Below are 133,818 nucleotides of genomic sequence, written 5' to 3'. Positions count from 1 at the left end.
GGACTGAAGCTTACGATCCAAATCAGCTGTTCCCTCTTCCATAGTAATGAATTTCTCCTTAACATCAGCCTGTACCTCTTCAAAATTTTTTCAGTTTGTCGAGTTGTGTTAAACAAAGATCTGTTCTCTGCCTGGAGAACTTCAAACTGATTTTTGAGAAGATTGTTGTCATTCTCAATTGTTTTTAAGCGTTCAACCTCGTCTCGTAAAGACTTTATCATATTTCTATTATCAAACCATACAGTACCAAGGAAAACTACGAATCCCAGAAAGATCCATATCTGTGGGCTGACAGACACTTCTTGTAAAATCTCCCACATGGTACAACTGAAAAGGCTGTTAAAGTCTTGAATGGTAATGTTTTCAGACATTTTTCTTATTTATAAAAGAAAATTATGTACCTGTAATGAAGTTTTCCTGCCAGTGGTGGCTAAAGAAATGCACCTGAGTCCACGTGGTCTAAGCCAGAGCCGGTCTGAAACAATTAACTCAAAACAAAAATTATTGTACTGCCTGTTAAGGGAAGGGGTTGGTGGCTTTTACTTCAAAACCGCAGGTGCTTCCCTTAAATCAGGCAGTGAGGGTTTGGAAGAAGCAGGGAGCTATTAACTACTCTGTGGGGGGGTCGCTGCTCTGTGACTGTAGTGGCCTGGAGTGGGGGAAGGGAAAGCGAGCAGGGAGCGCGCTGTAAATCGCCTTCCTGAGCTCAGGCAACTAGCCGGGAAAGGTGGAGCTTGCGCCCCCCCCTGTGCCGGGTCGGGGGCAAAATAGCCCGATGTTGGGATGCCAAATGTGGCGGCGCAAATGAATACAGACAGATTATATAGATATATACAGCTTTAATAAGGAAATAAACTTACAGGACCACAGGTTCCCGCGGAGCACTGGAAAAGCGGAGCAAAAGAAAAGGGCTGCTGGGCTCACGCCCGGCAGGCAGATTTATCCGTAAACATTAGCCCGAGGCGAACACGCCCCCAATGGGTGGGGCTATGTCCCTACATAAAACAAACAACAGGAAGCCACATAGTGCAGTGGTTGGGTATTTAAGACCTTTTCTAACATTTAAAACAAGTTTTTATATATTCAAGGAAGGATTTGATTCATTCCCATAACTGCAAGTCCAGAGAAATGAATTTCAGGCATCACTGGATCTAGGCAGTCAAAACTGTTCATTATGCATTGAGCTTTAGGTCTACCTGGCAATCTCTTAGCTGCCAAACAAACACCTAGGCATGGTCCACATGCTCACCATGAGACTAGTCACAGAAGCCAAAGAGAATTGCTTATTAATTGAGGGAACATCTGTAAATATTCTCCCATAAGAATTGAGAACAGAGTTGGGCAGTGGTGGTATATGCCTTTAATCCCCACACTTGGGAGGCAGAGGCAGGTGGATCTCTGAGTTTGAGGCCAGACTGATCAACAGAGTGAGTTTTATAAAAACCAGGACTACATAGAGAAACCTTGTCTCAAAAACCAACAACAAAAGAATTAAGACTAGAGAGGGGTTACCCTCAGGAGCTTTGTAGCTTGTCATTTCCAGTGAGACACATACGTTCTTGGCAGCACCATTCTACTTGAAAAGTGTCAAAGAACTTCTTTGTGGAGTTTGCTTTTGTTGTGACAAAGTTAGCCACTGGGCAAGAATCTGCCCTTGCCTCAACTGCTGACTGTATGCTGTCCAAACTGGATAAGCAGGACACAAAACAAGGTGACTGCCAAACTTTTCTGAGACAAGGTAGGTAAGTCCTTCAAAATTCTTGCTTCACAGAAAAGTCTATCAGATATTCTAGGCCTGCAGGCCAAAGATAGATGCCCTAATGCTGCTCTGCACTTCCCATTTACTCAGGTAATGTTTTATCCTCAGGTCTCTGATGGGGTTGAAGACTAGATAGCTATAGTTTTACTGTTTTGTTACCAAATTAAAAAAAAAATCACAAAGGAGATGTAAAGTTTATAAATAATGAGACACATAAATGCTTAAGTTGTTTGACAAAAAAGTGCTTTAAGGTCTAAAAGGATATTTTTAGGTTGATAATATAAGTTATGATAGAAAATGGTTTAGGTAGAAAACTGTGGACTCATCAAGATGGAATAAATAATAGAGCACTTTCTCCAAATTTACCAAATACAAATGGACTGGACATGGTGAATGTAATTCTCACCTGATAAGTGTTATTATATATAGTTTACTGTGCTAGAGGTAAAACCTTCACTTTTTGTTTAGGCAAAAAGGGGGAAAGTTGTGGAATAAACTTTTTGTACATTGTGAAGCTGTGTCTGCCTAAGGTAACTTCTGGCTGCTTTAATAAAGAGCCGAATGGCTGCTGGGTGATGGAGGCACACGTCTTTAATCCTCTGCCCCCCAAGTGCTGGAATTAGAGGCGTGTGTATCACCATGCCTTCAGTCACCACAAACAGACTGCCTAATGTGATGCCTGCCTGCTGTTAGAGCACTGAAGAGATGTGCTGCCCAGGCCCTGGACGGTACCTGAAGTCTGTGCTGTGTGAGCAGGCCTGATTCTGTTGTTCTGAAGCTTGAGGCTGAAAGATCTTGTAGGGGTGGGGGATGGGAATGGGGGCGGGGGATTTATACTAGGAGGCTCCACCGAAAATACTAACCCGACATCTGGGTCTGCATGCACCTGTCCGTCACTGTGTTTAGCAGGGACAGACCCAGGCTTGGAGTCTGAGGCAAAGCACTGTGGTCAATTCTCTGTGGTGTCCGAGAAGGGATTGAACAACACATAGGTAAAATTGTCTCCCTGCCCACTTCAAGGCATCGCTCCATATTTCCTAGCTACACCTAAGTTCTGTAGCCTCTCACCTGGTTTCCTGAGCTCTTAAGAAAACACTTTAAGATGTGGGTGGTTGTTTAAATGGATGTTGCCAAGGAAGACTGGAAAGGGCCCTGGAAAGCCCTGCTGTGCAGCTCTGAAGATCTTGTATTCCATTCTTCTTCGTGGGGAGGATATTGAGCCCTGGGGGAACAGATGTGCGGGGTGCTGTCCAAAGCCGGTGTGGACTTCCTCTAGGTTCCTTGGATTAACACATAGGACATAATGAATCAGCAACCACACTCATTTCACTTTGATGAGCTTCTAGTTCTCTCCTTAGGTCTTTACTGTTATTTGGTTGTTTTTTTTTTTTTTTTAACCTTCAGTAACACAAGAGTACAAAAGGGGAGACAGAACATTTCTTAGTAAATTAAAAAAAAAAATCTAAAATCTATCACACATGGTGGTGTGTGACAAGACTCTTCCTGGGGAGACACAATAACACACATATCTTCTGACCCCAGATAAGAAGCCCACAATAGACCAAGGAACAGATATCACCAAAGTCCAACTTAATAAGCCAGTCGGTTTTGCTGGGGTTGCTTACAGAAACCTAGGTTACCGACAGCAGCAGACTCAAGGACATCTGTACACCAAAGCACAACGCGAGTGGCAGCTCACAAAATCTGGGACCGTGGAGCGCACTGCACTGCTTGTAGGCACTTCAACAGGCTGGAGAGTCTCTCCCAGTGACTCGGCTGGTCTAAACTCTTTCAGGAAGCGTGACTGGTTCCTGCTTCTTCCAGGGAGCTACTGTGCACTCAGAGTCTTCTCTGCACTTGACTCCTCCGAGATTCTTCTTTACAGCTTAGCATGGCCGAGAATGATGTTCAACACTCTTTATTGCTCAGTCTTGGGAGCAAGGGACCTGGTGTGTCTGGTCAGTTTCATGGACTTTCTGAGGCTCTTTTGAGTTGTTTACCTTCTGTCTTAAAGAGTGTGCCTGAAGGATGGATGTTTAAATGGTAAGAAGCTGCTATACAGCACATAGTGGCACACACCTACCTCTGGGATACGCAAGTGACTGCAAATTGCAAGTGACTGCAAATGCAAGACCAGCCCAGGCTACACAGTGAGTTCCAAGCCAGCCAGAGCTACATAAGAAGACTCATCTTATGTCAGGCAGTGGAGGCCAGCCTGGTCTACAAGAGTTAGTTCCAGGACAGCTAGGACTGTTGCACAGAGAAACCCTGTCTTGAAAAACAAAAACAGAAGCCTGGGCATGTTGGCTGGTGACTACAGTTCTAGTACTTGGGAGGTGAAGGTAGGTGGATCATGAGTTCAAAGCCATCCTTGTCTACATAGCAAGTTTGGGGGCATCCTGGGCTAACGGTGAACTTGTCTCAGAAAACAAAACAACTCTAGCACTTGGGTAGTAGATAGAGGCGGGAGGAACAGAAGTCCAAGAGCATCTTTGTTTACACAGAGAGTTTTGAGGACAGCCTTAGTTACAAGAGAGTTTGGCTCAAAAAAATAAAAAAGTAAAAAACAAAACAGTCCCGCAAAGTCTACTTATTCTTACTCTCCTGAAAGCAAGAATTCTAGATACAAAGTCACCCAGACTGTATTGAAGTACTCTTTTATTTCAAGTCATAGGGATGGTGACATAGAGATGACCCACTGGTACAATGTGGGGTGAAAGAGAGGGCTTTGGGCCTGAGCAACATAAAGGATGGAGTTCCAGATAGCTGGCGTAAACACTTCTCCGGGAGGAACAGTGTCAGGGTGTGAGGTGTGTCGGGAATATGTAGTAATTAGGAGGACAAGATGGCTGTCTCAATCATAACTCCACTCTGTTGCTTAACTTGGACGTCTCTCCATCTCCCTGCTCAGGCCTGCTCCAAGGCAGAGAAGCTGTCAAGCAACGTGAGGGTGGGGTCAGCTCTCTGGTCCCTTTGCCTGCTGTGATTCTCTTCCTGCTCCTCACCCCATACAGGCTTCTTTTCTAGGAGATGGGAAAGCCTCAAAACTGGCACCTGTGCAGGTGCCTCTCTGGGAAAGAGCCCCCTGGGGCTGGCCTGTGTAGTCTCAGACATTCCCATATGAGGCTTCCTGGAGACAGGTCCGCAGACTGTGGAGCTGTCCCTCCTCGGACTGTCATTTCTGTCCTTGTCATTTGTTCAAGCCACTATAGAGTCCAAGGCTTCTTTAGGGATGCTTTGGAATCCCTGGAGCTAGCTTTATAGGCAGTTGTGACCTGCTCAGTATGGATGCTGAGAACCAGACTCAGGTCCTCTGCAAGGATTTATTTATTAAAAAATTAACTGAGGCTGAACATGGTGGCACAAACCTTTAATCCCAGCACTTGGGAGACAGAGGCAGGCAGATCTCTATGAGTTCAAGGCCAGCCTGGTCTACAGGGAGAGACTGTACAGAGAAACTCTGTCTCAAAAACCAAACAAACAAAAAAGGAACTAACTGCTGGGCTGGGGAGGTGACTCAGAGGCTGAGAGAGTTTTGCTCTTGTAGAGGAACTGAGTTTGATTCTGAACACTTGTGTTAGGGCCACCTACAATGGCCTGTAATTCCAGCTACAGGAATCTATGTTCTCTGGCTTCCAAGGGCACCTACTCATACATATGCGTGCACATACACGCACACCCACCCACGCAAATAAATCTTTAAGCATTTTTAAAGATCTTAAAAGGAAATTGCTGCAATATACAGTCTGGGAAATCTCACAGGTATGTGTTAATGTTAAACCAAAGAAGCACAATACAAGACTGCATACTGTTGATTTTGTTTATATGATCATCAAGAACAGGGTGAGTTAATCTCTACTGTTTGAACTTGTGGTGCTATGCACCTGTAATCCCAATACTTGTGATGTTGAGTCAGAGAATTACAGTTTAAGGTCAGCCTGGGCTGGTTAGGGAGTACCAGCACAGCCCAGGGATGTATATCAAGAATTTGTCTCAAACAAATACAAACAGAAATCAGAATGGGTGGGTATTAGATGGGTAAGAGAGAGGTTTCAAGGCTACTGGAACATTCTCTATGTTACTCTGGGTGATTTTGTTTGTAATTTTTATTTAGATGTCTAGTTTAAGGGTTTGCATTATTATATAATTACATAATTATTATCAGTATTTTACTAAGAAAGTGAAAACACAATTTATACAGCAGTCCGTGTTCTTTGACACACGTTGCATTTTCATTCTGTGATAACATGAGATGGGCATTGTTTACAAAGCATGCTTTAGTTGTGAGGACATTATTCTGAGCCCAAATCTGCCGAGGACATTTCCAAAACAGAAGCATTATGTTGTGATGGTTTGGATGAGAACAGCCCATATTTGAATACCCAGTCCCCAGTTGGTGAAACTGTTTGAGAAGGATTAGGAGGTGTGTCACTGGGGCTTTGAGGTCTCAAAAGCCTCCTGTCATTCCTGGTGGGCTCTCTGCCTCTTGTGGTTCAGGATGTGAGCTCTCAGCTGTTCCTGTGCCATGTGCTTGCATCATGGACTCTAACCCTCTGAAGCCGTAAGCCCAATTAAGCACTCTTCTATATATTCTGTCTTGGTCGTCGTGTTTTGTCACCGTAATAGAAAAGTAGCTAAGACACGCGGCTAAGTGATGCAGCTCAGCAGCTTAGTTTCTCGGGAACCTACCAGGATGTACCAGCAGGTGGCAGTGCTGTCCAGCACCTGAAAGCAGAGCTTCAGGGGACTCCAGACTTCTCCAGTGCAAGGGGCACCGGAACCTCCTGTGTGGAGTGACAGGAGTCAAAGGGCAAATGCTTCTACCGCTGTGTAGGGACTCAGCCATGTCATTGTTGCCCCCACGTAAGAACCTTTGCCCGGTCGTCACCGGTCATCCCGATGGTCACGACATGAGACGGAATCTTCTCCACTGTTTTCCTCCTTCTGTGACCCAGCAAGCCCGCAGCCACAGTGCTTTCACCTTCCCAGTCCCCTACTGCCCTCTCTCCGTCCTGCAGGTGTTCTTCACCACCATCTCCTTAAGCAGCCCAGAAACGTGTCCTCCATGGAAGTACTTTGGCCAGTGCCTTCAACTCTTCCGTACCAGGTCTCACTTGTTAATGATTTCCAATGTTTTGGGAAGAAGTTCAGCGCCCACTGCAGAGCCCCTAAGGCAATGCATAATCTAGCGTTGAGCTGGACTACCACCTGCCTCCATTCTACACACAGCCTCCCCCCCCCCCCCCCCCCCCCCGCTTTTGTTTTTGTTGAGGCTAGGTCTCAAGTGGTGCTGTGTAGTCAAGAATGACCTCGACCTCCTATTCCTCCGGCCTTTATCTCCCAAATGCTGAAATTACAGGCAAGTGCACACTTAGCCACTTCATTCTTTAAATTCTTCCCCCTCCAGTACATCACTTCCTCTAGTCAGTGCTTCTCAACCTTCCGAATGCTGTGACCCTTTAACACAGTCCCTCACGTTGTGCTGACCCCAACCATAAAAGTCTTTTCGTTGCTGCTTCATAACTGTCGTTTTGCTTCTGTTCTAAATCCCAATGGCAAGAATAAGATCAGTACCACAATTTGAGCCAAAATTGAAGCAAGTTTGATTTTTTTAAAATCAGGGTGCACTAAAGAACTGGCCAGCAACTACCTCCTAAGTCCTGTTAAAGAGAAGAGTCCTAAATCCATCTCTTGGGTCCCTTTTAAGTAATAAGATCACAAGTAGTTTTATAGAAGGAAGACAAGAGGCCTGGAGAGATGACTCACAACCAAAAGTATGAGAGTTTGGTTCCCAGCACCCACGGCAGTTTCTCCAGACACCAAAAACAGAAAAAAAGAAGAAAAAGAAAAAGAAGGGGCAATAAGGAAATACAAAAAAATCTTTTGTCCCTGTGTAATGAAGGAAGGGTCTGGGTGAGGTGGTGGGGTGGGGTGGGGAGGGGTGTCCTTCTTTATGATTTACCTGAGCATAGGTCAGGCAGTGTCTGAAATGCTCTGAAGTCTTTCTCAGTGTCCAGGTAGCCAGACATGAGGAGAGACGAGTTCTGGGATCTTCCTAGGTGACAAGTGCGTGGCCTGAGGCAATGATGCCATGGAATCAAGCAGGTTTGGCCCAGTGCCTTTGGCGTGCAGATTCTTCCATCGGGCAAGATCCGCCATCTGTTGTGGCTCTCCTGGACCCCAAGTCAGAACATGACTTCATCTCTTCTGGATCGTACTCAGGAACATCCTCATCGAGGCAGAGAAGAGACAGCAGATAGTTCCAGAACCGTCTAAGGCTTGAGTTCTCCAAGAGCAGCCTCTTCAGCAGCTTGATCTGCACAGTTGTTACCTTGAGTTTAGGACGTCCTGGCCAGTGAATAGTTTGGTTTTTTGAGACAGGATTTCTCTGTAACTTTGGAGCCTGTCCTGAAACTAGCTCTTGTAGACCAGGCTGGCCTCGAACTCACAGAGATCCACCTGCCTCTGCCTCCCAAGTGCTGGGATTAAAGGTGTGTGCCACCATCGCCCAACTTTATATTTATTTTTAATAGTCTTTCCCTCTGAGATGAGTAAGGCCCTGGGTTTATTTATTTGTCCATGAACAGGAGCAGTGGTAAAAGCGAGGATGATGACCCTGAGGAGCCCATCCATAACTGTCTGAGGATACTGGATGCCATCAGAGGTATGCATCCTGACCTGACAGACATTCATTCACTACCAGAGATGCAGATCTCTATTTGGATGGCAGCAGCTTCATTCAAGAGGGAACCAGATATGTGGGGAGGTCGGGGTTACAGGCCAGAAGGAGGTCATTTGGGCACAAACCTTGTCCAGGGGCACATCTGCCCAGAGAACAGAAATAATAGCTCTGACACAGGCTCTTAAGATGGAGTAAAGGCAAGAAAAGTCAGGCGGTGGTGGCCTGGCACACACCTTTAATCCCAGCACTTGGGAGGCAGAGGCAGGTGGATCTCTGTGAGTTCGAGGCCAGACTGGGACAGCCTGGTCTACAGAATGAGTTCCAGGTCAGTTAAGGCTACACAGAGAGCTGAGCGGTGGTGGCACTGATCTCCAAAATATACAAGGCTACACAGAGAAACCCTACCTCAAACAAACAAGCAAATGGCGGGAGAGTTTTTGAACTCTTGCAGTCTGGTCCAGGTTAGTTGTCCTGATATCCTCAGTTCAGAGTCTCCCCATTCAAATGAGAAGATGGGCCGACTGAATTTTGACAGAGGGTTGGACCTCTAAGTCCAATACAGCGTAAACTTCATGCTCTGGTCCTAATGAACCGAGCAAAGTATAGGGATTTGGAACAGTTGGGAAAATGGATTCTACTCTCTTGTTCACTTCCCTAGAGTCTGGTACTGGTCTGTAGTCTTTTGAGTTCCAGGCAGCAAGGCGGTATTCCAGCTTGACTGGCAAGGAGTAAGTATGCCTGCTTCAAGGAGATGCCTGATGTGAATCATAGTCCTGTCCCTGGCTTCTGAACTGATGGGGTACTGCTTGACTCTAGTGGGCATTGCCCCGGATGTTAGTTGCACTGTGATTGGTGGCACGTGTTTGCCAAGCCAGGAGGATTGTCCTCTGCCCAAAATGTGGGACTTTTCTGGATCAGCAACTTTTTCCATTCTTCTTCCAGGGAATGAGTGGATTTTGGAGGAGTAGGCATTTCTCACTTATAGGGCAGGTTAAACTTCAAGCCTTAGCAGGGCCTCCCAATTGCAACCTGGGAGTCTCCTGAGAATGATATTATTGCCTGGAACTTGTTCAAGAAGTCCTGCCTGAACCGGGTGGTGGTGGCGAATGTCTTTAATCCCAGTACTCAGGAGGCAGAGGTAGGTGGATCTCTGTGAGTTCAAGGCCAGCCTGGTCTATGAGAGATAATTCCAGGATTGGATCCAAAGCAACACAGAGAAATCCTGTCTCAAAAAACCAAATACTGTGGGAGGCAGAGGCAGGCGGATCTCTGTGAGTTTGAGACCAGCCTGGTCTACAAGAGCTAGTTCCAGGACAGGCTCCAAAGCCACAGAGAAACCCTGTCTCGAAAAGCAAAACAAAACAAAAACAAAAACAAACAAACAAACAAAAAAATCAAAACCAAATACTAGCCAGGCGGTGGTGGTGCAAGCCTTTAATCCCAGCACTCGGGAGGCAGAGGCAGGCGCAGATCTCTGGGAGTTCGAGGCCAACCTGGTCTACAAGAGCTAGTTCCGGGACGGGCACCAAAGCTACAGAGAAACCCTGTCTCAAAAACCAAAAAAAAAAAAAAAAAAAACAAAAAAAAAAAAAAAAAACTACTACTACTACTAAGAAGAAGAAGAAGACCTGCCTGTTATGGTAAAACGTGGGCAGTGGGTCCCGAGACCACAGCAGGCCACTAAGGCAGCTGGTCCCAGGCAGGGAGATGCGCAGGAAGGTGAGAGACCTCCTCAGTAGCCAGTCCCATGAGGAGCCGCAGCTGTGGCAGGTGGGAGACAGAGACTTATTAGGTAGCCATGCAGAGAAAGTGGGTATTTATTTAGTGGGTTACGGAGGGGAAATGGAAAGGCGGAAGGGGAGAAGGGAGAAGAGCAGAGAGAGAAAGAGAGAGGAGGAAGGGGAGAAGTGGGGAGAAGGGAGCCAGGCAAAAGCTGCCTCTTGGGAGAGAGTTGGAAAGGAAGGAACTCAGGCAGGGGAGGGGAGGGCTTGTCTCTTAAAGGGACAGAACAGACCGTTATACTGCCCTAGTATAGGATAGGGATATTCAGGAATAACAGTAAAAGAATGAGTCACAGTTTCTTGTTCTAGGTTAACAGTCCAGTCAGTCGTCCATGTGTATTCTTTGGCATCCCCAGCTGCACCCTATACTTCCATCGTTTTGTTGTTAAGGGGTCCCAGGAACTCCTGTAATACCAGATGAAGCCCCTGTGTCCACCAGAAATTTTACAAGTTGGCTCCCTATGGTGAAGGTTACCATAGGATCCTGGGGATCCTCAGTCTCTCTAATCCTCCATAGCTAGGATTGGGTTGGCTTTGGGGGAGATTACCTGTTCAGCATGAACATTAATTTTTCCAGTGACTCATTTCTTTCTTCTTTCTTTTTTTTCTTTTTGTTCTTTCAAGACAGGGTTTCTTTCTTTCTTTTTTTTTTTTTTTTGGTTTTTCGAGACAGGGTTTCTCTGTAGCTTTGGAGCCTGACCTGGAACTTGCTTTGTAGACCAGGCTGGCCTTGAACTCACAAATATCCACCTGCCTCTGCCTTCCGGGTGCTGGGATTAAAGGCGTGCCACCACCACCCAGCCAATGACCTATTTCTTTGCAGTCCTTTTGTAAAGGGCTCTGCTTTTTATCAAGGTGTACACAGGTAGAGTTGAGAATAGCCGGGGCCTATAGTGCAACCCCAGCAGCGTGTCCCATCTGCTTTATCAGATCTTGCTGTCTCTGCCGTGAAACACCTTCTGAGCTGTCTCTGGGCTATCTCTGCATTCATCTTTTCTTTTGTATCTTTCTACACACGTCAGGGGCCAACTGAATAACAAAGGCCAGGTTGACTGCCTTGCAATTTTCCAGGTCCTCTGGGTCAGTAGGAGTTTATAACTGATGGGTGTCCAGAAGTCATTCCAGGAAAGGAGAAGGTGATTTCATCTGTGCCCTGTGTCACATCTGTCTCCTTAGATTCATCCCATCCAGCAGAACCTGCTGGTGTGCACTGGGTGACCTCCAACCTCTCTCTGTGTTGTAGTCCCATGGGGGAAGTCTCCTTCTTGGCAGAGTACAGTCAATTGCGTCTGCCCTCTGGTCACCGGCCATAAAGCTCTTCCAGGGAGAGCTTCAGTTGCTTTCAAGAGGATCTGTCTCCTTTGTTCGGGAGTGGAGAGGGTAGAGCTTCTGCTCACAGTCGTCCTATGTGGGGAGATGATTGAAAAAGAGTCAATTAGAGGAATTCAGGACTCAGGACAAGTGCTTAAAACGGGGTTCTCTTCTTCCAGCTGTAGAGACCTGTGGTGGAGAAAGGGACACACGATTGTCAGGAAATGACCGTACAGGAGTGAGGACTGGAGGGGTTGCCACCCCAGAACTAGAACTGGAGGGGAAGTCAGGAGGGCCACCCCTGGAGGGTGTGGGGAGTGGAGGAGATAGGAGGGGGTAGGGAAGAGCTGGGGGGATCAGAAGATAGGTGGAGATAGGGAAGACTAGATGGTGGGGTAGGGGTAGGTGCAGACGGGGGGTGGGTGGCGGAGTGAGGTCTTGGTGAGGATTGTGGTGGTAAAGGTAGAGGTTGTGGTAAGGAGGGGAAGAGAGGGTAAAGATGGCTGTGTGGAGGGAGGAGGGGTTCTTCTTCCTGTGAGGCCTGCAGAACGGTCTTCAGAGGGGGCTCGCCGGTCTCTGCTACAGGCCCTGGAAAGGTCTATCTGCTGACAAACAGGGCTTGGCCACCTTTCCCATTGTGGGCCATACAGTCCTTCATCCAGGGGGCGGGTGGACGTTGCTTCAGCCTAAGGCAATGTGTATCCAATCTGATCTGAGTGGCCAAGCTTACAGAGGGTGATATTAACCACTGCCCAGGCTATCTGAGAATCAAAAGGACCCTGGGAAGGCCAGTCAACCCTGGCTATTGGCCATTTAGAGTCACAGAATGTTCGGAGGCAACTCTCAGTGATTGGATATCCTAATCCTCCTTAACTATGGGCAGGGGGTAAAGTTTATCAGAATCCTCTGGAACACAGGTTAGAGAGCTGTTAGCTTGCTAGTCTTATTACCCATACTGTCTGTTAGTTGTTACCCCTAGTCCAAAATAAGCCAATGAACACAGAAAGTACAAGACAGAAAGAGGTCAGTAAAAATGAAACCACACATCAGATAAGACACACAAAGAAAAGACAAACAGGACATAAAAACAGTCCAAGAACCTCAGGAGAGGAGTGTGACTTTTTGTTTTTGTTTTGCCCCTGACAGGAGAATATTGAGATTATGTTGAACCCCCTCCACGTCCCATATAGGGATCCCACAAAATAGAACCAGACTGTAACTCACCAGAAGGCCTCTATAGATTCTTACTGTTTTTCTTTCTTTTTTTTTTTAATCAAATGATCAAATTTTTTTAAAAATATTTATTTATTATGTATACAATATTCTGTCTGCGTGTATGCCTGCAGGCCAGAAGAGGGCACCAGACCCCATTACAGATGGTTGTGAGCCACCATGTGGTTGCTGGGAATCGAACTCAGAACCTTTGGAAGAGCAGGCAATGCTCTTAACCTCTGAGCCATCTCTCCAGCCCCTGTTTTTCTTTAATATAATATTTATTTACTTATTATGTATATAGTATTTGACCTGCATGTATGATCCATCTTTCATCTCTCCCTTCTGTCCTCTCTCTCTCTCTCTCTCTCTCTCTCTCTCTCTCTCTCTCTCTCTCTCCTCTCTCTCTCTTCTCTCTCTCTCCCTCTCTCTCCTCCTCTTCTCCCTTCCCTCTTCATAACCCACTGAATAAATATCCAATCTCTTCATGGCTTCAAATTTGGCCTATCCATGTCTATGTTGCCTGCTGCCGTGCGTGTCTCCCTGCCAGGGACCAGCCATAGCTTGGGGACCTGCAGCTGTTCCTGCCTGGGACTGGCTGCTCTCGGAACTCCCTGCCCACTGCCTGCCGCCTCATGGCCCGCTGTCTGCTGCCACCAGGGATCCTACAGCATATTTTTATTAATCCATTTCATGGGTGCAGTGACAATCATTACACACATGCTTTGAGAGGTTCCAAGGCTCCAGGGATGCTTTCAGTTCACAGACTATCAGGGTGAACTTTCGTGTTTAGAAAAACAGTAAGAGGGGCTGGAGAGATGGCTCAGTGGTTAAGGTCACTGGCTGCTTTTCCAGAGTTCAATTCCCAGCAACCACATGGTGGCTCACAACCATCTGTAATGAGGTCTGGTGCCCTCTTCTGACCTGCAGACATACGCACAGACAGAATATTGTATACATAATAAATAAATAAATGAATAAATAAATAAATATTAAAAAAAAAAGAACAAGACCACTACCACAATTTAAGCCAAATTTGAAGCAAGCTTGATTTTTTTATTGGGGTACACCCCAAGAGCTGGCCAGCGACTGTCTTTTTGTTTTGTTTTGTTTTTAAGACAGGGTTTCTCTGTAGCTTGAAGCCCGTGAGTTCGAGACCAGCCTGGTCTACAAGAGCTAGTTCAGGACAGGCACCAAAGCTACAGAGAAATCTTATCTCAAAAAAAAATAATAATAAATGCATAAAATAAAATATTACCCATCTCTGCCTACTTGCTTATTTAATATGTGTCTTTTACTTGGGACTGTGCATTTAATTAACACAAGCTAAGACTGTATCTTACTATTTATTCTTATTTTATGCAAGTAGTACCAAGCAGTTGCTAGGTTTGTGGCAGCCGTTCAGGTTTGAATTAAATACAGACCTTGATCTCATCAGGACAAGAGATAAACATGGTCTTTCTTTTGATTTAGTTAAAAAAAAAAAAAGCAAATGAGGCCGGGCGGTGGTGGCGCACGCCTTTAATCCCAGCACTTGGGAGGCAGAGGCAGGCGGATCTCTGTGAGTTCGAAGCCAGCCTGGTCTACAAGAGCTAGTTCCAGGACAGGCTCCAAAACCACAGAGAAACCTTGTCTCGAAAAACCAAAAAAAAAAAAAAAAAAAAATCAAATGAGTTAAGGGCTGATGCCTAAATCTCTACCCTTCCGTTGCCACTCACTAGAGATGTCTGCATTCTGTGTCTTCTCAGACCTGCAGTGGAGAGAACTGGTACCACTCGTTCTGAACCAAGAGGCCAGAGCTCCAGTTCCTAAACCAACTTGGATAACTGGCTCAGTGTGTAACCCTTTTCAAGACCGTGTTTCTCTGTGTAGCCCTGGCTGTCCTGGAACTCACTCTGTGGACCAGGCTGGCTTTGAACTCACAAAGACCTGCCTGTCTCTGCCTCCCAAGATCTGGGGTTAAAGGCATGAGCCACCGCCTTGGGGCTGGCACTTTGTTTTTCAGCTTCAGCATTTCTGTCTTCAAATGTGAGATAGAATAATATGTATCTGAGGATGTTGTACAAAGATAAGTGCAGGCACATTTATATACACTTGGTTTCTTTCTTTTTTTTGTTTTCTTTTCTTTTGAGACAGGGTTTCTCAGTGTAGCCCTGACTGTTCTGGAACTCTGTAGACTAGGCTGGCCTTGAAATCAGAGACCCCTGCCTCTGTCTCCCAAGCGATGGAATTAAAGGTGTGTGCCACCACTGCCTAGCTCACTTGGTTTCTTTAAAGGCTTAAAAAATATCCTCAAGCCGGGTGGTGGTGGCGCACGCCTTTAATCCCAGCACTCGGGAGGCAGATCTCTGTGAGTTCGAGACCAGCCTGGTCTACAAGAGCTAGTTCCAGGACAGGTTCCAAAACCACAGAGAAACCCTGTCTCGGAAAAAAAAATCCTCAAAACTTCACCACTATATATAACTACATGATTGCATTATAACTATGTTTTTAGCATTGCTTTCTCTGTTTGAAGCACACTGCATGATCATAAAGTTGGAAGCATCCAATGAAAGCAAATTTTTCTTTGTGGGATGATGGAGTAAGGTCATTGGCTAATAAAGAAACTGCCTTGGCCCATTTGATTGGCCAGCCTTTAGGTGGGTGGAGTAAACAGAATAGAATGCTGGGAGGAAGAGGAAGTGAGCTCAGATGCAGGGCAGCTCCTCTCAGAGCCAGAAGCGATGAAGCAAGCCTCCAGGTCAGACATGCTGAATCTTTCCTGGTAAGACTAATGCTACACAGATTATTAGAGATGGGTTGATCGGGATATGAGAATTAGCCAGTAAGGGCTAATGGGCCAAGCAGTGTTTAAAAGAATACAGTTTGTGGCCGGGTGTGGTGGCGCACACCTTTAATCCCAGCACTCGGGAGGCAGAGGCAGGCGGATCTCTGTGAGTTCGAGACCAGCCTGGTCTACAGAGCTAGTTCCAGGACAGGCTCCAAAGCCACAGAGAAACCCTGTCTCGGAAAAACAAAAAAAAACAAAAAAAACAAACAAACAAACAAAAAGAATACAGTTTGTGTGTCATTATTTTGGGGCATAAGCTAGCCAGGCAGCCATGAGCCGGGCTGTGGGAAGAGGCCCACAGCTCCCCACTACAGTGGGACTCTTGAGATTGTTTTGCACACTTCTGTAACTCTAGTAATTTGCACAATACCTTCTGGCAACAATGAACTTGTTATTTTCTTGAATTTATCCCTCATCATGGGTACTGTTTCTGAAATCAGCAGGCGTGAGTGAGAAGGAAGCACAAAACACACAACAAACCCACTTAGGAGTTTATTAGAGGAGACGTGTACAGGCCTGGGGAAGTCAGTGTGCAGAGAAGAGAGGGCTGAAAATGGCGCGTCCATGTGCACAGGGGGATGACGTGGTATGTCATACACAGATGATGGAGTTCACACGTAGGCTTACACAACTACGTCATAAGTAGGTGATGCAACCGTGCCGCACACGGGTCATGTAGGGACTTTTAAGGTCCCCAGGGCAGCTAGGTATTTTTGCCTGAGAGCTTGTCCACACATGTGTGGCCCTGGAACCCGGAAGTGCCAACCATGCAAGTTGGCTAAAATCATTACATTCTATCCTTTTGTTTATAATAAAAATTTAGGGAGTTTGGGGTCTTTAATGGGTAGGAATGGGGCCTCGTCAGGTCTCTCGTGACTGCTTTTTTGCTGATTTTGTGGGCATTGGAGAGTTGAGATGCTTGACCATGTCCTAAGGTGGCTGATTACTTTCGTGGGTTTTTTTGTTTTTTTGGGTGGGGGCTCTGTGGAACTGGCTGGCCGGCAGCTTGGACCTCGCAAAATGCTGGAAAGGCAGAAAATTATGTCTGCAAAAATTTTAGATCCTGGTGATTGAGGAGGAGAGTCCCAAAATGGAAGATGGAGAAGGTATTTTTAGGGTGGAGGAGGGAATTTCTCAGGGGTTCCCAAAACCAAGAATGAAAAGGGAAGAATTAAATGATACTTATTCTGGGCAAGTCTGATCCATTTAAATAAGTCCAATTGGCTCCCTGGAGTTTATGAAAAGAAATAAATTTTAGACATATTAAAAGATTATTATTGTTATGGCTGGGTGGTGGTGGCACACGCCTTTAATCCCAGCACTCAGAAAGCAGAGGCAGGCAGATATCTGTGAGTTCGAGACCAGCCTGGTCTACAAGACCTATTTCCAGGACAGGCTCCAAAGCTACAGAGAAACCCTGTCTCATAAAACCAAAAAAAAAAAAAAATTATGATTATGATAGTATAGTGTTGGAATAGAAGATGGTGGGGGGAAAGATAAAAAGAAGGGGGAATTATTAGACCCCTCAAAGTTTTACCTGAAGCAAATCTTAAGGCACTTGTTCTCTTTAGCATCATGGTATTACCTTAACATCTAGGAGACCCTGCTGCAGTCAGTGATAAACCTGTTATGTTAAAGTCTGGTTTGTGATTTTTTGGAGTCTGGAGTTGTGAATGTTCCCAAACTCATTATTGTTTCTTACCACCTGGGCTTTTGTCAATTATTATTCTTTTATTTTTTTAAATTCATTTTTTATTGATATTTATTGAGCTCTACATTTTTCTCTGCTCCCTTTCCTGCTTCTACCCTCCCCCCTTCAGCCCTCCCCCAAGGTCCTCATGCTCCCAATTTATTCAGGAGATCTTGTCTTTTTTATACTTTCTACTTTCCGTGTAGATTAGATCTATGTAAGTCTCTCTTAGTGTCTGCATTATTATCTAAGTTCTCTGGGATTGTGGCTTGTAGGCTGGATTTCTTTGTTTTGTGTTTAAAAACTACCTATGAGTGAGTACATGTGATAATTGTCTTTTTGTGTCTGGGTTACCTCACTCAAAATAATGTTTTCTAGCTCCATCATTTTCCTACAAAATTCAAGATGGCGTTGTTTTTTTCTGTTGTGTAGTACTCCATTGTGCAAATGTACCACATTTTCCTTATCCATTCTTTGGTTGAGAGGCATTTAGGTTGTTTTCAGGTTTTGGCTATGATAAACAAAGCTGTTATGAACATAGTTGAGCACATATCCTTGTGGCACGATTGAGCATCCTTTGGATATATACCCAAAAGTGGTATTACTGGGTCTTGAGGAAGGTTGTTTCCTAATTTTCTGAGAAATCGCCACACTGACATCCAAAGGGGCTGTACCATCTTTCATTCCCACCAGCAATGCAGAAATGTTCCCTTTTCCCCACAACCTCTCCAGCATAAGTTGTCATCAGTGTTTTTGATTTTGGCCATTCTTACTGGTGGAAGATGAAATCTCAGAGTTGTTTTGATTTGCATTTCTCTGATGACTAAGGGTGTTGAACATTTCCTTAAATGTCTTTCAGCCATTTTAGATTCCTCTGTTGAGAGTTCTCTGTTTAGGTCTGTATTCAATTTTTTATTGGATTATTTGTTCTTTTGATGACCAATTTCTTGAGTTCTTTTGGAGATCAGACCTCTGATGTGAGGTTAGTGAAGATCTTTTCCCATTTGATATGGGATGGTCTTCTGTTTTGTGTTGATTTCATTGGTTAATAAAGAAACTGCCTTGGCCATTTCATAGGTGGGTGGAGTAGACAGAACAGAATGCTTGGAGGAAGAAGGAAGTGAGGCAATCGCCATGCCTCTCCTCTCTGGGCCAAATGCCATGGAGCCAGTCGCCACATCAGATATGCTGAATCTTTCCTGGTAAGCCACCACCTCGTAGTGTTACACACATTAATAGAAATGGGTTAATCAAGATATGGGAGTTAGCCAAGAAGAGGCTAGATATAATGGGGCAGGCAGTGTTTAAAAGAATACAGTTTGTGTGTTGTTATTTCGGGGCATAAGCTAGCCAGGTGGCCGGGAGCTGGGTGGCAGGAATGCAGCCTGCAGCTCATCACTACACCCATTCTATGGGCTGTCATTTTGTTTTGTGTACTTTGCTTTACAGAGGCTTTTCAGTTTCAGGAGGTCCCATTTATTAATTGTTTCTCTCAGTGTCTGTGCTGTTGGGGTTCTATTTAGGAAGTGGTTCCCTGTGCCAATGTGTTCAAGTGTACTTCCCACTTTCTCTTCCATGAGGTTCAGTGTGGCTGGCTTTATGTTGAGGTCTTTGATCCATTTGGACTTGAGTTTTGTGCATGGTGATAGATATGGGTCTATTTTTATTCTTCTACATGTTAATATCCAGTTATGCCAGCACCACTTGTTAAATATGTTTTCTTTTTTCCATTTGATATTTTTTGCTTCTTTATCAAAGATCAGGTGTTCAAAGATGTGTGGATTGATATCCGGGTCTTCTATTCGGTGCCAGCTTATGTCAGTTCTTTTATCTCCAGCTCTGTGTTTAATGATGGTCCAGTAATAACAGCTGAGTGGTTAACTGGAAATTTAAGTATGACATTGGAGATATAGAGAATTTGATAAAGCAAATAGGAGAAAGAGGAAGAGAGAGAGAGTATATGAAATTTTGGGGAGAGGAGAGTTGAGTACAGCAATGAGATCTTATTCTTCTGGAACTAGAGAAAAAGCAGTTGATCTTGGTGTCCTCTGGAACTTAAGGGAGCTGGGCCCTATTTGAGTTACCATATACAAGGGGGTATCTTGAGCCAGAAGAGTAAAAGGTTTGAGATGAAACAAGTGGATCCAATGAGGAAGTCCCTCGAGCTTGGCAGCTGTGGGAGTTACAGGAATTACTTTAAAGGGGCCCTGCCATTTAGGGGAAAGGGATAAGGGGTGTTGGTCTCGGGGAGAGAATAGTAACTGATCTCCTATTTTACTCAGCGATGGGCATGAATTAGCACATGGTTGAGATAATGAGTGGTCGGTAAAATCCTATAATAGGGTGAGAAGATGGGATAGCAGCAGAGTAAGCAGTGGTCAGGAAGGGGAGAAGTTTTAGGTGAGAGGCCGGAGGTTAAAACCGGCAGCCCATACATGAGTTCAAAGGGCAAGAAGGGGGCTTTTGGGGAGAGCCCTAATCCTAAGAAGGGCCAGAGGCAAAAGTTTTACCCAGTCGAGGTGAAGCTCTTGTGACATCTTAACAAGAACATTTTTTAAGGAATGGTTAGTTTGTTCTACCTTCACTGAAGACTGAGGACGGTATGGAATATGAAAATGCCAGAGATCCCAGCACTCGGGAGGCAGAGGCAGGCGGATCTCTGTGAGTTCGAGACCAGCCTGGTCTACAAGAGCTAGTTCCAGGACAGGCTCCAAAACCACAGAAAAACCCTGTCTCAAAAAAAAAAAAAAAAAAAAAAGATGTGACCTGCCCTGCTGAAAAAGGTACTGAGCCACATGGCTAACATAGATCAGAATAATGGGTTAATATAAATTACAAGAGCTAATAAGAAGCCTGAGCTAATGGGCCAATCAGTTTTATAACTTACGGAGACCTCTGTGTGATTTTCTTTAGGGGTTTGCTGGCTGTGAGGTACCTGGCGGGACAGAAACCCCAACGAGCAGGCCCTCATGTTACAGAATGGCACCCATGTGGATAACTGCATCCATAAAAAGCCTTAAAAGCTTGGAAAAGAATAAAGTAAAACATGGCTTCTTGGTAGCAGCAATTTCTTGGGTCTGCTCTGCTTGCTAGAGGCAAGCAAGCACTCTCATTTAAGAGAGGCTTCCTCACTCAGCTTTAGCTGTAAAGCCTTGCAGGTCTTTTAAGAGGTCCTGCCAAAAAACACTTAAATAGTGTTGATAAAAAGCTGACTGCATGCTTTTCAGTTTTCACCCATAACAGGAAAAAGCTACACCATTTTAAAATGCCAGCTTTCTGGGCCATCCTGCCAGGGCAAACTCTGACTCTTTCAGTCAGGCAGTCTGACTACGGAGCATTTGAATGTGGTCTGTGAGCAGAATGCTGCAGCTTGCTTGCTGGCAGAGAGATTTGAGATATTAAGGGGTGGGCAGGATTGAAAAGTGAGTGTGGCATCTTCTACTAATGCCACCTGGAGGGAAAGAACTCGGGAAAGGGGTAAGGTTTGTAAGCCTTTGTAAGTTAAGAAATGGGACAGATTGTGGTGGGAGAAATCAGGGATGGGTGAACCAATCCTGACTCATGAATAAGAAGCTCAGCGGCCGCTGAAGCTCACATATACAGGGTGCCCGGCCCTGAGTGGTGAGGTCCAGCTTCTTTGAGAAGTGCACTATAGGTACAAAGGAAGGTCCCAGCTGATATCCGAGGGTCCCAAGGGCCTATCCCGCCTCCTCTGTTACATAGAGGGAGAAAGGATGAGTTAAATCTGGGAGATGAAGAGCTGGAGCCTGGATAAGGGCTTGCTGGAGTCTCTGGAAGGGTTTAGTAATGGGATAGAGAAGGGGCTCATGTAGAGAGCCGAGGGCTGCTTCATATAAGGGGCAGGCAAGGAGAGAAAAAGAGGGGATCCAGAATCGCAAGAAGCCAGCTATTCCTAGGTACGATAAAAACCTCTTCTTTTGTAGAAGGAACTACAAGTGACTAAATTAGCTTTTTTTCTGTCTAGGATAATAGCTTTTTGCATTAGGGTAATAGTTAATCCCAAGTAAATGACCTGAGAGGTAGATAGTTGGACCTTAGAACGTGAGACTCTATAGCCTTTTTGGACAGGAAATTTAAAAGAGAGGAGGTATCAGTTTTGCTAATCTCCAAGGATGGACAGCAAAGTAAAATATCATCTACATACTGTATGAGTTTAGACTTAGGGAGAGACAGTAAGAGTAGATCAGAAGCTAAAGCCTGACCAAATGGGTGTGGGCTGTCCTGGAGTCCCTGGGGAAGGACAGTCCAGGTGAGCTGTGTGGAGAGGTGAGTGTCAGGATCAGTCCAGGTGAAGGAAAAGCTATTTGGAGATTGAGAACTGAGAGGAATAGAGAGAAAAGCATCCTGGAGATCTAGAACTTAGAGTGGGAGGTTCCTAGAGTGATAGTGGAAAGAAGTGTGTAAGGGTTAGGGACTACAGAATGAAGAGGGAACACTATGGAGTTAATGAGCCAGAGGTCTTGAACCAGGTGATAGGTTCCATTAGGTTTTTTTTTTTTTTTTTTTTTGTTTTTCGAGACAGGGTTTCTCTGTGGTTTTTTTTTTTTTTTTTTTTTTTTTTTGGTTTTTCGAGACAGGGTTTCTCTGTGGTTTTGGAGCCTGTCCTGGAACTAGCTCTTGTAGACCAGGCTGGTCTCGAACTCACAGAGATCCGCCTGCCTCTGCCTCCCGAGTGCTGGGATTAAAGGCGTGCGCCACCACCGCCCGGCTTCTCTGTGGTTTTGGAGCCTGTCCTGGAACTAGCTCTGTAGACCAGGCTGGTCTCGAACTCACAGAGATCCACCTGCCTCTGCCTCCCAAGTGCTGGGTCCATTAGGTTTTTTAAAGGCAAGTATAGGAGTGTTAAAGGGAGAAGAGGTGGGGCAAAGTAGCTTTATTTTTTAGAAGGTCAGAGATAACAGGATTAAGTACCCAAGGCTCTGGAGAGAGAGGGGGGTCCTGAGCCTGAGTAATGTACTTAGTAGGATCTTGTAATTGGACATCAGTGGGGGAATGGTGTTTAGCAACAGAGGGGTTTTGGGTGTTCCAGACTTGGGGGATCCACCTGAGAGATTGGTAAAGCAAAAGACAGATTGGAGCTGGGATGTTGGGAGGCTAGGAGGAGGAGGAGGAGGGGAGCTGTTGGCGAGTCTGAGTAAGGTGAATAGAAGGAGCAAACAAAATGGAGGCTCTTACTTTTGCTAAAAACAATCTTTTCCCATAAGAGGTACTGGGCAGGCCGGGCGGTGGTGGCGCACGCCTTTAATCCCAGCACTTGGGAGGCAGAGGCAGGAGGATCTCTGTGAGTTCGAGACCAGCCTGGTCTACAGAGCTAGTTCCAGGACAGGCTCCAAAACCACAGAGAAACCCTGTCTTGAAAAACCAAAAAAAAAAAAAAAAAAAAAAAAAAAAAAAAAAAAAAAAAAAAAAAAAAGAGGTACTGGGCAGGTCGGCATAACTAAAAAATGAATGAGTGAGATAAATACCCCTAAAAACAGTTAAGTGGTGGGGTCTGCTGAGGTAGATAAGACTGTCCCCTTACCCCAGCAATAGGGAAACTAGAAGGAGAGGTAGCCCCCAGATTTCCCTCAGTACCAAGTATGTGGCTCCGGTGTCCAAGAGAAAGGAGATGGGCCATCCTGATGCCGTGATGTTTACCTGTGGCTCCCTGTTACAGATGATGGTTGTGGTTGGGTCAAAGGAGCCCAGGCAGCCTCACTCATCCATGGCCAGACCTAGAAGGTCAACTTGGGAATTTTCTGGGTTTGGTGTTTCCATACCATGATGTGCATGAGGACAATCGGCTGCCCAATGTCCTTCCCTATGGCATCTTGGACAAGCTCTTGTGGGACCAAGATGAAGATTAGGGCATGCTCGGACCCAGTGATCAGTTTTACCACATTTGAAACACGAGCCTGATGGTTCTCGAGCCCCAGGGGGCAAGGAAGCAGCAGCACAGATTGCAGATGGGGCTGTCTGCCACTTTGGCCGGTCGGGGGTGGGACATGCCAAACACGTGACAGTAATGATTGCGGGCTTTGTCATTCCTTGCGTGGTACACCTTAAAAGCCAACTCTAAGACTGTTTGGTCGAGTGGCCCTTCTCCAAATGTCTAAGTTTAGCCTTAATGTTGGGGTAGCACTGAGAAAAAAAAAAATGAGTCATGAGTAACTGTCTGCCTTCCATGGTTTCTGGATCTAAATTAGTATACTGTAACAGAGCTTTCGTGAGGCATTCCAAAAATGCAGGAGTTTCTTTTGTATCTTGAATGACCTCTGAGAGCTTATTATAATTTACTGCCTTGAGGGCAGCCTTATGGAGATCTGCCAGAAGGCAAGTCAAAATCCGGTCCCTAGTTAAAATTCCACCTGGGGTGTTATAACCCCACTGTGGTTCCTGCTTGGGGATCACCTCTGCCCCTGGGTGGTGTGTTGTATGAGTTTGGTGAACCTCGTCTGCATGTAGTGTGGCCTGCTCCCAAACTCACCTGCACTCTTCAGGAAGTAGTTATTAGATAAGATCATATAGATATCATGAAAGGTGAGATTATAAGGCTGGGTAATATATTGGAGTTGCTTTATGAAAGAAGTAGAATTAGATGTATAGGACCCTAGTTTCTGTTCTATATGGGAGAGTTCTGAGAGGGAGAAGAGGATGTGTACCTTAACCAATCCATCTACGCCGGCCACCTCTTGCAATGGGAGAACTGCAGCCAGCTTGGCTTGGTCACGGTTGGGTTCCTTAGCAGCACATGAGCATGTGAGAGGAGGGGTAAAGGTGGGCACTAGAGCTGGGCGGCTGCTGCGGCCTGGTACTGGAGAGGAGGAATGATCAAGCGGGGCTGATGGAGTAGTTAGTGGGGGGGGGAGAGAGCTGAAGAGGGCAGTGGAGCCTACGTGGTGCAGGTGCGAGTGGAGGGAGGTGGTGAGGCAGGTGGCAAGCCAGCAGGAGGTGAAGGAGTGGAAGTATCGGTCTGCTGAGGTCAGAATGGTGTGGATTCTTTAGTGGGGTTTGGAGTGGGAGCTGAAGAAGCGGAAGTAGCTGCCCACTGAGGTCAGAAAGATAGGGGTTTATTAAAAGCTGGGTCCAGAGCAGAAGTGGAGGGTTCTTCCGGCTCAGATGGCACAGCCAGGAACACGTGAGCAGGTGAACAACTTGCAAGGACAGAGGGCTTAGGTTAGAGCTTAGATAGTAAGAGGATTGGATATAAGGAAGCTCCTTCCATTTGCCTCTTCTCTGACAGTAGTTAGAAAACTCCCTTAGAATATGGGGATCAGGCCGGGCGGTGGTGGCGCACGCCTTTAATCCCAGCACTTGGGAGGCAGAGGCAGGCGGATCTCTGTGAGTTCGAGACCAGCCTGGTCTACAAGAGCTAGTTCCAGGACAGGCTCCAAAACCACAGAGAAACCCTGTCTCGAAAAACCAAAAAAAAAAAAAAAAAAAAAAAAAAAAGGATATGGGGATCAAAGGTGCCATTAAGTGGCCATTTTAAGTTGTTATGTAAATGGCATCGAGGCCATTTTTCAAACAAAGATGGACAAGTGTGGGAATCTGTAAGTAGGGCATTAAGGCCTGGGGTTTTAGGGCCTCTAAAAGGCATCCTAGGGGAAAATTGGATTGGCGGTCTTCGATTGCTGTGTCCTGCAGAATGTCTTGCAGACTCTTTCATGAGTCAGGAACCCCGAAAGACCATCTCACCTTTAGGCAAGTTCAGCAGTCCTCTCTCTGCGGGTTCTTTGTGTCCAGTTTATGCAACAGTCCAGGCAAGAGCAGTTTCTTGCCCAAATGGCTAACCAACTCCATAAGGAGCCTCTTCGATGCCCATCTTCTTCTTGAAGTAGATTGGTTCTGGCAGGAGCAGACGTGTCTCATTGTCATGAAAAACCCTAAGTTATTAAAATATTTTAAATGCCATATTCTCCAGTCTTTGAAAGATATGAAGGATGCCTATCTAAAATATATGTATATACATCTAGAAAATCTAAATAACATGATTACAAGCTTGACTATTATTGATGATTATCCATTAACATCCTATATATGTTACATTTTTAAATGAACTACACAATCACAATACCTTAATTAATATCAGAAATACATATACATATAACAAAATTGACCTTATAATCCATACCAATGCAAATTATTCATATCTATATCATTCGATGGCTTGTTTCCCATAGCTGAAACTGTGAAAACCTGTAAGAACGGCAACACCACAAAGCTTAAAGAAGGACGACGTTTCCTCTCTACAGGTGGGGTGTGAAACGGCGGCAACACTGCAAAGCCTATAGGAGGACGTGTCTTCTCTACAGGCGAGGTGTTGAAGCCTGACTGGCTCCGGTCGCTAGAGGGCGCTCCGAGTGGTCTCTCACCGTGGGACAACTTACAAGTGCTCCAAAAGAAAAGAAAAAGAAAAAGGGAAATCTGAGGAACCCTAGGCCCCAAGGTGAATGCACTGCTCAGTGTGTGTAGTGCTCCCGCAGGTGGACTGCCCTGGGTCGTTCGATCATGTTTTTAGTTATGGGAAGCAACCAGAAATGAATGTCAGCGAAGGGTTCAACTGTAGCCGTGAAGATCATGGTTGGAGCCCCCCCATTTCTAGGGACATCAGAAGATTTCAGGGAGCTCAATGGTCAATTCCTCGGATTCGGAGAAACGGTTAAGCTGACCAGAATGGGGAAACTCACCAATTGAAGCCAGTGGTGTGCATAGAGGTCACACTTAGGCAGATGGAACATGTGGTGGTTGTGGAAAAAATACCCAGTTCTGGATCCTGACCCCAGGAAAGGGGCGGGAAAGCCTAGAGTCTCAGGCACCAATGAAATTACCTGGCGCAAGTGAGAAGGAAGCACAAAACACACAACAGACCCGCTTGGGAGTTTATTAGAGGAGATGTGTACAGGCCTGGTGAAGTCAATGTGAAGAGAGGGCTGAAGATGGCACATCTAACTATTAAAGGTTGCCTAGCGCATGCGCACAGGGGAAGACATGGCTATGTCATACACAGATGACAGCGCTCACACATGCGTGCAAGGACAGGCGTAGTTGCGTCATACATAGGTGATGCAACCATGCCGCACATGGGTCATGCAGGGCCTTTGAAGGTCCCTGGGACGACTAGGTATTTTTGTCTTGTCCGCATGTGCATGGTCCTGGAACCCAGAAGTGCCAGCCATGCCGGTTGGCTAAACTCATAACAATTTCCCCCTTTAGGAATGAAGAAGAAAAGTCCTGAAACATGTGCTCTGGATGTAATATCCTTCCAGACATGATCATTAGAAGCAGACTTCTAAGCCAGGCACGGTGGCACACACCTTCAATCCTAGTAGTTGGGAGACAGAGGCAGATGGATCTCTGTGAGCTTGAAGCCAGCTTGTTCTACACAGCAAGTTCTAGGCCGGTGAGGGATACATAGAAAGATCCTGTCTCAAAACAAACAAAACAACAACAAAACCAAAAACTAATTTCCAAATTGATAAAACTTTTGTATTTAAATTCCCTCTGTTTTGGTATGAGTTGCATCTGCGTGCTAACCTCCACCCCCACAGCGTAGCACAGAGAGTGGGTAGCTCAAGTCTCTTTATGATGGTGCTTATTGAAATAAAAAAATGTCATTTGAGCTGGGTGGTGGTGACGCACACCTTTAATCCCAGCACTTGGGAGGAAGAGGCAGGCGGATCTCTGTGAGTTCAAGGCCAGCCTGGTCTACAGAGGGAGTTCCAGGACAGCTAGGTCTGTTACACAGAAAATTCTGTCTTGGAAAAAAAATGTTATTTGAAAATCTCTATGACAGGATAAAGTGATAACTCAAATTCTCAAGAAAGAAGTAAAGCCCATACTGTTTGGTTGGAAGCATCACCTCAGCTCCCTGGCACCCCCTTTATCCAAGGAGTCTGGACTGTTTGGTTGGAAATGTCACCTCAGCCCCCTGGCATCCATATATACAAGGAGTCTGGAATGTTTGGTGTAAAGTTCTAAGCTCCCCTCCCCTGGGAGTTGCCACAGTCCAGACTCCACCTCCATGAAAGCCCACCAAACAGTGACCCTTCCCCAGGGAGGGTCAAGATCACTCCCATAGGCTTTTAAACTGCCCCCCCCCCCCGAATAAACACATGGTCTTCCCGGTTTTCCTTCTCCTTCTCTGTGCTTTCCTGGAGGGCCACCCAGGAACTCTGGCTTCCATTAAACATGGGCTTCTTCTAATTTGGTTTGATTTGGTCTGATTTGGATTATTGCATCGGTGGAGAGGTTTGTCAGGCCCAAAAAAAAAAAAAAAAAAAAGAACCTAATACGTACTATTTTATTTAATTTACTTAATCCTTTAAAATAATCTTAGGTTGTAACATTTTCCTTTCCCGTTGCTAATCACATCAATACACAGAAGTGAAACTTGTTAAAAACTGGGGTGCAGATGTGAATAGTTTCCCTGGAAAACTGATGCAGATGATCAACGGGTTGCAGCTCTTAGAACAGTCTGGAATCTTTGGTTTCAGTCTGCGTGTTGAGGTTTATCGTCTGCGTTTGTTGTCTTTTTGGTTTATTTGTTTGACTCTGCTTCCTGAGTTCTGGGATTAAAGATGTGTGGCACCACTGAGCTGTTGCCATATCTTAATATTCATTAATGAATGGCTGAGGTTATGAATCTGTAGGATTATATTATTTTATTATACATATTGAACCTGTAGGATTATGTTATTATATATATATTGAATCTGCCGGAATATGTTATTATTTTAGGTATATTGACTCTGTTGAATTGTTATTAATTATACATATTGAGTCCATTGGATTATGTTAGTATTTTGCTATATATATATTGACTGTTGGATTATGTTATTATTTTATTATATATTGACTTTTGGATTATGTTACTTTATCATATATAATAACTGCTGGGTTACATTATTTTATTATCCATATTGAATCTGTTAGATTGTGAATCTACAGAAAACTGTTAAAAATATAGAACTCTCCTTTATTCCACTTTTTATTTTATATGTATGGTTAGTTTTCCTGAATGTATGTCTGTCACCACGGGCATGTAGTACCCAAGGGGGCTAGAAGAGGATGATGGTTCCTGGAACTGGAATTATGAATAACTGGGAAGTCCTCTAGGAGAACAGCCAGTGCTCTTAACACTGAGCCATCTCTCCTCCTCTTCTACCTATTTGACAGAATTCAGTGAACTAGTGTCTTCAGAGAACAGAATGGTTTCTGCTCTAATGCCTAAGGATCCACAGCAATGAGGTCTGGCCTTCCTTCTCATACCAGAAACAGCCAAGTTACTAGTTTCAAGTAGATGACTGACTTTGGAGAGAGAGTCTTAAGAAATAAGAATTGCCAGATGTGTGGCAAACCCATGCCCATAATCTCAGCACTTTGGAGGTGGACACAGGAGAATACGAAGTTCAAGCTCATCCTGGGCTATTTGCCACATTCCAGGCCAGCCCAGAATGTAGGAGACTTTGTTTTTTATACGTTTGTTGTTGTTGTTTAATTAGATTTATATACTGATATTTTATTTGTGTTTTAACAAATAAAGCTTGCCTGAAGACCAGAAAGAAAGAAAGAAAGAAAGAAAGAAAGAAAGAAAGAAAGAAAGAAAAAGAAAGAAGAGTTGCTGGCCTGTGGCAGCACACACCTTTAATCCCAGCACTCGGGCGGCAGAAGCAGGCGAATCTCTGTGAGTTTGAGGCCAGCCTGGTCTACAGCGTGAGTTCCAGAACTGGCTCCATAGCTACTGAGAAACCCTCTCTTTAAAAACCAATAGATACCTAGAGATAGATAGATAAATAAGAGTCAGTGAGATGGATCAGCCAGCAAGGGTGCTGGCTAGCAAGCCTGATGACCTGGGCTCCATCACTAGAACCTTTATGGTCACAGGAGCAATTCCTACAGCGATCCTCTGACCTCTGCACACATATGAACACACTAAATAAATAAAAAATGCAATAACATTTTAAAAGAAAAACAAAAGCTACTGTGCTTATGTTCTTTGAAACGCTTTTATATTCTGTAATTGTTGACTATGAATTTGACAGGATCTGGAATCACCCAGGAAACAAGCATGGGCATGTCAGTGATGTTTTGATTGGGTTGAGGTGGGAAGACCTAGTATGAACATGGGTGGCACTGTTCAGTGAGCTGGAATCCAGGACTGAAGAGAGAGAGAAAGAGAAGGTGAGGCTTGGAAGTCAAGCCCCAGAAGTCGTGCCCCTCTGCTTCCTGGCTGTGGATGTGGTGTGACCAGCTGCCTCGGTCCCTGCCATCATGCCTTCCCCAGCACGATGGAGAGGAAATGAACTCTTCTTTTCTTACATTCCTCTTGTTGGGAGAGATCCTGGGACAGACCTGGCTAGGATGGTGAGGAATGAAGAAAAGAGACACAGGAATACACAGACAGAAAGGGTGAGGTCGGGGTGACTGGACTCTCTGATAGAGAAGCTGCAGGACCCTGGAAGCTCAAGGTGTTTATTGTATAGAGTTGAACAAGGTGGTGGAGTTATTGCATAGAGATACACAAGGGGGCAGGGTTACTGCACACAGCTGCATGAAGGAGGCAGATGTAGCTAACCTGAGCAGGCACAGTCTCTAGAGGAGCAGCTGTCTTCAGGCTGGAAATATTAGGGGAAAGGAAGCTATGTGTACACTTTCTGCACACACTATCAACATTTGCACATGGATCAGAGGAAGACTTTGCTGTCCCTGAGCCTCACCCACCCCAGTTGGGCTTACCGTTTTCTCTGGGTCATGGGCATGTCAACAGTATACTTTTACTCAGGCCTTCGCTCCTCTCCACTTCATGCATTTTGTCAGTGATGAGAGAAGTAACCAATACACAGGAAAATAGATAGACCACAGTCGAGGATTTAAAACCAGATGGGTGGCTGGGCGGTGGTGGCACACGCCTTTAATCCCAGCACTTGGGAGGCAGAGGCAGGCGGATCTCTGTGAGTTCGAGGCCAGCCTGGTCTACAAGAGCTAGTTCCAGGACAGGCTCCAAAACCACAGAGAAACCCTGTCTTGAAAAACCATAAATCAATCAATCAATCAATCAATCAATCAAACCAGACGGGTGAATATGGCCCATTGCATTGTTTCCACAACTTGTGAGTCTATGACTATTTTCACAAATAGTATTGTTCATTTCACAAATAAATCATATAAAACTTGGGGAGAACATTGTAAAGCCAAAGAGCTGTTAAGAGCTGTGGGGTGGATTTAAGATGGTAGGAGATGCCAGGTGGTGGTGGCGCATGCCTTTAATCCCAGCACTCGGGAGGCAGAGGCAGGCGGATCTTTGTGAGTTTGACCAGCCTAGTCTACAAGAGCTAGTTCCAGGACAGGTTCCAAAGCTACAGAGTAAACCCTGTCTCAGAAAAAAAGGAGATGGCTGTGTACGTATTGTTTTAGCACTTTGTTGTCAGGGGGGCTATTGTCTTATACTTCTGCTTCTTGATTTTAAGCCCACATGGGCTATTCAGAAGGTGGGGCACAGAGTGTACTCTTCAGGTTTCTTAGACTGACAAAAAGGTTAAGTGAATAAAGAAGTTTGCCGTTACCAGGCACTCTGGACAGAGTATTAAAATAAGGGTCAGTGAGATGGTTCAGTCAACAAGCCCGAAGGCCTGAGTTCCATCACTAGGACTTCTATGTTTAAAGGAAGTAATCCCAGCACTCAGGAGGCAGAAGCAGGCAGAGCTCTGTGAATTCAAGGCCAGTTGGTCTGTATAGTGAATTCCTGGATAGCAGGACCACACTGTGAGAACCTGTCTCAAGGATAAGGAGGTTCTGCCAAGACTAACTATCTGAGTTTGATCCCTGAGACCCAAGGGTGGAAAGAGAAGAACGACTCTTAAAAGTTGTCCTCCATCCTCTGACATCTGTACATGGGCTGGGGTATGTAAGCACACACACACATATACACACATGTATATGCACACACACATAAGTATAATAAAATATTTTTTAAAAAGAACTGTACTTTTTGTTTGTTTTTGGAGACAAGGTTTCTCTGTAGCTTTGAAGCCTGTCCTGGAACTCGCTTAGTAGACCAGGCTGTCCTGAAACTCACAGAGATTCGCCTGTCTCTACCTACCAGATGCTGGGATTAAAGGTGTGCACCACAAACACCTGGCAAGAATTGTACTTTTGGGAATGTTTTTTGGTACTCCCTAGGGATGAGGGACCTGAGGAAGAGAGGGAGAGTACAAGGGAGGGGTGCTGGAGTGGGAGGGATACAACCAAATTCACCACCACTGTGACTGAAGGAGACATCCTGGTGTTAACCTCTGGTTTCCACACTTGTATGCAAAAATATGCACACGCGCGCGCACACACACACACACACACACACATGCTCCCACTCAGAGCTGAATAGTGCTGCTCTTTGATCATAACAGCTATCATCTTCATCAAAGCAGCTGTGACTACTTGCAAGAAACCCTTGAATTTGGGCATGTTGACCATTGCCAGTCGGAGGGTCATGGAGAAAGTAATGAGACCCTCATCTGATCTCAATCACCCAGTCCTGAACCTCCAAGTCATCTATATGTAACTCTAATTGCATGTGAACTCATCATCTTGGGAGGTACCAGAGAATGGAAACCACGGAAGGTGCTATGGTACAGTAATCATCAATAACAGGGTAAAATTGTCACTAGTGCTCCTACGAGTGACCCCCAACCCATGATCTGTAAGTTCCCCAAATTGGACTTTAGTGGAATTCTACTTTTGTTCATCCCTGGTATACTATGAGGGATAGATGTTTATGTCTCAATGGAGAAAGTTCTTATAATATGCTTCCCATACACAAACCAAAAAACTATGATATCAGTAAGTTCTAGCCAGCTTAAACATAAAAATATTATTTTATTTTATTACATTTGTGGTGCTGGATACCAAACTCAGGCACCAAGAATGCTATGCAAGTACTCTACCACTGTACTATGCCACTCATCCCTCAGAATAGAGGAATTATTATTTTAAACAGAGTTTCTGCTTCATCTTCTGGACTGTTCTCTGAGCCTTCTGAGAATGGATACAGATATCCCATTTAGGGCTGTGGTGTTGGAGGTCCTCCTGTTTATGTGTTGCTTTCACTGGTCAATGAATAAAGAAACTGCCTTGGCCTTTTGATAGGGCAGAACTTAGGTAGGTGGGGAAAACAGAACTGAATCCTGGGAGGAAGAAAGCAGAGTCAAAGAGAAGCCATGGATCCTCAGCCTGAGACAGACACTGGTTAGAATCTTTCCCGGCAAGTCACTGCCATGTGGCGATATGCAGATTAATAGAAATGAGTTAAATCAAGATGTGAGAGTTAGCCAATAAGAGGCTAGAGCAAATGGGCCAAGCAGGGCAACCACGGTGCTTACACAGAGGAAACCCTGTCTCGGGAAACTAAGGGAAAAAAAAAACTTTTATGGCTTGCCATTTAATTTCTATTGCTGTGAAGAGACACCATGACCACAGCAACTCTAATAAAGGAAAACATTTAATTAGGATGTCCTACAGTTCATTTTAGTCCATTATTATATCATGGCTGGGCCTGGCAGTGTGCAGGCAGACATGGAGCTGGAAAAAGACCTCAGAGTTCTATATCTTGACCCATAGACATCAGGAAGTGGTCTGAAACACTGGGAACGGATAGAGCATATGAGACCTCAAAGCCCACCTCCCTAGTGATACACTTCTTCCAACAAGGCCACGCCCACTCCAACAAAGCCACACCTCTTCATAGCGCCATTCCTCATAAGCATATGGGAGCCAATTACATTTGAACTACCACAGAGCTAGAGACAGGGCTCAGAAGGTCAGAATGTATACTGCTCTTGCAGAGGATCCAAGTTCAGTTCCCAGCACCCACACTGGGCAGCTTATAACTGCCAGAAACTCAAGCTTCAGGGGATGTGACCCCTCTTCTGACCTCCAAGAACAGTACACAAACCCACACATACACACAGACTTAAAAAAATTGCTGCTCTGTGGTGGCACACACTTTTAATCTCAGCACTCAGGAGGCAGAGGTAGGTGGAGTTCCCAGTTCCAGGCCAGCCTGGTCTCAGAGCAAGTTCTAAGACAGCCAGTGCTATACAGAGAAACTTTGTCTTAAAAAAAACCAATAAATAAATAAAACCAAATATTTTTTAAAGTAAGTTTTTTTTTTTTTTTTTTTTTGGGAAATAACCTGTGTTTTTGTTTAGGACACCAAAACAGCTCCCAAATCAGGACACAGAGACTTATTATTAGTTATGAATGCTCAGCCATAGTTTCTGCTTGTCCCACTAGCTCTTGTAATTTAATTGAATCTGTCTCTCTTCATCTACGTTTTTGTCTTGGGGCTTTTTGCCTTTCTTTCATTCTGTATGTCCTACTTTCCTGCTTCTGTGTGTCTGCCTGGTCCTGGGCATCTCCCTCTCTTTCTCTCTTATTCTCTTCTCTCAGTCTCTTGAGCCTAGATTCCTCCTCCTGCTTAATCTCTCTGCCTGACAGTCCCGCCTATCCCTCTCTAGAGTGCCCATGGTTCTACCCATGCTCCCGGGGTTAATTTTGAGGACAATTTCCGGCCAGCCAGAGTTTCCTGTTTGTTCCTGTTCTCCCTCTGCCCTGCCTGGTGATTAGCTATAGGGCATTGTTGACTCCACCTTGGGCGTGGTAATTTCCCACCTGCCTGGGGGGGGTATTCCATTGTGCAGCAGCTAGGTATTTAAGGTTTTTCCTAAGTTTGAATAAACGGCATTCGGTTGATCTCCTTTAGAATGACCCAGGTCTCTTGTGTGTTCTTTCAATCTCCAGGCCCTTGCCCAGCTCGCATATGGTACAGTGGTGCGTGAACTGTACCGAGAGAGTAACACCACCTCTCCTGCCAGTTATTGACCTGTTCAGCTTTTTATTAGACCAACCAGACGCTTTAGGCAGGCAAGGTAAAACAGCAATACATCTTTACATAATTAAAGTAATAGTCCACAACATAAACAAATGTAACATATCTTTACATAGTTAAAGTATGTATTCTACAACAAACCATGGCTGGAGAATTGGCTCAACTTATTGGATTAACTAAGAGCACCCATTCCTGTAGAGGACCCAGGTTCAATTCCTAGAACCCACATGGCAGCTCACAACCAATGAACTCTAGTTTTTTTTTTTTTTAAGATTTATTTATTTTGTTTACAGTGTTCTGTCTGCATGTGTGCCTGCAGGCCAGAAGAGGGCACCAGATTTCATTATAGGTGGTTATGAGCCACCATGTGGTTGCTGGGAATTGAACTCAGGACCTCTGGAAGAACAATCAGTGCTCTTAACCTCTGAGCCATTTCTCCAGCTCCCTCCAGCTCCTTTTCTAATCTCTCTGGGCAGGCATGTAGTGCACACACTTATATGCAGGCAAAACATTCACACACATAAAGTATGCAAGGTATGGTGGCACACGTCTTTCATTCCGGCATTTAGGAGGCAGAGGCAGGCAGACGTCTGTGAGTTGAAGGCTAGCCTGTCTATCTATATAGTGAGTTCCTGGACAGCAAGGCTATGTAGAGAGACCTTAACACCACACACAACACTCACACACACACACACACAAATAATAAATAAATCTTAAAAACTTAAAAATAAGTAAATAACATTACATACAATGCTGACCTGGAGCTGCAGCTCAGAGACAGAGTCCTTCCCTAGCATATATTGAGGAAGAAAGGGAGGAGCGGGAAGAAACGGGTGGGGGTGTGTGATGGGGATGTGTCTGGAGACCAGCCAGGCAGTGATGACATTCGGTTTCACAGCCTCTGAACATTATCAACTGTGTACCTTTTAGAAACTCATCAAAGCCCAACACTAATTAACTTGTGTGTTTGTTGAGGACATAGTCTTGTTCTGTAGCCCTGGCTGGCTGACTGCCTTAGAAATCACTTTGTTTTGTTTTGTTTTGTTTTTTTGTTTTTCGAGACAGGGTTTCTCTGTGGTTTTGGAGCCTGTCCTGGAACTAGCTCTGTAGACCAGGCTGGTCTCGAACTCACAGAGATCCGCCTGCCTCTGCCTCCTGAGTGCTGGGATTAAAGGCGTGCGCTACCACCGCCCGGCTAGAAATCACTTTGTTTCTGAATTTTTATTTTTGTTTTTGTATTTTGAGACAGAGTCTCACTGTGTATCTCTCTGGCTTACATTCATTATGTAAACTAGACTGCCCTCGAACTCATTGAGATCTACCTGCCTCTGCTTCCCAAGTGCTGGGATGAATGCCCAACCTATACTGTGTTCTTCTGAGTATCTACATACTTTCATAAAAATTCACTTTAAAACACAACCCCAGCCCGGCGGCAGTGGCGCACGCCTTTAATGCACTCGGGAGGCAGAGGCAGGCGGATCTCTGTGAGTTCGAGGACAGCCTGGTCTAAAAGAGCTAGTTCCAGGACAGGAACCAAAAGCCACGAAGAAACCCCGTCTCGAAAAATCCAAAAAAAAAAAAAAAAAAAAAAAAAACCCACAACCCCAGTGCTTGCCTAGCATTCTTGAGGGCCTGCGTTCAATCACCAGTCATGGGGAGGGGAATGCCAACAAGAAAAGTCTCAGTTTTGAGATACATATAGTCAACTTAAAAACTACCTAGATGTGGGCTGGGCGGTGGTGGCGCACGCCTTTAATCCCAGCACTCGGGAGGCAGAGGCAGGCGGATCTCTGTGAGTTCGAGACCAGCCTGGTCTACAAGAGCTAGTTCCAGGACAGGCTCCAAAACCACAGAGAAACCCTGTCTCGAAAAAAAAAAAAAAAACAAAAAACTAAAAACTACCTAGATGTGATCTTGTCTCTTTGGGTCCCTTTCTTTTTTCCAGTCAGGTCTATCAGAAAGATTATGGTGCTAACACCACAGAGGAGGTTATCTGCCGCTGCCTAGGGCACTGTGAATGATGTGCTATGTTCTAGAATGCTCCGGTGACATCACACTGAGCTATATTATCAGTTTGCAATAATTAAGCCCTTGGCAAAAATAAAATCTGATGCATCGTGGCAAAGGAACATGGATTTTTACCCCTGTTAGATCAATTATTAACCTAGGGACTTGTTGTACAAAGTATTTCACTAATCTTGTTAGTGAAGCCACAAAGCAGAGGTTGTGGCTGCTATTGTTCCTGGAGGAGACAAGGAGAGAAATTATTTGGTGGCGAATTCCAACCGTCCTGTATTGCTAGTCCAGATTTTGGTTCTAGTTATTAAAAATCTATACAAGACTTTAATCCCAGCACTTGGGAGGCAGAGGCAGGCGGATCTCTGTGAGTTCGAGATCTACAAGAGTTAGTTCCAGGACAGGCTCCAAAACCACAGAGAAACCCTGTCTCGAAGGAAAAAAAAAATCTATACAAGAAGCCGGGCAGTGGCGCATGCCTTTAATCCCAGCACTTGGGAGGCAGAGGCATGTGGATCTCTGTGAGTTCAAGGCCAACCTAGTCTACCAAGTGAGTTCCAGGACAGCCAGGGCCCTTATACAGAGAAACCCTGTCTTAAAAAACAAAACAAAACCCAAAAAGAAAGAAAGAAAAGGAAGAAATGAAGGAAGGACAGATGGACTTTAAGGGCTGGAGGGATGGATGGCTCAGGAGTTAAGAGCACTTGATGCTCTTCTGAAGGACCTGGGTTCAATTCCTAGCACCCACATCAGGCAAGTCATCACCATCTCTGACTCCAATCCTCTTCTGGTTTCTGCCCGCACTCAAACACATGTACACAAACCCACACACAGACACAGGAGCTAGTTCCAGGACAGGCTTCAAAGTTACAGAGAAAACCTGTCTTGAAAAACCAAAAATTATGTTTAGGGTCTGTGAGATGAATTCAGTGGGTCCATGTGTTTGCTGCCAAGTCTGAGTGCCCAATCGCAGGAACCAACATGACAGAAAACACTTGCAGGTTGTCCCCTGACTTCCACAGTGCCACAACGTGCGCAACACTCACAACAAAATTAATAAATTAAATTATTTCTTTTTAGTTTTTTGAGACAGGGTTTTCTCTCTCTCTCTCTCTCTCTCTCTCTCTCTCTCTGTCTGTCTGTCTGTGTGTGTGTGTAGCCTTGACTGTCCTGGAACTCGCTCTATAGACCAGCTGTCCTCCAACTCAGAGATCTGCCTGCCTCTGCCTTCTAGTGCTGGAATCAAAGGTGTGCGCAACTACTCCCCGATTTAAGGCTTTTTCTTAATGTAACAAAAAGATATTCAAGCTTTGCTAGAGCGTACTTTCAGCTCAAGGGTAATGATGATGTTAGTCCTGACTGGGAAATTTGGAAATCAGGCACTGCATGCTGAAGGAGTGGGACATAAGGAGCAGTGATGATGTTTGTCCTCTTGTTCTCCAAATCCTGGCTGGGAGGGTTGGAGAGTCATCAGTGTGGGTGAGGGTGTCCTCAAAAACAAATAAAGGTTATAGGCTGGGAACGATTCCAGGAAACAGAACAATTCAACTCACAGAGTAAATAGAAACTTATTTTTTAAAATACAGCATAATGGCTTCTACCTTCAAAATGGAGTCAAGCAGGTTCCTCACTGTTATGAGTCGTAATATAAATAATTTTGGAGATGGAGGTGTGTTAAAAGGGTCGCAACCCACAGGCTGAGAACCACTGCTCTAAGTCCGCCATCTGATCATCTTCCCCAAAAGGACACTGACATTACCTGGTGCGAGAGAGAAGGAAGCATGAAACATGCAACAAACATGCTTAGGAGTTTATTAGAGGAGACATGTACAGGCCTGATGAAGTCGGTGTGCAGAAAGAGAGGGATGAAGGTGGTCCATCCAGCTTTTAAAGGCTACCTAGCACATGCGCACAGGGTGATGACGTAGCTACAAGTCGTACGCCTGCATACAATGGCACATGTAGCTGCGTCATACATAGGTGATGTAACCATGCAGCTTGTGGGTCATGCAGGGCCTTTTAAGATCCACCAGGTGGCAAGGTATTTTTGCCTGAGGGCTTGTCCGCACTTGTGTGGCCCTGGAACCCGGAAGTGCCAGCCATGCTGGTTGGCTAAAATCATAGCTGACACCTCTTTCAGTGTTTAAAATATTACCCATCTCTGCCTACTTGCTTATTTAATGTATCTTTTACTTGGTGCTGTATTTAGTTAACAGAAGTGGAGACAGTATCTGATTATTCTTTCTTCTTTTATGCAAGTAGTGCCAAGCAGTTGCTAGGTGTGTGGCAGACGCTCATGGCTGAATTAGCCTCTTTTGTTTTTTTCTGTTTTTTGAGACAGGGATTCTCTGTAGCTTTGGTGCCTGTCCTGGAACTCATACTGTAGACCAGGCTGACCTGGAACTCAGAGAGACCCACTTTCCTCTGCCTCCTGAGTGCTGGGATTAAGGGCGTGCACCACCACCGCCAGGTTGGAATTAGCCTTTTAAATACAGACCTTGAAACCTTCAAGACAATCAAATGATCTATATATGTTTTTCTTTGGGTTCACCTTGTTATTTGGCTTCTCTAGGCTTAATGTCCTTTGTTTATGGATAGAGTCCACAAATGAATGAGTACATACCATATTCATCTTTTTGGGTCTGGATTATCTCACTCAGGATAGTGTTTTCTATTTCTATCCATTTGCATGCAAAATTCAAAATGTCATTTTTTTTTTTTTTTTGGTTTTTCGAGACAGGGTTTCTCTGTGGTTTTGGAGCCTGTCCTGGAACTAGCTCTGTAGACCAGGCTGGTCTCGAACTCACAGAGATCCACCTGCCTCTGCCTCCCAAGTGCTGGGATTAAAGGCGTGCGCCACCACCGCCCGGCAATGTCATTGTTTTTTACCGCTGAGTAATACTCTAATGTGTATATATTCCACACTTTCTTTATCCATTCTTCCATTGAGGGGCATTTAGGTTGTTTCCAGGATCTGGCAATTACAAATAATGCTGCTATGGACATAGTTGAACAAATGCTTTTGTAGTATGATTGGGCATCTCTTGGGTATATTCCCAAGAGTGGTATTGCTGGATCCTTAGGTAGATTGATTCCCAATTTCGTGGGAAACTGCCACACTGATTTCCAAAGTGGTTGCACAAGTTTGCATTCCCATTAGCAAGGGATGAGTGTTCCCGTTACTCCACATCCTCTCCAGCATAGGCTATCATTGATGTTTTTGATTTTGGCCATCCTGACAGGTATAAGAAGGTATCTCAAAGTTGTTTTGATTTGCATTTCCCTGATCGCTAAGGAGGTTGAACATGTGTCTTTTGGCCATTTAAACTCCGTCTGCTGAGAATTCTCTTTTCAACTCAGTACCCCATTTTTTAATTGGGTTATTTAGAATTTTCATGTCCAGTTTCTTGAGTTCTTTATATATTTTGGAGATCAGACCTTTGTCTGATGCGGGGTTGGTGAAGATCTTCTCCCATTCAGTAGGATGCCTTTTTGTCTTAATGACAGTGTCCTTTGCTTTACAGAAGCTTCTCAGTTTCAGGAGGTCCTATTTATTCACTGTTGTTCTTGTTGTCTGTGCTACTGGGGTTGGGAACTTGGGGGTGGGAGGAGGGGGTGGGGTTGGGGGAAGGATGGGGGGGAGGGGAGAGAGAAAGGAGAAAGGAAAGACTGGAGAGAGTTTGGGGGAGTGGGAGGGTGGAGATGGAGGAAGGGCAGATATAGGAGCAGGGAAGAAGACATCTACATTAAGGGAGCCATTTAGGGTTGGCAAGAGACTTGGCTCTAGTGGGGATCCCAGGTGTTCATGGGATCCCAGGTGTTTATGGGATCCCAGCTAGGTCCTTGGGCAGCAGAGTAGAGGGTACCTGAACTGTCCTTGCCCCACCATCACACTGATGATTAGCTCGAATATCACCATAGAATCTTCGTCAGGCGATGGATGGAAATAGAGACAAAGTCCCTCATCAGAGCAATGGACTGAGCCCCCAAAGTCCAATTGAAGAGCAGAAGGAGGGAGAAGAGGAGCAAGGAAGTCTGGACCATGAGGGGTTGGTCCACCCACTGAGACAGTGTGTCTGTTCTAATGGAAGCTCACCAAATCCAGCTGGACCGGGACTGAATGAGCATGCAATCAAACTGGACTCTCTGAATGTGGCTGAAAATGGGGGTTGACTGAAAAGCCATTGATAAAGGCACTGGGACTTGTTTCTACTGCATGTACTGGCTTTTTGTGACCCTAGTCTATTTGGATGCAAAGCTTCCTAGGCCTGGATGTGTGTGTGTGTGGGGGGGGGGGCTTGTACTTCCCACAGGGCAGGGTTCCCTGCCCTCTCTTAAGGAGGGAGGGGGAGGTAGGAGGGTGAGTGGGGGAGCTGGAGGGGAATGGGAGGAGGGGAGGAAGTGTAAATTTTTGAATGGAAAAATAAAAAGAGAGAGAGAGAGAGAGAGAGAGAGAGAGAGAGAGAGAGAGAGAGAGAGAGAAAGACAATCAAATGAGTCCTAAATCTCTACCCTCCCCATTGCTACTCACTAGAGATGTCTGCTTCTGGACCAAGAAGCCAGGGCTCCAGTTCCTAAACCAACTTGGATAACTGTCTCAGTGTAAGACACTGTGCAAGGCACTTCGATTTTACTTTTTTTCCAAGACAGGGATTCTCTGTGTAGTCCTGACTATCCTGAAACTCGCTCTGTTGACCAGGCTGGTCTTGAACTCACGAAGATCCGCCTGTCTCTTGCCTCCCAAGTGCTGGGATTAAAGACATGTGCCACCACTGCCTGGCTAAAATAACTTAATTTTGCAATCATTGTGAGCTAGAAGAGGAAGGGCTTGTCTCTCCCCAAACGACATTTTTTTGGACACATTTTTAAAAATTAAATTTATGTATTTAATTTTTTCCCATAGTTCCAGAGTTTATTGTCTTAAATAATATATATTTAATTTTATGTGAGGTTTTGTCTATATGTATGTATATGTAACATGTATGTGCCTGATGCCCACGGAGGTCAGAAGAAGGTATCAGATGCCCAGGAATTGGAGTTATGAATGGTTGTGAACTACCTTATGGGTGCTGAGAATCAAATCAAGTCCTCTGTACAGGCAACATGTGCTCTTAACCAGCGAGCCATCTCTCCAGCCCACGGTCACACAGTTTTTAATGGTGGCAGAAATAACTTAGCTGGTGGGAATGGGTACTGTGGTATGCATTTACATATGTATATATAAATATATGTAGAACTAATAATAGCATTGTGTTCTGAATTAACATCAGCAACAGTTTTTTCAAGGTTTGCAGTTATCCGAGCAAAACTGTACAGACAAAAATAAATGGAAGACGTCACAGATTTGCATGCCATCCTTGTGCAATGACCTTGCTAATCTCTGTAATTTTAATTTGTGTGCTGCCACAACAAGCCCGTGACGTTGAGCCTGATCCTCCTGAATCACCTCTCAGGTTGGGAGATTTACAGGCTTATGAGCTATCAACCCTTGGCACTGAGCTATGGATCCTACCATATGGAGGACTGAATTCAAAGGCCTCTCACAAGCTAGGCAAGCACTCCGCTGCTGAGCTACATCCTCAGCCTGAGCTGTCTCTGAAACACAACTAGATATTCAGGAGATAAACTCTTGCTCTCTCTCACTCCTAGCCCAGTGAGTGCCTTGCTCTAACTTCTGTGACTGGCTTCAGTTGTGGAAATTCAATTTGTTTTGGGGGTAGAGAGGTGACTCAGCAGTCAAGAGCACTTGCTGCTCTTCCAGAGGACTCAAGTTTGGTTTCTAACACTCCTGAGCTGCCACTGACAACTGCCTGTAACTCCAGCTCCAGGGGATCCATCGCCCCCTTCTGGCCGCTGTAGCACCTACACACCTGAATTGTATACTCACAAACACATACAGAACATTAAAAAGAAAATTATTAATAATAAAAATTCTTTATGTATATATAAATAAATAAATAATTTCAAAAAAAATAATAAAAATGTTTGCTTCTTCTCCAAATAAATCCAGATGAACAAACTCAGCTGGCCTCATTAAATGAGCCAAAGTCTTCCCCAAGACCATAAGTTAGCTTTAAAGCACTTCCTGTCTCATGCTTCCCGGCAGGTGAGTTCAACGCCCAAGTATAGCCTTGTTTGCTTTTGACAGACTTCTATTTTGTCAGGCTTTTATTTTGGGGTGAGGGAGTGCAGGGTGGGGTCGGGCTTGAGCAGAACCTTGCTCGTACTAGTGAGAGTCTTCTTTTCCATCGAATCACATCTCTAGCACCTAGGCTTTTTGTTGGTTCGTTTGGTTTTGAGTCGAATTACGTTGATAGTTTCTAGTAGTCCCGGTGTTCTGCAGCTGCCGGCCCTAGGTCTGACCTCAGAGCACAGCATAGCCTTCCTTCTCTGCTCCATTTCTCTCTGCTCTGGAACTTTCCTGGGGGCTTGCTTCCCTGTGGGCAGGTATGCTATTTCTGTTATCTTTAGCTCCTCCCTTCCCTCCAAACTTGCCGAGTCTGTCTTAGGAATCTCTCCTCCTTTCTATTCCTGGTAGACTGCCCTTTGACTGGATGCACAGGCTCTTACCTTAAGGAGTCTAATTTTTAACAGTTAAAATGATCTTCCTACTGCGGGCTCCACGCAGCTAAGTGCTGAGCTCATCAACCCACATTCCCCCATTTGGCATTGTTGCTGCCTACTGACTAGTCTAAACATTTTAGTAGGCACCTAGGGGCACCCCATGATCTCACTTAAGCCCAGATGTCTCCTACTTTGGCTCCCAAAGAACCCATGGCCAGTAATCCTCAAATCGGTGTGCACATTCCAAGTTTAGGGGCTTCTCTCTGATTTCTGTCCATGTTCAAAATTTCAGTCTTTCATTCTCCCGACCTCGTTCATGACAGTGACCTAGCTGGACCTGTGGAAGCTGTTTCCTTCAGTCCCATCACTCACCATTTTCTAAATGCCTGATTTATAACTGGAATTTTCCCCTGTGGGGAAACTCGGCAATGCCCACCCCTGCCCTATGACATACAGAAGTTCCATTCTATTTCCTGACTTACTGAGCATGGGTAAGCAGTTCCTGACGGGAGAGTAGATGCAAAGCCTCACTGGGAAGCCTTTACCTAGCCACACGGATGGAGCCTGCTACCCTAGTCTTCCCCAGTTTATACGCCTTAGCCCCTCCCCGAGATCACCCAGGCCACGTGCAATCGCATGCAAGTAGCTGGAAAGTGGACACTTAGGCTAGAGTCCCAGGACCCTTTCCATCCTCCTATGAAGGAGTGTCAAACAGTCAACGAGTCCAGCTGTGATAACCTTTTGCAAACCGGCGCAGCTATTTGGAGATGGCTGCTATTTGGCTTTGAGGTCAATGCTATACAAAGTGTGTAATTCATATATAAATAAACTATGATTTTAATTTAGTTAAATCTTGTTTTGTTGTTGGGGTGGTTGTGTGTGTACGAGCATGTGTGTGTGTGTGTGTGTGTGTATGAGTACATGTCACAACACACCTATGGCAGTCAGAGAATAACTCTGAGAAGTCAGATATTTCTTTGCACTTTTAGATGGTTTGGGGGAACAAACTCAGGTTGTCAGGCTTTCCAGGCAAGTGCCTTTACCCATGAGCCATCTTGCTGGTCTTGATTTACATCTTTTGGATGTAGAGAACTTGTGAGTCTTTTGGTGCTGCTGGAACTCAAACCCAAGAGACTTGGGTTTTGTTTTGTTTTTTCGAGACAGGGTTTCTCTGTAGTTTTGGAGTCTGTCTTGGAACTAGCTCTTGTAGCTCAGGCTGGCCTCGAACTCACAGAGATCCGCCTGCCTCTGCCTCCGAGTGCTGGGATTAAAGGTGTCCGCCCGGCGAGACCAGGGTTTTGACAAGCATGTATGGTCATGTAACCAGCCATCATCACAATGAAGATTCAGGATAGTTCCATCAAACCAAAGAGACACATTCTTTAGATTTCCTCTTTTCAGACGATCCCTTCCTCCCACCCCCAGTTCCTGACAATCAGAGGACAGGTCACACCCTTTAAATGCATTTTTGCCCTTTCCCCTGTGGGCCTTCTCTACATTTGCAGATCTTCCCAACTGAATGATAATCTCCTTAAAGGTAAAGAATTGTTTTTCATTCACTTTTGTATTGCTTAAACTTAAGTTCCAAGTGCAGCTGGGCATGGCAGGGTATGCTAGAATAGACACAGGGAGGCTGAGGCAGGAGGATCAGAAGAGTTCAAAGCCATACTCAAGTACATAGAGAATTTGAGGCCAGCCTGGGCTACATGAAAATCTATCTTAAAACAGCAAACATACCCATCCAAACCCAGAACAAGTTCCACATACATTTATTAAGTTCCAGGTCATATATATCTGAAAAAGAGAATGGGAAGGAGGGGAGTAAAAAAGGAAAATGAAAAAAGGGAAATAACAAAAGAAGGGAGGGGGACTTAGTGGGTAAAGGTGAAATAACCAAGTCCTGAAACTTGTTCTCTGCCCTCTTGTGAGCCCTGACATGTACCCCATACACCCACACGTCTCTGCCCTCACGTGTCCTGACATGTACCCTATGCACCCACACGTCTCTGCCCTCACGTGCCCTGACATGTACCCCATACACCCACACGTCTCTGCCCTCACGTGTCCTGACATGTACCCCATACACCCACACATCTCTGCCCTCACGTGTGCCCTGACATGTACCCCATACACCCACACATCTCTGCCCTCATGTGTGTGTCCTGACATATACCCCATACACCCACACGTCTCTGCCCTCACGTGTCCTGACATGTACCCCATGCACCTACACATCTCTGCCCTCACGTGTATCCTGACATGTACCCCATGCACCCACATGTCTCTGCCCTCACGTGTCCTGACATGTACCCCATACACCCACACATCTCTGCCCTCACGTGTCCTGACATGTACCCCATACACCCACACGTCTCTGCCCTCATGTGTGTGTCCTGACATGTACCCCATACACCCACACGTCTCTGCCCTCACGTGTCCTGACATGTACCCCATACACCCACACATCTCTGCCCTCACGTGTCCTGACATGTACCCCATACACCCACACATCTCTGCCCTCACGTGTCCTGACATGTACCCCATACACCCACACATCTCTGCCCTCACGTGTGCCCTGACATGTACCCCATACACCCACACATCTCTGCCCTCATGTGTGTGTCCTGACATGTACCCCATACACCCACACATCTCTGCTCTCATGTGTGTGTCCTGACATGTACCCCATACACCCACACATCTCTGCCCTCACGTGTGCCCTGACATGTACCCCATGCACCCACACATCTCTGCCCTCACGTGTCCTGACATGTACCCCATACACCCACACATCTCTGCCCTCATGTGTGTGTCCTGACATGTACCCCATACACCCACACATCTCTGCCCTCACGTGTGCCCTGACATGTACCCCATGCACCCACACATCTCTGCCCTCACGTGTCCTGACATGTACCCCATACACCCACACATCTCTGCCCTCACGTGTGCCCTGACATGTACCCCATACACCCACACATCTCTGCTTTCACATGTATGTCCTGACATGTACCCCATACACCCACACATCTCTGCCCTCACGTGTGCCCTGACATGTACCCCATACACCCACACATCTCTGCCCTCATGTGTGTGTCCTGACATGTACCCCATACACCCACACATCTCTGCCCTCATGTGTGTGCCCTGACATGTACCCCATACACCCACACATCTCTGCCCTCATGTGTGTATCCTGACATGTACCCCATACACCCACACATCTCTGCCCTCACGTGTGCCCTGACATGTACCCCATACACCCACACATCTCTGCCCTCATGTGTGTGTCCTGACATGTACCCCATACACCCACACATCTCTGCTCTCATGTGTGTGTCCTGACATGTACCCCATACACCCACACATCTCTGCCCTCACGTGTGCCCTGACATGTACCCCATGCACCCACACATCTCTGCCCTCACGTGTCCTGACATGTACCCCATACACCCACACATCTCTGCCCTCATGTGTGTGTCCTGACATGTACCCCATACACCCACACATCTCTGCCCTCACGTGTGCCCTGACATGTACCCCATGCACCCACACATCTCTGCCCTCACGTGTCCTGACATGTACCCCATACACCCACACATCTCTGCCCTCACGTGTGCCCTGACATGTACCCCATACACCCACACATCTCTGCTTTCACATGTATGTCCTGACATGTACCCCATACACCCACACATCTCTGCCCTCACGTGTGCCCTGACATGTACCCCATACACCCACACATCTCTGCCCTCATGTGTGTGTCCTGACATGTACCCCATACACCCACACATCTCTGCCCTCATGTGTGTGCCCTGACATGTACCCCATACACCCACACATCTCTGCCCTCATGTGTGTATCCTGACATGTACCCCATACACCCACACATCTCTGCCCTCACGTGTGCCCTGACATGTACCCCATACACCCACACATCTCTGCCCTCACGTGTGCCCTGACATGTACCCCATGCACCCACACGTCTCTGCCCTCACGTGTCCTGACATGTACCCCATACACCCACACATCTCTGCCCTCATGTGTGTATCCTGACATGTACCCCATACACCCACACATCTCTGCCCTCATGTGTGTGTCCTGACATGTACTCCATACACGCACACATCTCTGCCCTCACGTGTCCTGACATGTACCCCATGCACCCACACATCTCTGCCCTCACATGCATGTCCCCTGACATGTTCCCACCCCAATTCACCCCCACACAAAATAAACACGTGAAGAAGGGGGGGGGAGCTAGAGAGACCGATCAGTGGCTGCCCTTGCAGAGGACCTTTGCACATTCCTCGCATCCCTGTCAGGCAGCTTACAACCCCCTGTAACTCCAGGATACTCAATACCTTCCTCTGGTCTCCTCCAGGTACCCGAACACACCTACAAATACCCACGCACAGACATAGACACATATACATACATATGTAAAAATACGTCTTTTGTCTTTTCTTTTTAGAGAAAAGGCTAACGGCCCTAGAAGAGGCATTGTCTTGTCTCTAGCACTGAGACTCAAACCCAGGCCTCCCTCATGATGTCAGTGGTCTGCTAACGGTCATACCTCCACCCCTAGAAACGCTCTGATCCAACAGTAGGGCAACTAGTGCAGTGTATGGCGTTTTATTTATTTATTTATTTATTTATTTATTTATTTATTTATTTTTTTGGTTTTTCGAGACAGGGTTTCTCTGTGGTTTTGGAGTCTGTCCTGGAACTAGCTCTTGTAGACCAGGCTGGTCTCGAACTCACAGAGATCCGCCTGTCTCTGCCTCCCGAGTGCTGGGATTAAAGGCGTGTGCCACCATCGCCCGGCTTATTTTTTATTTTATTTTATTTTTTGGCTTTTCAAGACAGGGTTTCTCTGTAGCTTTGGAGCCTGTCCTGGAACTAGTTCTTGTAGACCAGGCTGGCCTCGAACTGACAAAGATCCTCCTGCCTCTGCTTCCGGAGTGCTGGGATTAAAGGCGTGCACCACCACTGCCCGGCTTGTGTATGACATTTTAATGAATGATTCTGCTTTTAAAGAAATTCTGTTTTTTTTTTTTTTTTTTTTTTTTTTTTTTTTTTTTTTTTTTTTTTTTTTTTGGTTTTTCGAGACAGGGTTTCTCTGTGGTTTTGGAGCCTGTCCTGGAACTAGCTCTTGTAGACCAGGCTGGCCTCGAACTCACAGAGATCCGCCTGCCTCTGCCTCCCGAGTGCTGGGATTAAATGTTTTTTTTTTTGAGTCAGTGTCATATGTAGCTTGGCTTAGAACTCACCACATAGCCCAGGCTAGTCTCAAATTTCCATCAATCTGCCTGTCTGCCTTGCCAGTGCCAGGGTTCCAAGACTGAGCCACTGGCGCTTGGTTTATTTTGAGTTATTAATCTGAACCATTGGTAAAAACTTAAACATGAAATATAATAAAGTTGAGCCAGTAAACCTTATTAAAGGTACAGTTTCAGGGCTGAGGGACGGAGTGGATGGCTCAGTGGGCAAAGTGCTGCAGAGGCATGAGGACCCGAGGTTTCTTAGTCCCCATGTAAAAGCAGGCAATGCACATCCATAGAGCTCATGCTGCAAGTACAGACTGACAGATCCAGACTCACTGGCCAGCCAGGCTTTGAGCGAGCTCCAGGTTCAGCGAGACCTTGTCTCAAAAGGTACAGTAGAAGGCCAGGCCGTGGTGGTGCACACCTTTAATCCCAGCACTCAGGAGGCAGAGGCAGGTGTGAATTAAAGACCAGCGTGGTCTAAAAGAGCTAGTTGCAGGACAGGCTCCAAAGCTACAGAGAAACCCTGTCTCGAAAAACCAAAGACAAAAAGTATGGTGGAGAGTGACAGAGGAAGACAAGGGAGGTTGACCTCTAGCCTTTTTATATGGAGATACGTGGTCAAGTACAATCCCCTCTATGCACGTAAACACACACAACGGGGGTGGGGGTGGGGTGTGTGGGGGGGTGAGGTTCTTTACAGTCACCTAAGAGCTGGTAGTTCTCAGTGAGTTCAAGGTCAGCCTGGTCTATCTGGTGAGATCCAGGACAGCCAGAGTTATGAAGTGAGACCCTGTCTGGAGGTATAGTGGGAAGAGAAAAACATACTTCTACGTTAGGAAAGGAAGTATTTAATTATTATTTTATTTTTTTTCCAGACAGGTTTCTCTGTGTTGTCCTGGCTGTCCTGGAACTCACTTTGTAGTCCATGCTGGTCTCAAACTCACAGAGATCTTCCTGCCTCTGCCTCCCATGTGCTGGGATTAAAGGGGTGTGCTAGCAGCAATCAGTTATTTTCTTTTTATATGTCAGTGTTTTGATTGCATGTATGCATGCATGCATGCATGTATTATGTATGTATGCATGCATGTATGTACATCACCTGCATGCAGTCCCTGAAGAGGCCAGAAGAAGGCATTGGGTTGTGCGGAACTACTTATAGACAGTGTGAGCTACTATGTGTGTTCTGGAAACTGAACCTGAGTCTTCTACAAGGGCAGTAATTGTTCATAACCTCTGAGCCATCTCTTTAATTCCATGGGGAGGACTCTTAATATAAATAACACCTGTGTTGCAGTAGGACATCGGAAGCTGGCACTCGCCAGTCCACAGCCATGACTGTTTCTTATCCACGTGCATGCTATAACACAGTAACTAGGAAATGAAGTTTTCTGTCCTCTGCATACAACAGACAGTAAAGCTTTGGGGGTGTCAAGGAAGAACTGTGCTATATACTCCACACTGTTTTGTTTGTCACCCAGGTTATAAGTTACAAGATAATCTGTTGGGAAATGGAATAGTTAATGAATAAAGTTGAGGAAATTTACCTCCAGGAAGACAGAAAGGTAGTAGTGCCTCTTAGAGAAACCAACATCTGTGCTCTGGAGAGGGTTTTTCTTTCTCAGAGTCTGTTTCTCCCTTAACATTTCTGCTTGAGTTTATATTAAAATTTCATCAATAATCCCCCAGCTTGGGCTGGAGAGATAGCTCATCCACTAAAGGCACTCTTAGTTCTTGTTTGGGTGACAGATTTTTTTTTTTTTGGCAGGGGGAGGGGACGTAGACCAGGTTGGCTTCAAACTCATCTGTCTCTGCCTCCCAAGTGGTGGGATTAAAGACATGCTCTGTTACACTGGGTTACACGGCAACTCCTAACAAACAAGCTTTGCTTGAAAAATTGAGTTTGAGGACACTTCTGAGTTTTTCTTCTGTAAAATGACAATGAGCAGGAAGTACTGTAGGCTTCAGGGTTCAGGACAATACACACATGTGGTGCTTCATTTATTTGTCTAGGGTCGTTTTCGGGTGGTGACCACTTTCATTTCAGAAGCTAACATGTAAAAGAACCCTAATGGGAGGGGGGTAATGGCACACACCTTTCATCCTATCACTCAGGAGGCAGAGGAGGGAGGGTCACTGAGTTCGAGGCCAGCCTGATCTGTTATGTCCAGATCACAGAGCTCCCCCAAAACCAACTAGGAGACCGAGTTCTGTTTGTAAAAGCTAAGAGCCTTTATTCTTATATGAGTTCAAACTCGGGCTCTCTGTGTGTCCAATGTATAGGAGTGATTGGAGAGCCCTGAGCTCAGTTGGGTTGGGAATTTTATAATAACAGAAGTTGGGGTAAGGGACTTCTGAGGTTCAGGACCCCTGATTGGCTGACATTTGTGTAGGACTGGCCTGGTGAAAAGTGATGGGTGTGTGCTGGCAGGTGATCCTTGTAATTCCAGTCTCTGGCCTCCATCTTTGGAGATCCCTCCTCTTTGACCCTCGAACCTTGACCCCTCCCCAGGAAAGGTCAAGACCACTCCCACAGGCTATTTAAACTGCTTCCCCAGAAAATAAACACGTGGTTTTCCCTCTTCCTCTGGGCTGGGCGGTTCCCATTTCCCTTCGGGGCCTCCAGGGAGCAGGTGTCTAATTAAACCTGGACCTGGATATCTTTTAATTTGATCTGATTTGGTTTGATTGGGATTATTTTGCGTTGGAGGAGTGGCTCGGTTAGGAAATATTCCTAACAATCCTATCTACAATGGTTGGAAGTTAGGAATTTCCTTTGAATGGTCTGTTTCTGGGTCGTGCCTGGGTGGACTGTGGTCTTTCTTGGAATTAGGTTTATCTTAGGGTAAACTACTGAGACTCAGGCCTCTATTGAGTTTGTCATGGCTGGGTTCTATAGTCTACAGACAGAGTTCCAGGACAGCCGGGACTACATAAAGAAGCCCTGACTCAAAAAGCCAAAACCCAACAACAATAAAAACAAAATCCTCAAAACCTATGCATAGTCTGATGAGGTTGTTAATCAAGGCATATGAAAGAATTCCAAGGGGTGGGGGAGGGGGAATGTAAAGATGTACATTTCGAATTAGAAATGAGAGCAGGCTCTTTGGCATATTTTGCTGTCACGGAAGTTCAAAGAAAGTCAGCCTCGGGAGATAATATTCTTGCTTAGAAAAAGTTGGAAGATAAACTTTGGACAGTGTATTATACTATGACCTTTGTAATAAATAACCCAAGATAATGAGTTAACGTTTAGTCGAGATTTAAATTCCTGAGCTGATTAAAGGTCTAAAAATGTATTAATATTAGTTCTGGAGTCCGTAGTGAAGAATTGCGTGGCTTAAAAAAAATCACTTATTACTGCCCAAATTTGCAGACCGATACAGAATTAAGTACGAACTAATAAAACATGCAAGCAAACAAACAACAGCAAGACAAAATCTCCAATAATTCAACTTTAAGTCCAGGCCTCAAGTAGGCAGACTGGTTTAGGCTGACTTTAGTCTGTGTCTCAACCACACAATGAGGAGCCTTTGAAGGTTGGGAGGTCACGATGGAGGTGCAGTTTCAGAAAGATAAATCTGGCTGTGTGTGCAAGTGGACGGGGGGAGGAGGGGTAAAAGGAGATTGAAGTAGGGTTCATTAGCAGCTACCGCAACGTCAAGTTGTTGGAGGAACATGGTTAAAAAAAAAAAAAATCAGAAAAGAACAGGAGGGGTCGGGTGATTGAGAAAGGGCAAGGTCTGTAGAGGCGGCTTGACTTTTCCGTCCTTAGAGCTGTCCGGAGGATCGGATGCTGATAGCCCCCTGGGGCGTGCCAGAGCAGGGTCCGCCAGGTTGTCCTCAGTCCCAATTGCCCCTCCTCATTCCGTGCTGGCGTCCCCAGGAGCCCCCACCCCCTCGGCTACGGCACCGCCCTCCTCCGGGTTCCTTCCCCTCCCCTTCCCGTGGGGCGCCGACTCGCCCAGCTGCCACGTCTCACTGATGACATCAACACAGTCCGCTCGGCCTTAGCCAATCCGCTAGGGGGAGTCCGAGCGAAGTCCTAGCCAGCAAGCCAGCGGGGAGGGGAGCAGGAAGGGCGGGGTGTGGGGTGAGGGAATGGGGACGGGGCGGGCGACAAGCTCGCGAGTGCGCATGCGTACCGTTTGCGGGGCCTAGTGGGAAACTGAGTACAAGCTGTCCTCTGCTCCGTCAGGTTGCCTGGGCGTGCGGTGAGCTCACGACTCAGTTTCCCGGCGTGCCGCGCGACGCGGCCGCCCTCTGGGCCGCGACAGACCCCTTGGCCTAGGCTTCCCTAGTTCCTGGTTCGCCGGCGGCCATTTTGGGTGGAAGCGATCACTGAGTGGCGGCGGCTGCTGATTGTGTTCCAAGGGTCGGAGCGGGGTCGACGTTTGTTCTACCGGAACAGCTTAGCTCACTCCTTCCCTTCCATAACCCGTGGCGCGGAGAGTCGGGGCGGCGGCTGCGTCAGCAAGGGCGGTGGCGGCGGCGGCAGCTGCAGTGACATGTCCAGCATGAATCCCGAATAGTGAGTGCAGCCGAGCCGGGGCTGGCCGGGGGTGAGGTCGTCCGGCCGCGGAGTGAAGGCCGCCGGGAGGCTCGCTACGCGGCCGTGGGAAGGTCGGCCGGGCGGGCGAGCGAGGCGGAGCAGCCCGAGGGCCCCATTGTCTGCCGGCCCAGGGCCGCGGCGGGGAGGGGTCGGGGCTCCGGGCCAGGGGCCGGGGCGCCGCCGGCAGGGAGCTGCTGGGTGTCGCGGCCGGGCTTTGGGGAGTCGGCCTCTGACGGCGGCCAGGAGGGGCGCGTCTCGGGGAGGCAGTGACGGCTGGAGGAGGACTTGTTTTTAAGGGAGGTTGGTGGGAGAGCTCTGCTAGAGGGCACTGTCAGACCCTGCGCCGGCTCTGCGGAGCTGTCAGCCCTGGCAGGGAGGAAACCAGCTTTAGGTGTAAATCCTGAGCTTGTTAGAGCTCTCTCCGCGGCAGGTGTCAGGCAGTACGGATGCTCCTCGGGACTGCGTGGGCTGGGGGGAATGAGGAGATGGCGAGAAGCTGTTTCAATGTTCAGCTTCCTTTTGGGCTCGTCTCCTGGAAGAGTTCTTGAAGAACTGTGAGCCGTGGCCCTTCCAAAATCCTGAGCATTTGTGAAATGTTTTAGAGGACACTTAAGTCTCCCAGTCACCTTTTGTCTGCAGTACGTCAACAACAATAACAAAAAACTAAAATAAAAAATGTCTTTCCGGTACCACCGAATTTAAAGTGTGTGTTCATTGACAAATTGGAAAAGAAACGAGTGGTACCTTTGATAGAGCTGTAGGTTTTAGATTACCTGGGTGAAAGCCTGCAGGTAGGGAATGAGGTTCCATGACGTGTCATGAAAAGTTAATGCATTCCTTTTTCTTGCTTACTCAAGAAGTCACAATAGCAGAAGTGACACACCTGGCACCTTTCATGGGAGCGGGTGATCGCTTTTTCTTGGGTAGATTTTGTTGGGCTTTCCTGAACGGCACCTCAAGTCCTCCCATGGTTTCCATATATGAAAGTCAATAGCTTGAAGAAATGTCTTTTTTCTCCTTAGTGTAAGAAATCTTTAAGGGAGTGGATTCTCTTTCTTTGATAAGAGAAATCAGTTTTGCCCTAAAAGCTGAATTTCTTTGTTGCTTTGGTCAGTTCCCGCTGTTTCCCCATGAAAGGTCCATCCATCAGTTTAGCTGACTTGTCGTCATGTGGGTGTCACATGGCTCTTGCAAAATGCATTCTGAGTTCAGGTTTTGTAAGACTGTGGTTTAATGCTGAAATGTTCTTTTTCATTTGTGCTAAGCAGAAGTCTTGGTCTCTCGGTAGGATTTTACACTTTAATGTAATTTTATTGTGTGTGTGGTGCACGTGATTGCAGGTGCACAGGTGGGTGCCACAGCACTGTGTGAAGGGTCAGGGGACAGCTTTTGGGAGTTGGGTCTTCTTTCCTTTGCGACTCCTGGGGACTGCACTCAGACAAGCACTCTAGCTGTAGAGCCGTCTCCCCAGCCCAGACTTTTGTGCTTCTTGAAGTTTGGAACAGTTCGTATACTGACATACTTGCAGTGTTGGCAGCCCCTCCCCCCAGTCATGGACTCTGCAGAACAAAATTTGTTTAGTTGAGTAGAGTTTAATTTGGGTTCCTAGTTAATTTTCCTGGCATCAGTAAAGAGCATGGATTTGCTAGCTTAGGGAGGTTTGTAAACCTGTGCTATTTGAGGAGTTTCCTGTATTTGTTCCACATATATTTAGATAAAGTGCATGCGTGTGCTTGAGGTTAGAGAGTGGTTCTCAAGTCTCCTAAACGACCCTTTAATTCAATTGTTATGGTGACCCCAACCATAAAATGAGTTTGGTTGCTACTTCATGCACCACTGTTAGGAATGGTAGGGTCACGACCCACAGATCGAGAACCCCTGGTGTAGCGGCATCCCCTGGAGCTGGAGTTACAAGCAGTCGTGAGCCCCTGATATAGGTACTGGGAATGGAACTTGAGTTTTCTGTAAGAACAGTACATGTTCTTAACCACTGAACAATCTCTCTAGTCTGTGTTACTTATATTTTTAATACTTAAGATGAACTCGATGATAAAAGTTGATGTTAGTCAGACTTTTAATTTGTTTCTCCTTTTGTAAAGCAGTATAAAAAAGTCATTTTTACTACCTATTAAGGTAGTAGTGTGGCTCACGAGTATGTAAAAAACTTGGACAGCTATTCAGAGCACATTGTAGGTGGTGTAAATCATTTTTAAGTAAGCATTTTAGTTGTGCTGGGACTTAGGAGTGTAAGCCTTAACCTCAAGAAGCCTGTAACATAATATACAAACTAGATTTTATACACGTTAAATCTGGTAGAGACAGCTGCATGAATCAGAGCAGTGTGATTTCAGGGTCGAGTCACTTGTTGTGGTTGGCTGTTTTGGTGAGTTCCATCCCTGGGACCTACAAGGTGGAAGGAGAGAACTGACTCCTGCAGATTGTCCTCTGCTCTCCACATATGTGCCATCCCCACCCCAAGAATCTAAATTAACAGTGTGAGAAGAGAGACCAAGAGAGCTATTAGGACAGAAGTGAGCCAGGGAAGACTTTTCAAGAGGAAGAGGGGAAGAGGAATGGCTAGTAAATAAATGGCAAGGAATTTTTTTCACCCCTTTTCTGAGTTTTGAGACAAGATTTCATTGTGTTGTAGTCCTGGCTATCTTAAAACATGCTGTGTGGATGAAACTGGCCTTGTATTTGTCCCAGTCTTCCTGTTTCTGCCTCCCAAGTGCTGACGTTACAGATTAGTGTCACCATGGCCTGGATGAACAATCATTTAGTCATTCTTTCTATCTGGCCTTTATTTACATCTTAGACTGTATAATAAAATAGTCCAGGAGTTTGGGGAAAGGATTTATGGAACTTGCATAAGATGAGAGACAGTGATAGATATTTTGTTGGTGGATATCACAGGTGCAACCAATATACCCATAATGATTAAGTTATTATCTGTGTATGTGTGTTTATGAAATGAATAAAAATCGATTTTTACAGCACTCAGGAAGCAGAGACAGGCAGATCTGTGAATTCGAGGCGAGCCTGGTCTACCAGAGCTAGTTCCAGGACAGCCAAGACTTTTACACAGAGAAACCATGTGTCGAACCCCCCTCCCCCCATTCAGTTTTTAGGCTGACTTGGGAGAAAGACAGGAATCAAGGGTAATGATTGAGTCAATTGGATTTCAGCTAAACAAAACCCACTGAAAGTGTGATCCTAACATTGGAAGTGAGTGGAAGGGTCGGAACTTGTTCTTTCCTGGAGATCTGAAGAAAGGCTCGACTTTATTACAGTTAGTATTTTGTGTGTGGGGAGGACACATGAATGCTGCAGTGCATGTGTGGAGGTTAGAGGGCAACTCGCAAGAATCAGCACTTTCCTTCCACATAAGTCCTGGGGAGCAAACTGTCTGTAAGCACTCAACTGTGCTGAGATTTGATTTTCACAGATAGGTAGTGAAGTAGGCAGTAATTATTACACCACAGTGATTGAAAATGCTAAACAGTTCCAGGGGTGGAGGGGCTTGTACTCTGAGCACTTGAGGCAGAGGCAGGAGGGTCACTGAAGGTTTAGGCCACACTGGCCTATACGTTAGTGAATTAGAGAGGGAGAGAGCGCTAGCGCATGCACACACACATAGATATTTCTGTGTGTCATAGAATGTGGTTTGTGGAGGACAGCCTGTGAGAGTAACTTCTCTCCTTCTGCCGTGTGGGTCCCAGGGATTGGACTCAAGTCGTTAGGCTTGTTTGATTGTTATAGTGGCAAAAATAGCAAAGCATGGTGCCTCGTGTTTGGAATTCCAGCACTTGGGAAGTGGAGGTCGGAGGACTGCCTGGAGTCTGAGACTAACCTGGGTTACATAGTGAATTCCAGACCAGCCTGGGCTACATAAGGTTTTGTTTCAAAAAGCTAAACCAAACCAAACCTCACTGTAGACGAGGATGATTGAATTCTTGATCTTCTAGCTTGCATTTCCCAGATGCTCAGATTACAAGTGAGCAGCACCTTTCCTGGCTTCTGCAGAGCAGTTCAGTGATGCTGTTCTTCTCTCCCTCCCTCCTACACTTCAAACCAAGACTCCATGTTCTCTGAATATGTTACTTTTCTCTAATGGTCAGAGCTGTTTCAAGTAAGTGGCCCCTTCTCCCCCTTGTGTTTGAAAATAAAACAAAGTTAGTGTTATCTGTCATGGCATTATATTAATACCATTCTTGGCTTTCATGTAGTTTGTTATTTTTGTCTTTATTGTTGTGAAGTCCTCTGTCACTCTTTATTCCAACCATTCTAGAAAAATTGGAGGAAGAAGAGTAATTAGTTCTCTTACTGTGTAGAGTATTTTGTTGTTGTTGTTGATGGTTTTTTTTTTTTTTTTTTGGTTTTTCGAGACAGGGTTTCTCTGTGGTTTTTGGAGCCTGTCCTGGAACTAGCTCTTGTAGACCAGGCTGGCCTCGAACTCCCAGAGATCCGCCTGCCTCTGCCTCCCGAGTACTGGGATTAAAGGTGTGCGCCACCACTGCCCGGTTTAGAGTATTATTTTTAAGTGTCTAGAGAATCAGCTCTAGTCATCGGGTAGAAGGTAGCCATGTAGAATCTTCACAGAATGATTAGGCTTGCAAACCCCAGTCCCAGGAAGTGGAAGCAGGAGGAGCGGGAGTGGAAGGGCAGTCTTGGCGCAAAGGCGGCCTGGTTATAGATTTGGCTTAGAGAGGGGTAGGGGAGGAAGGAAGAGGGGACTTAAAAGAACAAAAACCTGGTCACCATTACGTGAGCTCTTTTAAATTTGACTTAGTTTTTCATTACTCTATGTCTGAATTTTACTTTCGAGTTTTTGTAAGAGACACTGGCAGATTGCCCTCTCTCCCTTTTCAGAAGGGAGTGGTCAGCCTGTTCCTGTTTTCCTGTAGAAGCTGGTACTGAACTTTCTGCTTAGAATCCTAGACTATGACTAAAACTTTTAAAATGAGTATTTTATGCTTATGGTGTTTGGCCTTCATGTGTGTCTGTGTACCTAATGCATGCCTGGTGCCAGAGGAAGCCAGTAGAGGAATTTGAATCCCCTGGAACTGGAGTTGACGGAAACTGAACCTGGATCCTCTGGAACATTGTGCAGCCAGTGCTCTCTAGCCCCCTAGAAGATAATTGAAGGAGGAAAACTTAAGTCTTAGTTTTTCTTTGCAACCAGCCTAGATTCTGTTAGTTTGGACGTAAGGGAGTGGGCAACAAGCAAGCCAAGTGTGGTAACAAAGCAAACTCTGAGGCCAGAGGAGCCAGAGAATGTGTTTGTTGAGTAGTTGGCTGACTTAGCTATGTCAGAGATACAGCACGGAAACATTGGTGTTTTTAATTTGTTATTGTGTATGTGAGCTTTTCTTCCATTTTTATGTGGGTTCTGGGCTTTTAACTCACATTTTCAGGTTTGTATGGCATATGCTTTCACCTGCTGAGCCTTCTTGTTGCCACAAATTAGTGAATTTTTTTTAATGGAATTGAGTGAAGTCCAAAACTGAACCTTTCCAAGAACAGTGATAGATGTAACTTCTGATTGAATTTTATTTTTACATACTAGCCCCAGTTTTCCCTCCTTCCTCTTGCCCCACTCCTCCACCTGCCCCCATTCCACACCTCATCCACTCCTTAGAGGAGTTAAGAGCTCTCCTTGGGGAGTCAGCAAAGTCAGGTATACCAAGTTGAGGCAGGATCAAGCACCTACTCCTGTATCAAGGCTGAGCAAGGTATCCCACCATAGTGAATTGGCTCCAGAAAGCCAGTTCATAACCCAGGATAAGTCCTGGTCTCACTAGCATTAGTTCTTAAGAATTATTCCCTATTCTTTCTACTCTGAATAGTGTTTCAGAGTAGAAAGAGCTCTGAATATAACTATATTCCATCTTCTTGACTTAGGACAACTATTTTATCTTGTGTGTGTGTGTGTGTGTGTGTGTGTGTGTGCGCGCACATGTGCTACATGTGTGGGAGTGCTTATAGAGGCCATAGAGGGTGTCGCATCTATAGAGGTGGAGTTACAGGGATTTGTATGGCTTTTGACTTGGGTTCTGGGAACTAAATTCCTGACCTCTCAAAGGACAGTTAGCACTTAGCTGCTAAACTGTCTTTCCGAATCAGGTCTCTTACCCAGGTTGTTGGAAGTGAAACAACCAAACTGCCTCCATAGCTCTGATTTAGATTTTACAGAAAGCTTTAATTAATGTTGACTATTAACAGGAGAGAACCAGAACATTGAGGAACACACTTTAGAACTTTGGTGCTGATCTTGGAATTAGATCAATAATGGATAATTCAAATTTGTGCTACCTGCCCTAAAATGTATGTATAGACATTATAATTTCTGTTAATCCTTATGGTAATTCTATGAAGAAAGGACCCAGTTTTTTTTTTTTTTATTTGCTTATGTATACAGTGTTCTGCCTGCATGTATCCCTGCAGGTCAGAAGAGGGCTCCCGGGCAGTGGTGGTGCACGCCTTTAATCCCAGAACTTGGGAGGCAGAGGCAGGTGGATCTCTGTGAGTTCGAGACCAGCCTGGTCTACAAGAGCTAGTTCCAGGACAGGCTCCAAAACCACAGAGAAATCCTGTCTCGAAAAACCAAAAAAAAAAAAAAAGAAAGAAAAGAAAAAGAGAAGAGGGTACCAGATCTTATTACAGATGGTTGTTAGCCACCATGTGGTTGCTGGGAATTGAACTCAGGTCTTCTCTCCAGCCCCTGTATTTTCTTTGTTTTTTGGGGGGTTTGTTTTTGTTTTTTTGAGACAGGGTTTCTCTGTAGCTTTGGTGCCTGTCCTGGAACTCGCTTTTGTAGACCAGACTGGCTTCGAACTCACAGAGATCCACCTGCCTCTGCCTCCCAAATGCTAGGATTAAAGGTGTGCACCACCACTCCTCAGCTCCAGTTTTGTTTTTGTTTGTTTGGGTGCTGGGGGTTGAACTCAAAGTGTCACTTCTGGCCTGGAAAGTCTTGGTTTTAAAGACTAAGAAACACACAGGGAAGAGTTAAATGGCTTGCACAAGGGTAAGCATTATAATTTAGAGTAAGCAGTATAATTGGAATTTTAACTAGAGGTCTTCTAATCTTTATTTACTTATTTATTTTAATTGTTTAATTTCGTCTTTATTCTGTGTGCTCATGTATAAGTGTATATGGCTCTACACCTGTATATTTCCATACACATGGGTGAAGATCAGAGAGCAGGTCACAGGGCCAGTGTTCTTCACCTTGTTTGCAGGGATTAAGCTCAGGTCGACAGTTAGTTATTTCTTTTTTAAAAAAAATATTATTATTGTGTGTGTATGGTGTGTGTATGTGGTCATTCATGCATGTTTGTGGGCATACATGCAGGCACATGTATGGAGGTCAGAGGACAACTTTGTAGAGTTGGTTTTCTCTTTCCACTTTTTCATGGGTTCCAGGGATCAGTCTCGGGTCCTCAGGCTTATGAAGCAAGTGCCTTACCTGCTAAGCTGTATGGCTGGCCAAGACTTGTATTCTGACCTCCCAGGTATGCTACCACTTTCTCTGTGTGGCTACTGATTTTTGTGCCGCCAGGGATTGAATTTATGGCTTCTAAGTGCATCCCTCTCAAACCTTAAAATTTTTAAATTTAAGCCAGATAACATTTGGATTGACAGCTACCTTAAACATTCACAGAAAGGTTTTTATTATATACACATGCACACTCACACTCATACCCTTTTTCTCCTGGGGATTTGACTAGGTTGTCTCCATGCCAAGCACATACTCTGCCATGAGCTTTATCTCTAGTTCCTTTGACTTTTTGGTTTTTGTTTTTTGAGACAGGGTTTCTCTGTAACTTTGGAGCCTGTCCTGCAATTAGCTCTTTTAGACCACGCTGGCCTTGAACTCACAGAGATCCACCTGCCTCAGTCTCCTGAGTGCTGGGATTAAAGGTGTGCACCACCACGGCCTGGCCTTCCACTGTATTTTTTGAGACAAGGTCTCTCACTAAACCTGGAGCTCGCTCAAAGCCTGGCTGGCCAATGAGTCTGGATCTGTCAGTCTGTACTTGCAGCATGAGCTCTATGGATGTGCGTCGCCTGCTTTTACCTCGGGTCCTCATGCCTCTGCAGCACTTTGCCTGCTGAGCCATCCACTCCAACAAGGTTTACTGACCTTGAACTTGGGATCCTCCTGTTTCAGCTTGCTAAGTAACTTGAGATTAAAGGCCTGCCACCAGGCTCCAGTGGAGAGATTTAAAAATAGGAAAGAAGGATGGCTAACATGTTCCTGCACTCTTAGAGAAGCAGAGGACGTTTGGGAGTTGAGACTAGTCTCGGATACATAATAAGTTCTGAACAAGAAGGGTTTGTGAAGTTTGCATGGTGGTTCATGCCTGTAATTCTAACTACTCAGAAGGCTGAGACATGAGAATCACAAGTTCCAGTTAGTTCTAAGTCTTAACATTTAAGACACCCCTCTTTATGCAACAACAAAATATGAAATATATAGTCGGTCTTTTTGACCTTTGACTTCTATTTTAAGTGCTTTATTGGGTTGATCTTTAAAAGTTTCCCAAATGTTGAAATTAAGCATATCTATTCTGTTTTTCTCTTGCCTATTCTTGGATACTCATTGTTGAGGCTTTAGAAGTTGTGGCCATCTTTCTAAGAATAAAAAGCTAGAGAAGAAAGCCGTTGAACTCAGAGCAGCTGTGCACACTTGTACAAGAGCTTCACAAGATGAAACCATGGATGCCGTGGGTTTTGGGGGGGAGGGGACTCTCCAACATAGCCTTCCCTGAGTGTCTACAGGTTGCTGGGGGAGGGAGATCCATTTTCCTCAGTGGTGTAGCCACCAGTAAGGTGCCATGCTCCTGAGAATAACCCTAAAGAAATTTATTGCCTCCTCCCACCTCACATGAAAGTAGGAGAGGACTTGCTTAAAGAGGAATGGGATCAGTGATTCTTGGGAGTAGGACAAGAGAGGATAGTGTGTGTGACCAGAATACATACATGTAGGAAATGGCATGCTATATTTCAGTATGTGTAATTAATATATACTAATAAATATTTTTTAAAGAGTCTGTGTCAGTTTCACAGACCTAATGAATGTCAAATTTGTATTCCTAGAGTTTCTTGTAAAGAAAAGAATAATTTGGTTAGACTGGGTGGCAAGAAGTCCCCGAGCTCCTCCTGTCTGCTGTCTGTCTCCCCAGTACTGGGATTACAAGTATCTTGTGCTGTGCTCAGCTTTTTTTGTTTTTGTTTTGTCTCTGTGTAGCCCTGGGTGTCTTGGAATTCCCTTTGTAGACCAGGCTGAGACTAAAGGTGTGTGCCACCATCACCTGGCTATTTTTTTTTTAATTGATTATTAAGATGTGTTTGTAGCATGTTAGTTCCCTTCATTCTCTGAGTTCTCTCCTTTTTCATGGTCTTGGCCTTTTTTTTTTCTTTTTTCTTTTTTTTTTTGGCAAGACAGGATCTTGCTTACATAGCCATTGTTGGCCTGGAGCTTGCTATGTTGACCAGACTGGAAACTTGTAGGAGAGCATTCTGATGTTGATTCCAGAACACTAGGATTATAGGCATGTACCACTGTGCTTGGCTTAATGATCTTGACCAGTTATTATTATTTTTTTTTGACAAGTTCCTCTTACCTATGTATTTTTTATGTGTTTAGGTGTTTTGCCTGCATGTATGTCTGTATATTAATGTATGTGGCTGGTACCCATGGAGGCCAGAAGAACTGGTCCCCTGGAAGTAGTTATAGATGATTGTGAGCTACCATGTGGGTACTGGGAATTGAACCCAGGTCTCCTGAAGAGCAGCTGGTGCTCTTAATACTAAGCCATCTCCCCAACTCTTTCAGTTTATTTTATTTTAATAGTTTATCTGCACACACACACACACACACACACACACACACCCCTACCTACCTCTGTATGGGTATTTGTATGTGAATGCTAGTGTCCACGGAGGACTGAGGCATGGGATCCCTGCTGGAACTGGAGTAAGAGGTGGTTGTGAACCAACTGCTGGGATCCAAACTCAAATTCTCTGAAAGAGCAGTTTGTGCTGTTAATCCCCGAACCATCTCTCTCTCTTTCCATCCCCAAAACAGGTCTCTTCTATCCAGGGCTGGCCTCAAGCTCACTGTGGAGCTGATATGTCCTTCAGTTTATGGTTCTCCTTTCTCTACCTTCTGCTGGTTAGGATTACAGGATGAGGATGTGTCTTTAGCCTGGGTTTATGTGTTAATGGCAAGCATTTTGTCTGCTGAGCTATCCTCAACCCTGATTTGGATATCTTTGAACTGTGCTTAGTCTGTTTGTTTACAGTTGTCTGATGCTTTTTCTTCTTTATAAAGATTTATTTTTATTTTATGTGTATGTATTTTGCTTTCATGTATGTATGTTTATCACATGTGTTCCTGATGTCAGCACAAGCCAGAAGAGAGTTTTGGATCCCCTAGAGGAATTGGAGTTACAGATGGTTCTGAGCTGTATCATGGGTGCTGGGAACAGAAGCTCAGTCCTCTGCAAGACCAGTCAGTGCTCTTAACTGCTGGGCCACCTTCCAGTCACCCCCCCCCCCCCCTTTTTTTGAGACAGGGTTTTACTATGTAGCCCTTGCTGATCTGGAACTCATTTTGTAGACAAGGTTGCCTTAAACTTACACCAGTCTTTGACTCTGTAGTGCTAGAATTACAAGTGTAATTAATTCATCTGGTTAATTTATTATTAGATTAGGGGAAAATGCAACAGAAATTACAGAAGTCAGTGGTCTGTTCGTTGCATTGTATCAGAAGGCATATGATAGCAGTATTATATTTTACTCATCACTCTGGTGATGCTGTTACTGGAACATTGTTGCTGATTTATAACTGGCCATTCTGGTGGTGGCTTTGTTTTGGGAGAATTATTAGCTCCTTTTAACACTAGTGCCCCTTTGAAGTTGCCTTTTTTCTTCTTCCTCTACTTTTAGACACTAACTACCAGATTCTTAATATACAGCCCATACTCAAGTTTATGTGCCAACATTCAGGGGAGATGGATTTAGAACAATTACTAGATGGAGTATTTTAAAACCATCAGCGTAATGCCAGGTGTGGTGCATGGCTGTAACCCCAACACTTGGCAGGGTGATTAAGGTTCTTCAGCCTTTGCTACATATTGAGTCATTAGCGACCAGCCTGGGCTACATGAGACCCTGTTTCATAGAAGTTCCTCCCAAACAACAGAACCCACCAGTGCAATAAATACTTGGGGGGGGGGATATACTTGAGACCACCCAGATAGCTTATTTTCCACTTTAAGTTCTATCTACTAATTTTAACTTGATTTGCAATTTTTTTCTTCCTTGATGATCTTATTTTGTTTTTCTTCTATATGTGTATAGAAATACTATAAGGAAGAGTTATTTCTCCAATTTGTTTACTTACCCATTTATACCAGAATGAAGCAATTTCTGTATTTATTATTTGAGTTATAATCTAAAATGTGGTTATGTATACTTTGTGACTCAAATTTTTCTGGCTTTGCCTTGGAGAGAGCCTTAAGGTTAACTCTAGTGTCCCCGCTCCTTTGCCCTTTTTAAGCAGAGTAGAGTTGATTGTAAATTTTCTTATTCATTGCCACTGTTTTGCTAATAAAGTTTTGGTTTAGGAGCTAAGCTCTTAAATATTACCTCCATATTTGATTGGCTGGCTGATTGTTTGTTTTTTTTGTTTTGTTTTGTTGTCTTGAGACAACAGGATCTCCAAGGTAACTTAAGCTGGCCTTGAACTGGTGGCAGTCTTGCTTCTTCAGCTCCAGAGAGCGAGATTGTAGGCCTGCACTACCAACCTTAGCTTCTCTAATGATTTTGAATTGCTTGAAGCTCTATGCTTAAAAATAACATTTGCAAAACTTTAGACTATGTTAAATGATTTCTTTTTTTAAAAAAAATACTTATTTTTACTTTATCTGTATTGGTGTTTTGCCTGCATGTATGTCTGTGTGAGGGTGTTGGATCTCCTGGAATTGTAGTTACAGACAGTTGTAAGCTGCTGTATGGGTACTGGGAATTGAACCCCTGTCCTCTAAAAGAGCAACCCATGCTCTTAACCACTGAACTATCTTTCCAGTCCAACTCTTTAATTTCTTGATGCTATAGCTAGAAACATAGTTAGGTGTTTATATATGTTCCATCCTTGTGATTGTGCTGAAATAAACTAGAGTAGCAGTGATAGATACCGCAGGCATCATTTGTGACCCAGTTCAGTCCTTCATGGTAACAGTACTCAGTACAGCTTGGGGACGGTGTGCTTTTCCAGAAATCCCAGATTACTAAATCTCAGTTTCAGCAACTTGTTTGCCTGCCTGCCTGCCTGCCTGCCTGCCTGCCTGCCTGCCTGCCTTCCTTCCTTCCTTCCTTCCTTCCTTCCTTCCTTCCTTCCTTCCTTCCTTCCTTCCTTCCATCCATCCATCCATCTACTTATTTGTTGAAAGGTCTGCCTAGACATAAAATTTAGGGTCTGGCATTTGCCAGGTAAGTACTTTATTGTTGGGCTATACATATCCAGCTCTCCTTTACTGATGAAAAATAATTTTTAATTATTTTTATGTATGTGAGTGTTTTGTCTGCATGTATGCCTGTTCACCATGTGCATGCAGTACCCTGAAGTCCAGAAGAAAGTGTCAGATCCCCTGGGCCTGGAGTTACAGATGGTTGTGAGCTGCCATGTGGGTGCTGGGAACCTAACCCTAGGTCCTCTAGAACAGCAACCAGTGAGTGCTCTTAACTCTTAACCACCTAGCCATCTCCAGCCCTGGTAGGTTTGTTTGTTTGTTTGTTTTACTTTTTTTTTTTTTAAACTCTTCTTGCCTCCACCTCCTAAGTGCAGGGATTATAGTCATGTACCACTACGTATGGTGTGCTGGGGACTGAACACAGGATATGTGTGCTAGACATGTATTCAGCCAACTGAATTATCATGCCCCCAGTTCTGATTTATTTGTTTAGAAAACTTTATTTCCTTCTGTGACCTCTTGTTTTGTTGATGACTAGCAGTTTGGATTTATCTTTTTAATTCTTTTGCTCAGATACATTTAGGAGTTAAGTATACTGTGCTAATTTGATAAAACAGAAAAGGTGTTTAAATAATACCACTCTACAAGGAGAGATAGGTAACAATTTATCAATAGTCACAAAGGTAATTGTATTTAAAGTTATGTGTCTAGCTTACATTGAAATTATACTTTCTATAATAAAAATTTTAATAGATTAGTAGTAGATACTCATTTTTGAAATTAAACCACAAAGCCAAAAATCAGTTGTACCTTCTAAAAATATGTGTGTAAGGTCTTGATTGGGAGGCTCCTTTTAAAAGTGCTCAGATTATGGAAGTAGTCAGAATTGTGGGAGACAGTGGACAGATACTCTGTTGTCTTCAGGTCATTGAAGACATGTTTTAGTGATGGTTTTTAAGTTAGGAGTAGCGGTGGTGTTACTGGAATCAGAATCAGAGCCTGTGCCCTGGGTAGCCCCAACAAGCCAGGTTTAACTGCTCATCTTTGGCAAGCCAATTAAAAGAGCCAAATTAATAGCGGGAAACAGAAAGGGGGACATTTATTCAATGCAATCACATTGGGAAGAGGTATTGAGAGATGCAGGAACACCTTAAGATGCCTGTGCACCATGTGATAACAGTGCCCTGAGAGGCCAGAAGAGGGCATCAGATCTCCTGGAACTGAATGGAGTAGAGATGGTTATGAGCATCCTGGGAGTGTTGGGAATCAAACCTGGATCCTCTGCCTAGGAAGCCAGGGTTCTTTATCTTTGAGCAATCTTTCTAGCTTCCGTGCTTTTCTGTTTTTTAAGAAGAGGGGATGTTAGACTTGGATTCTAGGAAAGGGTCATAGAAATTATTTCACTGGAGGATCGCTCTGAACAGTGAGTAGTTTGGTCCTTGAATTTGAGGGGAGAGACTTTTGCTGTTGTTGAAAGAGAACCTCAAGTTTCCAAGCCAGCCCTATTATGTTATGTAGCTGAGTCTGGCCTTAAAGTCAAGATTTTCCTGTCTGCACCTCTCAAAAGCCTGCTGAAATCACAGGCATGGGCCACTGAGCCAGGAGAGACAATTTTACTGGCTGGAGCATAACCTTCCCTAGTCTCTTAGGGTAGAGGACTGGGATTTAATTAGCAGAAGTTTCCTCAGCCCTCTCTCTCAGAATAGGAACCACGTGTTTTCCTTGGAAGAGGAAGTTCACTCCTGAGAGATGGATCTTGGATGGCACTGCCTCCTTACCTGACTGGGTAATTCACACGTTCAGCTGTGCATCAAAGGACTACTGGTGGATCTAGTTTTGGCTTCTGCTAAGACACACACAGTCCTTTTCAGGAGTTGTAGTCTTCATAACAAGCTGTTGTTAGCTCTGTTTTCTTGCAGAACTTAACACTACAACATACTGTTTATTAATACGATTTTCTTTCTGTTTTTGCAGTGATTATTTATTCAAGTTACTTCTGATTGGCGATTCTGGAGTTGGAAAGTCTTGCCTCCTCCTTAGGTTTGCAGTAAGTTGAAATTAAAATACTTTTTACAATTAGTGGTGCACTTAACTGTACAATTAGTGCGTGCTTTCTAGTTAGACAAAAATCAAACTGTTTCATGTCTGTTGACATCTAAGAGCTCCCAAACCCTGTCCTCTGTAGTATCTTGGACGATTAAATAAGAGTTGTAACTGTTGTTCTTAAAGGAATTTCATGGGAAAGCTGGGTGTGGTAGTGCATGCCTGTCATCTCTCCACTGGGGAAGTGAACACTTTGGGCTTGAAGTCAGTCAGTTCAAAAAATACGTAAGAAGAGAGAGACAGAGACAGACATGGGGGGGGGGGGACCAACAAAGCCAAGAAAGAAATTCAGTGAAGCAGTGAAGTGTGATGATAAAATTAGCGTCTGTCTAATGCTCGTTGTAGAATTCTGATTGATTCCAATGGAGGTGGACAGATAATGTGGGATATTTGGCCTTAGTGACAGTGACATGGAAAGAAATCCTGAAGCCACATTTCAATAGAATAAAGAGAAGCATCACCAGCCGCAGAGTACATGGCGTCATATGTACTGACGGTTGTGTGCATTCAGTAACTCAGATTAAGCTTTACAACCATAGTAGCCTAGTTCTCTAGCTTTTTTTTTTTTTTACTTTAATTGAAATTTGAAAAAGATCATTATATTTTAGTTCCTTATTTCATAAGCCACTTGGCTAGTGGCCACCACAGAAAAGTTGAGTTTGTCATGCTGCTCTTAGGTTCCTACACCAAGGTGTCCGTCCTGGTTGTCGGAGAACTTCCCAGGTGTTGCTTTGCAGTTCAGGGATGCTTAGTCTCCATTCCTGTTTTTTCATGAGAGCTTATTTTGAAACATTTACTTGTTTTTATGTGTTTGTATCCACGGGGCAGCTGTGCACATGAGCACAATAGCAGGTATGCAGGTCAGACAACAGAGTGCATGACTTGTTTTGTCCTTTCACCTGTGGGTCCCAGGGGCTGGACTCAAGTCATTAGGCTTGGGGGCAGGCACTTTTATTCTCTGATCTGTCAAAAGAGCCCTCATGAGGTCATGTTCTTTTTCTTTTGGGGGTGGGGGTGGGGAAGGGGGCTTTTCAAGATAGGGTTTCTCTGTAAAGCTCTGGCTGTCCTGGAACTCACTGTGACTGGTCTCAAACTCACAGAGATCCACCTGCCTCTGCCTCCCAACACTGGGATTAAAGGTGTGTGCCACCACTGCCTATTGAGTTCTTTCGAGATAGAGCCTCACTATGTGTCCATGGCTGGCCATTAATTCCCTAGATCAGGCTGGCCTCAAATTTTTAGTGATCTTTCTGCCTCAGCCTCCTAAGTACTAAGATTATTGGCATGTACCAAAAAAGAGAAACATTGTGTTAATAAATTGACAAACAACATGATGATAAGGACATGATCATGCATTGTTATAATGACCCCCCCAAATGGAAACTACCCAATTCTTTCATAAACAAACTATATCAATGGGATTATATTCAGCTGCAAAAAATGTGGTTGAAAAAACAAAAACAATAATGAAGTAGGGCTGGTGAAATGAATCAGTAGGACAAAATGACCTGAGTTTGATCCCCAGGACCAACATGGTGGAAGGAGGAAGCTAACTGCCAAAGATTGTCCTAACACCTCTACATGTACATGCTGTGCATATTGTGCTGTGCACACATCCACACACATACATACACTAAATAATTTTTTTTTTAAAGACAAGGTCTCACTATGTACTCTTTGAACTTACTATTGTAGACCAGGCTGGCCTCGAACCACAGGGATTCACCTGCCTTTGCCTTGAAGGAGGGATTCTTATGTGTATTGTATTTCTTTTTTCTTTTCTTTTTTTTTTTTTTTTTGATTTTTTTTTTTTTTTCGAGACAGGGTTTCTCTGTAGCTTTTGGTTCCTGTCCTGGAACTAGCTCTTGTAGACCAGGCTGGCCTCGAACTCACAGAGATCCGCCTGCCTCTGCCTCCCAAGTGCTGGGATTAAAGGCATGCGCCACCACCGCCCGGCTGTGTATTGTATTTCAATTAAAAACTTCCACCAGGATATAAATTAGATTTTGGAATACATCCCTAAGAGGAGAATGAAATGAGCATTGTTTGTTGGTCAGTGGATTGGGTATTTAAGGAGCAAGAGTTTTACTGATAAAACTCAGGTATCTGGTTGGGTGAGCTCTGACAGTTAAAAAATCTTCCTGACATATGCAAAATATTTACCAAGAGATGTATACAAAACAATAAAGAACACTTGAAAAATATTTCAAGGAAAAAAGAAACTTTTTTTGTTTTAGAACACAAAGCAAGATGAAATCAGATGTTAAAAACTTTGTTTATAAGCTTTGACTATAATAAATTTTTCTCTGTTGAACATTGATTTTATTAACTCTTCCCCTTCAGGATGATACATACACGGAAAGCTATATCAGCACAATTGGTGTGGATTTCAAGATACGAACTATAGAGTTAGACGGGAAAACAATCAAACTTCAGATAGTAAGTGGTCTTGGAAATTGTTTTGGTAAATGTATGGTGTATTTATCTATATTTACTATTCTAACCAAGTTGAATATAAAGGTTAAGAGCCATGCATTGATGATAGTTTTTAGACCAAAAGGCATTTCCTAGGTTCGCTTTTCTCATTGAAATGCCTTCCTTCTTCCTCTTTTTTTAAGAATAAAATTATTTATTTTTATGTGTATTGCTATTTTGCCTGAGTATGTGTCTGTGTGAGGTTGTCAGATCTCCTAGAACTGGAGTTACAGACAGTTGTGAGCTGCCATGTGGGTCTGGGAATTGAACCCAGGTCCTCTAGAAGAGGGAAGAGCAGCCAGTGCTCTTAACCTCTGAGCCATCTCTCCAGCCCCTCCTTGTTTGTCACCTGTCAAGGATTGTCAAGGATTGAACCCAAGGTCTATAAGTCTGCACTGTCAGCATGGAGTTACATCCCAGGTCCTCCGTGTTAAAATTCTACTTGTAAAGCAGAGATGCTCATATTAAGTCAGCCTTAGGACTGATCTCCTTCTCCAGTGGAAGGCAGAAGTTTGAGTTTTTCTTGCCTCACAGTGGATATTTACTTGGCATCTTCTCTGTCTTTTACTCTGATAAGTGTTATGGTATGTTAGAAGGAACCTACGAGAGGCTCTTCGTATATTCATTAAATAAAGACAACTATTAGTTCTCTGGGTGTTTCTCCTTTTTTTTTTTTTTTTTTTTTTTGGAGCCTGTCCTGGAACTAGCTCTTGTAGACCAGGCTGGTCTCGAACTCACAGAGATCCACCTGCCTCTGCCTCCTGAGTGCTGGGATTAAAGGCGTGCGCCACCACCGCCCAGCTGGGTGTTTCTCCTTTAAGATCATATATTCCAACTCTGGAAACACAGAATTTTATTGGAAGGAAACTTAGTTTTTCTAATATTCTTGTTTTACTCTCAGAAAGTGGATGCTGAGAGAAAGATTTGTCTAAAGTTACTGGCAAAACCAAGTGACGTATAGCTCTCCATCTTCAACAGGTGCCTTTGTGTTATCTTAACTACCTTATCCAATCTTTTACCTCTTTAGCATGGGTTTGTGTACTGCCAGTTTGTCTGTAATCTTAAAAAAAAAAAAAAGTCATCATGGGGTCAGCAGGATAGCTCAGCAAGTAAAGGTGCTTAATGTCAGTCAAGCCTGATGACCTAAGTTTGATCCCCAGGGCCTATGTGGTGGTAGGAGAGAACCAACTCCTGCAAGTTGTCCTCTGACCTCCATGTGTGTGCCATGGCAGGGTGTCCTCAGTGTGAATATCAGCACCTCTCTCTCTCTCTCTCTCTCTCTCTCTCTCTCTCTCTCTCTCTCTCTCTCTCTCTCTCTCTCTCTCACACACACACACACACACACGGTGGGGGGGGGCGGGGAGAAAGTAAGTAGTTTTTGTTTAAGTTGGGTTTTAGTTTTTAAAAATCAGTATGTTGTAGAATGATCTTATTTAGTATGCAGTAACACTGAAGATTAGTCTTTGTACTCTTTCTTTTCTCCCTCCCTCCCTCCCTCCCTCCCTCCCTCCTTCCTCATTTTTGAGGCATGATTATTCTGTGTAGTCCTGGCTGTCCTGAAAGTTGCTCTGTAGACCAGGCTGGCCTTAAACTCACAGATCTGTCTGCCTGTCTCTGCCTCCCAGTGCTGGGGTTACAGGTGTGAGCCCAGTCTTTTATGCTGACTTAGACTAATAACAAGTTTGCTGAGCCCCAGCACTGTTTCTTGGCTTACAAGGTTACAAGGTAGTTTTGAGGATTACATGACGCTTGCTGTGTGTTTACCTTTGTGACCTTGGAGGAGGCATATCAGTGGGTTCTGAGACTGCCCTGTGAAGGCGAGAAGTAAACACTATTATGAAAAGAGCCGCTCCAGCCTGCTACCTGGGTACCAGTTGCATAGGTGGTGATTATTCTCTACAGGGTTTCAATACTTGAAACATTTTAATTTTGTCACTTCCTTTGTCTGAAAAGGATCTGCAGATTGCTCTCTGTTGGCCTTTTATCTTCAATAGGAATTTTCTTCCCATATCTGATGCTGTTATGTAAACATATTTGGGGAATTCACCAATTTCCAAAGCAGCTGCTTCTATTTATTCGGGGCTCTAGCTATCTTTTGTTTGTTTGTTTTTGTTTTTTGAGACAGGGTTTACCTAAACCTGACTGCCCTGGAACTTGCTTTGTTGGCCGGGCTGACCTTGAACTCACAAAGATCCTCCTTGTTTCTGCTTCCTGAGTGTTGGAATTAAATCTGGCCTAGCTATCCATTCTTTATATCGAGCTGGAGCCAGTGTGCCTTCATGTCTATGGAATTCCTCTGCATTTGACACTGCGGATCAGGCTAACTTCTGTTGGCATCTGCTCTTCAGATTGATGTCATCTCACTCAGTTGATCATTTCTTTTTGGAATTGTTTTTAGATCCATTTGAATTTGGGTCAGTCTTGCATTTTAAAGTGCCTTTTCTAATTTCTTAAAAATTTTCACCCTTTCAGTGTGGGGAAACAGCTCAATGCAGTGATTAAGAGGCAGGGAACTCAATTCCCAGATCCCATGCTGCACAACAGCACTGTCATTTCAGTCCCATGGGGTTCAATGCCACCTTCTTGCCTCTGTGGCCAACAGGCAAACGGTAGTGTATGCAGGCAAAACACTCACACACATAAAATGAAATTTCTCTCTCGGACTTGAGGGACTGGTGTTTATTGTTAACCCACTGCAGGATACACAAGCAAAGCAATGTAAAGGATACGTATGGTCTGGGGATATGGTTCAGTAGATAAAGTACTTGTAAATGTGAGAACCAGAACTCACCCGTCAGAATGCCATCTAGGCACAGGGACTCACCTCTAATTCTAGTCCATGGAAGGCAGAGACGGTGGATCCCTGGAGCTCAGTTATTAGTCATATCAGTGAGCTCTGAGTTCAGTTGGGAGATCTTGCCTGCTTCAGTGAATAAGGTGGAGAGTAATCCAGGAAGACTTTACTTCAGCCTCAGATCTCCACATGCACACACCATACATACACACTTAAACGGTGCACACGTGTGTCTTTATGAGTGACACAGAGAGACTTCTGTGAATGGATGTTTTAAAATTTTAAATGCAAAATTGTGCCATTACATTTCAACTTGCTAGACTTCATTTTCCCTTCCAAGTGTTTTTCCCTTTCACTTTTTATATTTAGTGGTGATGGCCAGGTATTGTTTAAAATTAGTGGTTATACCATTGAGCAAGAGGGGCACGTCAATAGAGTCATGCCAGCAGATCCAGGTGATATACCAAGTTCCTTAGTGTTGACAGTGATCCTCATAGTCTGGAGTTCTCAGTCTCAGTTTGGACCAAAAAGAAAGGAATGAAGCCAGAATTGGTTCTGTTTTTAAGATAAGCAGCTGCTAAACCATATATATTATTTGCTTTCTTTTTCTTTTTTTTTTTCAAGACTGGACTTCTCTGTGTAGCCCTGACTGTCCTACTGTCCTATAACTCTCTTCGTAGATCAGGCTGGCCTTGAATTCAGAAATCTGCCAGCCTCTGCTGGGGTTAAAGATATACACTTACCACCACGCCTAGCTGCTTTCTTTTTCATCTAGAAGTGTGTTAATGTTACAGACTTTGGGGCTGTACTGGAGACAGAGCTTACTATGTAGCCTTGGCTGGCTTTGAGCATGTTGTAATCCTCCTGCTTCCTTATTGCTGCTGGGAGTGCAGGCGTGCACCACCATGCCCAGTTTTACCAAAAAAAAAAAAAATTCATACGCATCTGAATATTATTATCTATGAAACCATTATCATATTTAAAAGAATTAACATTGATGCCTTACCTAGTCTCACATTTCTGAGAGATAAAGAACTTTGCTGGGATTGAATCTTACAGTGCAAGGCATTCGACTACCATTGAGCTGTGTACACAGCCCTACCATTATCTTTTGGTGGAGTAATTGAGTCATATAGTTAGACAAACTTTTCTTAACAAGAGGTCATTGGGGACTGAGAGGTGGCTCAGTGACTGCTCTTTGAGAGAACCCTAATTTAATTCCCAGCACCCACGTGATGACTCAGAAATGTTGAACTCGAGTTCTAGGGGATCTAGCATCCTTTGCTGGCGTCCAAGGGTACTCACAGACACATGTGCAGGCAAAACACTCATACACATAAAATGGAGTGTGTGGGGGGGGTGGGTGGCTGTTGCTTAGGAGAAATTAAAACAAAATTATCATCCTCTTTTCTTGAGTTACATTCTCAACTGCAGCTGTCTTTATTAGAACTAAGACTTTTTAAATTTAAAAAGTGAATTTGACTAGTTATTTTTCATTTTTTAAAACAGAACAATAATACAGTGATGAAGCATTTCTTTTTGGTGTTAGAACCTAAGTGGTAAGATCTGTACTGTCTCAGCAGGGGTGGAGGGTGGGTGGCTTGTCTCTCAAAGAGACCGGACAGATCATTGCAGTAAGATGAGGTTATTTTTGTTTGTATTTTCAAGACTGGATTTCTCTGTAGCTTTGGAGCTTGTCCTGGAATTAGCTCTTTGGCCTTGAACTCAAACTCAACAGAGATCCACCTACCTTTGCCTCCCAATTGCTGTGATTTAAGGCGTATGCCACTCCCACCCCACCCCCAGCTGCAGTAAGATGTTCTTAGAATGAGATATATTTTTGTCTTTAAAAAATTTATTACTGCCGGGCGGTGGTGGCGCATGCCTTTAATACCAGCACTCGGGAGGCAGAGACAGGCGGATCTCTGTGAGTTCGAGGCCAACCTGGTCTACAAGAGCTAGTTCCAGGACAGGAACCAAAAGCTACGGAGAAACCCTGTCTCGAAAAATCAAAAAAAAAAAATTTTATTACTATTATCAGACAGGCATACTGATGCACACCTTTAACCCCAGCACTTAGGAGGCAAAGGCAGACAGATCTCTGAATTTGAAGCCAGTCTGGTCTGCAAAATGAGTTCCAGGGCTACACAGAGAAACCGTGTTTCAAAAAACAAAAACTTACCCCATGCGTGTGTGCACGTGTCACTTTGTATCGTGGCACATCTGTGGAGATCAGAAAGAGGGTCTCTCACTGTTTATATAGCCTTAGCTGGTCTGGAACTTGCTGTGTAGATAAGGCTAGTCTTGAACTCACAGAGCTCCATCTTCCTTTGCCTCCCCCGTACTAGGATTATAGGCATGAACCACCATACCTGTCAGAGGACAACTTTTTATAGTTTTTTTCCTTCTATCATGTGTTCTAAGGATCGATCAGGTTGTCAGGTTTGCAAATCTTTTTTTTTTTTTTTTTGTTTTTTGAGACAGGCTGACAGGGTTCTCTGTAGCTTTAGAGCCTGTCCTGGAACTAGCTCTTGTAGACCAGGCTGGTCTCGAACTCACAGAGATCCGCCTGCCTCTGCCTCCCAAGTGCTGGGATTAAAGGTGTGCGCCACCACTGCCCGGCTCAGGTTTGCAAATCTTTTGCTGAGCTTTCTTGCCTGCCTTTCCCCAAAGTGTTTAGAAACATCTTCCTTACATTATTTTTTGCTCAGATTAAAATAGTCCCTACTAGAACTGGGTGTCATTCTGACTGGCAGGTAACATTAGAGCTTTCCATTTCTTTCTGGTATTGTAAACTGTATTAGCAGTGAGTAACTCTGCCTTTTGTCCTCTGTTCATAGGTCTTTGGGGCACTTTTTTCTAGCCCTGTCAACTGGTGTATGTGTGTGCGCACACACCTAAAGGTCTCCTGGGAGGAACCCTGGTGCTTGGGGATAAGGCCTGGCATGTGCCCTGTGGGTGGGAGGTTTCTACAGCCTGGGTCTACTTGAAAATGTGACTTGCAGCTTTACCTTTCCCAAAGCCTTTGGGCTTAAACGTGGATGAGTAGCAATGGGACTTGCCTGCATTCTCAGCATGGGCCCTGCCAGTCGCTATCTCTTCACATTCCTAAGGCTTTTGACAGGGTTAGTGCCAGTCCTTGCTTATCCGTCTCCCACTTAGTGAAGTGTACCTCCTTGCCCCGCTAGGGCACGGCAGAACACCCTGATCTGGGATGAGTGGCTGCAGCTCTTCAAGAATTTATAATTTTGGTGTCAGTACCACCAGCTAAATTGTAGGCATTATTAACATTATGAATAGGGAGGCAGAGGCAGGTGAATCTCTGAGTTCCAGGTCAGCCTGGTCTACAAAGCCAGTTAGTTGGAGAACTACCTTAATTACCTTAAATGAGATCCTGTCTCAAAACAAACAAAAATTAACAAAAACTGGTTATGAATAATAGCAGTGTTACTACTATCAAGCATACCATTGGCCTGGGGGTACAGCTCAGGGACTGACAAGTTGCCTGGCATGCAGAAAGCCTCAAGCTTAAACCCACTACAAGGTAGGGGGTAGGGAGGAGAGAGCTAGTAAATAACTTTTGGTGAGGCTTTTTCCCTGTTTATTTTTTTCTCTCATTTAAAAATATTTATGGCCAGCAATAGTGGTGTACACCTATAGTCCCAGCACTTGGGAGGCAGAGGCAGGCAGATCTCTGTGAGTTTGAGGCCAGCCTGGGCCTACAAAGCGAGTTCCAGTACAGTCAGAGCTGTTAAAAAGAAATCCTGTCTCAAAACTAAACCAAAAGAAAAGAGAAAAAAAAAATTCTGGTAGGTCGGGAGTAGTGGTGCATGCCTTTTGTCTGTACTTTAGCATATTTGATACTTGCAATGCATTTTAATAATGTAAGCATTAAATACTGTTGTTTCAGATCCTAATAATCTGATTTTCTCCTGTACTTTTCCAAGCCTGCTTTAATGGAATTGTTTGCCTTCCTGATTGTTTCTAATAGTGGGACACAGCAGGCCAGGAACGATTTCGAACAATCACCTCCAGTTACTACAGAGGAGCCCATGGCATCATAGTTGTGTATGATGTGACAGATCAGGTAAGTGCCTAGAGAGTGTGTTATCAACAAAGCAGGGACTTACTTTTTGTGTATGTGTACATTTTCGACACTCTCACTGTGTTCTGGTTGACCTGCAACTCAATATGTAGACAGGCTGCCCTTGAATACTTTTCTTTTGATCAGAAATTTATTTTTACCATTAGAGAAATTTTTAAAAAATTAGAACTCATTTTTTCTTGCAGCAAATGTTAAATCTCGGCTATCTATAATTTATAGCTAATTTAGGAATAATCTAAGACATTTAGATTAGAAGTATTACAAGCAGAAGATGTATGGATATGAGGAGAAGAGAATGCTACATACATTGGCATGATGTCATGTGCCTGTTGTAGTCTACTTGCTTGGGAGGCTGAGATAAGCTCTCGGGATCCCAGAGGATTGGGACCAGCCTAGGCAGCATCTCAAAAAAATAATCAGAACATGTTAACTTTAAACATGTCTAGTCTGTTGCCATAATTTTGTTGTTTTTTTGGGACAGGGTTTCTTTGACTAACCCTGGCTGTCCTGGAACTCTAAAGACAAAGCTGACCTTGAACTGAGAGACCTGTCTTCTTTTACTCCCTCCCCTCTCCCCACCCCCCAGCACTGGGATCAAAGGCATATGCTACCACTCCTGACCTGCCATTAAAAAAAAATTCCTTTTTTGAGACTGGGTTTCTCTGTGTTGGAACTCGCTTTGTAGACCAGGCTGTCTTAGACTGAGATCTACCTGCCTCTACCACCCCCAAGTGCTGGGATTAAAGCTGTGCTGTAGCCAGGCAGTGGTGGCGCATGCCTTTAATCCCAGCATTCATGAGGCAGAGGCAGGAGGATCTCTGTGAGTTCGAGGCCAGCCTGGTCTACAGAGCGAGTTCCAGGACAGGCTCCAAAGCTACGGAGAAACCCTGTCTTGAAAAACCACAAATAAATAAATAAATAAATAAATAAATAAATAAATAAATAAATAAATAAAGCTGTCTCTGTATCCAGCTCATAAACTAGAATTTTACTAAATTTCAGAAACTAGGTTTTGTTAGTACTTTAAAATTTCAATTTTTGGGGAGTTTGCCCCATTAAATATTAAACTATTTCCCTTTCCAAATAAGCTATTTTTAGTTCAGGCCTTCCAGTCCTCATTAGATGAGCCTTGTCATTGTAATGTATGAGTTTGTTTCTTTCCTTGCATTATAGTTATGGCTAGGGTTTCACAGGAGCTGTTTATCGATCATTTGCTGCATCCAGAGCTGTATCATTCTTATCTTTCAGGAGTCCTTTAATAATGTTAAACAGTGGCTGCAGGAGATAGATCGCTATGCCAGTGAAAATGTCAACAAGTTGTTGGTAGGGAACAAATGTGACTTGACCACAAAGAAAGTAGTAGACTACACAACAGCAAAGGTATGTATGAGGTTTGACTTTTTAAACTGAATTTTAATTAAGGGAATGAATGGGTCACAGTGGCTAAGACTGTCTCAACCTTTAAGTCAGTCCTTCATTGCCATTTCAGAAAGCACTGACAGATCAAGTTAGAAAGGTTTTCCAGTGTTCATTGTTCCTTATTACTCTCTCAGGAATTTGCCGATTCCCTTGGAATTCCATTTTTGGAAACCAGTGCTAAGAATGCAACGAATGTAGAACAGTCTTTCATGACGATGGCCGCTGAGATTAAAAAGCGAATGGGTCCTGGAGCAACAGCTGGTGGTGCAGAGAAGTCCAATGTTAAAATCCAGAGCACTCCAGTCAAGCAGTCAGGTGGAGGTTGCTGCTAAAATTTGCCTCCGTCCTTTTCTCACAGCAATGAATTCGCAATCTGAACCCAAGTGAAAAACAAAATTGCCTGAATTGTACTGTATGTAGCTGCACTACAACAGATTCTTACCGTTTCCACAAGGTCAGAGATTGTAAATGGTCAATACTGACTTTTTTTTTATTCCCTTGACTCAAGACAGCTAACTTCATTTTCAGAACTGTTTTAAACCTTTGTGTGCTGGTTCATAAAATAATGTGTGTAATCCTTGTTGCTTTCCTGATACCAGATTGTTTCCCGTGGTTGGTTAGAATTTATTTTGTTTTGATGTTTATATTGGCATGTTTTAGATGTTGGGTTTAGTCTTCTGAAGATGAAGTTCAGCCATTTTGTATCAAACAGCACAACCAGTGTCTGTCAATTTCCATGCATAAAGTTTAGTGAGATGTTCTATGTAAGATCTGATTTGCTAGTTCTTCCTTGTAGAGTTATAAATGGAAAGATTACACTATCTGATCAATAGTTTCTTCATACTCTGCATATAATTTGTGGCTGCAGAATATTGTAATTTGTTGCACACTATGTAACAAAACTGAAGATATGTTTAATAAATATTGTACTTATTGGAAGTAATATCAAACTGTATGGTGATAAGTATTGTTTTAATTCTTATGGTTAAAGGGAAATAGAGGTTTGCATTATACTCAACAGCCATTTGTGTGTGCAGCAAGGGCACTGTAGACCTATCTTATAGCACAGCATCCAGTGTTTGCTTTCTAGTAATAGACCTGCTAAGTGACCTAGAGAAGCTTCTGTGCTGTGTAGATTGAACCAGCTTCATTGGTTCAAGGAGCTCAAACTGTATGGAAAACAAGTTTAGAATGTACGCTCCCTACGCTTCATCTCCAGTCCTAAAACCATCTGAAGTGGCTTCACTGGCAACACTTTTTCATGTGTCTGTGGTAGAGCTGGAGAGCAGCACATGCTTCCTTCCGCACAGCAGCGACCTGGTAAAATGTGCTGGTGCTCCCTCCATGCTCTGAGTCAGATGTCACACATTATTATTATTGTTATTTTTGCTTTTGGAGACAGGGTTTCTCTGTGTAGTCCTGGCTGTCCTGGAACTTACTGTGTGAACCAGGCTGACCTCGAACTCAGGGATCCACCTGTCTCTGCCTCCAAAGTGCTGGGATTAAAGGCATGCACCAGCATGCCTGGCTTTTTCTGTTTTTTTTTGTTTTTTTTTTTTTTTGTTGTTGTTTTTTTTTTTTGAGACAGAGTCTCACTATGTAACCCTTACTGGCCTGGAAGTTAGTATGTGCAACAAACTGATCCCTCACAGAGACCCACCTGCCTTTTCTTCCCAAATGGTGGGATTAAAGGCATGTACTACAATACCCAGACTACACCGTTTTTTTTGAGACAGTGTCTCATGTAGCTCAAGAGGCCTCAAAATCACTTGTAACCAAGGATGGCCTTGAACTCCTGATCCTCCTGCCTCCACTTCCAGGTGTCAACTTTTTATTCTTTCCAATTGTATAACTCATGTTGGAGGAGAGTTTAAGCATTAGAATAGAAAGCAGGAAATGTTGATTGCCCTAATTGTAGAAATTCTATCTCCTGAAAATTAACTCAAAACATGAACGGTAGATGGGAATGATGAGAGAATAATATATTTCGGTGAAATTTTTGCATGTGTGAAAGTTTTGTTAACTAGGAACTTTGAGATCCTAGACTTTGCTTTTGTCTTACAGTGGGAAACAAAGTCTCTTAGGGACACTAGCATTTAAGGTGACAGAGGTCAGAGATTGTTTCCTTCGGTTTAAGCAGCAGCCAAACATTCTTCAATTGGGGGCTTAGGATGTGGCTGTTGACAACACATTTTATTATGGGGTCTTTAATGATAAAATATTAAGCTAAAAATAAGTCAAAAATTACAGGTTTCTTTATTTTTCACTAAACAGACAATTGAAATACATGGTACAAAAATAAGTGGTAAGATTATTGTAAAATGAAAAATGGACAGAATAAATATTCAATTTAATTTTCCATCTATGAGAATTTCACAATAAAATCATAGTTTACTTTGTATTATAGATGTGCTTGTTGGGTCTATTCGTCCTTATGTAAGACAACTGGAAATTCCTGAAGCCATCAGTATATATGGGTTAAAATATATTTTGACCCATATACACATATATATTGTACACTGTTGGGTTTTTTCCTTGTCAAAATACAAAGGGAGAAAGAGTTCATAAACTGTTTTCTATAATAACTAAATGATACAGAAACAATGTAAGACAAAGTGATGCCATGCACTTTAATTTTACAATAGCAAAAACTGTTCAAACTTTTGGTTTATTCTTTGTTAGCAGAAAACATTTATTTATAATATAAACAAATTTACAGACTTTGCAAAATTCTAGTTTTCTTTCACCACTGGCAGCAAGATGAGGGCATACAACACCATTTCAGCACACTTAATTACTATTTGCTTTGATGTATGCACCAATGAATGCAGCTTGGGGGGTATATCCCACTTTTCAAGTATAAACACTTCAAGACCCTGGCCACACTTGCACATGGAAATGGTGGCATCATCCTAGGCTGAGACAATTTCAGGTCAAAAGTTAACACACAGCAGAAGATATAATTAACAGCTGTGTTGATATTCTTAAGTGGCTTTCACAGCCAAGGTCAGAGTTTGCACCCTTTAGTTACAAAAAAGCTTATCTTTTTGTTACAAAGAGGATGAACAAAAGCATGGACCATCTTTAGGCAAGGTAGTACTTTGTTGGGAAACAGTATATTCCAGACTAAACATTGTCAGTTGACGCTTTAAGAGAACAGGAGCGCTTTATTCTGCATTCAATTGGTGCAACTGGTTAACTCTTTTCTGCAAGGTTCTGCCATCTTCAGTTTTTTTTTTTTTTTTTTTACTTATTTATTATGTATATAGTGTTCTGGGCACCAGCTCTCATTACAGATGGGTGTGAGCCATCATGTGGTTGCTGTTTTGAACTCAGGACCTCCGGAACAGCAGTCAGTTCTCTTAACCTCTGAGCCATCTCTCCAGCCCATCCATCTTCAGTTTTTATGCTGACTGACTTTCATGCCTGCCAAATGGGTTTAATTTCTGAGGGCAGCTCTAACATTAATGAGAAGGCAATTTAAAGTCACACCAGAGAAGTAAAATGTACTGATTTTTAACCAATTCTCATTTGCTAGAAAAGCATTTTCTTTTGTCTTTTGAAAGCACATTATTTACCACGTACAATGTAAGAAATAAGCTTGACTTAGAGATGGCAGAATCAAAACAGTTTAATTTGGATCACGCCCATAAGCCATACTGGGTTGCAGCAGGCATGTGAAATACTGTATTTTATGTCTAAAAAATTAACAGGTACGCTAATTCCAAGTACTTAGAACCTTTCTTGAGCAGCTTATCTGCTGGTTTTTAAACAGAAGAGGTACATGAGACCCACAAACCCTAGTATTTTATCAAAATTGTAAAGCCACGTATTTTTGGTAGAGAAGCACCAAAAGGAAAAGCCTTCGTTTGGAGGGTTTCATGATGAGAACAGTGACTCAAGAACCCATCAGAGATGGGAAAGGCATCTTAAAGCAAGTTTGTTCAAAGCTGTGTCTCTCCCTTACACCTTAACTGTTAAATGGCTCTTCCAAGAAGTTCTTGTTTTCTCCCCAATTTAGCTGATGTGAGTCCACCTCTGCCTGTGCCTGAAACAGAAAGCAGCAAGGGTGACAGGCATCTGCTCACACTGCTTTGATGCAAATCTGAGTCCCCATTTACTCTTATTATGTTTTAAAGATGTCTTGGTATGTAGCCCAGGCTGGCTTCTATCACTGCATCCTTTCTGAAATTACAGGTCTATACAGCCCCCCCCCCCACCCCGGAGTCTCTGCTCTTGACATGTTTTCAGCATATGCTCACTGAGACAACTTTATTGGTAAACATTTTGTAAAAGAGGCCGTTCCAGAAAAAGTACAATGGAATTGTGTGGTTCTGAAATGCTAGATAGTAGAGATCCCAGGGTAGGCACCAGGTAACCCTCTCTTTCCTATTTTTCATTCCCAGTTTGACTTTCTAAAAGGTAAGATGAAAGTTGTAGTTAACAAGCAGTATTTTTTTTTTTTTTTTGGTTTTTCGAAACAGGGTTTCTCTGTGGTTTTGTGTCGTCCCCCCCCCCCACCCAGACAGGGTTTCTCTGTGGTTTTTGGAGCCTGTCCTGGAACTAGCTCTTGTAGACCAGGCTGGCCTCGAACTCACAAAGATCCGCCTGTCTCTGCCTCCCGAGTGCTGGGATTAAAGGCGTGCACCACCACCGCCGCAACAAACAGTATTTGTAAAGTCTCTAGAAGTACCATTCCCCACGGTCTTTAGGGAAGGATGTGGTATAAGATTTGCAAAGATACTTTGTGGGAAGGGGGTAGGGTAGAGAGCTGGCAATTTACTGGATTTTTGTAGATGTTTGTGTTGTCAAAGATGCCTGGAGACAAGTGCTAATGAGCTGGGTGAGAAAGCCTACAGGCCAGGCAGTCTGATTACAGCCCCTTGTAGTGATTGTTTTAACAAAGTCTGCCTGAAGATCAGAGTGCAGAGCTAAGACCAGAGAGTGGTGACAAACACTTAATCCCCAGGACTCAGAGATGGAGATGGCAGTCAGATCTGTTAGTTCAAGGCCACTCTGGGTTACAGGAGATTGAATCTGTCTAAAGGAGAAACAGCTCACACAAAGGTGACCACACTTGAGAGTCCTAGACCTTAATTCCCAGCATTAGGGAGATGGAGACAGGAAGGGATATAGCTAGGTAAGATGAGACAGGATCATTGCAGTCTGAGGCTCGCCCCTGCAGTCCGAGGACTGCCCCTTCGGTCTGATCATTGGTAGAGGTAAAAAGTCTCTAGTGGCTGGCCTCACTCTTCTCTGATCCTTCAGGCAAGCTTTATTTGTTAAAACACAAAATATCACTATAGCCCACACTGAAGAAGCGCCTGTGGGAAAAGCACTGGTAAGGGTTACTGTTCCTGTCTGAGGGTAGAGTTATGGTGAAGAGAACACTCAGAAGTGGGGACGTGGGGTGCTCCTCAGCAAGCACATGAAAACAGTGGAACCAACTTGAGTTCCACCACAGGAAGAGCCACGCCCCTGCCAGGGTAGCGAGTCCCACTCCATCACCCCATTGAGCTGCTCAGAAGTAATCCTTTACTAGGACAGCCCTGTTACTAGGACAGTCCTGGTTAGCAGTGCCTGGACAGCAGGTTCTGTATTTTTCTACTTACTGAGTTAAAGTCTTTCAGGCGGGTGTTCTTTAGCTGCTGTTGGCCTGTGGTCAGGGATGAGGGTGCAGCCAGCCAACATGTCCAAAGAGGCTAAGATGGAGTCATAAAGGTGATCTGCACAGCTCTCCAGCTCACCAGACTGCTCTGCAATCCTCCCAAGGACATCCTTCAAAACTAGTGGTGGTCAAGTCATAAAAGGAATAACCATTTGCTCAGACAGGGTTGTAGTAGCTCACAGTTCCTCCTCCCCTACCCCAGCAGGGTCTCCTGTAGAGCAGGCAGACCTCTTTTAAGCTTTCTACCTGAATAAGACCTTCAACTTTTGTATACACCATTACACTAGTTTATGTAGCTGTGGGGACAGAACCCAAGACTTCATGCAAGATTTCATGTTTGAGTAAATACTACCAATTGAGCCACATTCCCAGTCCACCTCTCTCCTTTTAAACAGTAATGCTCCAAGGGGGAAATCTGTAGATTTTTAGGGGATAGAGAATCAGTGACCAAAACTGGAGCAAAGGCGTGAAAATAGGCTAAATTCACTCCTACAGGTCAGAATGAGAAGAGGGGTGTGCTTGGGTCAGAGTATGCAATTGGAAGGCTGTTTCCTTTTGTTACACACAAAAGCTACTTCCTGTGCTTTATCAGCTGTGTTAACTGCTCCCTAGCTTCCTGCCTTAGGGAACATCTGCCAGCCGAGGATAAGAAAGGGGAAGACTTTGTTCTCTGCACAACATCGACTAGCTGGGGCAGAAAGGGAAGGAACAGCAGGCTGGGTGTGTTGAGGTTAGCCCCTTAGGAAGCCACGTGAGGGCAAAGTGCTGTCCTAACAAGAGAGCTGGTGTCATAGGAATGCTGTAGGGTGGTGAGCCAAGCTCGGTTCAGTCTTCCTGTGTGCCATCAGTGGGGTTCTAGGGCCTTTGACTTAAAACTACTGTAAACAGGTCATGGAGGAAAGGCCAGAAAGCTCTGTTTTCCTGGTGTGATTTTTGTGTTGTTTTAATTTAACATATGCATATGGGGCTTCATTTGGCTTAATTCCCATGGGGTTCAGTCATGTGACTCAAGCAGTTTGAGCATAAGACAAAATGTCAACCTGTATTTATGTAACTAGGTCAAAATGCCTTTGGCGGGGCCTTTTGGTAGAGTTAAGGTGCACTCACACTCCCAAGGTTATATTTGCAGCAAGTAAAAAAGCAGGATCTGAAAAGGGTGTCTGTGTGTGTGTGCGTGCGCACGCGCGCACGCGCACACACTGACAGGATGCTGCTTCTGCTGCTTATGGGAGGAGGAAGTGGGAAGTGTCAAGAGGAACTTGAACAAAACAGCTAAATGCTCCAATTATTCCAGGAGAGGACTGGGAGGAGTTAGCCTATCATTCTGAAGGAACCTGGATTCATGTCTCAGACTCAATCCAGAAGGCTCTCTGGCCAGCAAAATATCTTTTCCCAGAGTAGGACAAAGAGTAATGTTAGTGGATTTATTTACAAGTGAAAGTCTAAACAATCAGTTTTAGGATGTCTTCTATTACATATGGCCTCTATGAAAGATACTGAGCTCTTCCTGCTCATGCCCTGTGTCTTCAGACCCTAGGGGCAGCAGCTGGAAGTTTCTTCAGCCCCATGCTAAGTGTATTTGGTTAAAAAACAAAAAACAAAACAAAAAACTGGTTTAGTCAGAGGCAGTAAAGCTTGTAGACCAAGTTCCTGCCCCAATACAAAACCTAAACTTGGGGCTGGTGAGGTGGCTTAGGGAGTTGAGGCATTTACCACATAAATCTGGCAGCCTGAGTCCAATCTTTAAAACCCGTGTGAGGGCAGTTAACCTGATCTCCACACACACGGTATGGGGTATGGACAGGGATGGACACCCCCATTCATGTACACAATAAAACAAACCATTCAGGCTTAGCCACAAAATACCTAAAGATCCTACGTAAGACAACATAGGAAGAACTACAGGCAGGCCTTCCGAGAAGCAAGGGCTCACCAGTTCACTTTGCTGGAGACCTGTTAGTGGCTGTTTTCCATCAAAACTTCACCATGTGTTTGTTCACTTGACCCAGAGTACAACTGACACTGTCTGGAAATGTTTTAGGGCATCAACACTGTGGGGATGTGAGGTCTTTTGTGCTGCAAAACATCTTGCAAAGCTTTATATGGTAGTGGCACCAAGCCTGATAAACTTTGTTTTGTAACCTTTCTCCAGTAGGTAGGTACCTGGCCATCAGTTCACACAAGGTTCATCATGGTTGTGTTGATGCCGTTTGATTCCCCTGTAAGTACTCTCTCTCTCTGGAACTGTGTAGTACTACAGGACATTAGTGATCACTTTGGGGCCCATCAGTTCAAGGCTTTTGCAGACACAGATGGGCATCAGTTCCTGGCATGAAGGCAGTTAGAAATACTCTTGAAGTTCTCACACTTTGCTAAATTTGGAACCTATCCTGCAAATGGGTTTAAGTCTGGTTTGTATGGAAATGCAACCCTGTCCTCCCATCAGGTTAATGCGGTTTTTGTCTTTCAAAACAGGGTTTCTTTTCTCTGTGTAGCCTTGGCTGTCCTGGACCTAGCTCTGTTAGACCAGGCTGGCCTCAAACACAGAGATCTGCCTGCCTCTGCTTTTCAAGTGCTGGGAGTAAAGGCATGTGCCACCATTTCCCAGCTTCAAGTTTAATTCTTAAAATATTTTTTTTAATTCTTTGTAAATTTCACATAATGTATTCTGATCATATCCCCACTCATTCTCCTAATAAATTTAATCCTTTTAACTCATCTGTCCCTGAAAACAGACTTTTTTTTTTTTTTTTTTTTGACAAAGGAGCCAGGTTGGTCTCAAACCTTCTAAGTGCTAGGAAGCGGGCTGGCCAGTAACTGTCTATAGCTGATACGATCCTTGCTTTTGTGACAAAAACCCTTCCCTAAATTAGTAGAATATAAAATAGAGAAACCTGCCAGTTAAACTTGAGCTAAACAGGAAATTTGAGGGCTTCCACTGACTACCCCACCTACAACTAAGAACTGCCAGATCAAATTCTAGTTTCCTGGGCCAGGGAAATGACTCAGTGGGTAAACCTGAGGACCTAATTTTGAGAGAACCCACTCTCAGAAGCTGCCCTCTGATCTCTACATCTGTGCCATGCACACACACCTGAACTCACACAATACACACTTACTCAGAACATTGACAGAGACTTATAAAAGCAAAAGAATGAGTTCCTTGGGGGCTGGCACAATGGCTCAGAGAAGAAAGTGCTTGCTGGGCTACCCTGACAGTCTCACTGTGTAAAAAGTTCAGCAAGATGGCAGGCAGAGAGGGGAAGAGTCCAGGGGAAGCAAGCCTATGCCCTTGAGCCTCAAAAACAAGGTAGAAGGAGCCTCACCTGCTACATAAAAAAAAAAAAAAAAAAAAAAAAAAAAAAACCTTTCTGGGTGGTGGTGGCATACACCTTTAATCCTAGCACTCAGGAGGTAGAGGCAGGCGGATCTCTATTGAGTTCGAGGCCAGCCTGGTCTACAGAATGAGTTCCAGGACAGGCTCTGTAGCTACTGGAAACCCTGTCTCGAAAAACCAAAAAATAAAAAATAAAAATAAAAACCAAACAAACCCAAAAAACAAGTATCTCTTTCTTGTAGGCTCAATGCCTAGTTTACCTAGGCTTACATCTATGCCCATAACTCTCACCATGGGTCTGCAGGGTCTGGAGGGTCAGCGATGTGAGGAGCCAGTAGGTGTTCTTTGTGGAAGTCTCTTGGGCAGTGTGCACGTTTTCTTACAACAGAAGAGCAAAACCTGAAGCACACGGCTGGAGATGCAGCTCATTGGTAGCATCTATCTTACACCCCAAGGCCCTGGACTTGACCTCTCAGTAGTGGATTCAAACAAACAAAAGACCAAAAACAACACTCAAGACTGGACTGATGGTTAAGAATACTTACAACTCTTGGAGAATACCAGGTTTGGTTCCTAATACCTACTTGGAAGCTCACAATAACTTTTTAATTCCAGTTTCAGGAGCTCCAACACCCTCTTCTGACCCCCACATGTTCTTGCGTGCATGTGGTACATATACACACACACTCAGGCGCACACACACATTTAAAAACCAAACACCTCAAGCAAATATACACAGACATTCAGGGCTCAGTCTTCCAGAAGACTTGAGTTTGTTACATTAGGCTACTCACATGCAGCTGTAGCACAAGGGGAGCTAATGTCCTGGCCTCCAAGAACATCTGTATTCATATCATTACCCTCACATAGAAACACACATAATTGAAAAATAAGTCTTTTATTAAAAAGGGCATTGCACTGGTCATCCCAGCTTTCAGGAGGCAGAAGCAGGCAAGTCTCTCAGAGTTCAAGGCCAGCCTCGCCTACCTAGTGACTTCCAGGACAGCCAGAAAGCTCCATAGTGAGACCCTGTCTCAAAAACGAACAAAAAGCACTATAGGGCCTGTGAGGCAGCACAGTAGGTCGCACCGAGCCTAATGACCTGCCTTTGACCTCTGGAGCCAACATAATATGTAAGAATTCAAATAAGCCGGGGCGGTTGTGGCGCAGGCCTTTAATCCCAGCACTCGGGAGGCAGAGGCAGGCAGATCTCTCTGAGACCAGCCTGGTCTACAAGAGCTAGTTCCAGGACAGGCTCTAAAGCTACAGAGAAACCCTGTCTCGAAAAAACAAAAACAAACAAACAAAAGAATTCAAATAAACAAACACAACAGCTTGACCAGGAACTAGGATAGGAGACCTTGTCTCACAAAATAAAATTGCAGGCGTAAACCTGTAATTCCAGGACTTAAGGCAGAGGCAGGAGAATCCTTGCAGGTTTAAGACCATCCTGACCTATATAGTGAGTTCCTGCCTAGTCAGAGCTAAATAGGGAAAGTGTCTCAAAAACTAAGCAACAAAAAACAAAACTTCTAGTGTTACTATTAATAGTCACCTGATTTTAAAAAAATGGATGAATGACCTAGATACTTCAGAAGAGGAAAGGGCAGCAAACCTCTGAAAAAGGTTCACTATTATTAATCAGGAGGGAACTATGTGATATATAATCTTCAGGTAAGATGGCTTAGTTGAAACAGACAAAATGACAGCAAGGATGACAGAAAAGGGATCTCTTACACACTGCTGGTGGGAAGCAGTATGGAGGTCTGTACAAGACTAGAGACAGCAGCAGGCCCTGGGAACCCCTCTATGACTATGACCGTCTGGGAGAATGAACGCCACTCTCATCTTTGCTGGGCTCTAGTCACATCTCTGCATGAGATGGAACGGATGTGGGAAATGGGACCAATCTGAAAATCCCTGTCCGTTGAAGCTGATGAGAATTCTACATTGAGAAGATAAATAGAGTGCCACCACATTCTAAATTTGATTGCTGTAATAGTGGCTAGTTTTTTAAAATTTATTTTTAATTACATGTGTATGTGTGCACAGGCGAGTCAAGAAGACAACACTGGATGTCCTAGAGCTGGAGTTACAGTGCTCACAATAGCTAAGCTGTGTTTCCAGTGTCTGGCTAGTGGTTACTTTTGTTTTTATTTATTTATTTAGAGACAGGGTCTCATTATATAGCCCAGTCTGTCCTTGAACTATCACACCAGGCTAGCCAGAAATTCAAGAAGCAGCTCTGGCTCCCAAGTACTGGGATTAAAGACATGTACCACTATGCTCTTCATCTTTCATTTTACATTGACTAATTCAAACTTTTTAATTATGTATACAGTGTTCCTCCTGCATGTATGCCTGCAGGCCAGAAGAGGGCACCAGATCTCATTATAGATTGTTATGAGTTAACATGGGATTGCTGGGAATTTAACCTCTGAGCCACCTCACCAGCCCAATTTAGACTTTTATATTAAAATTCACTAGTAGGTGAATGGATTGAATTCCTAAGGGCTGCTCTAAAACACTCAGTGGAAAGGCATGCCCCAATTATAGCTACATACAGTGGACATGTGTACCACACTGGACCCATAGATACAGAGATACATTATGTGTCAATAAACAAGCAAACAAAGCTCTTGCTTACCCACCTGGGGTGTTATCCATCAGGCACTGAAGAAGAATCTCCCCCTTCTCCAAGACACTCTCTGTCAGGGACTGATGTTTGTCTATATCTTTCTTAAATTGCTTAAGACATCAAGAAAGAAAAAGAGCTTCAATATTATTGCTTGTAAAAGTTGTCTAGAATGAATCTGACCCAACACTGGACTTCTCTAACATGGAAGAAGCCATCATGCAGTAGAATCTCTCACTGGACCAGTCTAGTGGCAGCTTATTTGAGTACATGGGAAATATATTCATTCATTTTCTTTGTTGTTTTGAAGCAGGGTCTTAATTTGGCTCAGGCTGTTCTAAAGTCCTCCTTCTTACCTTCCCCAGGGCTAGAATTATAACCCTGGGCCATCAAGCCCAGCTCAACAGAAGACTTCTCCCCGGAGAAGCTGGCTCTTGAATAGGCTGGAATGGGATTTAATTTTGTGCCTTACTTTATGGTGTTCTCTAACTCAGTATGGGACTGACTGCTAGAATGAACATGTTAGATAAGAACTACAAGCAGAGTTTGCCGCTATGCTGACTGGTGGAGCTGTGGCCCTCACCTTTATTCCTCCTCTCTATGGACCTCTACAGCAACACCTTGGCATCAGGGAAGCTGATGTTTTCCCAAAAACTCTTCCCAAGCAGGTTTTCCCTCACAATTACAAAGCAGTGTTGCTGATTTTTATTTTCTTTAAAGACAGTCCTGGCTGTCCTAAACTACTATGTAAACTGGGCTGGCCACAAACTCAGAGCTATGACTACTGTCTCCTGAGTGCTAATTTAAAGGCAAGTGCCACCATAGTTGGCTGTAGCTAATTTTATTTTTAAATCTTTCTTTAGCGGGTAAAAATTGTATAAAATTAAACTATGACATGGGGCAGACTTGTTTAATATTTTGAAGGTGTTTTTTATTCTTGGATTTGTTCTCCTGTCATCACTATTACTCTGCCCCCAAACACTTTATTTTCCTGAGTGAGAGGGCAAGAAAGGGCAAGAGGACAGAAAAGAATGAGGGGACAGGAGAGGACGGGGACAGGACGAGGACAGGAGAGGACGAAGACAGGAGAGGACAGGAGAGGACGAGGACAGGAGGGGACAGGAGAGGACAGGAGAGGATGAGGGGACAGGAGAGGACGAGGACAGGAGAGGACGGGGACAGGAGAGGACGAGGACAGGACGAGGACAGGAGAGGACGAAGACAGGAGAGGACGGGGACAGGAGAGGATGAGGGGACAGGAGAGGACGAGGACAGGAGAGGATGAGAGGACAGGAGAGGACAGGAGGGGATGGGGACAGGAGGGGACAGGAGAGGACAGGAGAGGATGAGGGGACAGGAGAGGACGAGGACAGGAGAGGACGGGGACACGAGAGGACGAGGACAGGAGAGGACAGGAGGGGATGGGGACAGGAGGGGACAGGAGAGGACAGGAGAGGATGAGGGGACAGGAGAGGACGAGGACAGGAGAGGACGGGGACACGAGAGGACGAGGACAGGACGAGGACAGGAGAGGACGAAGACAGGAGAGGACGGGGACAGGAGAGGATGAGGGGACAGGAGAGGACGAGGACAGGAGAGGATGAGAGGACAGGAGAGGACAGGAGGGGATGGGGACAGGAGAGGACAGGAGGGGATGGGGACAGGAGAGGAGAGGATGAGAGGACAGGAGAGGACAGGGACAGGAGGGGACGGGGACAGGAGAGGACAGGATGAGAGGACAGGAGAGGACAGGAGGGGACGGGGACAGGAGAGGACAGGAGAGGATGAGAGAACAGGAGGGGACGGGGACAGGAGGGGACGGGGACAGGAGAGGACAGGAGAGTTGAGGATGAGAGGACAGGAGGGGACGGGGACAGGAGAGGACAGGAGGGGACAGGGACAGGAGAGGACGGGAGAGGATGAGGGGACAGGAGAGGATGAGGGGACAGCTACAGGAGAGGAAGAGTGATGATTAAAATGTAAGCACACATAAGTCCGAGAACTCAGTCTTGGTCTAAGCAAGAGCCAAGAGAACCCATTCATAAGTCCTGTCCCATTCTGAGGAAGGCGTCAGTAGCATCATCTCACTGACAAAGCTGTGTTTATACAAGAGGTCTAAGCTTGACTAATATGCAGGAATAAGTCCTGGCTCAGAGCTTAGCTGTCTACAATGCAAGATGGTTGCATCTGGCTACTCTTAAGCTGGGTCACAGAGGGGCTTATGAGGGTCAAATGCAGAGTGGAATAAGTCTCCTTTCACTTGTTCAGCCAGGCCAGGAAAGGCTACTGGGGTGTCAGAGAGCAATTTCCTCTCCCTGGGACTCCCCAGGTACGCTCTCCAGGCACAGACACACTGTGTTTGAACAGAGAGAACCTTCAGGTTCAGCCTTCAGCTCTTTCCTTAAGTTTTTCTCTATCTCTACAATGTATCTAAGAGCATCCCTGCCATGGCGGGACAGCTGGCTAGCCCAGGCTAGATCTAGTAGACTGCAAAGACAGAAAACAAAGGCCCTCCTCTCCAGACATGCAGTCCCCAGGATGCTGAGTCAGAGCTTGGGACTAAATCTCACCGTCTTCTGCTGATTCAGTGTTAGGGTATATGATCTGATATGGGTTCCGATTCCCTGCCAGACTAGCAGCAGGTCTGGGCTACAAACACCATCACCATGTGGTCAAAGTTAGCCAAGCTACCCAAGGTTAGCAGTTACAGGAATTACCCTCCATTTCAATATACTTTTAATCTACTATCACTAGCTAAAATTCATAGGTGTGAAATAATAGACCTTAATAACAATCAGGCGTAAAATAAAATCCATAAAACTGGCGTCAGATTTTGGGTTAAATCTGGCTTAAATCTGTCCTATCACACGGCCCCGTCTATGCCTGGATTCAGTATAGTTTCAGCTCAGCTCCATAAACACCAATACAGTCCAGACCATGGTGATGTTGATGTGTTCTGTGTCTGCAGTGCCCCATGTGGCAGCCGCCGCATAGCTGTGGGTGCACACCTGATTTAACTGTCATTCGATTCCCAGGCCTAAGGATCCAATCCTGAGACATCTGCCAAAGTACTGTGCAAATCCCCTCGAAAATATTTCTGATTTGAGACAAATATCATTTTCCTCTATCTGGTCTGGAAGTTCAGTCATATTTTATAGTTTTCAAAATTTGGAATTTAAAAAAGGTGTCTTTTTTTTTGCTTTTTCGAGACAGGGTTTCTCTGTGGTTTTGGAGCCTGTCCTGGAACTAGCTCTTGTAGACCAGGCTGGTCTCGAACTCACAGAGACCCGCCTGCCTCTGCCTCCCAAGTGCTGGGATTAAAGGCGTGCGCCACCACCGCCCGGCATTAAAAAAGGTGTCTTGATTAGATATATTCAGATAAAATAGTCAGCTGAGCTACAAGATTCCAGTTATTTGAGATTTTATTTTGTAAGAAGTGATTTAACCACCAGTTTCATGGGTGAGCAAGCCAGGAGCCAGGACCACACATTACCCGGTAAAGCTGCAGAGAAGACTTGAGACCCGTCAGAGTGGAACTGGGTGGAGCACTGAGGTCAGCAACATCTGTGACATTATACAACCAGCAGATGAGCTCTTCCAGCTGACAACAAAATGTCTGTGGAGATAAGAACACGTAGCTGGAGAGAGCTCAACGAGGAAGTCTGCCTACCATGCTTAGGGCCCAGTACCACAGACAAAGTTCACATGGTGCATCTGAGTGAGCCGCTGTTGTCCTTGTCCAAAGGCTACAAACAGCAGCATGCTAGGATACAGATGTCCTTCTAGAGTTCTCTCTCCTAGGTCATTTGTCTTCACCTCTATCCCATGACTCCAGACTTCCCCCATACTTGGCTGTGTCTCCCCTCATCCGGAAATGACACCAACACTAACAGGCTCAGAACACAGTCCTGAAGGTGAGAATGGAACTGTGGAGGAGCAGTGCGAGCCCAGAAGAACAAGCGTGCCAACCACTAAACATTCTATTCAAAACAGCTATTACATGATGGTTAGAACTACCTGACCCAACTAAAAATCTGCGTATCAGCTTCGTATCACTGAGGCACACAGAATGTTGGTGCTTCATGTTACCTAATTTCTCTGTCACTTTCTTACAACCACTAAAGGAGAACAATACCTCTATTTTGGGGGTATGTGTGCTGGAGGTGCTGAGACATGCTGTTGGTGGGCTGGGGAAATAACACTTATTCCAGAAGCTTCTCCTTGCTGAGCATCTTTACCTGCACACATTGCACCAGTGACGCTTTCCCCTGCCCTGTGTTCCTGGGAAGCCTCTCTTCAGCAGCTGGCTCTGAGAACGACCACCTGTCCGACGCAGCTTGCATGGAGGGGTGAGTTTTCAGCAGTCCATAAGAGACCCCGAGGGCCTGGCTGCTCATCATATTACTTTTGTCTGAGGAGTCTTTGGGATGGATAGAGTCCACGAAGCAGGGGTTCTGGACCATAGGCCCTTGGAAGGTAGCACCAGAAGGATGCTGCCTTTGGCTGGAGTCCAATGTAGGGGAAGCTGACCCATCACTGTCTGAGACTTCCAGTGAACTGTGCTCCTCAGCAGCCCCAGGGGGTAGGTTTACAAGGGTGGGAATGGCACCTAAGTAGGACATCAGACTAGAAGCCTGAGTCAGCCTCGTGGGCAAGGCAAGGTACTCATCCTCACTTTCCATCTCCTCTTCTGATGTCCACCCAGGCTTCACATAGGCAGGATGCCCAACATTCCAGCAGGCTCTCTTCTCCCTCTCTAGTCTGGAAAAGGGCGGGCCCCTCTCCTTTGTCCTTAGCTGGGGAGAACCCACACTGAGGTTCTTGCCTATAGGTGGATAGTTCTTTGTGTCCCTTGGGGCTGCCTCTCTGTTCTCACAAGAAGTATCCTTGGTACCTGAGGCTCTAGGGGTTGATGCAAGCTGCTTCCAAGATGCCAGGCTTATGCCATCCTGTTTCTGGGATACTCCCAAGGGCCAACGCTTAAGGCATGGCTCCCTGGCTCCAGAAAATGGCAGGGCAGGCACTTCTGATGCTAAGCAATTGTGTGAGATGTTAGTGGGCGACTTGAGAGTACTTGCTGCGGAGACAGAGAAACTGTCCAGATCTACACCTGAGTCCTGCATGACAGGGTCAGCCAGTACATGACTCTCAAGTTGCTTTGGGAGCTGAGGCCCAGGCCTCAGTGGGTAAGTGTAGTCAAGCAGATCTTCATACTCTTTATTTGGGTTCCAGAGTGGGGAATCGCGGTTAGGAGAGGGAGGTAGAGAATTTGGCAGCACACAGGCCCAGTACTCTGCCTGAAAGGAGAGCTGTCTCTTACCCAGGGTAGTAGCATTACCCCCAGGGACCCCAGGCTGTGGTGACCACAGGGACTGAGGCTCTGACCCCACCACAGAGGGGGCTCCATGAGGTACAATAAACTCCCGAGAGGAGACCTTGGCAAAGGAGCTACTTTGAGGCTCTGCCTTCTCCTGGTGATCCTGGAGACTGTTGCCCATGGAAGAGGCAGAGATGTTTCTGCTAGAGAGCTGAGGAGCACCTGGGCTCACCGTGGTCTTCCATTGTGATAGGAGAGGGAATCTTGAGATGTGAGGTTGCTGGCTGAGGCCCAGAACTTGAGGTGATTCAACCGGGGACTGGTTGTCTTCACTGTCAGCATCATGTTCTGAGCACACAGTTATAGTTCCAAGGACTTGAACCCTCTGATACAGGTCCTGGGAGGCAGGAAGTTTGTTTTCCTCCATCTACAACAAGGGGAAAAAGCAAAAGCTGAGGTGAAAATAAGCAAAGTTTTTTTGTTTTTTTTTAAAGACCAGTTAAGGTTGAAGGAGGAGTGGGGGCGATATCAATGAAAACAAAGTAGTTCTAAGGATCCTATGGGAAAACCTATTACGTAGTATACTTATCTAAGAAGACAAAAAGAAACAAACAAAACTGGAAAGAAAGAAAGATAGATGGATACATAGATTTGCTTGTGTGCCCAGAGGAGTATTCAGGCAAGATTTCAAGGCTACTGCTGTTAGTGGTTAGTACCAATACTCATCCTACTCTGGGAACTCTCCGGCAACTGATCCTGAACCCATCTTTTCGGAAGTTAAGTCACTCACTTAGTGAGAGCAGAATCCAAGACAGTTTTGCATGCAGAAGCTGACTGCAGGAAATCAATGCCTCTCCTCTAATGATGGGTCCCCATCAAGTGAACAAGCCCCCATCAATCACCACCTCTGACAGGAGGTCCAGCAGGCCCCGCCAGGATGCACTCTTACAAAATGAGCCCCTCTGTTTCTTTACTCTGGACTTTTAATCTCAGGGAGTAACTTACCCCAGAGGAAGACAATAACTAACACAAGGACTTCAGAACCAGACTGAACTCCTATTTGTACCACCTTCCAGAAGTACAACGAGACCTTCCCTCCCTACCCTGGGGAATGGACATAGCACCAGCACTGCCTCCCTAAGGAGGCATTGAGAAAGCACTAAGAGCCCCTCATTAGCAGGCGTAAGAACAGAAACCACAACCTCTTTTAAGAAACACCCACTTCTGGGCTTGCTGATTTGCTTCTTGACCCAACAAACATGATTTACAGGTGCCCCCTGTTAACCCTTGCTATCAACAGGTACTGTTCTCTCCCAGTCATGCGCAGAGCCTTCTCACAGGACAGGGCTCCAAGGAGAGAGAGAGAGAGACCAAGCAGGAGCCAGACACAATGCACAAATCAAAGCTGTCCCTGGACCTCGGTAGATTGAACATGACATTGCCAGAGCCAGGAGGAGCAGATCACTGATCATTCTCCTACTACAAGGACTTAAAAGATTCAGAGACTTGCCTTTGGCCTTAGAACACGGCTCTCATATAATATCCAGTCATGGAGACCAGAGGCACTGCTGCCCGTTAAAGGAGCTTCAGGGTTCTGACAAGTCCCAAGAGGATTTAATCTGGGAACCCCTAGCCCCCTACCAAGTCCCCTAGAAGCTTTCAGATTACCAAATCAGAAGCAGGATGAGGGTCCCTCATTAAGAGACCCCTAATCCTAGTCCTCTGGTCAGCAGGCTCCTGATGAACCTCAAACTGTCCTTAAGAAGTCCCCAGTACAGCACTCGGGAGGCAGAGGCAGGCGGATCTCTGGGAGTTCGAGGCCAGCCTGGTCTACAAGAGCTAGTTCCAGGCCAGGCTCCAAAGCTACAGAGAAACCCTGTCTCGAAAAACCAAAAAAAAAAAAAAAAAAAAAAAGAAAAGTCCCCAGTGACCCTGAACAGGAGACATAGCACAGAACCCCCTGCTGACTTCAAGGCCCAGCTCTCCAAGTGAACCTGTGAAACAGGATCCTGTGCAGTGGTGGGCAGGGAGTAACCGTCAAGAAAATGCAGTGCCCTGGCTCAGTTCCAGCTTCAACTCCTCAGTACTTACGTGGCTTCCTGCAGAGTGAAGGTCTCCAGTCCCCATGCTGGCAGAAGGAAGTGGGCCTCTGAGGGCAGGTTCAGACCTATCTGCTACCGGTTCTCCGCTGGCAATGTGGGCCTGTGACAAGAAGACTCCAGAGACGCAGTCAGGGCCAGCCCCAGCCCTCCACAGTGGCCCTCTCTCAGCTTCCAGATGCACGGGTTGCTGTGGCTCCTGTTCCCCAGAGTTCCACCTGCCACAGGATGGGACCTTCGTGTTGACAGATGCGTCGGTCTCAGCCACATCTTCACCTAGAGCCATTGAGTCTTCCCTAAATTGCGTTTCCCTTAAAGCCTTCAGGAACCTACAAAACAAGGGAAGCAGAGAGAAAAATAATTTTCTTCATGTGTCCTGAAAAAACCTTGACTTTAAGTAAAGACAGACTTTTCTGGTCAAAGGAACAGTGACCACTTCCTTGGGGGAGTATCAAGGTCTGGATTTTCCTCAGTCCAGATCCTTTCACACAGATGCCTCAGTAGAGTTGGGAAAAGTGTGACCAAACCAAAGGCTTGTACAGGTTACTGCACAAGGTCAAAAACAAGGCAACAGAAGACAAAAAAAGTATTGTAAGGGGCTGGAGAGATGGCTCAGAGGTTAAGAACACTGACTGCTCTTCCTGAGGTCCTGAGTTCAGTTCCCAGCAACCACATGGTGGCTCACAGCCATCTGTAATGAGATCTGGTGCCCTCTTCTGGCCTGCAGGCATACATGGAAGGAATGTTGTCTACATAAATAAATAAATATTTAAAAAAAAAAAAAAAAAGTATTGTAAGACAGCTGACCTGGGTGGAAGGCACACATTCCTTGCCTAATAGCTGACGGGAGAGGAGGCTTACATGGGAGAAGGGGGAGTGCAGATCAGCGGGCGCCTTCTCCCAGGTGGAGGTTTGTGATTAGAGACACATCTCATCCTAACTGCCTGCTCAGGAGATACTTGGTTCTGCAAATCTCAGCACAGGTCAGTATTTCCTAGGGCCATTCTTTTCACTGACTAGGTTCCCATGTGCTGTTCTGGACATTACACAGGGACAGACCAGAGGGAAGGGTGGCTTCACAAAGCCCTCTTGTGATTACCAAGCTCACCCAGGTGAAATGAGATGGGCTTGAGCACAAGGCCTTGCTTCAGTGTGCAACACAGATGTAATTTCAGAGACAGGACGTAGGCCCTGCATATGTCGCCTCTTTACCCAACCTCACTGAGGGGTCCAGCTGGTCTCTGCCATGCACACCCTTCCCTCAAGCGGTTCTCTTATGTTAATGGCTTGTCAGACAGCAATTTGAGTCTTGTCCCTTCTACCCTGGAGGAGACCAAGTTCAGGTACGCCTGGGTTTCCACTGGGCTCAGGAGGATGCTTCCAACTATTTTTGGTGGGAGGAGACTGTGGGAATAGGAACCACACCCAGACTGTGGACCAGGTGAGGCTTTTGATCCAATGATGACCAACGACCAGAAACAGATGAGCACCCCTTCTCAGGCTGTCTTGGTATAAGCTGATCCTGGCAGCCTCAGGAAGCCATGGAAAGCCGGGTAATAACAAGTTCATGAGAGAAAGGAGAGCACCCCAGGCAGAGTCATGGTGAGGGGGCAGCTGGGGAAAAAAAGGGAAGAACCAGCTGCATCTACAGAAGGTCTAAGACGACAGCTGGCATCAGCAGGCTTGGGCACTGGTGGGATGATGGGCAGAAGTCTGACCTGAAAGAACATGGAAGTGGGGACAAGTGGACAGGGAGCCACCTGCAGAGCACCAGGACCAACCTCAAGACTCAAACCTGGACAGGAACAGCCTTATTTCCCCCAGAGACTAGAGGCAAAGTGTGGAAAAGGAAGTTGTGGTGGCAGCTTAGGAAACTGCCAAGTGGGGTAGAGTGGCCACATCAGGCTCGCCCTGCTTGGTTTCAATACCAGGAAATGCAACCCAGGTAGAAAAATATGACATTTCTATTCCTCCCTAACCCGGCACATGGGGCTCCGGGCCATTCTGAGGTGACTTCAGAGAAAAGCATGAACTGTAAACGCAATCAGCCCGCTCTTCTAATCACCAGCTCCTTCACGGGTTAATCGGGCTCTGACCTGTTTTCCTTTTCTGGTAGAAACAGCACCTAACCTTTCATATAACAAGGAAAGTATCGCCTGGCGATGGTTGCGCACACCTTTAATCCCAGCACTTAGGAGGCAGACGCAGATGGATCTCTGTGAGTTCGAGATCAGCCTGGTCTAGAGAGTTCCAGGACAGGCTCCAAAGCTACACAGAGAAACCCTGACCAAAAAACAAAACAAACAAAAAACAAGCCAAGTATTTACCACTGAAAAGTCCTACAAACACAGGCAAGCAGTGCTGTTAGTTTTCGTGTATGGCTCCTATCATATGATACATATACAAACACAAATATCCCCACACATATGCCTTTGTTGTGAAAGTGCTGAACAAGGCAGCTACCGGTGTATCCTGGATCAAAGAGCAGTCCTCCTGTTAGAGAAATCCATTCTCTTTAACCACGATGGACACACGAGGCAGTGAAAAGGGGAGACCTGCCTCAGCAGTCAGATCCACTAAATCAGCTCTGACTATTAATGGGGTGATAGGTAAAGACAGACTGCCTTCATAGCCCAGCCCTAGAATCTTGTGCACGCTGTGGAATCAGGTTCAGAGCTGTGTGGCTCCAGACCCAAGCTCTTGATGAACCAAATAAGGATCAAGTGAGAAAACAAACCAGAAGGCACCCAGAGCAGCTGCGGGTGGAGAATGGCGTGCAGAGTGCTCAAGTTCAGACGAGGATTTTCATGGAGCCACACCCTCCCCTTGTGGCTCTTTGAAAAACTGCACATATTATTATTTTTGTGTACGTGCATGTTTATCTGTGCGTGTGTGTGTGTGTGTGTGTGTGCGCGAGCGCGCAAGTGTGGGCCCACAGAAGTCAGAAGACATCAGCTCTCCTGGAGTTGGAATTAAAGGCTGCTTGACAAGGGTACTGGGGATAGAACTTGGGTCCTCTGAAGATCAGCAAGCACTAACTGCTGAATCATCTCTCCAGCCCCTGCATCAGTTTTGGTAACTACAGCTGACCCTATCAGCTGAAGAATCTACCTATCACTTCTGTTACTTCTTCCTCCATTTCTAGAACCTCTCAAGGGTCACAGCTCCATTATGCCCCTAACAAGAATGGTGTTAAGACTTGGTCCTGCAGTGAAATAAAGCTGAGTAAGGCAAGAATCAAACATCTTTTTTTAAAAAAGTATTTCTGGTTGGGCGGTGGTGGCGCATGCCTTTAATCCCAGCACTTGGGAGGCAGAGGCAGGCGGATCTCTGTGAGTTCGAGACCAGCCTGGTCTACAAGAGCTAGTTCCACGACAGGCTCCAAAACCACAGAGAAACCCTGTCTCGAAAAACCAAAAAAAAAAAAAAAAGTATTTCTGCATGTATGGATGTGTACAGATGCATATGCCATGCCATACATGGAGGTCAGAGGACAATGTGTCAGAGTCTGTTCTCTCCTTCTGCCATGTGGGTTTCCAGGGATCAAACTCAGGCTATCAGACTTGGCAACAAATGCCTTTCTTTACCGGATGAGCCATCTCAGTGGCCCCACTTTGTTTCAATGACAAGTTTTTAAAATTTCTGTCCTGACTGGAAGTCATTATTCACAAAGGGTTTCAAACTTGCTCTAGGGAGGGCAGCATGGAGAGCTATGAGAGCTCTCAAAGGCTGCTGAGGAGACTGCAGGAGGTGGAATCCTAAAGTGGGTTATCCAGCTGTGGGGTCTGACTGAGAATGGCCCTCACAGAGGGATCTGAATGCTTGCCTCCTAGCTGGTGTAACCATTTGGGAAGGATTAGGAGGTGTGGCCTTGTTAAGGAGGAAGAATGTCATTGGATACCTCCAGTATCCACTGGTTTTGAGCTTTCAAAAGTCCATGCCAAGTCCAGTCACTCTTTCCCTGCCTCCAATTTCTGGTTCAGATGTAAGCTCTCAGCTACTGCTCCAGTGCCATGTTTGCCTGCCTGCTACATGATTCCCACCATGATAGTCACGGATGCACCTTCTGGAACAGTAAGCACGCCATCAATTAAATGCGTTCTTTTATAAGCTGCCTTGGTCACAGTGTCTCTTCATAGCAATGAAACAGTAACTAAGACAGCAGGTAAAGTCTGACACTCGGAGCAGAGTTCAAGCCCGAACCACATGGTGGGAGGAAAGGAACAACTGTAAACTGTCCTCTGTCCTCTGCGCACCACCATGGCATGCGAGTGCCCACACCCACGTCAGCAGTGCTGTCTCATCTTCAAGAGGACCCAAGTTCTATTCCCAGTACCCATGTCAAGCAGCTCACAACTACCTGCAACTCCAGCTCCAGATCTGATTTCTTCTGGCTTCTATGGGTCCATACATGTACATGCACATACTCTCACATGCAGACATATATACATACATTCATACATACAAATACATAAATATACATACATACATACATACAAATAATAATATGTGCGATTTTTCAAAGAGCCACAAGGGGAGGGTGTGGCTCCATGAAAATCCTCGTCTGAACTTGAGCACTCTGCACGCCATTCTCCACCCGCAGCTGCTCTGGGTGCCTTCTGGTTTGTTTTCTCACTTGATCCTTGTTTGATTCATCAAGAGCTTGGGTTTGGAGTCACACAGCTCTGAACCTGATTCCACAGCGTGCACAAGATTCTAGGGTTAGGATGTGAGAGTGATCTGGCTGCAGAAAATTAATGTTTAAGTTTTTCTTTTTAAAAAAGCCTGATGTTCAAGATTTTCACCGAAACAGCACTTTATAGGTGGTTACTGTCCCAGTTTGCAGACTCAAATTCTTTACAACCTCATTTATTAGTCTGCCTGATAAACCATGTTCTCTCCTGCCTTAGTCACTTGTCTTGTTGCTGGGACAAAATGTCAAAAGCAGCCTAGGAGATTGGGTTTATTATGGCTCAGAGGTCAAGAGTGTGGTCTGTCCCAGTGGGGCAGGCTATGCAGGAGAAACCTGGGCTGCTGTTAGACTGCTCCCGCAGCAGGGAGCAGAAAGGAGGAGCAACAGCATTCCAGTTCCCTTCCTGCTCATCCATCTGGGACCTAGCCATAGTTAAGGGGGCACCCCACCTCAATTAGCCTTATCTAATAATCCTAATAATCCGTATAGGCACACCCAGAAGACTGTTTTCTACATGATTCCATATCCTGTCAGGTTGACAACAGTAACCATCCTAACTCACAAACACACTTAACTGTTCACAGCCATCTCACTATGCAAAATACATTCAGTCCAACACACAATTCCAACAGTGATGGAGGAAGGTCATTGGCTAATAAAGAAACTGCCTTGGCCCATTTGATTGGCCAGCCTTTAGGTGGGTGGAGTAAACAGAACAGAATGCTGGGAGGAAGAGGAAGTGAGCTCAGATGCAGGGTAGCTCCTCTCAGAGCCAGACGCGATGCAGCCAGCTGCCAGGTCAGACATGCTGAATCTTTCCAGGTAAGCCCAACTAATGGTGCTACCCAGATTATTAGAAATGGGCTAAATTAATACGTGAGAATTAGCCTAGAAGAGGCTAGATACAATGGGCCAGGCAGTGTTTAAAAGAATACAGTTTGGGGGGCTGGAGAAATGGCTCAGAGGTTAAGAGCATTGCCTGCTCTTCCAAAGGTCCTGAGTTCAATTCCCAGCAACCACATGGTGGCTCACAACCATCTGTAATGAGGTCTGGTGCCCTCTTCTGGCCTTCAGGCATACACGCAGACAGAATATTGTATACATAATAAATAAATAATTTTTTTTTTTTTTAAAATACAGTTTGTGTGTTGTTATTTTGGGGCATAAGCTAGCCAGGCGGCCGGGAGCTGGGTGGCAGGAAGTGGCCTGCAGCTCTCTCAACACAACAGTTTTTAACTGTGCACCTGCTTGGGCCAGAGGGATGTCCTCTTTTATTTGTTGTTTTTTGTTTTCAAGACAGGGTTTCTCTGTGGTTTTGGTTCCTGTCCTGGAACTTGCTCTGTAGACCAGGCTGGCCTCGAACTCACAGAGATCTGCCTGCCTCTGCCTCCCGGGTGCTGGGATTAAAGGTGTGCACCACTTCTCTTAAAGAGGACCCAGGTTCGATTCCCAGCATCTACATGATGGCTCACAACCATCTTTAACTCCAGTCCCAGGGATCTGATTATATTTTCTGGCCTCCACCAGGCATCATGCATGCATGTGGTATACAGACATACATGAAGGCAAAACATTCGTGTGTGTGTGTGTGTGTGTGTGTATAACTGTTGATTCTCTTCTGAAACTCAGCAAATCACCTGTGAGCTCCTGTACAACTAAAACCGATGTTCTATACTTCCAATATACAATGATATAAAATATACATTTCCATTCCCAAAGGAAAGAATTGGAGGAGAGCAAAGAATACGATCAAACAAAGACCAAACATAGCAGGGCAAACATCAACTCTTGCAGCTAGCTTCATGGGAGCTGGCATCTGGAGCCCATTATGGAATACTTCGGGTTCCAAAGGCTTGAGTAGCCCTGCCCCTCCAGATGCCTGCACAGCCTCTCTTCAGTAGGATCCAGTCCACACAAGCAGCTTTCCTTTGAAGGGGTACCATGATCTCTGCCACTGCCAGCATAGAAAATAAACAGTGAACTCTGCCCCTTTTTCTGAGAAAGTCCTGTACAACACACAACTGCCAACCGAGGGGCTACTCATGCTTTAACATCTTCCAGAGCCCTCTAAAATTCACCACTAAACCCCTCAATTAGTCTCCGGAACCTGTAGAGGTCACAGGATCTGCCAGATAGCATGAGGAGTGACCCAGTGGCTTTCTCTTGTCCCACAGTAAAACTATGTTCAGCACCATGTATATGCTAACACTAGGGGACACCTGATCTTTCCTGTATCTGCTGTGTCACCCTCAAGCAAGCTTGTTCCAGCTGTTTGGCTTCTTCCCACTCATTCCTGTTTAGAGCAAATAAGAGAGGACTGGCAAGTGGGAGACAGGGCACTGTTTCACTTCTGTCTAACTTATTCAAATAGATGAATAATTCACAAAAAAAAAGAAAAGAAAAAGAAAAAAACATCCTTCAATGGTTCTTCAAATCACAATTCCCTTGGAAACAATTACATTTATCCAAAGTGTCAGCAGTTCTGCTCTGACAAGTGCTACCCCTGCACCCATGGGCCCTGACAGCCACCTGTGCTGGCACAGATGCCCCTTTCAGTCTGGGGCTTCCGTGAAACCTCACAGGATACACAGGTACAGAAAGAAATACCACAAATACCAGTGCAGATCGTGTCTAACAAGCAAGAGAGGAAAACCGGGCAGCAGGGCATGTGGCTTCGAGGTTTCTTAGAGAATCAAAGCAGAGGCCGAGCTAGGCAGGATGGCAACATGAAAGAGAGTAAATCTGGGATGACAAAAGAGAGGATAGGCTTGAAATGGCCCTGAGGCTGGCTGGCTGCATGCAGGGTGGATACCAGGAAAATTGTGGCCATAGATTTAAAAAAATGAAGAGGCAGATAGGTGACCAGTTGGTTTTTTTTTTTTGTTGTTGTTTGTTTGTTTTTTCGAGACAAGGTTTCTCTGTGGTTTTGGAGCCTGTCCTGGAACTAGCTCTTGTAGACCAGGCTGGTCTCGAACTCACAGAGATCCACCTGCCTCTGCCTCCCGAATGTTGGGATTAAAGGCGTGCGCCACCACCACCCAGCTGGTGACGAGTTGTTAAAAGCAGCTGCTATTCCACCTGCTCCCTCCCTGGCTGTAGGTCCTAAAACTCCCAAGCCTCTAGCTTGGCTATAATACCCTTGGAGTAGGTGACCTGGAGCTCTGAAGATAAAATCAAAGCATGATTAAAATGTCTCCCGTGGCTTGTCAGTGATCACATCATCCTCTCTAAGACTCTGGGGCATCAGCGTATCTACCCCTTCTTCCTTCCTTCCAGGATTTACGTTTCTCCAAAAGAGGACAGAATGGAAGAGTTTCCAGGGCCCTAGAGGAACCTGTGGGTCTCTACAGATCACTGTGTGGGGAGGCCAGGCGGTCAGGCTGCTTCAGTGTTTGTCCTTACTTTCTCAGACACTTACTTGCCTGTTGGCTGGCAGACTAGAATTACCCAAGTCTCCCGGCAGAGTCAACGTCCTATCAGAAGTCTGCGGTGGCCAGTCTGCAATGAGTTTGGCTGAGTTCTCGACTACCTACAACAATGCTGAGGGCTGACCGCCTCATCAACAGGTTCAGGTTCTGCCCCTGGAGCAGAGCAGAAAAACTGCTTCTACTGTTAGCCCCACAGGCTCCAGTGTCGTGGTTTATAGGGCCTGCTCCTGCTCCACCAGGCTTCGGTAATCACAGCACTAAGTTAAAGGCCAGCAAAAGGGGCGAGGCAAGCTGATTCAACTGGTAAAGGCCTGTCACCAAGTCTGATGATTTGAGTTCAATCCCCAGGACCCAAATGGAGGAAGGAGAGAAATGCTCTCACAAATTGTTCTCTTACCACCATAGGCACGAGTGCCAACTCTGACCCCCACACGAAATAAATGGCTGACTTGATGGCGATTCCTGGGGAGAGGTAGAGTGAGGAATGGCTATGAGCAACATATATTGAATATGCATATGAATTTTCCTTTTTAAAATTTATTTTAGAAGTTTTACTTTTGTTTTATGAGTATTTTGCTTCAATGTATGTCTGTGCATCACATGTAAGCAGGACCTACAGAAGCCAGAAGAGGGTTGGAGCCCCTGGGGGTGGAGCTGCAGACAGTTGTGAGATACCATGTGAGTGTTAGGAAATGAACCTGGGTCCTTTAGGAGAGCAGCCAGTGCATGTAACTGCTAAGCCATCTCTCCAGTCCCTATATGAAATTTTCAAAATATTAAAAAATTTAAAAAGCTTCAAGCTTGTGCTCTCCTGTGGGTGCTGGCCTGACACAGGGGCGGCCCGTGGTGGCTTAGGGCCTCGTGCATACTTCGAGTCTCTTCATGCTGCAAGAGGACCCCAGGGAAGGGCCTGGGCAACACACACGGAAAGCTGCAGGGTGAGGTGACTATGACATGCCGTCACCATAAAAGCACGTGTTTGCAGGACTGAAGCTTGGAATAGTTTATATGCCCTACTCCTGCCAGGCAAGGAGACCCCAGAGCTGAAGACTGATGTGGATGGGTGACAAGCTGCCAGTGTCATGGGGCTGTGGCTGTTAAAAACATACTGAGGCCTTTATCTTCCTCTAGGCCTACTAGACAAGATCTGGGGCATGCACGAACTGACTGAGCACTCCCAGAAGGGTCCTGACCCAGGTGACCAGGGCTCCAACAGGACACTGCTGCTCCAGCAATCTCACTGTAGGAGCAATAGTGGGTCGGCCTAACCACAAGCAGGGCTTCCCATGTCTCTTCACTTGACCCCTTAGTTTTTCTTTTTAAAAAACAGTTATTAAAGGGATAGGGCTTTTTATTTTCATATTAACTCAGTGCATTATCACCCCCGCCCCCCCACACACACTTTGCTTTTCAAGACAGGGTCTCACTTATATAGGCTATGATAACCTGGAACTCACTATGTAGATCAGGTTAGTTTTGAACTAGATATCTACCTGCTTCTGCCTACTAGGATTAAAGCATGCACTCTCTAATAAATCTAAGAAATGACTTTGAAGCAGAAAAAAAATTCTCAAATGATACTATTAAGACTGGCACTCATGGGCTGGAGAAACGGCTCAGCAGTTAAGAGTACTGACTGCTCTTCCAGAGGACCAAGGTTCAGTTCCCAGCATCTTTATAGCAGCTCATGAATGTAACTCCAGGTCCGAGGGATCTGACACCCTCATACAGACATGCGTGCAGGCAAAACACCAATGCACACAAAATAAAATAAATCTTAAAAAAATAAAAATGGACCAGGCAGTGGTGGCACATGCCTTTGACCTCAACACTCAAGGGTTGAAACCAGAGGATCTCTATTAATTTGAGACCAACCTGGTCTACAGAGTGAGTTCCGGGACAGGCTCCAAAGCTACAGAGAAACCCTGTCTCGAAAAGCCAAAAAAACAAAAACAACAACAACAAAAAAACCCCTTCAAACAAAAATGGCACTCACAGTATCAAGCATCCTGTTTGCAGACTCCACAAGAGATTGTCAACAGAAACGCTGTTTCTCCTGAGCGGCAACTACCTCTTTTTTTTTTTGGTTTTTCGGGACAGGGTTTCTCTGTGGTTTTGGAGCCTGTCCTGGAACTAGCTCTTGTAGACCAGGCTGGTCTCGAACTCACAAAGATCCGCCTGCCTCTGCCTCCCGAGGGCTGGGATTAAAGGCGTGCGCCACCACCGCCCGGCCTACCTCCCATTTTTTAATTTGTTTTCATTTTAAGTATATGGGTGTTTTGCTCAAATGTATGTCTCTGTATGTGGTACCCACGGAAGTCAGAAGAAAGCATCAGATCCCCTGGAACTGGAGTTACAGATGGTTGTGAGCTCCCATGGGTACTCGGAATTTCGGTCCTCTAGAAATACTGTCAGGACTCTTAACCTCTGAGCCATCTCTTTAGCCCCAATTCCTTTTTAAATTTCTTTTGTTTTTTTTTTTAGAGATTATAATATTACATCATTTCTGTTTTTCTCTAAACCTTCCCACATACCCTTCCTTGCTCTTTCAAATTAATAACCTCTTTTTTCATTAGTTGTTACTACATATATATATGTAGAAGTATATATGTATATTCCTAGATACATATATAAACTTAGTCTGTATAATACCTCTTTTCACTTTCTAAGTTTTTTGTGTCGGGTGTGGTGGTGGCACATGCATCTAACCCTAGCAGTTGGGAAGCAGGCTGAGGCTGAGGGATCTCTGTAAGTTCAAGGATAGCCATAGCTACATAGTGAGAACCTGTCTCAAAAACAAAACAAGCAAACAAAAAAATCCCTCTTTGCTTTTCTCCTAGGAAGCTCAGTGTTGAATAGAAAGTCCCACCTAAAAAACTGTGCTAGACTCTACTCCCTTTTTGTGTTACTCTCCATGGCTATGTGGTTTCCTCTCAATCTTTCTGTCTCGATTGCTTTATCAGAAAGCCTGTTACTAAGCCGGGCAGTGGTGGCGCACGCCTTTAATCCCAGCACTTGGGAGGCAGAGGCAGGCGGATCTCCGTGAGTTCGAGGCCAGCCTGGTCTACAAGAGCTAGTTCCAGGACAGGAACCAAAAGCTACGGAGAAACCCTGTCTCGAAAAAAAAAAAAAAAAAAAAAAGAAAGCCTGTTACTGGAACGCTGATGAGGAGGTTAAGAGCACTTGCTGCCCTTGGTTGTGAGCTCTGGTGGGTGCTGGGTGCGAATCTGTGTCTTCAAGAACTATAATGCAGTGCCCTTAACCTCTGAGCCATCTCTTTAGCCCTGATCCCATTAAGAAAAAAAATGAGACTATAATATTACCTCGTTTCTCCTTTTCTGAGAACTGGGTTCAGTTCTCAGCACCTACATGGTGACTCACAACCATCCAGTTGTGAACCGGAACCAGTTCCAGGAGATCCAATGCTCTCTCCTGGCCTCCATGTGCACTTGGCATATACTCAGCAAACTTACAAACATGAAGACATAAAATCTTCTAAATGGAATCTTGTTACAAGGGTTGGAGAAGTGGCTCAGCTGTTAAGAGAATTTGCTGCTCTTGCAAGAGGACTGGGTTTGGTTTCCAGCGCCCACTTTGGGCATCTCATAGTGACTTGCAATTCCAGTTTCAGAGAATCCGACACCCTTGTCTGACCTTGGTGGGCACCTGTATTCACATAATATTCATACAGACAAGCAGACACACACATTAAGAAAAAAAGTCTTAATCCAAAAAAAATATATTAGAAGGCCAGAGAAATAGTTCAGCAAGTAAATAGCTGAAAACAAGCCTGGCCACCAGAGACTGGACCCTGGAACGCACACAGAAGCAGGACATGGTGGTGCGTGTCATTCTAGCACTTCTGTGACAATGGAAAGAACAGACAGGAGAGGCCCTGGGAGCCTATGGGCAAGTAAGCCTGGAGTAGGTATGCATCAGAGCAGCCAACCAGAGAAAGCCAAGGGGAAGGTGAGAAGCAACATCCCAGGGTGTCCTCTGACCTCCACATGAACACTACGGTATACACACACACAGAACACAAACACAAATAAATACATATTTGAATTTTATTTCTTATTTATGTGTCTATATTTGCTCAAATCTGTGTGTGCCTATAAAAGCTAGAAGATCCCCTGAGGTAAAAGCGTTGTGAGCCATTTGACACAGGTCCCAGGAACCAAACCCCTGTCTTCTAAAAGCACTCCTAACTACCAAGACATCTCTCCAGGCCCTATATATAATCCCAGTACTCAGGAGGCTGATGCAGGAGGACAGACTTGAAGGCTGGCTTGGCCAATTTGGCCAGTATCTTAGATTTCTCAAATAATTTTTAGGAATAAGACAAAGAACCTAGCTGACCATGGTAAAACAAGTCTTTAATCCCAGAACTAGAGAAGCAGAGGCAGACAGATCTCTGTGAGTTTGAAGCCAGGCCAGTCTGGTCTACACATTGATTTCCAGGTCAGCCAGGGCTACATATAGAACCTGTCTCAAAAAAGATAAACAGGCCAGGCGGTGGTGGCGCACGCCTTTAATCCCAGCACTCGGGAGGCAGAGGCAGGCGGATCTCTGTGAGTTCGAGACCAGCCTGGTCTACAAGAGCTAGTTCCAGGACAGGCTCCAAAACCACAGAGAAACCCTGTCTCGAAAAACCAAAAAAAAAAAAAAAAAAAAAAAGATAAACAAACAAAGAACAAAAGCCAGGTATGGGGCCACACACATTTTCCCAGAATTCAATAAGCTGAGGCCAGAGAAGTGGCTGAAATTCAAGGTTAGCCTGGGCTACATAGTACCAGACTAGCCAGTGCTAAAAAAATGAAACCCTGTCTCACAAAAACAAACCAACAAGAGCAAGATGGCTCAATGGGTACCTGCCATACAGGCCTGAATCCCAGGAACTCACAGTAGGAGAGCTGACTCTCAAAAGCTGTCTTCTGCCCTTCAGACATGCACTGTGGCAGATATTATCATACACAGACACACAATAAAATAAACTTTTACTATAACTCAGTGGTAGAACACATGCTTAATATGCACAAGGGGACTGGGTTAGAGCCCCAACAATAACAACAATAAATAATCTATTTACCAGTAATTCTAAAAGTTAAACACAAAGGGAAAGTATTTTATGGACTGAAGCACTGTTCAATCCCAGAACTGTCAAATAAAACCTATCTCCTGCCCAAGCGTGACCTACAGCCACAGTGGCTCATGTTTCTAATTCCGGCATCTGGAGGCGGAGGTAGGAGGACCACTCTGAGTTTGAGGTCAGACTCAGCTGTAAAAAGAAAAACCAAAACAAAAAGTGTGAAATAGGACCAGGTGTCCACATCACCTCAGAGTGTGTTGGTCTTAAGCCCTCAGAGGCCGGAATCAAGAATCTACATAGTTTAGATAAATTGCTAAACACAGGTCCATTCTCAGACACCCCGGGAGGAAGCAGGACTGTTTCAGCTTCCTAGAAAGGGTCAACTACAATGGTTTTATGACCGCAGACTATATCCTAGCACAGGGCAGCACACAGACATGTATGCCCTGTGCAACAGACACCTGAAAAAGCTCACCCTTGTGGCAGGTTTTTAAAAGCTAACTACAGAATGTCAGAGTTGAAAGAGAACCCCCAGAAAGAGTAAGTAGGATTCAAGATAAATTTTGGAACAGTAAAAGCAGAATTACATACTTGAATTTTTTTTTTTTGGGGGGGGCTACAAGTAAGGAAGGAAAAGATAATTTAAAGAGAAACAGGCATGTCAAAGGGAATTACAGCTGGAAGGAAATACATGTTTCAGTGTTTCCTGTGACACAGAAAACCAAAGTGAGGCAGTACTCCCCCTCCACATCTGTCTGCCTAGCAAACAGAAAGGGTTCTTCCACTTTCCATGCTGCCTGTGAGAAACTCTGAAGACAATATGGCAGTTTCTCCATGAGACAGACTAATATAAGGCAACAAGCTATCCACAACTCAATTTCATATGTTCTTTCTAAATTTTTTTTTTGTGACTCTCATCCTCAAGACGTTTTCCAGTCCTAATAGGCTCTCTATACATTCAGTCCTATAATCGACCTCAGCCAGAAGGCAGACAAGTGATCTAGCTCAGCCCTTTGCTATTACATGAGGACCAAGAAAGGGACTAAGAGTGAGTGTCTGAAGCTGGGCACTCTGGGATGCTGAGGCAGAAGGATCAACTCGAGTTCCAGACAAGCCTGGGTTGTATGACTCACCAAACCAGGCAATGATGGTCTATCCTTATAACCCCAGCACTAGGAGGATGCCAAATCAGGCCAGCCTGGGCTACGTAAGAAGACTCGCCTCAAAAATAAATAACACCTCTGTAAAGTTTAACCATTTGTTTCCCGCTTAATTGATCTCGAATGGATGTTAAGACTTTAGAAGCATAAATCTATACTTTCGGCAGGGTGACACTTTTTTTTGGGGGGGTGGTTATCTTGAGACAGGGTCTCTGTGTTATGAAGCTTTGGCTATCCTGTACTCGCTATGTAGACCAGACTGGCCTTAAACTCAGGGTCTCGCCTGCCTCAGTCTCCCGAGTGCTCTGATAGGTCTCTTCAAATATTCATTTTATATCAGTACTTTATAACCCATGGAATTGATGCTATTATTCTACCTATCCACCTTTTCTTTCTTTCTTTCTTTCTTTCTTTCTTTCTTTCTTTCTTTTTCGTTCTTTTTAGGTCGTGCTGGGGCCCTCTTTCTTTCTTCCTTCCTTCCTTCCTTTCTTTCTCGTTCTTTTTAGGTCGTGCTGGGGCCTGAATTCCACTTTATAGATGAGGAAACTGGGGCACAGAGAAGTTAACTTATCCAGAATCAGTAGCGTGAAAGGGGTTGAAATCCGATTCTATTCAGAGAGCGCGGCTGTTTCCCTAACCTGTAAAAATAATCCAACAACTTAAAGGCTTTTTAAAAGTTCCTGTTTTCTCAACTTTTGGCTTCACTTGCTGCCCTTGTTTTTTTTTGGCTGCCTTCCCTTACAGACCTTGCATCCTGCTAGGGGGCTGGGGTAACCACAATACAGCGCCATGTGTCGAAACGGAGGCCAGTAAACGCTACTCAGAGGTTATGTTTTTTAGTTGTGGGGGTAGGGAAAAGCTTTTTAAAAGCTCTCCTGATGTGAAGCTGACGCTCCACTCTTTCTAAGTGATCGAGAATTGAACCCAGACCGCTGGAGAGAATAAGAAGTGACTTGTATTTATTTTAACCAAGCTCAAACCAAAAGTGTCCCAACCTGTCGGAAGGTGTACCACACTATCTCCTTTCGCGTCTCCGACCCCATCAATTCCCAGTGAGGTCTACCTTGCTCTGAAACTGGCAGTTTTCCGCTGGTTTTTATTATAAACAACACACTGAATTGAACCTGGTCATTATAAAGAGCTTCTATTAGGTTTGGGGCATGTGCCCCCGAGCTGCAGAGACTGGTTTACAGGTGACACAGATCTTCGAGATAAATTTAAAAAAAAATAAAATAAAAATGAGACGCCTTGCTTTCCTCCTCGGCTGCGTTCACTGTGCCAGGGAAGCAGTGGCCGCCCGACAGCGAGCGCCCGTGACCGGCGGATTCCCCGAGACCAAGGTCGACGCGCGCAACAGCTGCGCGGCTGCCAGATGTGCGGCCCCGCGCGCTCTGCAGGCCGCACCGACCCTGCACTGCCTGCCCCGCCGCTCCCCATCGCAAGATGGAGGCGAAGGCACGAGGCGCCCCCACCCCGGCCAGCCTTTGTGCCCTCCAGGCCGCGGGCCTCGCACAGGGCCCCACGCCGAGCCCCAGACACGCGCGGGCTGCCCAGGTCTCGAGTCTCGGCGTCGCGACACTCGCGCTGCTACGGCCTAGTTACCTCAGTTCGAACCGAACCGTCGCACGTCCCGAGCGGCCCGAAGAGCTGGGCCGGGGGTCCCAGGCGGCCACTGCCTACCTCCCGCGGGCGCCCGCACTCTAGCGGGAAGGAGAACTGAGCGCCCGCCGCGCCCTCCGCCCGCACCGCCCCTCCGCGGAGGACGCCCGAGGCAGCCGCCAATCGAAACCCTCGGCGAGGAGGCGTCACCAATCCTCAGCCCGCTTCTGCTGCGAGAGCCCGCCCCTTAAACGGCCCTGGCCTATGGGATGCCGGAGCTTCCTTCGCCACCGCCCCGACTCTCGTGCCAGCTGGGTGGTTGGCGGTCCCGCTGCCCACGCTGATGGCTGGGCGCGCGAGCTCTCCTCGGGTCGGCTGCGGGCGGAGGGCGCCGTGGGTTCAGTCGTGCGCGCGGAGGCAGGGATGGCGGTCCCAGGTCTCGTGCTCCCTTACGTTCGCGTGGAAACCTCGGGGGCGTGGCCTGTGCGGCGCGTGGGATTCGGGCGGAGAATACTGTGGGTCCTGCGTCCCGCTGCACAGTGCCCCGGGTCGGTCGAAGACCCTCAGCCGCAGGGAGAGACCCAGCCTGCCACACCAGTGGTTGGAGAAGGGCTTCCCCCCCAGTCGGCTTCCACGGTGTCCTTCCGGTTCCCCAAATGGTCCGCGGGTGTCGGAGCCCAGCCGTGGGCAAGGGCACGCGGACCTGTGCGGTTAGAGAAGGAGCCGGGCTGAACCTGCCACGACAGCTCAGAGACTTAGTCCGACCTTAGGGAAATTTGACAGCCAGGCTGGCCTCCAACTCACGATGATTCTCCTGCCTCTGCCTCCCCAATACTGAAAGTACAGGCAAGCCCCATCACGCCCAGCTTTTTATCTGGCTTTGCTTTTTATGAGAGTAAATTTTATTGTAACTCGGGCTGATTTTGAATTCCTGATCCTTCGTCTCTGTCTCCTAAGTACTGGATGTTTTTTTTTTTAAGTCAAAGTGTATTACCATACGTAAGCCCTTAAGTTCACTCCTCAGCCCAGAAGGAAAAAAGAATTCAGAACAGAAATATGTCAGATGGGTAGTTAGCATTTACCAGCATGTATCCAGTTACTTGTTTAAAGGAAAAAATAAGAAATCGTTTAGCAGTACATGTTGTAAATGCAACTGAACATTAGTATAACCTCAACCAGATGTGTTCTGCTCCCTCCTTTGCCTGTGGCCCTTCTCATTTTTGTAATGAGTATGCTTTACTTATTGTTGTTATTATTATTATTATTGACAAGGTCTCATATAGCCTGGACTAATCTGGAATCACTTTGTAGCCAAGGATGACCTTCAATTCCTGAGGTCGTCGTCCGTCACGTCCCCGTGTGTGTGTGTGTGTGTGTGTGTGTGTGTGTGTGTGTGTGTGTCCCGCCACCATGTCCCCAGTGCTGGGATTGGAGACGTGTGCCACCATGCCTGGTTGATGTGCTGGTAGACAGTGAGCCCGGGGCCTCATATGTGCTCAGCAAGTACTCCGCCAACTGAGCTATGTCACAAGACTCTTTTGTTTTTAAACCTTGCCATAAGAAGAGCCTATTACACTTTTATTGGTTGTCTTAATATAAGTAAGTTCTTTTCTGAGCCCTTCAGACAAGAATGTGGACAGTATTAATGATTATCAGGATTTACACATGATCACAACCAAAACAGTGAAGTGAGCCAATGAATGAAACTCTGAACATCCTCCAAAACAGGAAGCTGCAGTTTCTTGTGAAACTGTGCTATTTTCGTCTTAGCTCTTATGTATCCATGGATCTTCTGAGCATAGGAGCAAGTAATATTTTGCATTATCTTTCAAGTCTTTTAAAGTTTTATTTTAGGTTTTTATTTACATTTGTTTACTCATTTGTGTGGGGAGGGGCCGCACACACCACAGTGTGAGTGCAGATGCTGGGACAGCTCGTGGGAGTCAGTTCCCCTTTCACCGCTGTGTGGGTCCCAGGGAGGAACTCAGGTCATCAGGACTGGAGCAATGGCCTTCACTTTCTGAGCCATCTTGGTCCTATCTTCCAAAGCTTAATCCCACAGTCACTATTCTTATTTCAACTGCGTGTTTGTTTTTGTTGTTTGGTTGTTGAGACAGGGTCTCACTGTGTAGCCCTGGCTGGCCTGGAACTCGCTTTGTATACCAAACTGGTCAGTTACATTTTTATCATTCAACTAGGACTTGTGTGTTAAGCCACAGGCTCCAGCAACTTCACGAATGAAATGTCAGAGAATTAAGAATTATTTATAAAGAAAATATTATTTCATTGATCCTTGTGTAATTTCAGAAGAATCACTTATTTCCTTAAAAGGTGAGCTCACCTTGTAAAATTTGCAGTTTTTTTTTACTATAGGGACAGTCTGGCTGGTCACGCTGTTGGCAGCATGTGCTGGACACTGTGTGCTGCCACTGCTGACATTTGATGCTACCAGAGTAAATGACATCCTTCTTGACTGCAACTCAGATCAGCGTGTGCTCAAGCCTGTACGACGTGGAGACAGACATGCAGTACCTTCCTGAAAGCTTCCACAGTAAGAGTTGAGGCCCTGCAGTCTGCCAAGATTCATGCAGTGGACGTTACTCTCCAACAGGTGCATTCCGCAAGCACTGGGAAAACCACCCAGATAGTACATAGATAGATGAAAAATGAAAAAAGAAGGGAAGGAACAGAAAGACGTCTGTATTCACGGTACCTTCTCCTTCACCCACCTGGAAAGCCACCTGCCAGCTCCAGAATAAGCTCACGAGAGTTCCTGATGGCGGTTCAGCTGTTGTCTCTGTTCTCTCCCCAGCCCGTGGCCACCTCCTCAGATTTGAACGCTGGGCTGTTGTTCCCTGTGTACTCGTAGTTTGCATTCTAAGCACTGTCAGGTCCAGATTGGCCAACAACTTGGATACCGTTGCAATTAATGCTCGCTCCAACAGATCTGACCTTTGCAAAGCAACCCCATGTTAGGAGCGTTAGCAGGTACCCAAAGCCGCTAAGGGCCAGTGTGGAGGAGTTGACTTGGCATGTGCTTCCCTGCTGTCTCCCTAACAAGGAAATGTGCTCAGGAAAAGCTGGGCGGGGTTAGGATTCGGAGATGTCTTGTGGCCTTCTGCACCACAGACAAAGGTGAAGTTAGAAGTTAGAAGTTAGGGCTGGAGCAATGGAGGTCAAGTTGTCTGTCATAGATAATAGAGAACTGTAGACAGGAAGGAGATTCTGTAGGTTAGAGAAGAAGATGGAGCCGGAAAAGCCAAGACCAGGTGTTGTAATGTCTGTTCGGCCATCTTGTTCTTTTCTAAAAAACAGCATATCTGTTTACTTAGTGTGTGTTATGCCATGACACACGTGGAGATAAGAGCTGGCTCCCTCTTCCTATCCCGTGGGTTCCAGGAAGTGTTCTCTGGGCATCAGGTGTGGCAGCAAGCGCCTTTACCCACTGGGCTGCCCTTAGTCAACTATTTTGACAGTAACTGTAGAAATTTAAGTCTGGAACAAATTGAGTTGGTTTTTCCAGATGTACAGTGTCAGACTGTCGGAATTCATGTGCAGGCCACAGACTGCGTGCCGTAACACCCACGCTCACAATACCATGTCATTAAGCTTCTTGAGGTTGGGTGATGTTTTTGACTACAAATGTGGAATTCTCCCTTTCAGAAGTTTTCCCCTTTCCTCTCCTCATGCAGGTAGCAAGTTTGTTTTACTTTCCTCAAGGGATGTTTGTTGCAGGCTGAAAGCTAAAGGCACCTTCAAAACACCTTCTTCCTGGCTCTTCTTCCTCCTTCTCTCCCAGCCCTCCCTCCCTCCATTTTTTCTTGTTTTTCCCTCCCTTTCTCCTCTCTCTCTCTCTCTCTCTCTCTCTCTCTCTCTCTCTCTCTCCCCCTTTTCTTTCTCCCTTCCTTTTTTCTTCCCTCTCCTCTCTTTCCTTCTGGAGGGTTTATTTTGGCTAATGGTTTAGAGGTGTCAGTCCATGGTGTGAAGGGCTTGTCAGAACAGGACAGTTCACATCCTGGCAGCAGAGAGAAAGGGAATGGTGTTGCCCAGCGACTTTTTGCTTCCTCCTTGTATTCAGCATGAGACCCAGCCCATGGGACAGTGCGACCCACATTCAGGGTGAGTCTTTCCCCTCGCTTAATTCCCTCTGGAAATCCCTCACAGACCCACCTAAAAGGTGTGGGATTCTCTAGCCAGTCAGGTTTATAATAAAGATGAACCATTGTGGGCTCAGTTGCTAACGTGCCTCCTGTGTACACATGAGGACCTAAGCACAACCCCCAGAATCCACATTCTAAAAAAAGTTAAAACCAAACTTGGAACTGCATGCTTGTAGTCCCAGCAGTGGGAAGACAGAGACAGGCAGCTCCCTGGAGCACACTGCCAGCCAGCCTAGCACAATCAGTAAGCCCCAGGCCAAAGGACATTGTCACAATAAAAACCTAGTGGGTGACTCTTGAGGAATGACGCTTGAGGTCGACTCTAGCCTACACATGTACACATACATGTACATATGCCCACATACAAATGAACATGCATGCACACACACACACGAAATACCATAATGAAATCCATTTTTAAAAATTGCCATCACACCTAGGCATGACACGTGTAACTAACTCATGCCTAAAATATCAACATTCTAAGAATCTGAGACAAAAGGATTGCTGCAGTTTGAGGCCAGCCTGGGCTATGGAGTAGGTTTTGGGCCATCCTGGGTGTATTGTGTCTTCTAGATATAAATTTTAGAACTAGAACCCTCTCAAGTTTGCAGATGATCTGCAGTTCGAGATCAGTCTAAACTACATGCTATGATCCAGTCTCCAAAAGCTAAATTGATAAATATAAATAAATAAAACTAGAATACTCTTTGGTGGGATCGTGACAGGCAGAACTGAGCCTGGGAAGCTGTCGAGAGCTATTTCATGCTTTGTGTGACTCTGGAGTGGTAGCGCTTGTCTGTAGTTCTGGCACTGGGAGGGAAAGGGGAGAGGGTTAAGGAGTTCAAGGCTAGCCTCAGCTGTGTAGAGGGTTTGTCATCAACCTGGGCTATATGACGCTAACTCGGAAATGTTCATCTCATGGGCGTGATGGCAAGATGTTTAAATGGGAGGAGACACTTTTTGCTAAGGCTGACAACTTGAGTTGATCTCTGATTTAGGATGTTTGGTTTGGTTTGGTTGTTGTTTTGTGTTTTTCAAGACAAGGTTTCTCTATGTAGCTTTGGAACCTGTCCTGGAACTTGCTTTGTAGACCAGGCTGGCCTTGAACTCACAGAGATCCGCCTGCCTCTGTGTTTCAAGTGCTGGGATTAAAGGTGTTCGACACCTGGCTCTGGTCTAGGATTTTTTTTTTTTTGGTTTTTCGAGACAGGGTTTCTCTGTAGCTTTGGAGCCTGGCCTGGAACTCCCTTTGTAGACCAGGCTGGCCTCGAACTCCCAGAGATCCGCCTGCCTCTGCCTCCCGAATGCTGGGATTAAAGACGTGCGCCACCACTGCCTGGCTTTTTTGGTTTTTCGAGACAGATTTTCTTTATAGCTTTGGAACCTGTCCTGGAACTAGCTCTTGTAGACCAGGCTGGTCTTGAACTCACTGAGATCCGCCTGCCTCTGCCTCCCGAGTGCTGGGATTAAAGGTGTGTACCACCACCACCCGGCTAATTTAGGATTTTTGTTGTTGTGATAAAATACCATAACCCAAAGCAACTGACTTGGGGAGGAAAGGGTTTATTTCATCTTCCAGCTTGAAGTCCATTATTCAGGGATGTCAGAGCAGAAACCCAAACAGGCTCCTGGAGTCAGGAACTGACACAGGCCATGGAGGATGCTGCTTATGGGCTTGCTTCTGCTTCAGCTGGAGGGCCATGTTGTGTTTTGGGGTCTCTTGAATCAGTGAGAATAAGCCCTGACTGAAGAGTCCAAGAATAAGAAAATTAAAATGTAGATTCCAGAAATGAGAATGTAGAAATAAAGAAATATGAAGTTATAAGTCTAGGAGAATGAGGACAGACAGACTGTCAGCAGTTTTCTCAGCAGATCAAAGATCAATCATTCACAGTGAGCTATTTCCTCAGCCGCTTAAGAAGCCTCTGTCAGCCTAGGTCATTTAGTTTTACAACTGAATGTTCTATTTACAAGGCCGACAGATATGAACTGAGTTAACCTTTAGGAGACAGATACATGACCTCTGGGTTAGGCACTGTCTCTGCTATGGGAAACTGGTGCCATGAAAAGGGGAGGCACGGGGCTTCAGTATACACTCTGGAGGAACCAGGAGAAACAGTGAGCACAGTGCAAACACCTGGTTTAACTAATGAGCTCTGATAATGGAGCTTGTAAAGTATGGCAGTCTGTGTCTGAGTTTTACCTTGAGATAGTGTGAAGAACTTTCTGCTATCTTCTAAGTTCCCAGCTCAAGAACCAATTAATTCTAATTCATTAACCTTCTGGTATTATTAGCAGTCCCTTTTCTGATTAATGGCTAAAGACACCTGTTTTCTTGCGATTAGCGACTTTCGCTGTAATCTACTCTGAAACATATTTCGTGATAGCTCTCTAGTTACCCATTGACGTTAGAACTCACTCCCCTCCTTAGGGTCTACGTTGACTAACCCGCGGGTGGGGGGGCAAGAACGTAAAAATTCCTTTGTTCAGACCTAATGCTTGGTGCCCTAACTATAAAAGGTGGGTTCAAAAACTAGCCTTTGGCCACAGCCTAACAAATACCATCTCTGGCTGTGGTCTGAGCTAGCTGATAAGCTTCTGTGCTCCACAGTGTTGTTTTTTTTTTTTATTTTTTTATTCTTTTTTAAGTTTGCTTCTGATTTTTCTGGGACCTGGTTTCTGGAATAAAGTTTGCTTCTGGTTTATTAGACTTTGGTGGTCTGTCCCCATCTTTGTACGACCCCTCTGGACCCAACACGACAAATCCTTTTTCCCAACGTACAGTTGCTCTGATAAAAACACTGTAGGTTCCTCTGGGGAAGGGAGAAAGGGTAACAATAAAACTCTCAGCTATCAAGGTCCTTCCTCTGGGGAATTGCCTTAAACGGACACAAGTCTGGACATTATTTGGCGCTGACTTCCTGTTACTATGATGCAGTGTAGCCTTTCGTCTGTTCTAGAGCTGTTTCACACATACAGACCGAACAAAACCCGAGAAATCTTACCTATCTCATAAAACACCAGGGTTGATCAGCCAGTCCCAAAGCTCCATCTGAACCATGACTTTATAAACATCTCTTTGCCCTGCTGCCCGTTATGTGAGTGCTCACCTTGCCTTTGGCAATGCAATATTGTCACTGGCCCTACGGCTCTGGGGTACAATTAAACCCTATAATATTTAATTCCTCCACCTGAGCAGCAGCATCTCCCCCTCCAAGGCCCGACACAAGGAAAAGGGTGCCAGTGAAGTTCTCCAAATGTCTTTGTTTGTCTTACAGTATTAGTGAAAGTCGTTTCTTCTGGGCCCTCACATTGTGGAGGATTGGGTTTTGGGCAGGGAATTCACTTGAACATTCTAATTTCTCTAAGCCCTAAAATCTCATCAACACGAAACCAGGGAATTTTATGTCATTTTTAGTAGGCTATCTTTTCACAAATACTTCAACAAACTAATCAGATAAACTCTTTTTTTAAATTGTGCCGGTTTCACTGGGAAACTTGGAATCTCTGCTCAGTGGTTTCATGTTGATGGTAAACTCGGCCTGGTCCAGTTTGATGTTCCTCCACCATAAACCCACGCTCTGCAAATCCGTCACCATTCAGATGACCCAGACTTCCACTTGAATGAATTAGCAAACTCGGTAGGTTCTCTAGGGGCTTGCTTACCTTGAGTCTAGTTACAGGTCAGGGGTGAGGATAGGTGGTTCCTGAGGGGCATCAGCATTGTTGTGCCTGACATCTTTAGGAAAAGTTGTTGCCTGCTCTACATAGGGGACAGGATTGATTATCTTAGGCAAAGGCAGAGAAGGCAACACTGCTGGGATTGGGGGTGAGGATATTAGCATCTTCTAATACTGGAGAGACTATTTCCTGGCAGAGAGGACCCATCAGAATATGAGGAGTCAACACCTTCAGTCCCGTTAGGGACCCCCTCCCTCCCCAACACACACACACACACACACACACACCACTGCCTGGCTAGGATCCCCTTCTTTTTGTTTTTTTTGTTTTTTTTAAATATTTATTTATATATTATGTATACAATATTCTGTCTGTGTGTTTATGTCTGCAGGCCAGAAGAGGGCACCAGACCTCATTACAGATGGTTGTGAGCCACCATGTGGTTGCTGGGAATTGAACTCAGGACCTTTGGAAGAGCAGGCAATGCTCTTAGCCACTGAGCCATCTCTCCAGCCCCTAGGATCCCCTTCTTTTAAAAATCAGTGCCCTTGCTTGAACTGCTGGTGCGCAATGAAGCTGGCAATTAAATTTATGTTGTAACTCAGCTAATTGTATAATGAGGGCTTGGTTTTGGTTTTCTGAAACGTGAGCTCTGTCACTACAGGAGAAAAGATTCTCTCCCAGTACACACTTAGAAACCTTCGGATAGTTTATGTGCGTTTGGAGCGAATCAGTTTTATTACTCAGCTCACAGTCTTTTGTAATTTTGTTCAAAGATGCTAAAAGGAGCCAGCTAGCATTTCCAGAAACGTTCAGAATTTTTATACGCAAAATCACTAAATTCTTTACACCTCATAAGAAGTGAATTGCGAGCAAGTACATTTATCTCAATAAATTTGTTTTTTATTTTTGTTTTTCTGAGACAGGGTTTCTCTGTGTGTCTCTGGCTGTCCTGGAACTCGCTCTGTGGACCAAGCTGGGCTTGAACTCACAGAGGTCTGCCTGCCTCTGCCTCCCTGAGTGCTGGGATTAAAGGCGTGTGCCACCACCGCCTGGCTTCAATAGATTCCTTAAATAGTGCACACTATGTATTTCAGCACTCCAAATACTTTCTGAGGCACCTTTAGTGACCATAGGTTCTATCTCGCTGAAGATCTATCTAGTTCTAGGTACCACTAAGTCCACTAGAGAAACTCATCCTTAAAAATTTCTTTCTCGATAACGATAATGACTTTTAGTACCAATTTGTTTTAGCCAAGCTTTCTAGAGGAACCTAAAGGAGATGAATATTGTGTGCATTTGTACATGCATGTGTGTGTGTACTTGTGCATGTATGTATGCTTATGTATATATTTGTAAATGTGTGTATACTATACATATATTTGTGAGCATATGTATGCTTGTGTCTATGTATGCTTGTGTATATGTGTGTGTATATATACACATATAAATTTATTAAGAGGACTTTAAATGAGTCATACCTGAAATGCTGAGAATCAGATATGTATGCTTGTGTCTATGTATGCTTGTGTATATGTGTGTGTATATATACACATATAAATTTATTAAGAAGACTTTAAATGAGTCATACCTGAAATGCTGAGAATCAGATACTCAGTCCTTGAGGTTGGGCGCTTCAACAGGATAGCTGTCTCTCACGGTGGGGGTGGTGGAGGGCAACAGCCAGTAGTCACTTAGTCCACAAGGCCCCCAGAGCAACTGGTCCCTATTCCACGATGTAGATATGCAAATGCTGGTTCTGCTACCGGCAAAGCAGTCAGCAGGATCGACAACAGGATGGATCAACCCAGGCTGCAGGAGGAAAGCCCGAACCAGCAAAAGGTCTCTCTGAAATGCCCTTTTTTGATATGGGCTGCTCCCTAAGGTGCCACCCCCATCAGGGTGGCCCTCCCTACATCATTAAAGCAGTCAGGACAACTCAGGTGAAGCTCTTTTTTCACACGATTCTAATTTGTGGCCACTGACATTAAAACCAACCACAAGAATCTGCAGGAACCACATGGAAGAATGAGAGAACTCATTTCCCACAAGTTGCCCTCTGGCCTGTCCACACATACAAACACAAACCGAATAAAATGAGTGTAAGTTTTTAATTAAAAAGGTCCACACAGCCGGGCGGTGGTGGCACACGCCTTTAATCCCAGCACTCGGGAGGCAGAGGCAGGCGGATCTCTGTGAGTTCGAGGCCAGCCTGGTCTACAAAGGGAGTTCCAGGACAGGCTCCAAAGCTACAGAGAAACCCTGTCTCAAAAAACCAAAAAAAAAAAAAAAAAAAAAAAGTCCACACAGACTCCCCATTTCCTATGAGCTAGGAGTGGGGGCCAAAGTGATATGGCTGTGGGAAAGGAGGGACCTTCCACTGTCTCCCTGGAGATGACATCCAAAAGCCATTTTTTCTGCAGATAAATGGGATAAGCGACAATCAAGGTCCCTTCTGAATGGCCCATGTGTAAATCAGAGTAGAGGAAAATCCTATTAGCCAAGAGGCAGTGTGGCTTAATGGAGCCTGATTTATGAATCTAATTGATATCTCGGGCCAGTGAGATGGCTCAGCAGGTAAAGATGATGTCATGCCTGATGACCCGAGTTCTGTTGTAGGAAACTTAAACGCTGGACAGAGAGAACAGACTCCTGAAAGTTGCCTACATGTGATAGGCAGGCCTGCCTCATATATAAATAAGTTAATTAAAAAGATACTGACCTAGCCGGGCGGTGGTGGCGCATGCCTTTAATCCCAGCACTTGGGAGGCAGAGGCAGGCGAATCTCTGTGAGTTTGAGGCCAGCCTGGTCTACAAGAGCTAGTTCCAGGACAGATTCCAAAGCTACAGAGAAACCCTGTCTCGGAAAAAAAAAAATTAAAAAAGAAAAGAAAACAAAACAAAACCTGTGCTGCTGGTTGACTTTTGACTCCTGTGGAGGACTTGCCTCCATCAGATTGGCCTGTGGGCATGTCCGCGAGGCATTTTCTTGATTAGTAATTGATGTAGGAGGGCCCAGCCCACTGTGGGCAGGGCCACCCCTCCTTAGGTCTCTGAGCAAGCCAGGAACCAGCACTCTTCCATGGTCTCTGCTTCAGTTCCTGCCTCGGGTTTCTTGTCCTGGCTTCCTGCGGTGAGCCACAAGCATTATACAGTAAAAGTACGGCTGAGAGATCAATAGGCAAACCCACAGGAGAAAATTCTGATGCAGATTTGCCAAGCTTTGGGAACAGCTTCTTCTGAATGGACATTGTCATCTCTGTAGAAATCTTGTGTAGACAGCCTTCCTCCTTTTCATAGTGGGTTCATCCTGAAATTCCCCGCAGTGCACACATCACTGAGCAATAACTTCTTTCTGAACTGGCAGCTGGGGCCCTGGTATGTAGGTATTCACTCAGTCAAAGAAACCTTGTTCTTATAGTCAGATCTACATAAAACTAGACCTCTCATAATCCTCCCTATTGACAGGACTTCCAGCAAGAAAAGGAGCCCTGAGCAGGAGGCACTGAACAGGAGAGGTAGCATGTCTGCTCTTTCTGATAAACAGGACTGTCGGCCCTAAACTCTCTTGTTCCTTTATCCATAAAAAATACCAAGAAAAAAGCTTAGATTGTTAAACCAGCCCCAGAGAAAGGAATTCTTTCTCACCTGGGTGCCTGCAGATACAGCACCCCCATAGGACCCTGTTGGCCCCAGAGACCAGGCACCATCTGCTTTTCTTCCACAGCTTATACTCACTGGTTGCTATGCTATCACAAACGCTATGTTCCCAACCGCTGTTGGAAGTGCTTAGAGAATACACAGTCCTGTACCGTTCTTCTTCCCTTCTTCTCTGCATTTGCCAATCACAAACTCTAGCTTAACTAACCAAATGTAGATAACACAAAACTCTCTCAGCAATCATAGCCCTTTATTTACCCCTTCTCAGATGTGTCTGTGGTGAGCTTCACTGCCACACCCCCTCTGAGACAACAGTAAGTGAACTGGAGCCTGCTTTATCAGTCTTAATCCATCTCGTTAGCACTAAGAAATGCATGTTTGGTATCACTGCCATTGTTAATCACGTCTGTATGGATATATAAACTGGAACCCTTGTGGGATTGGAAGGAACATCGAGGAGGGAGATGATCAGAACATCGAAAGCATTGAGGAGAACATAGGAAGAATAAATGGGACACGATGAAAAGGTATATGTGAGCTAATTTATTTACCTTCAGGTATCATCAGCCAGTTTTCCCCTGGCGTAGCGGTCCTTTTGAATTCGGGAGAGGTTTAGGGGAACTACACCCCGACATAAATCTCGATAGCTTCCCTTAGAGATGGAGTATCCTGTAAACCCAAACAAACCCTTTTCTCCACAAATTGCTTTGGGTCATGGTGTTTATTACAGCAACAGAGAAGTGAGCTAGGGCAGTGGTCTGTAGGGTGTTGAGGAAGTTAACGAAAACAGGGGGTGTTGAAGAAATTAGTAAAAATGTAATATTAGAAGATATCTAGAGCTTAGAGTGGGGTAGATGCCTATGATCCCTACACCAAGGAGACATGAAGACTGCCGAGAATTTGTGGCTAGCCTGGGAAAGACCATCCATCCATCCATCCATCCATCCATCCATCCATCCATGTGTGCACACATTTGGTTCTGGGGCAATTACATTTGAAGTGCATGTTATTCCATGAAATAGGCTTTTTTATTTAGGTATGAAGGACGGGCAAGTAAAGGAGTTTGAACATGCTGTTCTTTGGGTACATGAGGGAACTTCACTTGAGAAAATGCTCCTGTAAGATCTTGCTGTAAAGCTTTTTTCTTTCTCTTTCTTCTTCCTTCCCATTCTTTCTTTTTACTAGACAGTTTCTCTGTGTAGCCCTGACTGTCTTGGAACTTACATTGTAGACCAGGTTGACCTCAAACTCAAAGATCCACCTGCCTCTGCCGTGCTAAGATTAAAGTAGTGCACTACCAACACCTGACTGAAGTATTTTGTCAATGATTGATGGGGAAGGACCCCGCCCATTGTGGGCAAGGCCATACATGTACTGTTGGTTCTGAACTATAAGAAAGGAGCTTGAGGAAGCCATGGGGAGCAAGCCAGTACATAGCTCTCCTCCATGGCCTCTGCATCAGCTTCTGCCTCCAGGGTTCCTTTCCTGAGTTCCTTAGATGTGGAAGCATAAGCCGCATAAACTCCTTTCTCCCCAAATTGCTTCGGTCATAGTGTTGTTTCATCACAGCACTAGAAACCCTTACTAAGACACTCAGCCTACATAGCTAGTTCATGGCCAGCCAACAAACTAAAAAGGAAGTTTACCTTACCCGCCTCAGGACTTGCTCAGCCCCCCAGTTTTTAGCCCAAGGATGGCACCACCCATACAGAGCTGAGTCCTCTCTCGTCTCACTAACAAAGAAAATGCATTAAAACCGTTTTGCTGTTACAAATTCCATGTTTTAACTATGGTGCTGTTACCCAAGGGAAAGACAAAGACTCAAGAATTCCTGCCAGGGGTAAAAAACACCGACTACACAAAGACTCCCAAGAAAAACACAGCGCGACTATGAAGCAAGTCTTATTAGTCTTACTTTGAACTTTAAGATCAGGGGAGAGCGCGAACGCAGTCCCCCACTACCACAAATTATGCAGTCGAGTTTCCCGCATTTGGGGAAATCGCAGGGGTCAGCACATCCGGAGTGCAATGGATAAGCCTCGCCCTGGGAAAACCACCTTCGTGATCATGGTATCTCCCCTGCCAGGTAAGTATGAGTTGCTGTGGCCGAGCGCACGCTCTCCCTTACAACGCACACCCTTTCAACACACGGTGATCGTCCTCGCGCAACCGCTTCACCCTCATGCCATAGAGACTGCAGGATGTGCTCCTCGTCCCTATGGAAATCACACTCACGACACACGAATTATTCAATATACGGGACGCGGACCTTCGAGTTCTTTGGGACCGGCAGCCCTTGCGCTGATACTCATCTGCATACGCCCCGCCCCCTCCCTTTATTCTTTACCAGGCGACCGCACCTCCTACAGGATATCCTCGCACGCCGGGCTCTCCTCCGGATCACTAAGCAACCTAGACTGGAAAACATCAGAAGGAGCATATTTAATCAAAAACAATAATATATGCCCACCAAGTAGTCTCAGGAGCTCGGTAATATTGTTGTCTAGGTGAACTAACACATAAGGCGGAATAGCAGGCATCAGAAAAAAGGGAAGTGCCTGGGTTAAAGGTTTTGAATACTAGACTAGTTTCAGCCGCTTGTAAGTCCTCTAACGTTAGTCCGCCAGTCACAGTGAGTTTTGTCAGTCAAAGGGCTGACAGTCTGGCTAGTTCCTATCCTGTGTGATCCAGGGGCTGGGTGTCTAAGGGTAACCATCAATCCTGGCTGATTTCTGCCTGAGAACGATTAACTCTATTCCCAGGGTTCCTTCCTGTGGGGTAGAATCTGATTCCCTAGGTCTTTCCTGTTCCCCAAAGACTAGAATCTTTTAAAGGAAATTTTCAGGAAGTCTCAGTTTGACAACCCCAATTTTTATAATGGAGACTCCCTTGTTTCTGGCAACTAGGAAGTTCAGCTTGTAGGGTGTGCGTGCGTAGAATTGTAAATTTTGTATTTTTAGTTCAAAATATACATATATCTTTTCTTTTTCCTTTCATATAACCAACCAGACACTTAAAGTGGGCATCGGTAGGTAAAAGTCAAGATGGAATACGAGTTGCTAGGCTGTAGCCGTACTACCTAACATCTTCTCTTGTATCTCTGAGCAGAACACAAAATTCAGGAAGTGGTAGAGGGCCAGGTAGTGGAAGAGTCTGGGGCCCAGTGAAACCTCAATTTAAATAGGTCCATAGTCCAGGAGACTGTTTTCGTTCTTTTTCTCTTTTGGGCGGCGGGGGTGAGGGGGTGGTGTCTGCTGCCACATTCCCAAATAAATCACACACGAAGGCTTATTATTACTTATGAATGTCTTATGAATGTCTGGCCTTAGCTTGATTTTTTGCTAGCCAACTTTTCTTTCTTTCTTTTTTTCTTTTCTTTTCTTTTCTTTTCTTTTCTTTTTTTTTTGGTTTTTCGAGACAGGGTTTCTCTGTGGTTTTGGAGCCTGTCCTGGAACTAGCTCTTGTAGACCAGGCTGGCCTCAAACTCACAGAGATTCGCCTGCATCTGCCTCCCAAGTGCTGGGATTAAAGGCGTGCGCCACCACCGCCGGCTTAGCCAACTTTTCTTATCTTAGATGATTCCATCTATTTTTTTTTTTTTTGCCTCTGGGCTTTTATTTATTTATTTTTTCTATTTCTTTACTTTTCATTTGTTTTGTTATTGTTTTTGTTGTTTTTAAATGCCTTGTTTATTCTTTTTTTACCTGACCAGAACTCTGGGGTCTATATGTATGTGTTTCAATCCATGTCTAAAACTTTAGCTATTAATTGACAAGTTTTGGCTGTGGAACCCAGGCCTTTATTGGACCCCATTGCTAGGGGGAAGTCAAATCAGAGGACTAGTTCCTGGAAGAGCTTTTTAGCTACTGTTTGAGCAGTCTCAGTCCAGGTGGAGAACGCTTCTACCCACCCAGAAAAGCTATTTGTAAACACCAGCAGGTATGTTTCTCCTCCCCCAGCAGGCAGGATCTCTGTGAAGTCTGTTTTCCCCAAGTTTGCTGGGGTGTTGTTTTCTTATTCAGATCTCCTTCTGGGTAAGGGCTCTCTGTTTTGGATTCACTTGAGCACAAACCTGGCATCTGGCTGAGACATCCCGCATTAGGCTTTCCAGTCTAGGTATACCATACCTTGGTGTGAGCAACTCTGAAAGTCTTGTGGACTCCAGACGAGTAGCCTGGCGAAGGTCAGTACCAGAGCCCTGCTGGTTGTTTCTGGGGAAATGACCTTCCTCTCTGGTGTGGGTTTACTCTCAACCTGTGGGTCTGAGCTGTCCGTTTCTCCTCTACCATGGAGTGTCGGGCTGCTCCAGGTCACGGTGTGTCGGCAGAGTATCGATAGGCCCCGCTGCTCTTCGGGGCATTTGTGGGCAGCCAGGTCTGCAGCCCAGCAGTGGAGGACAGCGATTTGTAGGGTTAGTCAAACAGTCTCTAGGACTCTAGGAGGGACAACATTTCTTAATGTCCTTTCCCCCAAGTGACGAGAAGCCCTCCTTTTCTGTAGATTATACCGTGGACATGCCTGGTAGCAACACCCTGCGCAGTCCGGGGCGGTATTTCTGCTTTTTTCCAGAGAATGACGGGTTTTATGGATCATTGGTTGAAAAGGAGATATAAATCAGGAAAGAGAAAGGAGTGGAACTTCCTCTTTTCCTTTGGGCTCAGGCCAGGGGAACTTTTCTGCTTCCCTGGGGCTGCAGGCATGGAGTTGAGGAGGGGGGAATGGGGTGCTCACAGGGTTGGGGGGCACTGTTTACCCCTCCCTGTGTGTATTCTACTTAGAAGATGGGGGAGAGGAGAGGGAGCCTGGATGAGAGGCCTGGCATCTCCCCACCTCCATGCAGGGACCAAGCCTCACCCCGAGTAGGAGTCAGACAACAAAATGGTCAAGAGCTTCTGCTCCTGGAGTGCGACTGGTGGAGGACTTTGGGTGATGAGGCAGAGCCAAAAGGATTCAGGTCCTCAACAGGAGGGGCCACAGGTCTTAAGCTAGGTTGGGGGAGAGTCTCACAGGAGAGAAAGCCTCTGGTCAATACAAAGAAATAAAACTGACAGAAACACATAGAAACACACACACACACACAGTGACATCTCACATGGATCCTGGACACTGAATCGGCAGCTACATCTGACCTCTTCTCTGTGTCCACACAGAAGGTGCCTTAGCCAGACTTAACCTCGGGAGGTGACAGAATGGGCAACTTTCTAACTTGTTTCCTTTGGGGGTCGAGATGTCTGAATCGTTAGCCAGTGATTAATCAGAGGGAACCTTAGGGTCCAGAACCTCTCTGGCTGCTCATGCTCTGCTTACCACACTCTTCCTTGCTTCAAGGAACTCTGGGAGCCCCAGTGTCTCAAGCTGGTCTCTGGGATCTCCAGAAACATGGTGGGGTATTCACCAGAGGAGACGCCTCAGACATTGGTTTAAGTCAACAGCAACTTATTAGCCAGCTACACTGGGTGTTCAGGATCCCAGTGAAGCCCCGAGCTTTTTTTTTTTTTTTTTTTTTTTAAATATCTATTTATTTATTTGCTATGTATACAATATTCTGTCTGTGTGTATGTCTGCAAGCCAGAAGAGGGCATCAGACCTCATTACAAATGGTTGTGAGCCACCATGTGGTTGCCAGGAATTGAACTCAGGACCTTTGGAAGAGCAGGCAATGCTCTTAACCACTGAGGTGAGCTCAGTGAGCTTACAGGGTGAGCTTTTAAGCACAGACACTGTGTTCTGGTTTGACTTGTGTTAGTTAACAAGAACAGTCAGCCAGAAGCTGAACTACAGAAGCCAAAAAGCAAGGTTAGTACAATTAGAGACTTTCCCATAACATGGACTTTGATGGATTAGATCTTTGTTTTCATTTTTGGCAGATGGTGCTGTCTATATGCTGAATTTTACAGCCTGAATGGCACTTCCATCATGGAGTCAGTTGTGTTAAGGTCTGGCCCTGTTACACAGGGCTCCCTGACGAGGCTGGGACTGTAGCTTGGTTGGATTCGGAGATTTCTTTTTTCTTTTCTTTCTTTTTTGTTTGTTTGATGGTTGGTCGGAACAGAATCTCACATGGCTCAGGCTGACCTCTACTTGCTAAATATTGGGATTGTAGGAGTGCACATAGCCAACCTAAAGCAGGCATTTTTCAACTTTTCCATTTGTTATTATTATTTTTATTTTTTTATTTTTTTGAGACCAGGGTTTCTCTGTGGCTTTGGAGCCTGTTCTGGAGCTAGCTCTTGTAGACCAGCCTGGCCTCGAACTCACAGAGATCCGCCTGCCTCTGCCTCCCGAGTGCTGGGATTACAGGTGTGCACCACAACTGCCCGGCTTCACAAAAGGTTTTGTGGCTAGGACTCAGGTGGTCAGGCTTGGGTGGCCTGACAGGCAACGGGAACTTTTACCTGCTGAGTCATCTCGCTGGCATTTTTCCTATTCTCTCTCTCTCTCTCTCTCTCCCCCCTTCTCCCCCCCCCTTCCTTTCTTTCTTCTCCCTTTTCTTCTAACAACCGCATTGTTGGGAAACCTCAGGGACCATTCCAGCCCTCATCCAGCAGAGGGGGCCATTTCGTTATCTGATGTCATCCTAACCCCGTGGAAGCTGAGAGATTGACCCTTTCTGTTTGGAGGATTTCGCACTTCAGCCCTTGCAGCAGTCAGTGTGTCTGCTTGCCCTACCTGCCCTGGAACTGTAATCTCTGCGCTCTCTCCGGATCATCACAATCTCACAGGGCCCTCTGTGCACTGTGAGCATTCAAGCATTGGCAGAATTTGATAAGACTTGGGAAGACTGGGTGCCTGCCAGAGGAAGCCATGTAATTAACTTGTTAAATCCTTAACCTTAATTTTAGACACATTCCTGAAGCTCTTGAGTGAGGCTTGGGAATTCATACATACCTGAGTTCTTTTTGTTTTGTTTCTGTTTTTCGAGATAGGGTTTCTCTGTAGCTTTGGATCCTGTCCTGGAACTCGCTCTTTGAATGCACAGAGATCCGCCCCTCCTGTCTCTGCCTCCCGAGTGCTGGGGATTAAAGGCCAGGTCATCCCTGAGCTCTAAATGGTTGAGTCTGACTGCTGAATTGAATGACAGACAGTAGGGCTCTAGACTGTGTGTGAAATGTGTTTGCACACAGGCGTCATTGCTGCCGGTTTGTGTAGCAGGGAAAATAAAAGGAGACATTGATAAAAGAAGCCTGTTTCTGCCAGGCGGTGGTGGTGGTGGTGGTGCACGCCTCTAATCCCAACACTTGGGGGTCAGAGGCTGGCGGATCTCTGTGAGTTCAAGGCCAGCCTGGTTGACAAAGCATGTTCCAGGACAGCCAGGGCCACACAGAGAAACCCGTCTAGACCCCCGCCCCCTCCAGAAAAAAAATAAGGTCCTTTCTCTATAGGTGTCATGAAGAGCAGCTCTCAATCTCCTAAATAAACATTTATTTTCAATTATGTATGTGTGTGGGGTGTGTGTGTGTGTGTGTGTGGATGTGGGTATGTGCACATTGATGTTGGAGGTCAGAGGCATCAGGTCCCCTGGAACTGGAGTTGCAGGTGGTTGTGAGCCACCCATATGGGTGCTAGACCCAATTCCAGTCAAGGGCAATGATAACCATTTTGAGATTCCCGGCAGTGGGTTTCTCAGCCCACGCAGTAAACCAAATGGAGTCAAATTAAAAGTCAAGGACCAGCTTTAATCTGAGCAAAGCACCCTTGGGTGATCCTGGGGGGGGGGGGGAGGAGAAATTGCATGGCAGGTCTATGGACCGGGGCTCTCAACACTGACCTTGTGTTGGTACCAAGAAGGTGGAGCTGGGCTTCTGGGTCCAAACGGTGAGTGCGGAGCAGCCCTACTGGAGCAACCCGAATGGACCCAAGATCCAGGCCTTCCCTCCGCACTCTGTACCGGTTCTGCTTTCTTCCTTTGCAGAGCACATTCTCACACATTAATGAAACCTGGAAAACGGCGTCCAAGTGAGAATATGCAAAAGCTAAAAATAGCTTCCCACTTCTAGAAGATCTGTGTCCAGCAGCCGCTCTCAGGGAGCAGTCAGAACCCCGGGAGCACTTTCTCGGCACGCGAAGAAATCCTTTTACCCAGTGTCAGTGTGTAGTGATATCTCATTTGTATTTCAGTAAATAAAGCTTGCCTGGAGTTCAGAGACTGAAACAGTCACACCGATCAGCCTTACACACCAGGCAGTGGTGACACACACTTTTAGTCCCAGCAGCCACAGTAGTTTGCCATAGAAACTGGACCGTAGTGGTGCACACCTTTAATCCCAGCACTAGAGAGGAATATAAGACAGGAGGAGACAGCACTCACACACAATTTTGTTCTGAGATCCCTGGAGGCAGGATCGCCATTTCAGACTGAGGTAGAGGTAAGAGCCAGTGGCTGGCTGCTTTGCTTTTCTGACCTTCAGGCTGAACCCCAATTTCTATCTTGGGTTTTTATTACTCGTGCTACATCAGTTAGTTGAGGCTGTAGATCAACCAAGTTAGGCACCATTGATAACTATCTTTGTTGAAGTTTTGTTAAATTTATGGGGCCTGTGCTCTTCACTACAAATGTCGTTTTTCAGTTCTCTGCTCCTCGTTTGGGGGCGGGGCACATGGAATAATATATCCAAAAAGCTGTGATACAAATGCCCTTACCAAAGATGGCAACAACACAGTAGCAGCCCTGTGACAGATTGATGCTTTCAGGGCCCCTTGGTGAGAATCTGCCTTTGTCCTGCAGCCGATGCTCAAGGGAGCCCAGAGCCTGTCTGGAAGAGGGAATGTGCCCTGCAGACACAGTGACACAGATACTGCAGACGAGCGCACACAGCCCTGTCTGGTTCCCACTGTTGGACCCTGGAGTCCAATCACCGAGGAGGAGTCGCCCCAAGGGACCGCCTCTCACACCACAGCTCATGTAAAAGCATGAGGATTTTATTAATTCTGTCATGACAGGGTCTTTCAGCATTCAGGAGGGCAGAAAGACCCCGAATAGCTGGTACAGGCTACTTTTAAAGGAAAAAGCCACAGAAGGAAGGGGGGTGTCTGGGGGTTGTTCTTTAACTATTATGATTGGCTTATTCAAAAGGATTATTACCAATAATTGGCTGGAGAGCGGTTGCCAGATCAGATGAGGTAAGAGAAAACATCTGAGGGTCACTTTGCCCCTTTCCCAGGGCCTGAGTCAAAACATCAGTAACTGAGTCTACACCTAAGGGTTATCTTGCCCCTATTCAGGGAGATGGAAAGTTCCCAACATCTCAGTACGTGCATGTGTAGCTGTTAGGCCCTTGGTTCCCAGGGGAGGAGAGACTGAGAGGGCTCAGAATTGTCCTCAGAATTGTCTTAAAGTTTTACACCACAAGGTGTGTCAGTCT

At 45.3% G+C, this 133,818-nt stretch overlaps 2 protein-coding genes, 1 non-coding gene and 1 pseudogene across 7 annotated transcripts; 1 reads left to right on the top strand and 3 right to left on the bottom strand.

The window, feature by feature from the left end:
• Positions 1-41,486: 41,486 nt before the first annotated feature.
• Positions 41,487-41,586, bottom strand: LOC130876694 (U6 spliceosomal RNA; annotated as a pseudogene).
• Positions 41,587-52,290: 10,704 nt separating this feature from the next.
• On the top strand, positions 52,291-80,328 carry Rab1a (RAB1A, member RAS oncogene family). Of its 2 annotated transcripts, XM_057771305.1 has the most exons (6): positions 52,291-52,528; positions 67,006-67,078; positions 69,478-69,573; positions 76,395-76,490; positions 77,757-77,888; positions 78,062-80,328. In XM_057771305.1, exons 1-6 carry the CDS (start codon positions 52,506-52,508, stop codon positions 78,257-78,259), a joined length of 618 nt encoding a protein of 205 aa, XP_057627288.1. In that variant the 5' UTR covers positions 52,291-52,505; the 3' UTR covers positions 78,260-80,328. The 2 variants fall into 2 exon arrangements, with proteins under 2 accessions (XP_057627288.1, XP_057627289.1); XM_057771306.1 differs by lacking the exon at positions 69,478-69,573 and having other exon boundaries at positions 52,292-52,528.
• Cep68 (centrosomal protein 68) lies at positions 80,303-113,086 on the bottom strand. 4 transcript variants are annotated; one of them, XM_057771301.1, is made up of 7 exons: positions 112,956-113,086; positions 96,976-97,312; positions 93,806-95,311; positions 93,061-93,183; positions 89,584-89,680; positions 83,540-83,713; positions 80,303-81,975 (listed from the first exon to the last, which is right to left on the bottom strand). In XM_057771301.1, exons 2-6 carry the CDS (start codon positions 97,267-97,269, stop codon positions 83,544-83,546), a joined length of 2,190 nt encoding a protein of 729 aa, XP_057627284.1. In that variant the 5' UTR covers positions 97,270-97,312; positions 112,956-113,086; the 3' UTR covers positions 80,303-81,975; positions 83,540-83,543. The 4 variants fall into 4 exon arrangements, with proteins under 4 accessions (XP_057627284.1, XP_057627287.1, XP_057627285.1 ...); XM_057771304.1 differs by having other exon boundaries at positions 80,307-81,975; positions 95,117-95,311; XM_057771302.1 differs by lacking the exon at positions 83,540-83,713 and having other exon boundaries at positions 80,446-81,975.
• A 13,300-nt stretch (positions 113,087-126,386) lies between these two features.
• On the bottom strand, positions 126,387-126,550 carry LOC130876657 (U1 spliceosomal RNA). Its single transcript, XR_009057315.1, has one exon. It is a non-coding gene; the product is annotated as a U1 spliceosomal RNA (small nuclear RNA).
• Between the last annotated feature and the right edge of the window lie 7,268 nt (positions 126,551-133,818).

Source organism: Chionomys nivalis, chromosome 6, assembly GCF_950005125.1.
Source record: "Chionomys nivalis chromosome 6, mChiNiv1.1, whole genome shotgun sequence".
NCBI lineage: Eukaryota > Metazoa > Chordata > Mammalia > Rodentia > Cricetidae > Chionomys > Chionomys nivalis.
The sequence above is the reverse complement of the archived record's forward strand: the minus strand, read 5'-3'. Positions and strand labels throughout refer to the sequence as shown.

Coding starts and splice junctions, on each gene's coding strand:
- Rab1a (XM_057771305.1), top strand. CDS start 52,506: ATGTCCAGCATGAATCCCGAATA. Junction 67,079..69,477: donor GCCTCCTCCTTAGGTTTGCA/GTAAGTTGAAAT, acceptor CTTCCCCTTCAG/GATGATACATACACGGAAAG. Junction 77,889..78,061: donor TAGACTACACAACAGCAAAG/GTATGTATGAGG, acceptor TTACTCTCTCAG/GAATTTGCCGATTCCCTTGG.
- Cep68 (XM_057771301.1), bottom strand. CDS start 97,269: ATGGCTCTAGGTGAAGATGTGGCTGAGACCGACGCATCTGTCAACACG. Junction 95,312..96,975: donor TTCACTCTGCAGGAAGCCAC/GTAAGTACTGAG, acceptor CCCTTGTTGTAG/ATGGAGGAAAACAAACTTCC. Junction 89,681..93,060: donor CTTCTCTGCAGCTTTACCGG/GTAATGTGTGGT, acceptor TGATGTCTTAAG/CAATTTAAGAAAGATATAGA.